This window comes from Leptidea sinapis, chromosome 43 (assembly GCF_905404315.1).
Source record: "Leptidea sinapis chromosome 43, ilLepSina1.1, whole genome shotgun sequence".
In the NCBI taxonomy this organism is placed as follows: Eukaryota; Metazoa; Arthropoda; class Insecta; order Lepidoptera; family Pieridae; genus Leptidea; species Leptidea sinapis.
The window spans coordinates 5,273,655-5,408,927 of NC_066307.1; the positions used below are offsets into that span (position 1 = coordinate 5,273,655).

General features: G+C 36.3%; 4 protein-coding genes across 6 annotated transcripts in view; 1 reads left to right on the forward strand and 3 right to left on the reverse strand.

Moving 5' to 3' along the window:
- LOC126977022 (tumor suppressor candidate 3) overlaps positions 1–2,975 on the reverse strand; it is an 11,101-nt gene extending 8,126 nt beyond the window's left edge. The window contains exons 1-2 of the mRNA XM_050825676.1: positions 2,633–2,975; positions 2,205–2,486 (exon numbers count right to left, since the gene is read on the reverse strand). Coding sequence (XP_050681633.1) covers positions 2,205–2,486; positions 2,633–2,710 — 360 coding nt within the window. The 5' untranslated portion in view covers positions 2,711–2,975. The remainder of the gene's footprint in view (positions 1–2,204; positions 2,487–2,632) is intronic.
- A 7,649-nt stretch (positions 2,976–10,624) lies between these two features.
- Positions 10,625–14,632, reverse strand: LOC126977028 (V-type proton ATPase 16 kDa proteolipid subunit c). Its single transcript, XM_050825684.1, has 3 exons — positions 14,398–14,632; positions 12,406–12,595; positions 10,625–11,553 (listed from the first exon to the last, which is right to left on the reverse strand). Exons 1-3 carry the CDS (start codon positions 14,468–14,470, stop codon positions 11,346–11,348), a joined length of 471 nt encoding a protein of 156 aa, XP_050681641.1. The 5' UTR covers positions 14,471–14,632; the 3' UTR covers positions 10,625–11,345.
- Positions 14,633–15,555: 923 nt separating this feature from the next.
- On the forward strand, positions 15,556–52,818 carry LOC126977000 (periodic tryptophan protein 2 homolog). 2 transcript variants are annotated; one of them, XM_050825633.1, is made up of 17 exons: positions 15,561–15,753; positions 15,838–15,950; positions 16,136–16,230; positions 18,845–18,973; positions 19,587–20,017; positions 22,036–22,213; positions 23,699–23,866; positions 25,748–26,000; positions 27,041–27,188; positions 28,732–28,923; positions 30,056–30,201; positions 31,765–31,912; positions 33,915–34,058; positions 36,486–36,595; positions 37,881–38,029; positions 40,417–40,618; positions 52,654–52,818. In XM_050825633.1, the coding sequence occupies exons 1-17, from the start codon at positions 15,736–15,738 to the stop codon at positions 52,781–52,783; spliced, it is 2,754 nt and encodes a 917-aa protein (XP_050681590.1). In that variant the 5' UTR covers positions 15,561–15,735; the 3' UTR covers positions 52,784–52,818. The 2 variants fall into 2 exon arrangements, with proteins under 2 accessions (XP_050681591.1, XP_050681590.1); XM_050825634.1 differs by lacking the exons at positions 31,765–31,912; positions 33,915–34,058; positions 36,486–36,595; ... (1 more) ...; positions 40,417–40,618; positions 52,654–52,818 and having other exon boundaries at positions 15,556–15,753; positions 30,056–30,205.
- Positions 52,819–54,615: 1,797 nt separating this feature from the next.
- Positions 54,616–108,826, reverse strand: LOC126977008 (sensory neuron membrane protein 2-like). Of its 2 annotated transcripts, XM_050825649.1 has the most exons (10): positions 108,552–108,826; positions 92,771–92,928; positions 83,341–83,485; positions 80,051–80,219; positions 73,602–73,693; positions 63,159–63,376; positions 61,554–61,679; positions 58,421–58,607; positions 55,882–56,007; positions 54,616–55,192 (listed from the first exon to the last, which is right to left on the reverse strand). In XM_050825649.1, exons 1-10 carry the CDS (start codon positions 108,663–108,665, stop codon positions 54,971–54,973), a joined length of 1,557 nt encoding a protein of 518 aa, XP_050681606.1. In that variant the 5' UTR covers positions 108,666–108,826; the 3' UTR covers positions 54,616–54,970. The 2 variants fall into 2 exon arrangements, with proteins under 2 accessions (XP_050681606.1, XP_050681607.1); XM_050825650.1 differs by lacking the exons at positions 73,602–73,693; positions 80,051–80,219; positions 83,341–83,485; positions 92,771–92,928; positions 108,552–108,826 and adding an exon at positions 64,350–64,454.
- Between the last annotated feature and the right edge of the window lie 26,447 nt (positions 108,827–135,273).

Below are 135,273 nucleotides of genomic sequence, written 5' to 3' on the forward strand. Positions count from 1 at the left end.
TAAATTATTTCAATTGATGATTTTGAGAAATACACAGATAAGAGTTTGTAGAGGCACATGGTAACACTAGCTCAAATTTAAAAATGGTCATACACTGATGAATTGCAATTTTTTTTAATCATAAAAAATCTTGAATTAAACTTTTTATTGTAATAAGTTTCTTGTGGGCCTTAATATGCCATAAAGCTCCGCAATCTAAGCATTTTTTCCTTTATGCCGGTTGATGTGTTCGGTGCGGAAGATATCTGCTGTCTTGGTAACTATGAGGATTTATGAAAACCGAATTTGTGTGTGTATCAAAGGTCCCGTGGTGGTAATGCAAGGTTGGATCGTCTCTTGGGCTGTGTTCGACCAGCAATTGACGACGTGCTTGCACAGATCGTCTCTGATGAAATCTAGTGTTGGATGAACAGCAGGCTTTAATGCCGTATGTCTTGTGTTGCGCGTCACAGATGCATGTGGTTCCCATACCATGTAACATGCGGTCCATATGTTATCATTTACTGACTAATCAAGAGTACCGTTACCTGTTCTCCGTCCACGCCCCTTGTAAGGAGTGTAGTACCTATGAGATGCCTGGTCCAGTCCAGTCAGCAAGTTGCAGTAGACAATGTCATACTACAGGGTCTACTCAGTATCGGATTGATACTACAGAGCTTGATATTTTCATATCAAACTCTGTACTACCCATCAGTAGGATTCCTACTTCAATGCCTGACACATAAAGCAACAGTCACTTCACACATGTATTAAATCTGGTTATGATGCTGGACACAAAGGATCCAATGAGAAAATACTAGGTGTTAAAGTATGAAATTGCTGTTTTATTGTAATAGGTACTTCAAATTGACAGATGACAATCTCAAACCATGACCTTCATGGTAAAAAAAGTGAAACATTTGATTATCAACTTTCATTTGTTTCTTTTTATTCAGCTTAGACAAGAAAGATAGATACTTCGAATATTCAAATGATTTTTGAATACGAGTTACGACGCGGAACTAACAGCTCGCAATATCAATGTTGCGTTTGGAGAGGGGATTTTGGTTTAACCGCTTTCGTTTAAAAGAAACTTTGATTTGAAGAATGAACCCCATGAAGGACTGGACACATGTGATTAACAATGAATTGAAGCCGATCCGAGCCTACTACCCAGGAATTAGCAGTATGTTTAACCTTACCTTACCAACAATATTGACTCTAATTGACAAGGACCTGTATGCTGCGCTCAGTGAGGAAGCTGGAGGTCCACTTGCATAAACTCTTGGGAAGATCAAATGATGGAAGTTTTGAGAGAAGCTCCATGTGCCATACACAATCTAAGGCATTGGCTATATCCAGGCTAAATGCCAGGCGTACTCCCTTGCATGCTCTCCTTTTTTATCACTCATCCATTCACTGGTCATTTTTATTTATTAAAGATCTTGAAGTGCTACTGTCATTACTTGATAATTACATACAGAAATTCATTGCTCAACCTGCGAAAATTTGTTGATCGCAATTTTGTTTATTCTTCTTTGATTTGTATCCAATATTTATTCTTCAAAGGGCCTCTAATGCTAATTTAAAACTCTGGCTCTGAGAGAGAAGAAGCGGCGCTAGAAACTCTACCAGAATTATTTTTTGCACACTTTTTAATAAAACATACAATATTGTACTGCCATTGTTATTACTATAAAATAATCATAATCTAGTCCCAGGCTGTCCGATCACTTAGATATTTAGCAGTGGAGTAGTAGGATTTATGACTGCTATTTTATAATTAAACATTTAAATTTCTTTATAGATATTGCCTGAACAGTGGCTGGGACTTTATTAAAAAAGCATGTATGTACCTTATGAAGCCTACTAGAATTAGTTACAAGCATGAATTGCAAACATGAAAAAAGTAATGAGAATCACTATTAAGAGCAGAAAGGTGATGATTTTAGTGAACTTATATTAAATTTCATAAATGTACTGATAATAAACAATCACAATATTTATTTCTTTAATTTTTACTCGAGTGACTCTATATCCAAGCTGATATATAGCACGAAAAGCTCACTTTTGGAGAGCAAACAATATATTATCAATGTCAGCAGCATTACCCCGCAGCAAATTACCAGTGATGTGCTGTTTTAAGCATTATCAAATTAAGATTATGGTGTATCATTGTTGTTCAAAGCAAAAACCAAAATAATACTTTACAAAGATATACAAACCATTTGAAATATGTCAGAGCCCTCATCAAAGTCCACCATACCAAAGAACAGTTTATCACTATTTGCCCCCGAGAACTTAAATGAATTTGCTAAAAGCAGGTATTCATCATATACATGTTGACAAATAGCACATCTCCTAGATGGTGCCATTGCGGTGAACATAATGACAAAAGAGTAATCCTTTGGTGGAGTTTTAACATATTCTTTGAACTTATGAAGATTCAAAGGAATTATAGACTGCTTTTTCGTTAAATCTGTCAACTGTTGCCGTTTTTCATCAAGCTAAAACAAAACAGAAATTTAAATAACCAATCCCCAGAGATAATCTTTTTTTAATTTTATATTTCATTCCCAAATTAGGTCCTTTCCAAAAAATTTAAATAAATTATAAGCCGGCTATTTACGAAATTTAAAGATTTAGTGTTCACCTTCGCACGATTTTGACCATATGTTTTCGAATTATATGCGAGCAATGTTAACAGAACCAAAGCAAGATGAAGCTTCATTTTATTATGTTCAACTGTAAATTTTTCTTTTTCTTCTTAATAATCTATACTGATTTGTGTAAAATATATAGGTAGGTTACATTAAGGACTATAATATTATGTGAGGGACGAAAAACTTTTATGACCCTAATCTAGCGTTTTTTTACAATAAAATAATACTTAGTTAAGAAATAGAAAAGAAGTCAAAAAACTTTTAACTCGACAAATAAACAATAATTATTTTGTACAATGTAGCCTTGTAGGAACTGTATGACATTGACACTATTTGACTATTTCAATGAGTGCAGTGTGACGTGCAAACTTTGCAAAGAATTTACTCTAACGAGGTGACGTGTCCGATTTGGCTTCGGAGTCAGAACTACTTCTATCCTATGATCTATTAAAATAATGGATATGGTTGATCAATTTATTGTCATGGAACAAAACAATGGAAGGTTACACTGTCACCACTAAATATTAAAAAAATGTACACATCACACAATAGAGGCTCAAGACGTGAGAACATTCTAAAATTTAAATGATCTATCATTCAGATTTCAATCCATACCAGCGCGGCGCTGAGTAGAATTGTTTTTTAGAAAAACAAATAAATATTGTGACACATTATTGATAAAATCTTTCCTATACTGGTATTTCCTTACATTTACTATCAATATTTTCCCTAATTTTATACTTTAATATCAAAATTTCTTAGGAAAATTAATGAACATTGAAAAAACCATACTTCAGATTGTAAATTGTAATACGATGCCGTTGGTCTGTAAGTGGATGTTGTGTGCCTTTAGTACAATATCTCTATTAACGGCCTTAATCCTTAAAGGCCGGGAACGCTACTGTGATTCCTCTGGTGTTGCAAGAGAATGTGGGCAGTGGTGACCTCTAAGCACCAGGTGACCCGGACGCTCGTTAGTCCTCCTTTTCCATAAAAAAAAAACGTAGGATGACATTACGACGTAGACGCGTCTCAGCTTTCTTTAGACCTGTATCAAAGAAAGAAACAGTACTACGAAACGTTACTAACTAGGTTTATATATTATTTTTTAGCTTAAGAACTTTTGACAAAACTATGTATTAGCTCTATAAACTAGCTAAGCTAGCTCTAATACCTATTATGAATAATTATCTAATTAGGTAGCTCAATGTATGAAAACAGTATTAACTATCTTTGAATAAAACTTAAAAATATTCGTATAGACGGGCCTTGCAGGTCTCTCTCGGAAAATCTTCTACCAGTGCCGAAAGAAACTTATGTGTTGAAATGGAAAGTTGGTGGGTGTTATGCGGATTGGATGCACTAAAGTAAATTGTGAAATTAAACTAGATGTCTACTAGCGCTACACGATAAAAATTTTAAACAATTAAAGTACTAAACACAAAAGCAATATTAAGTAAATAGAACTAAGAAATTACTTTATACTCAACAAAACTTATTTAGAATTATGTAACGTAAATAATAAATCAAGAGGTCAATGACGCAAGAGGGTCATCAATCAGTGGAGAATATTAACACAAGCTTAGCACCGTCTCCTTCTAACTTCTATAAATTCGAGGCGATGGTACCGAGACTTCGAATTTATAGTGCCCTGTCCACTAAAGTATACATCCAATAATAAAGGAGAGCAATTACTATCGTTCTCACTTACTCTTTAGTTAGAGAGCGGGTACAGTAACATAATCTCACAAAAAAATACGGGTTGCACTCCGGGAGTGCCGGCTGAAGTGTAAACTTGACCATTAACGTTGTGCATTTTTGAAAAATCTTGGAATGGTTAGGGAATAGTTTCGCTCGAATTGCTTTATTTATCAGTATAAAAGTACTAGCAATTGTGTGGTTAAATACAATACTTATTCATTTATTGCGCTATCGTAGGTACACAAAAATGACAATTTATATTACACTAGCTGACCCAGCAAACGTTGTATTACCATATAAACTAATAAATAAAATTTTTGAGGTATAAAAAATAGATGACGACCGATTCTCAGACATACCAAATATTATATCGTAAATAAAATTTATCATAATACAATAATCATTATATTTGATTGCCATCTTGCAACTCTATCGCGTTTCTGTGTATGGAATAGAATAATACTTATTAAAATCACGATACATAAATAAGTGTTAATCTTAGACGGTGATTATTTGGTGTTGTATGTATTTTTTAATGCTGAATCATAATAAAATAAAAATAAATAAATTTGACAGAAAAGTAAAAAAAAATTTAGAGATGGGTGATCCTTATCATTTAGTGGTATGAAAAACAGATGATGGCCGATTCTCAGACCATTTATTTTAAAACTTCAGAACTACTACAATTATTTTACATTAAAAAGTTTATCTCTCAGAAAAATACACTTTTATCTATACTAACCCAATGATATTTAAAAGTATAGATAGGTTACGTAGACAACATTCGGTGTTTGAAAATGATACACTAACGCACACATGAATAATTTAACATAGCAATAGCACACTACATTACAATTACACGTCAAAGTAGGATAGTAAATGCAATTATCGCAAGCGAAAAAGAGATAGTTAACTCTAATTTGCTAACTGCTTCGTATTTGTATAGAGAAAACACAGTTAATTCATCAGATATGATTTTTTACCGTACACCGTGATTTATGCCTAAATTACGATTCATTCATGATTTCATGTAGTAAAAGTAAAAGCTATAAAGTAGTAAAACTGCATTGAAATTAGGTAGATAATGTGATTGATCATTGATTTTATAAAAAAAACAATTTAATATTGATTATAATATATAGCCACATTGATGATATCAATTATTTATACATAAAGTAATGAAAATCATACAGACATAACAAAACAATACTGAAATTTAAGTACAGTAAGGGTCCCATTTTTTCAATTTTACTAACGACGGCTCCCAAAAAGTTTTAAGTTTACAATTATTATTTTTTGTATCTTATATTATTGATGAATGTCTTTTTGTTGAGGGTTTACAATAAGATAATAGGAGAAGAATAAAATGATCCATTGATTCTTCTGCAGTTAGCAAGGGATATACCGACAGAGACAGTGTTACTGAAAAAAACTCTTACGTAAGCAAATAGCACTCACTGTCTACGTCTGCTACCGACCCTAAAACTTGTTTTTGTAGTTTGATAGTTCAGCTACCTATAAACGCACTTGTTTATTAATATATTTCATATTACATTCACTGGAACAACGTTTTTTTTTTACATCATTTACTAAAATATACTACCTCGATCATCCCGTAACAGACAGCATCAATATTTCGCCATTTCTGTACGTTAATCTATGTCCGCACTCGAGACTCGAGTCACATTGCGGCATTCGGCTTGGCGGCGATCGGCGAAGTCATGGCGTCATATTTATTTTGTTAGAGAATTAATGAAATCAAATAAAATGTTATAATTCATGATTTCTTAACTATGATATGTAAATCTATGATTTCTTTTTACTTTCGTAATTACTGCATTTTCCCATAACACAAGACAGCATTTTAATGGTGTACCTATATCAAATTGTAAGCAATTCTGTCAACAACAAACGCGTGCGTACCGTTTTCGTATCGATAGAGCGACTACGACCAAATTGACTCCATTTAGGCGATTGATTTTCGGCACGCTAGTGACATATCTACCTCTTTTAATACTATAATATCATTGATTACCATATCTAATGTTTTTCCTATTGTAAAAATCATAATATGATAGTCATATAAATGCTAAGGTTCTGTTTTAAGGTTAAATTTTTAAAGTAAAAATAATAAAATAATAAACTAAATTAATATTAACATATTCATTAAACTCAGTTCAAAATTGGTGCCTTGTATGATATATACCACAACAACATAAACAAGTTGTTGGAGATACTTTATCTCTTCTCATTGATTTTTTTATGGAAGAGGACAAACCAGCATACGAGTCAACTAATAAATAAATATAACCGCCGCGCACAATCTCTTGCAATACCAGAGGAATAACAAGAGCGTTGCCGGCCCTTTCAAAAATTTGTAGGTACCTACGCGCTTTTTTTGAAGGTACCCATGTCGTATCGTCGTGGAAACACCGCACATTCCACAGCTTCGTCGTATGTGGAAGAAAATTCTTTGATAACCGCACTGTAGAGGAACGCCACACGTTCTAGCCCTTTACAGAGCACTGGATCCCTGATAATAATTCGTGTTGTTCTCCGTTTCTCTCACGCGGTCAAATGGTTACTGTTTACACCGCTTTGCTCGGATAGTTGAGTCTCTTGGAACTAGATAAAATACTTTATCTAGTGCACTTTTCGAAGTATTTTTGAACCAGAAAATACTTATAAGTTTTTGGTTTTAGTCGTTTTATAAATCACAAAATGTAATTAAATTTAATACGTAGGTAGATATACCAGAATTATTACAAATTTCTTTATACAAGACAATTGCTGACCCGGTATTACCCCACGCCCGCTCATTGTATGAATTATCATAATTTAATGAAGTGTTATTGATTGAATTAGATGTATTGTGAATTTATATGTGTTTCTAAGTCAAAAAAATATAGGTTCCGGATAAGAAATCAACAACATATCATACACTATAACATTCTCCGAAACACGCTGCATTTAATGGTATAGGCATTGTTCCGATTGGTTCAGTAGTTTTCACAGTATAACCGAAGGAAAATACCGGTCATACATTTATTAGTACAATACAGATTGTTGATATAGACTCCCCGAATCCCACGCTAAATGGCACGTTTCAATAGCCGAAATATGTTGCGTGAAATAAATATTAATTTTTTAATTCAATAAGAATGTTTTTATCAATGATTTGATGTGTTTGATAAATTTAAGGATGAAAATAATCAAATTTAAGTATGTATTTTTAAAAATCATGCACATACCCTATTCTTTAGAACATTTTTATAGTTCTATCTATACTGTTTTCGTAGCGTTCACCAGGAAAACTTTTTTATTTCATTTACAATAAAAAACAGTTTTAAGAGTTTAAGATATACGGTTATCGAGGGTGTCAGCTTCTTGCATACCAAATTTTATCAGAATTGGTCTAGCCGTTTGCGCGTGAAGAAGTAATAAACATACACATTCACACTTTTATAATCTCTTAGCCAGTGCACCAATAACAGCTCGAGCGATTTGACCGCATGCAACGAAGAGCTGCTCGAATTGTCGGAGACCATTGCTCTATGAAAAGCTAGATCACTTGGAGAGAAGGAGTATTCCGTTAAGCTGTCGCACTCATATCATACGAACTGGTGCGGCGTTTCCTCTACAGTGCTGTTTTCAAGGAACTTTCTGCCACTTTCAACCACACTGTGAAATAGCTCATTTCTCCTGCAGTTTTCCCAGGTCAACACGGCATGGGAATCTTCACAAAAAGGGCGTACACTTGCCTATAAGGCCGGCAACGCTCCTGTGATTCCTCTGGTGTCGAGAGAGTTGTAACGAGCGTTGGTTTAGTGTGATGTGACTGTTTTCTATACATATTGGTGGGTACCTTATATTTATGTAAGAAATTAATGACATAGTTACCTACATATGGAATTATTATAATTATTGGCGGATGACTATGTTTATTCTAAAACAAACTTAAAGATCGAATAATAGGATCACTGAATGGCATTGCTTGCGGTGGCGTCGTGTACCGTGTCCTCTCCTTCCCTCAAATATGTGCGAAGGGAACGATGGCTGGTTATGCGTCAACTGGTGAACGGGTGCCTGGTCGACCTGGTATAGTTGGATGAAATTACTAATTAACTATGACTCTAATCACGACCATCATGTTCACGAACCATCCTTACACAATGAATTCAAGCTTGATGCATCCAATATACGATAATTCATATTTATACTGTTTATTATTTATTTCTATTTATAAAATAATTTATATTATGTAAGGACGATTCATATATTAGACCTTTTAAACTAATTTGATATGTGTATTAGTCATTGTAAAATACTCTTATTTGATTTAAAGGAGTTGCCGTGGAGTTTCTTGTATGTACTTCTCACGGCCTCAACCGTTTCCGAACATAATATGGTCAATTCAGTAATTTAAAAGAAATATTTATAGTGACTAATCAAAAGTGCTTAGGTCAAGCCCAATTGACTTTGACTTAACAAATATTAAATGCGGCCGTTAGACGTTAAATCTACCGTGATTAACGCCACACAGGTTCCTCATTAACTTAATATGTTATTTAGCAATGATGGCAATGCGTTCAATGCAGCTGCCTCATAAAAGTACCGCGTGACTTATAGATATATAAATTAATTAGCGCGGCCACAAATTTTTTATTCTTATCCGGTTTGTACACTGTAGTTTACCACTAATGAAGACCCTTTTTCGTATCCCCTCCACTCGAAATCACTCCGCTACCACAAATTGTTTCAGCATTGTTATGGTTGGTAAGACAGCCTTGATACAGTTCAGCGTAACCCTGCTCCGCTGCGATCAATGCATTATTAAATTATAGCTCACTGCAAGATTATTTTCTTGCGGTTAACTAAGTGATTGAAGGTCTTCCTAAAAAGACCCCCACATTCAGAGAGGATGAGTAGGTAGGTAACAGGGTTTCATCTGCACTATAATTAACAGAATTTACACGCTCTACCTCTGAAGCCTAGAATTGAGAAACGCGTTTGTATCGACTGCAGTGTACCGTCTTAGAATTCCCTACTTAGACTGACTGCTTTTTGCCGCGAACAATAAACGGCTCGAATCATTGAGTAATCTCCGATCACTCGGCTCGATTCTTCAGCTTTGGTAGATGTCGGGCCTCTGGATGTTTTTTTAATGAGTTGTTCAGGTTAATACTAGCAGCCGAATTCCACCACCAGACATCACGTCAAAATGCGAAATTGAACCGCATCATGTTGACGTTTTGCATTCTAATATATACCGCACACTTGTTGAGAAAAACTTAGCCACTTTGTGGATTCAATTACAGACTAAGTTTTTCCTAACCGACGACTGATCACACCCGCCGGCAACGTATCTCTTATCCGCTGGTGTAGCAGATGTCCATTTCACTAGCTACGGCGCCCTTCAGACCGAAACAGCAACGCTTACATATTCCTGCTTCACGGCAGAAATAGGCGCCGTTGTGGTACCCATAATCTAGCCGGCATCGTGTGCAAAGGAGCGTTCCACTGGTAAACCTATACGACACGTAAGGTTGCATTTCCAGTTCAACTTCCCACTACTAGGATGGTTAGAAAAAATAAAACGTATAAAATATATTCGCTTATATATATTAATATATAAGCGAATTGTAGAATTCCGTATATGAAATCTATTGCAGATTCGGACGATTCGACGCGTAGAAGTGTGCGAGGTTTCATGAGATTTCATATACAGAACTATAATTCGTTTCGTTCGACTAGGATTAGTGTTCACCTTTAACTAATCCTCCACTAATTTAGAGGTCTCTAAAGAAAATAATTCCTACACTGGCAGAAGTAAGGTAGGGACGCCATTTATTGCCAATGAACTTGTAATTATATTTAAACCTACATAAACTTTACAGCTCCGTACCAAGTTTTTGATAATTTCAGTGGTATGAACTAAAACACTCGATTATAATTTACATTACTTTCAAAATATTTTATTAACACAATTCATTCAATAACACCAAGATATTCAATGCAATAACATTCTCTAACATGAAACCTAAAATAAAATACAATTTCACCTAGTTGTAATAATGTTTACTTACCAATTTTTTATTCATTCAAACATTCAACTATGAGGTATACAAATATATTGATTATAATATACATTGTAAGTCGTCAGAAAAGTAGACTAAAATAATAATTATTCAATAAAATTTGACAGTATTGTTATGGTATGAAGCAACTGTAGAAATTCTAAATATAATATGTTGTTTAAAAGGTAAATAAAACACAAACAATTAAGTAGAAACAAAATATTATGGAATGTACAAATCATGTTTATTAATGACACCTGGCAATACATTGTTTGCAACTTGCTTCTTTACTTCAGAATCAGCACTAGTACAGCAATGATACATAAATACACGCAACGATATAAATAGTATGGATAAGTACACCCACTATAACATGGAAAGCTGTAACAATACTTAAGCCAGGTCCAACATCAACTCTCGAGGAATACATATAGTTTCATAGTACCCACGCGGTATTATCGGGCTCATAAAATTATTAAATTATAACTTGTTTGGACTTAATTTACTACTCTAACTGTACATTAGTTTCGCCTTAACACTAAAATAATCTAAAATCTGATATCGTCGGAAACTGAATCGCTGGGTGGGCGCGCGCAAATACAACTGATATGTCAAATGTTCAGTCGTGAAAACAAATGGGGGCAAAAAAATAAATAATTCGTCGTTCGGTAGCTTAATCTATAAACTTCAAATTTAATAAATTACATATTGTGGATTATATATTGTACGTAATATCGCTTCTCAGGGCACGGTGCGGGGCAGCATCTAGTCCGCACTGTGCCGGAGATATGCAAATGTAGGAATATAGAAATATGCTATGTGTGCCTCAGTCTCTATGTTATGTGCTACCGACGACGATGTGCGAGATACTGAGCATAGATCACAAATGTAAACATAGAGTTCCGAGGCACAGTAGAGTGCAGAATTACTGTTTTGTATATAGATAGATGGCAACGATAAGACCGTATAGACCCAACACTTCAGCGAAAATGAGGATAAGAATCATTCCTACGAATAACCTAGGCTGTTGTGCTGTACCACGGACACCGGCATCACCAACAATGCCTATGGCGAACCCGGCGGCAAGACCCGAGAAACCCACTGCCAGACCAGCTCCTAAGTGGATGAATCCTCTGAAATATGACAAAACAATATTGTAAGTTATTGGGTACATCATTATTTGTCAAGTTTTAGGAGATGTTTTATCGCTGACACTTCAAACATTAGAATGGATATTTACTCATGATACTTTTACATAAGCTTGCCAGAAGAGCAAAAGTTCACTTGAAAGTAGGTAGATCTCTCTCTCGCACATAGTTTATCTATATTTAACAGGGTCTGATCCCTACTTACTCTTTACATTGAAATAATTAATATCTCATAACTGTTGACAATTCAACTAAATTTATTTTTCTAATTATACAATATTAGTTACACTTAGTGTACTTTGTAGTGGTATACTGCCCGCCCTCTACACTAGATAAAAAAACAAAACAATTTTCATTACAAGACTAATACCCAATATAGAAATCAAACCTGCAACCCACATTGCTGGCATCAAAATAAATTTAAATATAATGTTTTAATACAAAGGCAAAGAATGGTCATTAGTTAAGCAGGCAAGTTTATCCTTTTGAAAATTTCTTCTTTTATCATACTGCTAACATATTGGTGGGTTATTGTTTGACAAGTTTTAGAGAATTCCCATTTATCAATCAATGTGAAAATATTTGTAATTAATACAGTAAAATTTTCATAATATTAACATTTTATAGCCGTACGCTCGTTTGTCCTCCAATTCCAAAAAAAAAAAAGTTTTAATCATAACACACAACAGTATTCAGCATATTATTTGTTATAAGCAGTCAAAAGTTAAAAATAGAACGTAAAAATATGATTTATCGAGAATTTTCAAAGGTTAGGACAATTTAAATATCTACATTTGGGATTACCATTAATATAGATTTTCAGGAGTTGGTACTTACTTAAACAGAGTATAGGTGGCTGGAGACTCAAGTGAACCAGCAATCAGTACAGCCACAACCAGCCCGTAGATGGCAATGATACCCGCCATGACAACAGGGATGATGGACTTCATGATAAGTTCAGGCCGCATTACCGACATGGCGGCAATACCGGTACCTGACTTGGCTGTTCCATAGGCAGCTCCCAGCGCTGCAATTTTTAGTATTCAATGTTAAAATTGCATTTCTATTTCTCATCACATCATTGTATACTCCTTGGCATCAATTTAAAATTAGAATACATACATTCTTTTTTTTTTCACTTTTACATGCATTTAAAGTCAAACTTATTAGAGTAAGTATAATTACAACCACTTCAGATGTTCTAACTTAATACAGGCGAAGGGTGCAGTCACATTGTAATGTGGTTTCATCATTATGTTCGGAAAATGCTTCTTGACATTAAGTGAATTATTTGTTTATTCTATCACTTACATTAGGATATCATTATTAATCATGTGATCTTACTGTGCATGAATCATGAGCAATTAAATTTAATGGAGGCCTGCACATAGAGGCATTTTCTTTGTTTTAAGATGTATAACATATTTGACAAGTATTTTTTCAAGAAGTTTAACATAAGATTAGTTTCATAAACTAATCTACAAATAAAAACCAGTATGTACAGAACCTCAGCCATTTTATTATGATTAAGTTATTGAAAGTAAATCGAGATCATTCTGCCTTTCAGCTATAAAAGTGAAATAGTAGATAATTTTGGTAAAATTTAAAAAGCTTCTGTTGTCTGAGGACTTCTGCATTGATATGAGACTTCAATTTGAACATGTGACTCTCCAAGATAACTGTTTCATTACCCAAGGATTTAGGATTAGGAATTATTATTAGAATATAAATCTTCAATCTTGATTATTGAGGCAAGCATTATAGAGAAGTTTTATTAGAAATTTTAGCTGTTATCTGCAAGTTTGTTTGTTCTATGTTTTAATCTAGCTAATAATCTAGGTGTGAAATTAAATTGTGATCCAATTAACAGTTTTGGTGTGATAGAGTGATATATCAATTTATAATGATTGCATAGAGTTAGTTCTAAGACTTGAACTCGACTCAAAAATCACATGACATACATGTAACTAATTATGTCAAGTGACATAATAGACCTTGAATTAGGGATAAAGGGTATTGTACTGCAACCTACCACAATTTACTCCCTAACAAATGTAAAGAAGGAACTGTGCAACTATTAACAATGTTTTGAATGTTGTAATGAATAAGTATGGTTGAATAAATTAAGATTTCATTAAAGTTTATTTAGTTCATTCAGGATATACTATCATTATCAGAATTATATAGAATAAGGCTGCATGGTATGTCATACCACATAGTTGATCACATGACCACATCAAAATCATGTGACCACCATTCACTACATCACATTTTAAGTATTTCTTATCCTGTACCCCTTGTTAATGTGAAAGTCTACTATTTTAACTAAGCCAAATAACATGAGATGCGGTTGCAATGGTCTATTGGTCTAGTCAAACTCGAAATTGATGAATAATTTGTGACAGCATTCAATTTGCGAATGTACGAGCCATTCTTACAGGGACAAAATATCTTTCAAGTCAAGCATCAATTCAATACTACCAACATTGACAGTCACATGACGTATTGGAATTCTCCAATGGAATATTATCATTGAAATTGTAAGAAATTACAAGTTACAAGAAAGCTACCTAGAAATAAGAAACTGCAATTGACAGGGATGTGTTACTGATATGACATGAATTATGAAAATATGAGTACAAGGTGCGGCTATATCCTATATTTAGGACGCCCAAAAATAACCATCATCGTTCAAGTGGGACGATATTGGATCAATAATAGGAACCAGGAACACTATTATACTTATAGACATACGAAAGAATAAGAGATCTAAGTATTCAAGGATACGAGAAAATCATAATACATGTATTCATTATTCCATTTACATACCGCTAAAGATAATAGCAGACGCCGCCCCCATAACTCCAAAGAAAGGTCCATAGATCGGGTTTGTTTCAGCCATTTTGTATTTGTAGTGTGGGAATATTTACAGGTCCCAAAAATGTGATGACTATCTGCACACACTCACTCCACGGAACTATTTTAGCACAGACAAATATGGCCCAAGCTTTGCGGTCTCAATAGAATGGGTCATATGACGATTGATGTTCAAGGCAGAGTTCGATATGCCTCAAGATTTGATTGGCGTAGATACGTCATTTCCTAAATGCGCAACCAATCATGAGCTTAGAATTTTGCACTGCCGTGACGTATTTCATTGATGTGGATCGCTGGCCAGCTATTTCCCTCTGCGCATGCTCGTTGGATCGCTTCCATACTTTATATATGCCCAATGTAAAAAACGTAAAGTATAAAAGTATGGTTCAAGTATAGTTAAAATAAGAGGATTTTTTTTTATTTCAAGCAAACATAAATATAGATATAATATATGTTTAGAAAACCAATTGTTGAAAAGAGTCATATTGATTTTGCCTAACAATTCAAGCGGGAAATTTGAAAAAAAAATCACGCATTTTAAATAAATAAAAAATACGATACAAAACCAAAACTCAAAGTGGAAAATAATCTTCAATAAGCATAAACTACTAATAGGGTGATTAGGTAACAAAAAAAAAGTAATTTTATTGTAAAGATATGAAGTGCTTGATGTGACATTGCTATAAATGTTTTATTGACTTAATTACAGTGAACGCATATAAGACATATTTTATATGCATTCACTGCATTATTATCATTATATTGGTAAAAGTAGTCTTTTTTTCTATTTTATTTATTTAAAAATGCACCTAAAGCTTATTTAGAATAAAGTACTTAAATTTTTTTCTTTACATAATTTCCCTATTCATAGTATTAGCTTCTTGAAAATTGCAAATTAAATGTCGTACGCCTTACTGTTTCTTCAACAGATGTTGTAGGGCTTTAGCATAATATTGTTGAATTCAAGAACACTTGAAGTCGGCAGATGTATGATGTGGGCGAGCCAAAAATTCCTAGATAGGAATGGAAAGAAAAAAACTTTCATGCCAATTGTCTCAAGAAGACACTGACAAGTATCGAGTGTCAACTTTTGAAATCCTAAAAGTCTAAAACATGCGGACCATGCCTGTGGTCATTTTGTAAAGTGTAAACATTGGACGTTTACTACTAAAACCTAGTAAACATTATAAAAATCTTCTTTCTATACCTTGGACGATATGTTTATAAATATTAACTTAGAATTACACTTCTTTAAATAGAAATTAAACAGTAAATAAATACCATACTAAAATGAAGTACAATTTTAAGGTAAACCAAGAAATACTTATTAAATTGGTAATTGTTGGTATTTAAATAAGACACTAAATGTAAAACTTAATTTTATATTTTCAGTTTCATAATTTGCTTGGAACTGTGTATCGGCGTGGTGATATATTGTTTACAAATGATGGAAATAGTGTGATAAGTCCAGTCGGAAATAAATTAACAGTGTATAACCTAAAACAGTAAGTAACAATTTTATACAATAATTTTGTAAAAATTGTACTAACACACGGGGTCTTACACGTCTTAGTAGGTACCAAAACTATTTAAATGATGGTATCTTTTTTTGTCAAAATGGGGTAATAATGTTTTGCATTTTTTATACTTGCTCATATATTTTTAAAACAATATAATGTCTTTCTTTTAGAAATAAAAGTAATACACTACCAATTGAAAGTCATTTTAATTATACTGCAATAGATGTTTCTCCAAATGGATCTGTTTTGTTGGCTGTCAATGAAGGTAAGTTCTTGCTGCATGCATATCTTAAGAATTGTCAAATGTATTTAACATTATTTGTGTCAGTAGCTAGTAAACACATAACATTTTTAAGTTAAATATATTTATATTGTATACATTTTTTTTATGACAATAAGGGAAGAGACAACCAGGGCGATCAGCAGATTGTAATTGATACGCCCTGCCCATTAAAATTCAGTGCCGCTCAGGATTCTTGAAAAACTCAATAACTCTGAGCGTCACTACAATTCCGCTTGTCACCTTGAGACATAAGATGATAAGTCTCATTTGCCCAGTAATTTATCTAGCTACGGCACCCTTCAGACCGAAACACAGTAATGTTTACACATTACTGCTTCACGGCAGAAATAGGCGCCGTTGTGGTACCCATAATCTAGCCGGCTTACTGTGCAAAGGAGCCTCCCACTGGTGTATGGTGTATTGTATACATATTACAGTGTGTGCAATCAAAAGTAATAGATAAAGCCAGGAAGTTGGCCTGTATATTGTCAAGGCAATTGATCAAGTGTGGCACAGGCATGGAATAGTTATACAGGCTAGGTACAAATTAAAATGTATTTGCAATACATCAAGAACAATTATTTTGGTAATTCATAGTAGATAAATGACATGCTACTGCTTAAATAATATCATAATTAATTTCTGTCTTTTCTAATTTAATGAAGAACAATTTGGACTTTGATGCCTTTGAAATTAATGTTATATACAAATGCAACTGTTAAGTATCTATTTTTATACTTAGGTAAACATTAATGAACACATTAAGCAATTTGGTTTATACTATGCACTATGGGACAAGAAGTAGTTTTTAGTTCACATCAAAGTTATAAATATGGTTTTTTCAAAAGACATGTTATATGATTAAAGTTCTAAACATAGTGTATAATTAGTGTGTAATTGTTTTGTGTCCCAAATAAAATAAAATAAAACATACAAATGAGATGACACATCTTTGTAAGTTACATCCATATTGCTAAAATTTTTGTACTTAAAATTGCAGAATATGGTATTGTTTCATTCATGACATCATGCTAATAAAAATTAACAAGCTAATAAACAGCGACTGACTCTGAGCCAGTGTTGCAGATCACCACACCACTTAGCTATAACTGTAACACACACGCGATATATATAGACCTGAATACAGAATTGTATTTTAATATATTTAATTTTAAATTAAATTGTATTATATTATTTTACTTTAAACATATATTATTGTAATTTTAACTGGGTGCATACCTTTTAATAAAGATATATTATTATTATATGCCTGACACATCCACTTGTATGACTATTTCGTGATCTACTGCTGCTCGAATTGTCGAGGATCCAGTACTCTGTGAATGGGGTCAATGTGCGTCTTCTACAGCATCTCTCCTGAGTGTTCTGAAGAACTGTTTGACCTGATTCTTGCTGCGGAATTCCATCTTCGCACTACACCCCACAAATTAGAATATCATACCCACCGTCTGGATGTGTATAGTTTTCGTACCTCCAAAAAAAAGGGCATACACCTTCCTAAATTTAATTTAAGTTATGATTGTTTGTATATCTATGGGAAATGCCTGAAAATAAATGATTTATTATTATTGTTATTAAAGGCCGGCAACGCTCTTGATTGGTATCGTGTTGTAAAAGAATGTGGGTGGCGGTGATCACTTATAACATCAGGTGACCTGTACGCTCGTTTGTCCACCTCTTCCATAAAAAAATCTTCGGCTCAAATAATTCTTTATACTTCTCCAGCTTTAAGCTCAAATGGTCAAGAATACAGCACAGTATACACATCGCGTCATTATGTGCATGCTGCTAAGTAGCTGTTGTTGTTATTATAGTGTTGTCCAATTTATGGTGTTCGAGGAACTCTCATTTACATGCAACCAAACTGTAGAACAGCTGACATCCTCCCCCTTTTTTTAGGGTTCCGTACCACAAAAGGAAAAAACGGGACCTTAATAGGATCACTTTTGTTGTCCATCTGTCTGTCCTTCAAGACCCATTATCTCTAGAACGCTTGGAGGTACAGGCATATTCGAATTTTTACCAAGCTCTCAAACTCAAAACTCAGTTAACTGTTGATTTAAAAAATCGAACTTCTAAGTTAACATAAATAAAAGATACGGCCGATGATGATACAAAAAACATATTTCAACACTCTCAAAGGAATCAAATTTTATAGAGTATTTTTCTGTTGACCTGGTACTGTGTTTGGCAAGTAATACCTACTTATAATACAAGTGTAGGAAAAAGTCGTAAAGTAAATATTTGTAATTAAATAAAAAAAACATGGTCCTTATGCAGAACAGTGGTCACAAATTTTGAAATAAGTTTAACCATCTCATGTGGGGTATTATATGAAAGGCACCATTTTAAACAGATTTTTAATTATTTTTATGATGTTAGTTTACGACGAAGAAGAATGAAAAAATCTTTTCCCTTTTTTATAAGTGTAGGTAGGTGCCTATCTAATAACATGAACGGAACCCTAGTTGGGAGAGTTCGACTTGCACTTTTCTTTTTTTTTTAATTGTCAATTTACTTTGAAAATTCAAAACATGTGTAACCAACAAAAATTAATATTTAATTAATGTTACAGAAGGCGAAGCCCAGATGATTAGTTTGCTTACATGCTCAGTGATACACAGATACAAGTTTAAACAGCAAGTGAATGCTGTGAGGTTCAGTCCCGATGGAAAACATTTTGCTGCCTGTTGTGATTCTACTGGTAAGAGTAAAGTTAATTTTAGCAGGGTTATACAGAAATGGAGACTATCATAAGCTGACAAAATTTAGTCCAATCTAAACCCAAGAAAACACAAGTTTGTGTCTCCCTGCTGTCCCTTCGCCGTATCCCCTTGATTCGAGATCACTACTCTGACTGCCACAGCTAGTATCGGCATACTCGTCGATATATCGAGCAACGTTCAGTTTCGTGGTCACTTGGAAGAAAAAGCTAAATTGGCGTAAAAGTCTAAGAAATACCCAAGCTTGGTGGAAGTCAATGTTCTGGACATTATAATTTATTGCTGAGACTTCAATAAATAAATACATATTTTTTTTATTAAGACGCCGCGTCTTTATAAAAAAAATAATGCATTTTTATTTGTAACAGAACTTATCACCATACTAGATGTTGGGTAGACAGAACATTTTCTAACTTCTTATTATGTGAACCAATTAAATGTCTTAAATTACTTATTGTTTTGATGTTAATGTGTAAGTAAAAATCATTACATGCTACTCTATCACCATAAACAACAAGGAATTCTGAGAACTTTCAAAATTGCCACATAGTTTGAGATTTACTTGTTTGTTCAATACTTCATTTTTTTTTTCAGTATTTGTTATGACAGCGCCAAGTGTTTTTACTGGTGAATTTCGTTCCTTTGTATTGAAGAGAGTATTTAAAAAGGCACATGATGAAGTAACATGTTTAGATTGGTCATCATGTGGAAAACTATTAGCCGTTGGATCTAAAGATACAACAACAAAAATATATACAATTGAATATCTGGATAATGTGAATATGTTCTCAATGAGTGGTCATACTGATAAAATTGTTGGTGTGTTCTTTGAGAAGAATAGTCTTGATATAATAACAGTTAGTAGGAATGGTCAGGTGTGCTTGTGGGAAGCTAGTTTGGACCCGGATGATTTAGTTGTTTCTAAAGTACAAATATCACATCAGAAGAGACGTAAAAAACAAAAGGAAGAATTAGAAGAGGATGATATTAACAAAAGGGATGATATTGAAAAGGATAAAGAATATGTAAGTATCTTCTTTTTAATATTATAGTAGAGCAGCATGTGATATATATTGCTGTCCCATCCACTTCTAATTAGACTTTAGAACATCATATTATATCATAACACATCCAGAGTTTAATATACTTTCTTGACTGGAATTTGTATAGCATCATTCATTCATACACTCACACCGTGTTCTCGTCGGGGTAGGCAGAGACAATAGAATGCCACTTGCTTCTATCCTTACAAACCTCACTCGCTTCCTCTACATTCATTACTCTTTTCATACTTGCTCGCCGGTTGCGGGTGCTCCGGACCTTTCCTTTTATCAAAACGTCCCCAATTTGGTCGATGAATATTCTACGAGGTCTCCCGCGAATGACTTGCCTACACACACTTGCCTTATGTATTTGATGCGTCATTCTTTCTTCACTCATTCGCTCCACGTGTCCAAACCATTTCAGCATTCCTTTTTCAGTCCTTGTCACAATATCCTCTTTCAGACCACAGCGCGCTCGTATTACCGCATTCTGAATAAAACACATGCTACGCAGTGATTGCATCTCAACTGCGTTAATTTTGCTTTTATGCGTCTTCTGCCATACCCAACTCTCACTTCCATACATTAACAAGCACTCTATTATGTACAGCCATTCGCGCTTCTATTGGCACAGTCTGGCTGTTTACAAAGGCATGCAGTGCTCCATTCACACAGTTTCCCACCGTCACTCTCATTTCAATATCACCTTCATATCTTCCGCCTCTTGTAAACATGCTACCCAAATATACGAATTCTGTAACTTGTTCTACCCTTTCATCTTCAATCGTAATATTACACTCAGTCAACCGTTCATCCTTCTCAAACAGAATAGTACTTCTCAAATACTGTACCGCATGTATTTTAATTGTTTGACCTTGTTGACTTCATTACAGGACATACCATTTTTTTACCTACTTAACAATTAGGTATATTATGCTCTAGATTTTTTCCAATTCTAAACAAATATAGCGGCACTCAGAATTGTAACCTTTGGACCATCTGTGATTGCCTAGATAATAATTTCTTCAAGCATTGGTTGTCTGTGTACTATAATAAAATTAAATAAAATCACAGCGAGAACCGAAAATAACATAAGTGTGTGATTTTCTTTCATTTTATTATTTTAATTATACACTATTTTGTATCTTATGTAAAAAAATTACATATTTGTATTTTATTTGTAATTGTATTTTATAAATGGACCTGCCCTGAAATAAATGAATTTATTAATATGTACCTACATGTTATATTTTTATTTTGTAAAAATATCGTTTAATAAACTTTAACAGTTGCCGAAAATCTTTACATAGTGCTTTAAAATTACAAACTTAATCATCATCATGTTCATCAGCCGGAAGCCGTCCACTGTTGGACAAAGGCCTCCCCTAAAGATTTCTACGACCGCGTCGATCGGTCCTGCGCTGCCCTCATCCAACTTATTACGGCAATCTTGACCAAATCGTCGGTCTATCTCGTGGGTAGCCTACCAACACTGCGTCTTCCGGTACGTGGTCGCCATTCGACTTTACTGTATATCTAATATATCAATTAAAACTGTATATCTAATATATAAAATTCTCGTGTCATGGTGTTAAACATTGAACTCCTCCGAAACGGCTTGACCGATTCTCATGAAATGTTGAGTGCATATTGGGTAGGTCTGAGAATCGGATATCTATTTTTCATCCACCTAAATGTTAAGGTTACCACACGATTAATTTTTAAATTTTTTTGACATTTTTTTTAAATTTGTTTGATAATGAGTCAGCATTAAAAAATGCATACAACTTCAAATTTTCATCCATCTACGATCAACAGTTACTTTTGTATCGCGATTTTACAATCGGCAATACAACGTTTGCTGGGTCAGCTAGTATATATATATATATATATATATATATATATATATATATATATATATTTTATACTTGCTGCTTTATATATATATATATATCTTATATTTACTGCCCCAACAAACTTATATTTTTCTTCAATTACAGGATAGTGACAAAGATGAAGAGATGGAAACTGTAACTGATAAGGTCAAGGATGAGAATAAAATGTTACATTACAGTAAGCTGGGTCGTCATTACATCGGTGACGCGATACGACAGGCCAGCTACAAAGTGAAGTTGTCTGCAGCCAGTTATCACAGGCCTAGCAAGTTGTTAGTTACTGGTGTGTTATATGTTGCATATTTATTGCTATTAATATTGTATAAAAAGCAATCTGGCCTATGAATTTTGTTATTATTTTTACTATATTTTAAAAGAAATAAATGATTAGGAAATATCACGGACTAGTAAAAAAATAGGGACTCCGTGTCACTTTACATAACAGTGTAGCACCAAAACAAGCCGATTAACTTAAATACATAAAATAAATACATAGCCACACGCACACACTTACACTACTACAGGCCGATAGGCGGCCATTATGAGAATTGTCATCGTCTGTGACAGATCAGTTTGCGTCTCAATAAAATATTTAAAAGATGCCGTCGTGTGTCGTGGAAAAGCGTAAAAACGATACTATATAAGTATTTGTGGCCATATATGATTAGTAACCGCACACACACTAGCATAACAGTGCTTCACTTGCTAATATCACGGCGGGGAGTCCTTCTTTTTTTACCCGTCCGTGGGAAATAATTGATTTGTATTTAAGAAGACCTTACAAACAAAATCACTAAAAGTATTCTTGTTATAGCTTTAGCTCTTTGTTTGTTTGGTGCTTTGGTCTCAAAGAAAATGCCAAATATGGCAACTTATTTTGTAATACGGCTTTCCTCACGATTTATCGGTGTCGGTACCGACTAGTTTCGGACCATTCGGAGGTCCTTCATCAAGGTGAGTGTGGTGGGTTCGCGATAACGTCCCGTCTCTTACTGCGGACTTGTGCTCGTAGTGCGCGGCTTGACAGGGCGCGGGGGGCGCCGGTGGTGATGACGAGCACGGTATCACTGACACTGTGTCACTATTGGTGTCCACGGGTGCACAAAATGTACTCATAATGTCCGCTACGTGATCATCGGCACTATGGCTCTTATTGCGTGATGCGTTTAACAACACGGGTTTCCAAGTAGGTGACAGAACCCCTCAGAGCGTCAGTAAAGCCGTATTACTGAATAAAATAAGCCGAATATGGCGTTGTAAATGACGTCATAAGCTGATATTAAATAATAATACAAAAATTATAAATCCTTATATTTCTTACTAAATTAAATAATTTGTACATATTCCTTAAATATTAACATATTATATACAAAATTTAAAACTTATTTGTATAACTTTTAATTTAAAAATAAATTTTTATAGTAAGAACCCCTCGTTCCTAAAACTTAAGGCCTCCTCTAGAGATTTCCAACTATCCCTGTTCCTTGCAGTCTCTATCCACTGTTCACCGGCCACTTATATGATATCATCAGACCACCGGGTCGAGCTCTGCTTCTAGTGCCTTGTGGCCCTTTCCAACGTGATATCTTGTGACTCCATCTATTGTCTGCAAGTCTAGCTACGTGACCAGCCCATCGCCACTAAAGTTTTCTACAGATAAACTGATATTAAATCTATTTAAATATAAATGTTTTATGTGTGTTATATTTATTTTCGTGACTGCTAATATAGTGTTATATATAATAATTAATGATTAAACACCCCACAGGTTTTACAAATGGAGTGTTCTTTCTGCATGAGATGCCCGATGTTAATCTGATTCACACACTCAACATATCGGAACACAGGATCAGTAGTGTGGCTATATCCAATCAGGGTGACTGGATCGCGTTCGGTTGTCCCAATATAGGACAGCTTCTAGTTTGGGAGTGGCAGAGTAAGTAGTAATATATTCAAATTCATTGATTCTATAATAACAAGACCATTGTTAATTAGAACACTATAGCTTGAAATTTTATATATGATGATTATTTCGCTATTTCACACAAGAGATCAGATATCGTTTGGTGCATTAAAAGTTCCTGCTCCAAGCCTCCTTTTAAGATGCGATTTAATTAATGACGACCCATATACTCATAGGTCAGTGGTTAGTGACCCTGCCTACTGAGCTAGAGGTCCCGGGTTACAATCCTGGTAGGTGCAAACATTTGTATGATGAATATGGATGTTTGTTTCCGAGTCATGGATGTTTATATTCGACCGATTCGAGAATTCCACCTGCGCACGACACGCCACAAATTAGGATATCATCCCCACCATCTGGATGTGTGGCGGTCCTCCACAGTGCGGTTTTCAAGGAGCTTTCTTCCTCGTACTACTAAGCTGTGGAATGAGTTTCCCTGTGCGGTGTTTCCGGGACGATATGACATGGGTACCTTCAAAAACAGCGCGTACACCTTCCTTAAAGGCCGGCAACGCTCTTGTGATTCCTCTGGTGTTGCAAGAGAATGTGGGCGGCGGTGATCACTTATCACCAGGTGACCCGTACGCTCGTTTGTCCTCCTATACTATAAAAAAAATTGATGTTTATATGTATTCGTGTATGTTTAAGTAAGTATATTGTATTAAATATATCGTCTAGTGCCCATAGTACAGGCTATGCCTTGTTTGGGGAAGATCATTTATGTTCAAGCGTGTCAATATTATTGTTATTATTAATTATTATATTTTTCTCGATATTTTTTCGCGTAATAATGTTGTTTGTTTATAGTAGGTATGTGTAAATTGATGCATCTTCTACATATTTAATGATTAACTATAATTTTATATTTCAACTACGAGTAGTGGTCGCTAATCGGTCTTATGACAAAGCTCATGGTTGCTTAGAGGGCAATGGTGAGGGCTATGCTCGGAGTTTCCCTGCAAGATCGAATCAGAAGTGAGGAGTTCCGAAGGAGAACCAAAGCCCAAATGATTGCGAAACTGAAGTGGCAGTGGGCAGGGCACATAGTTCGACGGACAGATGGCCGTTAGTGCATTAAAGTTCTTGAATGACGATAACGTAGCGGAAGACGCAGTGTTGGAAGGCTATTTTACAAGATGGACCGACGATCTGGTCAAGATTGTCGTGGAAATCTTTGGGGAAGGCATTTGTCCAACAGTGGTCTTCCGGCTGATGATGATGAAGTTTGAGCAAGCAAACCCTGCATAGAGTGTTTGGATATTCTGTAAAATGATAAAGTTGTAAATATTGATATAATAGTGTTGAAATGATTTTCTTGCTATTCTCATTAAACTTCAATTTTCACATTCAAAACTGTAATTTTTTGCTCTTCGTGACTAAATGAATGTTGATTTGAATTAGAATTATGTCTTGCTATAAATAATATTGACACACTGACACACTTTTACACAAAATATCTTGCCCCAAATTACGCCTTTAGCCTGTGTTATGGGTTGCAAGACAATGACATATTTAATACAATATACTTACTTAAATATACATAAATACATATAATCATACAAACATTTAAACATCAATGACTCGGAAACAAACATCCATATTCATCATATAAATGCTTGCACCTACCGGGATTCGACCCCGGGACCTCTAGCTTAGTAGGTACAATCGCTCACCACTCGACTGTAAATGCTCTATGTTTATTGAAGTTTCGTAAAAACTAGATCTCCTGTTAATGATTAATGATATATCTAAATGTTAATGATACCATCAAGTGAGCCCCATGATCATTAATTGATGACTCATTTAATAAAATGTAAATTTGACCTGGATATAACTATAAATTCTCATAAACAGGTGAACAATATGTGATGAAACAACAAGGCCATTCACTAGATATGACGTGTCTCGCGTATTCTCCGGATGGACTGTACATAGTAACTGGTGGCTACGACGGCAAGATCAAAGTATGGAACACAATGTCTGGATTCTGTGTAGTGACGTTTAGTGAACACAAGTCCACCATAACTAGTGTTGTGTTTAGTGCTAATAAAAAGTTTTTTGTGTCGTCATCACTTGATGGAACTGTTAGGTGCTATGATTTGACAAGGTGAGATATATTTTTCTTTACACAGTTTACAGTAGGAGGCTCCTCTGCACAACGGCGCCTATTTCTGCCGTGAAGCAGTAATGTATAAACATTACTGTGTTTCGGTCTGATGGGCGCCGTAGCAGGTGAAATTACTGGGCAAATGAGACTTAACATCTTATGTCTCAAGGGTGGGGTTTTTCAAGAACCCTGAGCGGCACTGCATTATAATGGGCAGGGCGTATCAATTACCATCAGCTGAACGTCCTGCTTGTCTCGTCCCTTATTTTCATAAAAAAATACACACACAAACATACCTATTAATTTTTTTCCTCTTCAATCCTGATCTGAGCTAAAATTTTAAGTTCTCTCCACTCTCTTTCATCTCTTAGGTATTAATTATTTGCTGTGTGTCCATATTTTTAATATTGTAGGTATTTTAAGAAGCTTTACATTTATAAAATTGTTTCTATCTACTAAAATATATAAAACATATCGTAGAAAAGGAAAGGAGGCGAGGGTGGAGATATTTATAAAACGCGATATTTCACTGGTGTCGGCTGACTTCCGCATCAACTGTTGACGAGTTAGGGCGTTACTCTGTCCGATTACTATTTGAATATTAGTAATTATTCATAATTGATTCTTAGAAGCTTAGCAAATTGATTTATTTTAGTTTTGTAACATTTTTCTTTTTAATCGTACAGTTAATTATTTAGATGTTAGCTTGTTTGTGAATTTTTGTTAGGTGGTATTAAAATTTGTTATTAAACTACATTTTAGTTTTATTTCCTAGAATGTACAAAACCTGTATTATGTTGATGAAAATTTGATGGTCTTGAACGCTGATGAACCCTATTCTTGAATTAAAAAATTCCCCTAGAACCTTAAAAACAAAATTCATAGTTTTGGCGCGGCGGCCATCTTGGATTTAAAAAATTCTTGTACAACATTATTTCAAAGCTACATAGTATAATACATTGTATGATGGTACATGCCTCCGTGTGCGTTGCCGGAAGCGTTTAATCGATATTTTTTTTAATACTGTAAATGAATTTTAGGTATCGCAACTTCAAAACCCTGACGTCGCCAAGCCTAGTACAGTTCAGTTGTGTAGCGGTGGACGCGAGCTCCGAACTGTGCGCTGCCGGCGGACACGATGTCTTCGAGATATTTCTGTGGTCCATCAAGTTCGGCAAACTGTTAGAGGTAAACGATAGCTACAACAGCAATTAATAAATCAAATCAAATCAAATCAAATCAAATCAAATCAAAATCAGTTTATTCAAGTAGGTCGCGGAAATGACACCTATGAATGTCAATAAAAAACATTTTTTTTCTTTTTGAATCTACCGCTACTTCGTAAAGGGTTGAGCTAATGAGAAGAAGTAGCAAGAAACTCATTGCCACTCTTTTATATCAAGATTTACAGATCATTTCAATTACAATATAATATGTAAAATGTAAACTGATGCAACAAACACACATAAAATGATTTCTGTAAGTTCACAAATGTAATATGGGTATGTTCCGATATTTACTGCGACCACTGTACAGTGTGACATCAATTTAGTAAACTGTGAAGCCGTTCCTTTATAGTTGGTTTTACTGGTTACTATTTAAAACTGAACGCAATCCCGTCTACTGTCAGCCGCATTTTTGACGCAGCATTCAAATGAGTGTATTAAAGTTTTCTAGTTCATTAAAAAAAACTTTTGTTAAATTAAAAATATTTTAATTAATATTTTAGGCACTCGAGTGGTTTTGACTGATCACGTGATCAAAGTACTGTGAGTACCTTACCTCGAAAACGCCAGTGCTCACAGTACAATATGGCGGCGATTTGTGACGTCATATATTTCCCTTATTTTTTTTTATGGAATAGGAGGACAAACGAGCGTACGGGTCACCTGTTGTTAAGTGATCACCGCCGCCCACAATCTCTTGCAACACCAGAGGAATCACAGGAGCGTTGCCGGCCTTTAAGCCTTCCCTAGTAGTACTGCGGCAGTATACAGGCAGTCCATAACAGAACGAATTTTCTACAGTGAAAGCACTGTGGAGTGCTCGCAGTGCATATCGGAACATACCCATAATAATATATCTTAGCGCTATAAAATATTAAACAAACGTTTATTTTCCATAGTAATTTTTGAGTAAACACTGACGAGTATTTTATGCCTCTGTGACGTTACCAAGATATTTTCTGCTACATATATGTTATACGAAGTTAGTTCTTGACGACACACATAACATTTCTCAAACTAGTGCAGAATTTTCATCCATCCTGTTTATTGTAACACAATAATTTTCTCAGGTACAGTTCTCGCTAGATGCTGTTGTCTATATTTCTGTAATGACATCTGAAGGAATTGTTATCATACCTTTTGTGGACACTAAATATAGTATTTTTTTTAATTGAAAATAAGGAATGAGACCAGCAGGACGTGCAGCTGATGGTAATTGATACGTCCAGCCCATTACATTGCAGTGCCGCTGAGGATTCTTGAAAAACCCCAAAAATTCACCACTCGTCACCTTGAGACATAAGATGTCAAGTCTCATTTGTCTAGTAATTTCACTAGCTACGGCGCCCTTCAGACCGAAAGGATATATGCAGTAAGGATCATTATAATACTCATGCCATACCCATTGGTATTATAGTGTCCATGACTAGACAGACACTCCACAGGTAGTTTACTTCTCAGTGAACCCACTTTATTTGTCTACTGTATCATTTTACAAATTGCAGGTACTAGGCGGTCATGAAGCACCAGTAGTGAGTCTATCGTTCAGTCCCAACTTATCGAGTACGCGGCTGGCGTCCGCTTCGTGGGACAAGACAGTGCGACTGTGGGACTGTATCGAGAGCAACTCCCAATGCGAGACTGTGAGAGTCAATTCAGATGCGCTGCAAGTCGTCTTTAGGCCGGACGGTGAAGAGGTGACATTCATATATAATATATCTAAGTTATCATGGAACAGTAGCTATTCGGGTATACATATACGGCGAGTATCACATTAGAGTGTAATTAAATAATAATTGGCAAATTTGTGCGGTTGCCATACCCAATAAATAATTTATTAAGGGCTGATTTTTCATGCTCACATAAATAATAATTAAAAGAGCAGTATATACAATCAATAGCCCGATAGGCCACACTCCACTTATTCGACCGACCGTCACAAATGGTTCCAAATTCGTTTACTGCAACACTGAGAATCTGGAAAACTATATTCATATTTGGCAGTGATATTTTGCGTGGCCACCATCTAGGATGTCACAAATGGTCCCAACTTCGTTCACTGCAAAACCTTGGTAATGATTGTCTTTCTTTCTCTTCTTCAAGAGCTTACTTTTGCTAACCTACCTGACCTACACATCGGATTACGCTCCTTCGGAACCTCTTAATTTTTAAATTCCTTCTTAATTTTCGGCGTCGTAAAATATACCTAGAATTGTTTAGCATCTCCTTGCTACCTACGTACTACTTGCGTGATGTAATAACAGAGCCACTACCTGAGAGTTGAACAAAGCATACAAGATTTTATGACGATACGTCACTCGAACGGTTAGCTCAGTTTGAAGAGCACTCGCACGGAACCCGAGAGAACCTGCGTTCTAGTCCCGCATCGTTCATAAAATTTTATTTTCAAATTTTATTTGTGTATTAATCCTTGAAGTTCCTAATATCCAAATATTTGGGTTGAGCAGGTAACTGTAAAGTAGATCCTGTAGATGAAGCCACAATCTGAGAGTTGAACAAAGTATATAAGATTTTATGACGATACGTCACTCGAACGGCTAGCTCAGTTGGAAGAGCACTCGCACGGAACGCGAGAGGTCGTGGGTTCGAGTCCCGCATCGTTCTTAAAAATTTATTTGTGATGTAATAACTTCAAACCACCGGGCGAGTATGTTCAGTCCTCAGTTTGGTCTATGTGGTAGTAAGAGTAATATTCCTTGAACCGCACTGTGAAAGTAAAATTGGCATGGGCCCCATTGGCGTTCTACCAATATACACTTGTAGATCCTGACGTTAATCTTTTGATTTTAATAAAATAAACGTATGTAGATAGCAGTGTCGACTCTGGACGGCAACATATCGTTCTTCAACACGACCACGTGCGACCAGACTGCCACCATCGAGGGTCGCAGCGATCTGGGCTCGGGGCGAGCAGACACCGACCTCATCACCCCTGAGAAAATGCTGAAGACCAAGTGAGTTTAACAACAGCACTAGCTAGCTTATCATTATTGACTTACCATAAGATTGAGTTCAAAAAGGCTATTTACAAGATAAAAATATACCTACTACGTTCAAATTCAAATATTTTTTAGTCAACATAGGGAATGATAACACTTATTGAAAGTCAAAAACTACCACTCATTCGAAAAAATTTGCCTCAGACCTGAGAAGAACGTGCGTAAGAAACCCAGCGGAATTCTTTTTTTCATGTAACTTATGGTCATTATATCTCATATCATTACATATTATTCGAACCTAAAATATTTATATTTTTTGCAAATTACACGAAAATAATATAAAAATAAAATTTATTGAATTAGGCGTTACTTTGCGGAAATCCATAATTATACAAATGATTTCAGTTTTCTTTAGTGTTAATTCCTCCAATATTTGTTTTTTTTACAACAATTGGACACGTGTTTCGCCTCTACACGAGGCATCCTCAGGACGTGTTGTCTCGCCAAAATCTGGCACGAGACATATCATTTGTATAATATAAAAATATTTGAAATGATCTGTGTTGTGAACGAACAGTCAGTTTAATAAATACTTATAGAAATTCTATTTTATTTAGATCATAGAAATAATACGTATGTCAAAGGGTTCATACAGAGTTACCATTTACCACCACTTCGGAAATGGTTGAGCTTTAATGAGAAGAAGTGGCAAGGAACTCATTGCCACTCCTTTAAACAACATTTACAGCTTCTTCGTTCTACCAATTATTTATTTACAATATATGCTAATAATAATCTTATTAGGGGGCGGCTATAGTAGGTATAAACAAAGTGCACTTTAACCACCGTTAACATGTCTGAAGCAAAACTCTGAGAACGCGTTTATTAGCAGAGTTTTCGTTTAGATGTGTTTCGACCGCGCTTTGAATACAACGCCACGCATATAACAGTCCGTCTCGCGCGTGACGTGTTACTACTTCCAATGAGCTTACTTATTAGACTAAACATTACTTACTGCCACGAAATAAGGAGTTAATTTGCATAAATATTATATATAAAAGGCGTAAGTGAAACTATCATACGAATTGCTACATTACTATTCATCCAAAATAAATAGCTGTAGTTAAATTAGTTTTAAAGACTAATACTATAATCTTAACAAATAGTTATAAATATATTATGTGTAAATTTTAAGTAGTCTATTCATTAAGTTTAAGTATGTGGGAAGTTATCACTACAAACTAAGTGAAAAAACAACTAACTAAAACACTAAGTTTCCCAAATAATTATAAATAAATAAAATAAATAGCTCGGGGACACTGTTTTGTTTTGGTGCATTAATTTGAATTCACGTCAATAGTATGTCTTGCAACCAGGTAACGAATTAAAATAGAATGATGCCGCAAATATCCTCGCATGAGAACCTTGCGTCACCAATAATAACACGTTACGGTCATCGAGGCTGAGTGTTTCAATTATCCAGATTTCCTCGTTTATAAAATTAAGATAAGTGAATTTTCCACAAGGATATCCCGAAGAAAACTCCGATTTAATTACCAGGCAATCATAAATCCACAGAGCGTTCACAACAATCTGCTACTCGGCGGACGGCTCGTGCGTACTAGGCGGCGGTAACTCCAAGCACGTCTGTCTCTACAGCATCAAGGAGTCGGTGCTTATTAAGAAGTTTGTGATCACGCAGAATAGATCACTCGACGCTGTGAACGTGAGTTCTAATATTTTACTTTACTCTGTGTCACGAATACCATCTTATAATACAAAATATTATGTAGAATTTAAAGTGCAATTTCATACAAACTATAGAAGCTAACATCATTAAATTATTATATTGTCGCAAGATTTACCTTCAACTTGCATTATTTTATAATAATGTAACAAATTTACTCTACACCTATACAAAAATTCTGAATATTTGTTCGAGATCGCACTTAAAACATATGAAAACCTTCAGTCTTTTCCCGCCATTTCAAATATTATTTTTGGATTAATATTAAACTCATTGTCGTCTTTCGTGTTGAGGCTAGATACACTAATACTTCCTCTGTCGAAGTCTGATGACCATAAACGATCCATCCTAGTGAAGGCTTTGCCGTAAAAGTGAGGTATTATTTCAATGGGTAATAATATTTTATACAGAAACAGCAAAAGACAACAGGACACACACCATAAACTTAGTATACTACCGTAATAGACGAACCCTGTGTGAAAGTGAGATAATTATCTTTACATAAAAACCTAGGTGTGAGAAAGAGACGGAATACATTAAGACCATGTAACCGTTTTGAAACAATTTAGTGTCCATTCTCAGTCCCCCTGTCAAATTGGATCGCGTTTTAATTTTATTGTTTTTATCATTATTGTTCTGTGTTTTAACGGATATTAATTAAAAATATAATGGTGACATGTTCTTTCTGTATTAGATTGTGTTTGATGTTTATTTATTTATTATGTGATTACATATAGCAACAACATTACACAGGTAAATACTACTTTCGTGTTTATTACTTAATAATACAATAATACTTTGATGTTTATTTTCGTAGAACAATATGCACTAAATACTAATTATTACATTTTATATACACAGTAAATACTCATTTTCTTAAGATTATAACCAATTAAGACAATATGTGTTAGATAGTAAAATATTGTATACGTGAATATGACGCCGTTTATCTATATGTGCCATAGCGATTGACCAAAAGAAAAATACTACACACTACACTAACTCACTAACACATCTGTAAAACTAGCACATAATATGAACATTTTAAATTTAGTCTCGCTGTAGTGAGGAGAGTGTTTGTCTATTACGCTACAAGTATACTAAGGGTATGTTCCGATATGCACTGCGAGCATTGCACACACATCACTGTAGAAAAATTCGTTCCGTTATGGACTGGCTACGACGCTAGGGAAATATATGACGTCATAAATCGCCGCCATATTCTACTTTGAGCACTGACGTTTTCGAGGTAAGGTACTCACAGTACTTTGATCACTTGATCAGTCAAAACCACTCGAGTGCCTAACGCTTTATACACAATACCTACAGTTTAATCCCAAATATTTTTAATTTGATAGTACTCCAACAACAGTTTTTTTTAATGAACTAGAAAACTTTAATACACTCATTTGAATGCTGCGGCTGACAGTATACGGGATTGCGATCCACTTTAAACGGTAACCAGTATAACTGGCTATAAAGGAACGGCTTCACAGTATATTAAATTGACGTCACACTGTACAGTGGTCGCAATGCATATCGGAAGATACCCTAAGTTTATGGTAGTGACTGACAGTTTTTTTTAAAATTAACGTTTAAACCTATTTGACAAGAGTAAGACCACAGATAAGATGCGTTTACAAACAACTCCCTAGCCTTTATTTATATATTATATTATGATTATTACATCTTTTCGGCTGTCTGTATGTGTTTCGGTAAATCTCCGAAACTGATAGAAAAAATTTGACACGACTTACGTTGGCAGACAGCTCATGTTATTTTATTTTTAATTTTTTTTTACAAGCCCGTTTGAACTCATGAAATGTGAAAATAATTCAATTCAATAGCTTGATTGTTGCTCAAAGGGGTGTCGCTCGGCCAAAGGCCATCTATGTTTTGTCTTTTCTATTATATTTTCGTAAATTGACTAATATTTTTTTAAATATTACGCGTACAGGACTAATGTTGCGTATGTTTTCAGGACTTTATCAATCGTCGATTCTTGACGGAGTTTGGCAACATGGCGCTCGTGGAACAGAGAGGCGAGTACGAGGGCGGGAACGTGGACGTTCGACTACCAGGGGTCAAGGCGGGAGATATGGCCGACAGGAGGGTCAAACCAGAGGTAATCTATATGATACATTGATATTATTTATTAATACGGCTTTACTCACGTCTTTGTCGGTGTCAGTACCGATTAGTTTCGGACCATTCGGAGGTCCTCCAGGTCCATCAGGGTGAGTGTGGTGGGTTCGCGATAACGTCCCACCTCTTACTGCGGACTTGTGCTCGTAGTGCGCGGCTGGACATTGCGGGGGACCGCGGTGGTGATGACGAGCACGGTATTACTGACACTCTGTCACTATTGTTGTCCACGGGTGCACAGAATGTACTCACAATGTCCACTACGTGATCATTGGCACTAATGACTATATATGACTATATAATAACTTATGAAACTAGTCCGACAAAAATGTGAGTAAAGCCGTATTAATAAATAATTTAATAATGACTCACGAAAGTTTTAATAATTTAATATATTGATATGTTATGTCTGTGTCAGCAATGTGTTAACAAGCGCTGCCAACGTCATGGACTCCCATAAGATATCCAAATGAATAATTACATTTATTGCTATTACTATTTAATATAATTATCACCGATGTAAGTTGGCACGTTGACTATAATGGCATATAAGTTGGCACTACAGCAGTGCCAACTAATGTACAGTTGGTAGCATCATCACGGTAGACGGTCGTGCCCTATATAAGCCAGAGCGCTAAGTTCGAGTAGGCATTACTTATTGTGAATTCTACGGGGTAACGCTGCCCAAATAGTTATTATTGTAATTATTAGTAGAAACTGTAAAATTCTGATATTTAAATTTTATTAATATTAGTAGTATTATAAAAAAGGACGTAAAATCAAAATATATTAACCAGCTATGTCGTGTCTAATTTCGTACTGGCTTAACCCCATTGCTAAGTTATCGATCGCTTTTGCACACTCGGTATGAGCAAAGCTGCCAAAATTGATAAGGTTAAAAGTAAGCGCTATAATATAACATTTTCGATTTGTGTTTTAGTAAAAGTCTATGATCAACATATATTTAACTTAAAATATTGCGTCTTTTCTTAAAATGTTGATGTCTGTCCGTGTGATCTTTTATCAGTGGACTGTATCTCAACAAACGCTATAGCAAGACAGCGGATATTTTGGAGATGCGATCGTATATGGCACAAGGCGCTTCTCTCATAACTTCCATAATTTGGCGGCGACACGTACTATTACCACAGCCGCTTGCACTCAAGCGCATATGCACACGCCTGTAATACGAGCCATCTGTCTTCTAAACTCTGTACTTGAGGTATCGCCACATTGTGATCTATTTGCCAGTTCGATGGGATGTTTGGTCAAATAATGTAAGAAAAGATTTGAGAGTATGATGCCTGTAAGCTCTATAAAATAAGATAACTAGTTTATAATTTTGATTGTTTTCTTTCTTTAATATAATATCTTTGGAACGCTGTAGATTTAATCTGTAATGTTACATTGGCCTTCCCAAGAGTTTTTGCAAGTGGGCCTCCAGCTTCCTCACTGGATGTAGCATACAGATCGTAATCGACGGGTTATGCTCAAACCCGAAGCCCGTGAACGCTGGAGTTTCCTCGGGCTGAATGCTGTCTCCTACACTGATTGCTATGCGGATAACAATACTGAAGCTACCAGAGTATACACGGACTGTACAGTTCTATCGAATGTCTGCACGAATTATCGGGGATTCAGTGTTTTGTGAAGGGCTAGATCACTAGGCGTTGCGTAGAGACGTCGTTCTCTGCCGCATTTTTTACGGGGAGTATACTGAAGAGCTGTTTCACCTGTTTTCTGCCGCTGAAATTAAGTTTCGCACGACATGACATAAATTAGAATATCATCCCCACTATCTGGATGTGTGGTGTTTTTCTGCAGGGCGGTTTTCAAGGACTATAGGGACCTTTAAAAAAGCGCGTACACTTTTCAAAAAAAAAACTATCGACACTTCAACATTGTAAGAGACTGTGGGCGACGGTGATCACTTAATATCAGGTGACACATACTCACGTTTATTGGTTGGTTATTTTTGCAGCTATAACAGCGAATCAAAATACCATGATGGCTACCATAAAATCATTATTGCAGATTATTTAATAAATATCACCTTTGCACAGGAAGCCGGCTAGATTATGGGTACCACAACGGCGCCTATTTCTGCCGTGTTTCGGTCTGAAGGGCGCCGTAGCTAGTGAAATTATTGGGGAAATGAGACTAAACGTGTTTATGTCTCAAGGTGACGAGCGCAGTTGTAGTGACATTCAGAATTTTTGGGGTTTTTCAAGAAACCTGAGCGACACTGCATTGTAATGGGCAGGGCGTATCAATTACCATCAGAACTGAACCTGTTGCTCGTCTTGTCCCTTGTTTTCATTAAAAAAAAACTTAGTGCCATCTTCTACTATGGTTTAAAATTTTTGATAAACCTTCAACCACTTATAAATTATTATAATTTGTTTAGGTCAGGGTTCACTGCGTCAGATTCTCCCCGACTGGGGACAGTTTCGCCGTTGCTGCCACTGAAGGGCTACTAGTGTACGCGCAGAATGCCGGCATCGATGGTACTTTTAGGTGAGTTGATTTTAATGGAAGTCAATCATTTTAATATGTTCCCAGACGGGGATAAAATATCCTTTAGATTAGGCAAAGTGAAACCCAATCCTGATCGTGATAAATATGGAAAAGTTTTAAATTTCGCTCCAGAGGCGTTTTTTCATAAAGCGCTAGAATTTTTAAACGATTGTTCACAATGCAATGGTTTCCTTTTTTTGTGCAATTCCTTTAAATTCAGAAATAGATGTTTTTGCTGCGATCTTGGTGTAGATCAAACTCCGGCCAAGAATAATTTATTTTTATTTATTGAATTACTAAGGGGGAGCAATAGTGTTAAATTAAAACTAAATTATATATCGCTTGTATGTTGGTGGTAGCACCTTTCTCTGTAGTGAAGCAATATTGTATTGTGTGTGCAAGCTTTATCGTGTTTCGGTTTAAAGAGCACCGTTACTAGCGCAACTAATGTGTTAATCAGATATCATCTTGTGTCTGAAAGTGACCAGAACAATTGTGACGTCGCGGTCGCTCAGAATTGTCGGTTCAATGTAGAATTCTAGCAGCGGCAGTATATTGCGCAGGGCGTATCACTATCAGGTGAACGTCTTGCTTGTTTCGCCACATTTTGTCATAAAAAAAATCTTTGAAAATATAGTGAAGCAAAATTTGCAACACCAAATGAATTAAAAAACCATTTCGATCCTTTAAGCCCCTAAGGCATACACTTTCAAATTGAAATATTTTTATTCAAAATAGGATATAACATCACTTATTGTAAGTCAAAACCTACCATCCATTCGAATAATTATGCCTAAGACCTGAGAAGAATGGGCGCAAAATACTCAGTGGGCTTCTTTTTTTTTATAAAAATATGGTTGCAATGTAAAATCATACAATAAAATTCCAATTCCAATCTGTGGTATCATTAAGAAAGCCAGTTTTGTTTTAGTGACCTTTACCACACAAACGTTTTCTAACAATTCTTTTGAATTTCGTACATTTGTTTTGAAATTTTCTGGGATTTTGTTGTAAAAGCATATACATCTCCCCACAAAAGACTTACTAACTCGACTAAGACGAGTAGTAGGCATTATAAGTGTATGTTAAAGTTATTTCCTGGTTATTACAGTACATTATGGTTATTACAGTTTCTAGCAAATTCTCTTATGTGCCTATGTACACAAAACATTATCAAGGATATATTTAATATAATTTTGCTCTCAATGCTACATACTTTATCTAGGTTGTTGTGTCAGTCAGCCTTAATTTTTCATATTTTTTTTTAAATACTTGAGTATTACAGGCCGTTCCGGTTAGAGAGCGGCTCGACGCCCGCGACGGTTGTGAACCACCTGGAGAAAGGCTCGTGGGGCGAAGCCCTGGTTGGAGCACTCCAGCTGAACGAGCAGACACATATTCAGCGATGCATAGAAACCGTACCCACGGCACATAGTAAGTGTTCCGTTCATAATATAACTACACAAAGGCACATAGTTAGTGTTACATAATATTACACATAGATGCTTTATTTTAGATTTAATTTACTGTGAACCACAGCCACCGACATAGCCCAAATGGTTGCGAAACTGAAGTGGCAGTGGGCAGGGCACATAGCTTGATGGACAGACGCCCGTTGAGGCAATAAGGTCCTCGAATGGCGACCACGTACCGGAAGACGCAGTGTTGGTAGGCCATTTTACAAGATGGACCGAAGATCTGGTCAAGATCATTGTGGAAATCTTTGTGGATGTCTTCCGGCTGATCATGAATTTATTGTGAATTATTATGGTATTTTATCACCTAACGTTTGTAAGGTGAATATTGTGAATAAGTGAATATTGTTTATGCGGTATGTCAAATCTTTTTGATATAATATTTTATTTTAACGAATAAACTTCATTAGTTACTTTTAAATATGTAACCATAGTAACAACCTTCAAGTTTTTTTATGGAAGACTAGTTAAGTGATCACCGCTGGCCACATCTTGCAACACCGGAGGAATCACAGGATATCAAGTACATCAAATGAAACACACACATTAAACATAATTAATTGAACGTAATATTAATTATTATTTTCAATTATTATTATATTAAAATCGGTGTGTAGATGTTCTGTATGGATTCCAAAACGGCGGTACCGTTTGCAAAAAAAATATCAGGCAGTCTTGTGATAAGCTCAGATTGATTGTATAATAATTGGATTGAAAGAGATTGAATAAATAGCAACAAAAATTGAGTGCTCTTATGGAAGAGTAGAAAAACATGCGTTCGAGTAGAACTACCTGATGTGAAGTAATCATTCTTTTTTAATACCAGAGTTACAGGAGTGTTATTGGCCTTTCAGGAATCGTCCTAATATTTTGAAATGATCGTTATTCTAGCTAAAATAAAAAGTGAAAAAAAAAATGCTGTTCGTGACACAGCATGTAACTGCTTGAGGCGTAGCGTACTGAGATACAACCCAATCACATGGCTCCGCGCAGGCATCCTTGAGAGACCTACTCAAAAATTTCTTATGTTATAATTATGTTTTAGTTCTAAATGTGTTTTACTGTAGATGTTTGCGTTTGTAGTGTGCACTCGCCCTTATATTATGCTAGCATATAGGATAGGAACGATAGGAACCTTACACGTTAAAATTATGTTTTTATTATTATTTACACGCGTCCTAATCATTTCAAAATATTTTTAATGTGCAATACTTAGATCATTTATATGTCTAGATAGACTGTCACAGCTGTGAAAATGTGGAAATAAATTGAGGTTGATTGTTCACCTCTATTTTGAGCAATGCACGCACACTAACATAAAGTGACATACAAATCGCGAGTGTAAGACGTAGCTTGTCACGCACACTGACGTAATAAACTGGGCCTGTTTTCATTGGTTGTCTAGCAGCAAGAGACTACCTAGACGTATAAATTATCTAAGGTGTAATACTTGCGCAAAGAAAGTAATATATTATTTCTTTATTTTTCTTAAATTCTTGACATAATTTGGACGATATTCCAGAAAAACGTCAAGTCGAAATTGAGTTAAGAACACAAAACTGGTACGTGATTCATATTAACGGACTGACAAAAAATGGCAGCCCTACTGTCACTCTTTAAATTACATCATGACTTAGTAGCCCAACCCACATGCGTGGAATACACTAATATTTATTAAACTTTAAACACAATTTCCTTAAAATGTGATTTTTTGGCTTGGAACGTTTTTCAGTTACTACGTCCATTTATCATCATCAGTTAAATTTTATTTGTTTATTATTATTGACGACCCATATAGTCCAGTGGCTAGTGACCCTGTCTACCGAGCTAGAGGTCCCGGGTTCGAATCCCGGTAGGTACAAACATTTATATGTAGCATATCGATGTTTGTTTCCGAATCATGGATGTTTATATGTATTTATGTATATTTAAGTAAGTATATTCTATTAAATATATCGTTGTCTTGCACCCATAGTACACAGGCTATGCCTAAATTCAAATTCAAATATTTTTATTCAAAATAGAATGTGACATCACTTATTGAAAGTCATAAACTATCACCCATTCCAAATGGGTGATTCAATACGAATGCCTCAGACCTGAGAAGAATGGGCGCAACAAACTCAGCGGCCTTTTTTTCATCGAAAAATATGTTTATAAAATAATATTGTACAATTAAACTATTTATAACTATTAATACCGCCTGAGGGCGGTCGCTCCATTCCCAGTCTGTGATATCATTACTTGGTGTAGAAGAAGATAATTTGTGTAAAAGTGTGTCAATACATTATTATTATTTTAGCATCTGTCACTAAGTGAATAATAAAAGTGATTGTGTGTGGACAGTCGACCTAACAGTCCGCGGGCTGGATGAGGAGTACAGCGTCCGCCTGCTGGGCTGGGTAGCCCGCTTCCTGGAGGAGAGCCGGCACCTGGAGCACGTGCTGAGCTGGTGCCGCTGTCTGCTGGAGCAGCGCCGGGCGCCGCCTGCCGTGCTGCTGGCCCTGGAGAAGGTGGTCACCTTGAAGTACGCGCAGCTCAGTAAGATGTGAGTCCATATCGTATACATTAGCTTCATATTAATAGCAATAACTGCGCAAACAGTGTTCGTCCGGGACTGTAATTATAACGTAATATATAAAGATACAAATGATAGAGAAATCATAAGCATAAATTTCATATAACTAATGTTACAATTTAATGTTAGTTTTTAAGTCACTTTTCTAATAATCTTATCAAATGGTGTCATCTTAGAAAATGACAAACTTCCACCCCATATTTCAACACCTTTTAGAGTTTTAGTTGGTGTGGAAACATAAAGTGACCGCAGAACTGCCTCACAGAATGTCAAAAGCTAGAATCTATCCCAATTGCATACAAAGTCACTATTTTGAATTTTTATTATTTTTATGGGTTTTCCCTATTTTTTTTTTATTTTACACTTTAGAAAATCCTTAGTGAAGTAAAAGTTAATTTAAAGATGATAAGACAGAAAATATTGCAGTAATAAAGCGCTTATTACACTTCACTGAATTTAGTCGACTTAATTCAGTCCTTACTGAATATAATCTCATTACGCAAGCTAGCATCCTAACTTCAGAAATAAGTATGGTTACCGACTGACTGAATCACTTAGAAACCTAATTAGAAAGCATTTAGGAAGGTGTCATCGCATTAAGTTACCGATTTCAGTCGCTCGTGGCTCTTCATGTTTTGTGTTCCCGAATAATAGTAACAGCTAAACGAGTTTTAGGGATAATTTTTGTCAGCAGGGGTTGGGATCAATAAAGAAAATAAAATCTTGATATGAAGTGTCTCGCCTTGTCTTCTTTTTGGTGTCTGGAGCCATCCTCGTATAGGACACGTCCGATTTCGTCGCGTTTTAAGTGGTAACTGATTCAGTAACTAAATTTAGGACAGTTTGATCTTGTGATCAAAAATAGTTCTTTCAATTTGTAAGTTGCTTCTGAATTTAGAGGACTAAATTCAGTGATGTGTAATAACCGCTTAAGGCTTATTTTTTTATCGATGCTACCTGTCGCACGGGTTTCCGGATATTATTTATTCTTAGATCGCATCTTTTGCTCAGGAGATTACCCGGAAACGTTAAGAGCGATAGTCGCCTGACTTGTGTATAATTATAAATATATACTTTTAAGATCGGCATTATGATAATGTCCATTCACCATTTGTATTTCCTGTTATCTTAATAATGTGCCAACGGGGATTACGTCACTATGCCTTATATTACATATTATCTCTTTCGAAACATTATTAGATTTTAAACTAATTGTGACGCCGTTTCAGGCTCATATTATTCTCATATTTTGACTATTACTGTTTACTGTAGGCAATATAGTATGGTTTATTCAAATAGATTATACAGGGTGGTTTTTTGAGAAGGGCGGTGATGGCCAAGTCGGAAACTACGAGTCTTAGAGAAAAGTCGTGAAAGGAGTCATGCCCTCGATTTGTAAGAAACTAATAACTGCATATTTAGTTTTATAAAATTGACTTGTACTATTGACGGAAATCGACCCGAATGATTTTTCAGGAAAATTACACCCTGTATTATTGAACTCTGATGCTGATAAGGATCAATCTTTGCAAAGATATGTATCACTAATAATTAAATGAAATACATAAAAAATCACTTTTACCTAACTAATAAGTTCGTCAAAACGGTTTCCTTTGACTCCAATGCATAAGTTTATCGTCTCTCTAATGATCTTAGTTTGAATAGGAGGTGACTTTTCTTACGTGTAAAAGTAATAAACAAAAAAAAAAATGTATTTCCTTTCATTTTTAGTAATACATTTTTCATTGCAAAGATTTATCCTTAGATTATGAGCAATAGAGTCCTTTAGTCCAGATAATACAGTATGTAGTTTGGACTTGAGTTTACTCCTCAAGAACGATTGTCTTAAACAAAATGAACAGGTACTAAACAAAATCAAGTCCAATGGAGTCGGTTACAAACAGACATACAGGAGTTATGTTCGGCCAAATTTTGAAAATGTCTAAATATAAAAAAATCAAATAAATCCTTAACGCTCAAAATATGCCAGGAAATGCCCAAACGCAACTCCTGTTACAACCGGAACTCAAAATTCCAAAAGGTCCATCAAGTAATTATAAATACATATATTATGCTACATTCGTAAGCTATCACGTAGTATACTGTGTATGCTGGCTACACACAAGTATATACACACACACACACAAGTGAAAGGTGCGCGAGAAATGATGCGCACCAAAAACGTTACTATCCCATTTGATGAGTAGGTTTTACTCTCCATATTGTTCTCATACCGGGTGAAAATCGATTCTTAAGGAGTAAACTCCAATAAATACTTGTATTATGATTTGGCATAAAACTTATATATGCTAAAAAGTTACTTTAATTGACCCAGGTGTTATTTAAATATCGAGATTAACAAGATATTCAATAAAATACGCTATTGGGCCAAGTTGACTGAAACATGAATGACGTCACGCATTAATTAATATCAGTGCGTCCAATGAAGAAAAAAGGCATAAAAGGCATTTATTTTCTCAAAATTGATTCCTTTAGAATTCTTTTTGATCTCATTTCTAATATACTAGATACTACTAACGCTTCGGAAACAAATGGCGCTCTGAGAGAAAAGAAGCGGCGCAAGAAACTCTCCCAGCATTCTTTTTTTTTGCGCTATAAAAATATACAATATTGTACAGTCATTTCTATCGCTATAAAATAATCATAAGTCCCCGGCTGTCCGATCACTTAGATATTCAGCTGTGGAGTATTAGGATTTACGACAGAGCCATTTTTTTAATAAAACATTTAAATTTATTTATAGATAATGCCTGAACAGTGGCTGGGACTTTATTATAAAAGTGTATACTTACATTTATTATCATACAAGTCTTTAACGAAATGTCAATGTCATGAAGTTCACATGTAGGTACAGTAACTATTTTTAACTTACTTTGAAACCTGCAACGTTGTATGCGTGACTAAAATATACTTGTAACATTAACACTCAAAAAATATTGTTAGTACGATTATGTTAAATGGCCGGTCATACAATGCTACGTCATTCTATTGTATCGAGTAGACAAGATCCGCCGATTTCACTATGGAATTAAGGGTTCACACGGTTTGTTTTTTATTGATCAACTGGTAAATCGCATGCGATTTAGATTGTCCTTACCATAGACTACTAACGTATATACGACCTGGCAGCCCGATAATGAATGACCAATTATATTTATCAATGTGTGTGAGCCAGTGGTTTAATATTGAAAATGAGTAAGGAAAAGCTGATGCCAAGCGTGGCTGACTTTTTACGACTTCTCAATCTAAACCGGTTACACTAACAATAGATTCACTCACCTTTTCTATCTTGCTGTATCTGTGTAAGAGATGTTCTCTCTGGTATATATACATATATCTATTGCGCTCATCACCTTGAGACATAAGATGTTATATCCTATTTGCCCAGTAATTTTACTAGCTACGGCGCCCTTCAGACCGAAACACAGTAATGTTTACACATTACTGCTTCATGGCAGAAATAGGCGCCGTTGTGGTACCCATAATCTAGCCGGCATCCTGTGCACAGGAGCCTCCCACTGGTGAAGTGTATTGATTTGTCTCGACTTGTTGACTTTATTCTATTTCTACTAAACTATTCACAGTAAGAGCGCTAAGACGTAATACCCGTAAATCGCGAGTTCGAATCCCGTATAGTTCATTTTGTCAAATTTTGGTACAAATTGAATTTCTATACATAATCTTCTTCTGTTCTGTTATCATCTGACAAGGATATCACTGAAAAATAACAAACTGTTTCAATCTATATTATGTATGCTCCAACGTAGCGTGTTCAATTTTGGTTCAATGTTGCGCGATTAATACAAGGAAATATCGTGAAATAACATAATAGTTATATTTTTCTTAGAATAACATCTTTCCGCCATCTTGTTAACCACTGAATAGAAAACACGAATGGAAGTATCGCATATATAATATATTTTAGGCTATGGTTCACAGCACAGGCTCAGTCGCTGATTAGCTACTTTAGTATGACATAACATAACATAAAATTTTATATTGTGCAATTTACATGCACAAATAATGGCAGGACAAAAATTCCTTAAAAAAGATTTATCGTCTCTTCAGTTGTATAACATCACTACTGTTTTTGACTTTCATCTATACATATAAATAAAATTGGAGTGTTTGTTTGTAGTATTGAAATAACCGTTTCTTACTACATGTATATACGGTACAAACTACATGCACCAAAAAAACATTTTTTTACAATTTTTGTCTGTCTATCTGTTTGTTCCAGCTAATCTCTGAAATGGCTGGACCTATTCTGACGGGACTTTTATAATGAGTAACTTGAGCTACGTTTATTTTAGAAATATACTTATTTTAGAAAAATATAAAATAATGTTGCAATGTCCAAGAAAAGGTCTAACTCTAAAATTAATTTATATGGCAAAACAACGTTTGCCGGGTCAGCTAGTTGTAAATAATTCCATAATCGATTTCCAGTTCACAAATAAATAGCAAAATAGAACAGTTTCATGCGATTACGATATGTATTTTAAATACATTCGCAGGCTTCATTACAATGCTACATTAAATACCAGAGATAGAAATCGATAACAATTGCATGCGAATATGACAACTGTGTCAATGACGTTAAGTGTGGTAATTATGGAGTAAATTGATCACCGCACTCTTAAGCGTTGAATTGACAAATTCGTTATTTAGTAGCATCGCCCATGAATTTTGGTTCAAATTAAATTTGTATCATTTGACAAACAGTACATCGTCCACGAATTTTGGTACAAATTTAATTTGTATCATTTGACAAATTGTTTACTGCTCTAGAAAGTGATAACAGTAAAACAGTAGGTTATATAGTGCAACATCTATTTCTAATGATATATTGTGTTGGTGTCTCAAGCACTCAAAACAACTTAGTATTGAGTCAGCTCCTTATTGCAGTGAATCACGCGCCGCACAGTTTCTTTACTTCTTTAAATAAAACGCTTTTTAACGATTAAAACACGTGTAATTGTAACTGTGTTTTTACATAAGATTTTTGCGTTTTCAGGAGGACTGAAAACGAGACTTGAAACGTTGGGTAAACTAATTAAATAATAAAATGTAATTTTTAAGCAAGAATCTAATGTAAAAATACATTTATCATTACACGCGTTTTAATCCTTTAAAAGTGTATTATTTCAATGAGTAACACTCGCGTTTATCAAAGAAAATACTATGAGCAAAGGACGTTCTTTACTTGTTTCATATTATTCTTATTTTAAATATTGTATTACTTTTTTTTTTCTCTAATTTGATTGAGTATTCTTAGATGTTATTTACAGATAAAATTAGTGTGTGGCGTTATAATTTTTGATATAATAATAAAGATTTTCTATTCTATTCCATGCCGAAATAGGAATTTGGTTAAAACATTGTCTGCCGTTGAGAGGCCTAATTTTTTGCTATTATCGATTACGATACTTAAAATATAAGTTAACTTTATTTGTAAATGTTAATTTCCAAGTAGGTATATCATAGTTCTCTGTGCATTGTTAAAATTTTTTGGCAGCAACATTTTTACTAAACTACTTTGAGTTTTAAAGACAACACGTTTAAGGTGCTGTCTAGATCATCCAATACCGTAGCAATATGTCTTAACTGTGGTGTCTAGAGCTAAGTACTCTTACCATATTTTCTTATGGTACAAAACAGCGGCGCCCGTAAAATTAAAATCACATGCTCCATCTGTGAGTCTTATAAAGATGGACGCAAAGTGATTGGTCACATCGTGGTATACTACGCCATAGGTTGCATTAATTTATATATCACTACTAGCTGACCCAGCAAACGTTGTATTGTCATATAAAGTAATTAAAAAGTTTTTGGGGTATAAAAAGTAGATTCAATCGATTCTCCGACCTACCAAATTTATCGTACTACAATTATTGTATTCGATTGCCATTTTGCAACCCTTTAGCGGATTTGTAGATGGAACAGAATAATATAAAAATCGCGATACAAAAATAGTTATAGATCGTAGAAGGGCGAAATTTTGAAGTTGCATCTATTTTTTAATGCTGAATCATAATAAAATAAAATTAAAAAATGTCAAAATAATAAAAAATTAAATTTTGGGGTGGGCTGGGCTACCCTTAACATTTAGGTGGATGAAAAATAGATGTTGTTCGATTCTCAGACCTAGCCAATATGCACAAAAAATTTAATGAGAATCAGAATGAGAGTCAAGCCATTTCGGAGGAGTTTAACTACAAACACCGCGACACGAGAATTTTATATATTAGATTATGGGCTGATCCCCATCTGTGTATGAATTGTGATAATGATTAATATCGACCATCGTTTAGGTCAAACTTATGCACTTGAACACTGATTACGTATTGAGCCACTTCTGCCTAACGGAGCATAAATTAATGATTGGTGGCTCTTATAATAATTAGTCTATGAGCAACACGTGTCCATCTTGGGACGAGAGTTTAGTTTCTCGAGCACTAATTACATTTGTTGCTTGGTGACGTCTTCTTTACTAAATATACTGACAAGCATACGATGAAGTTAGTAGACGAACAATTCGTTCACGTACTGTAAAATGGTATAATAATTACGATGTGCCGCTTATGATCCTTGCGGAAAAACTAAAATTAGGACCATAAACTCTGCTGCATTACCTTCAGCCAAAATAATTTTATGTGAATTGAACTTCGAGCATCAGGAATCGGGATTCTTTTATGATTTCAGTCGTATGTATTTTTTGCTGTATATATAAATTGAAATTTATCAATAGCAATGAACTGAAATTCCTCAAATAAAGTAATTTTCATTACTTCGACTCTTATTTCGTAATTTGTTACCAGATTCTTGCAATCTTGATTAAAGATTGTTTCGTTTTACACAATAAGACTCTCAGCTTTCTAAGTAAATTCTGTACATTCCGTTTGATGTATTTTATATATACCTACTTTTTCAATATACTTCGCCCCTGCCATTAGGCAAATTGCACTTTTCACACTTTGGACGTTTGAAAAGAAATCATTTTCGTTATCCCTTGGGACAAATTTTAATCTCGTTTCTTTTCTCACGAATTAATCATGAATTTCAAACTGTACTATCGTGCATCGACACGATGATTAAAAGAGTTAAAGTATTTTCCTAACCACGATCTTCTGGTGCTTAGGGAATAGGCCGCAAAAACTACTAACTCGACAAAGAGGGTATCTCTGTTCCTGTTGCTTTCAATCGAGTTATTTCTTTTAATTTTATATTCGGTTATGTTAATTTTCATTATTATGCTACCCTCAATAACTGTATTGATTAAAATTTAATTTTTTCTGCTATCTGACGTCGTTTGCACAGCGCGATCTACGGTAGAACTCATATAAATTCAAGGCGATGGGACTGAGAACTCCGAGTATTTAAATTAAATTTGGGGAACTAGAATTTAAGTGTTCGAATTTACAGGAGTTTTACTGTATTGAGAAACACTTGGACGTCAACTAATAAGCAGCCTGTTTCACGCAACTTTGGTACTTTACATATGATTTATCCTAAAGAAATGGTCAGATTTTACTGATTTAAGGGAGAAATTTTATCTACATTAAGATTTCTTTATGATCAACTAATCCAATTTAGTAAAAAGTTGGAGCAATAATGGTGAAAATCGTTTCATGAGTCGGGGCTGTTTCACTGCTATTTTCATCATTGTTTTATCATTGCTTGAAGTTCAGCACAGTTGATATGTGCCGTGTTATTGCTTGACCAGATCGGAGAAAGCCATAGGGAATAACACAATGTTGAGACCACCAAACAGTTACCATGACGTTTTTATTGGTAAGCTTTGCCTTACGACACTGTTGCGACATTGACCTGTGGTCAGCCGTTCCATTTTTCGCTTACTGGTATCGAAAAGAATCCACTTTTCATCGCAAGTAACAATTCGATCCAATATTCCTTAATTTCTGTATCGATTCAACAAGTCAACACAAGTTTCAACACGCGTTTCTTTCTGCATATCAGTCAAATCATGAGGCACGCATTTTTCATATTTTTTCATTCTATTTGACGCAAATGAGTCAATATTGTTGCTAATTCTTGGGCTCGGATCGGCTTCCACCATCGTTCAATTCATTGTTATTTACCTGCGTAGGCGGTCTTCCACGTGGTTCGTTCTTCAAATCAAAGTTTCCATCACGAAAGCGTTTAAACTAAAATCACACGGTGCATTCATTAGCAGTCCCCTCTCCAAACGCAACATTGATATTGCAAGCTGTTTCTGCCGCGTTAGTTCCGCGTCGGAACTCGTATTAAAAAACACTCGAATTTTCGATGTATCCATCTTTCTTGTCTAAGCTGAATAAAAAAAACTGGAAGTCGATGGTAGAATGTTGCACATTTTTTAAAAGAAAAACTACATAGGTATCATGTGAAAAAACTTTTCACTCAAAAATCTCAAACCATGAAGGGTCTATGTCAAAATGAAGTACCTATTACAGTAAAACGACAATTTCATACTTTAACCCATATTATATTTTGATTTGTGAGGAATTGAATGAAAGGGCTTCATTGGCACAAGCTTAAACAGATTTTGAATTATTTTTATGATGCAGTTTTCGGTTTCTGGTGAAGAATGAACTTGAAGGTCCCTAATATCATGTACGGTAGCCTCGGTCGGCGAGTCGGACTCGGGTTTGTCCGGTTTTTTTTTAATTATAATTATGAGGTGGAGTGATTCTAGACTGTCGAAATCTATGCTGAGTGTCCTATGTCCCTGGTGCTCGGTCTCCTCTCTGAGAGATAGCCGTCGTTGTATGACGAGTCACGCTTATGAATTCAGGGCCACTTCCTCATAAGTTGACATTAACAGCTGTCCATTCTAAAAATATCCCCAAAACCACAAGATTTACTTATCCTCGCCAGCTGTGACAGTGTATCAATAAATCATGATTACCCGTACACTATCTCATACCGGCCTGATAACAAGATAAGCGTGACGTTATCACCTGATAAGTGGAAACATATGAGTGCTTGTGGCATTGGGTGACTGAGTTATTGGGCGACATATTTAGGGTTCCGCGGAAATGATAGTGACACGAGACACTAAATCTATAAATCTCAGGGTGACAGTCTATATGATCTAACAAGACACTCAAAACTTGAAATTTCTTATGTGAAAAAATATTTAAATTTAAGTAATGCCGAAGAGTTTATTGAGTACAGTGGATCCATGAAGTCACTCACACTGTTAATGGATAAACATATTTGATATATAATAATATACATATTTTAATATTCACGACCTGTATAGCCGAGTGGTTAGCGATCCTACCTACTAAGCTAGAGGTCCCGGGTTCGAATCCCGATAGGTGCAAGCATTTATATGATGAATATGGATGTTTGTTTCCGAGTCATGGATGTTTAAATGTTTTTATGTATGTTTATATGAATTTATGTATGTTTAAGTAAGTATATTGTATTAAATATATCATTGTCTTGTAACCCATAACACAGGCTATATATGCTTAACTTGGGGCAAGATAATTTGTGTAAACAGTGTGTCAATATTATATTTTATAGACATTTATAGTATTTAAACCAAAATATAGCTTTATTTCTAACAAAAATGCAGGGTTCTCGATAACAGGATCTGAATAAGTTATGTTGTTTTATTTCTTTACATCAATAACACAAAATAAAATTTAAAACTGACGGAAACCTAATTAGCTCTGCACAGGGTTTACTAGTGAGCCATTCAAACGAATTTAATACATATTTGAGTGCTGTATGTTTGTTCAAAAAAATTTTAGCGAATTCAGTAAACAGGAAAACACTTCTCTTTTGCCATCCAGGGACCCCACCAAACTACAAGTACCTTGCTGTAGAACTACATTATTTCAGAGAAACTGTTTGTGTATGTGCATAAAAATCTATAATCACATCCCAAAAATAATAAGAGAGGTATCGTCAAATAGGAATTTCTCATCTAAATTGATAATATACCTTAGTAAAAACTGCTTATATTCATTAGACGAATATTTTCAACTAAAAACTTGACTATATACTATATAATACTGCTACTAATCTTTTGTTTAATTTATATAATTGTAGCTAATGATTTAGAAATGTATTTTTTAAATTTGCACATCATAAATGTGGCAAACATGTACTTAATAATATTTATGTAACATCAATCTAACATGTTTATGCAAATAAAAACTTTGACTTTGAAAAAAAAAAAGGTGCCTATTTATTTGTCTTGGAAAAAAATTGTAATATATAATAATGAGTTATTAATCAATATTTATATTTCAAAATAAAATTTATTTAATACTGAAATAAGTTTAATATAAATTATAGAACCTTAAGTAATTGTTTTCTATGTTGTGGCCTCATTTAAATGTGACACTCAGATCTATATTACTTACTCATATTGAGTAATTTTTTATATATGAGGGGAGAAATGGGCAAAATACTCACGTGACACCACTTCTTTTAAATTTTGAATATTTCTTTTAAATTACTGAATCTATCATCTTATGTTCGGAAAAAGTAGAGCTCGAGAGAAGCACATACAAGAAACTCAACAGCCACTCTTTTCAATCAATAGAGTATTTTACAATGGCTGTAATATACATAACAAATTAGTTTGTAAGGTACTCCATCCAATATATGAATCGTGTTTAAAGTTAAAAGCGTTTTAAATATTGAATATTACATAAAAAGTAAAAGAGAATAAACTGTAAATATAAATTATCCTATTTTGGGTGCAACAACTGTATTGTACGTTTATCCGACGCTGATGATGAAAGCGGCGAAGAAACAGCCGCCCAGGCATTCTTGAGGGTCAAGGTGGCAAGATATAGGGCATAATACCTCGGAAGACAGAGGTCGTCTGGGCTACTGGGCTTACTAGGGCAGGAGTAATACCGTCAACCCATCACGCAAAATAGGCACATAAGACGTCGACTTGCGGAAGACAGCCCGCTAAAACCTAAGCGTCAAATATACGACGACCTGTATAGCCGAGTGGTTAGCGATCCTACCTACTAAGCTAGAGGTCCCGGGTTCGAATCCCGGTGGGTGCAAGCATTTATATGATGAATATTGATGTTTGTTTCCGAATCATGGATGTTTATATGTATTTATGTATGTTTAAGCAAGTATATTGTATTAAATATATCGTTGTCTTGTAACCCATAACACAGGCTATATGCTTAATTTGGGGCAAGATAATTTGTGTAAAATTGTGTCAAATATAAGTCAGCAATACTCTCTTGTTGTCTCTATTGTTGGTACAAGAGTAGTGGCCTCGGTGATCATGTACTATCAGATGACCCTTATGTATGTTCGTTTGTCGTCGTTTTCCATAAATAAAAATTGTATAACAGAAATGAGAGAAATGTTGCATTTATTTCTTGTGAAAACCCCACTATTAAGTTACATCGCAAATAAAAGCTGGAGGAATAGACAGACGCATTGTTCCTAAAACTATAAGGATTCTTTGATCACAACGTGCCCTAAATGAATCACTGCGGAAATTCGCGCTACGAAGCGAAACAATGAACAATAGTGACATTTAAACAATATGTTATGTCTTTAAAGTGATAACCCTCACTTCTGATATTAATTACATAAATAAAAGTTAAAAACGATATTGTTTAGATTAGCAAGAGCGACATCTCAAGTCAATTTCCTAATATGCAAATATCCGAGATCCTGTAGATGAAGCGACAACCTGTGAGTTGAACAAAGCAATCAAGATTTTATAAACGATACGTCACTCGAACGGTTAGCTCAGTTGGGAGAGCACTCGCACGAAACGCGAGAGGTCGTGAGTTCGAGTCCCGCATCGTTCATAAAATTTTGTTTCCAAATTTTATTTGTATAATTATTACTTCATATGAGTGTATAAATGCAGCTTATGAAAGTTTTACATTTTAGTCATTTATTTTTAATAATATTATAATAATATAGTTATAATAATGTACCTATATAACTTATTATAGAATATATTTCTATTTCAGTTGCGACTTCAACAAGTACACAATACGTTGTATTAAGGCCGTGAGCGAGATAGCACCCAAGATAGAGGAGGACGAAGATATGGAGAGCGATCACTCTAGCGGACGTGGCACGGGCTCCGATTCTGATTAAGAAAATATTGTTTTTATTAAACGGAATTTGATAAATATCTTTGTTTATACTTTAAACTCTTTAAAGCTATACGTCAGCGTTAAATCATAGTATGGTTATGGATTGTAAAGTGGCTTTGGTACAGTTTACTTTCAGTTTTCTACCAGTGGGAGGCTCCTTTGCACTAGATTATGGGTGCGCCTATTTCTGCCGTGAAGCAGTAATGTGTAAGAATTACTGTGTTTCGGTCTGAAGGGCGCCGTAGCTAGTGAAATTACTGGGCAAGTGAGACTTAACATCTTATGCCTCAAGGAGACGCAATTGTAGTGCCGCTCAGAATATTTAGGTTTTTTCAAGAATCCTGAGCGGCACTACATTGTCATTGGCACGGCGTATCAATTACTATCAGCTCAACGTCCTACTTGTCTCGTCTCTTATTTTCATAAAAACAAAAGTTTAGTGCAGCCCTGTTTCACTGCGACCAATGTGATCTATTGTGATAGCCACTGTTATCTATACTACTGCTAAGATTGATTCTATTCATGAATCTTACTATATCTTTCATCTCAAGTGGTTTAAGAATTGGACTTCCTAAAGAAATACTACGTTTACGCATTAAAGGACCACATTCAGAGAGAATGTGTAGCGGGGTTTCATCTGGTATTTCTTTAAACTGAAGAGCCCTTAGAATGCGTAAGTTTTCCCTTAGCCCTAGTGCCTCATACGCAGCAGTGTTGTTAAAGGCTTGGATGAGGATTTTGTTTATTACACTCTTGTGGACATGAAGTATCAAGGGTTGATTTTGCAAGACGCCTTGGGACACCACAGAAGGGTTCAGGGCCAAATTGAGTTCTTTTAGCACCAATTCTTGCAAGTTTGCCAGCGTTTTCATTGCCTTCGATCCTAGCATGTCCTGGAACCCATCTGGAAGTGTAACTCTGTTTATTTCTCCCGGAGTAGTAAATCATAGTAGGTAGGTATGGCGAATCATTGTGATACATGAGGGTATGTCAAAAATATTTTTTGTTCTCTTTATTTCAGCCACCGTTTTTGTTATATTCTTGATAACGTTATGTATGTAAGTGAGTTTGCTAGAAACTGTCATAACCATAATGTTAACACGAGGAACAAACATAAACTTATTATGAATTCTACTTGGCTTAGTCGAGTTAGTAAGTCTCTTATGGGTCAATTTAAGTATATACTTTTACAATAAGATCCCAAAAAAATTAAAAACAAATGTATTACGAAATTCAAAAGAATTGTTAAAAAACGTTTGTGTGGTAAATGTTACTATGACATAAATGACCATTAATTATACCACAGATTGGGAATGGAGTGACTGCACACAGGCTATTAAATAATAAATTTTATTGTACGATATTACATTTTTATGAAAAAAAGGAACCCCGCTGTGTTTCTTCCACGTTCTGTCTGTCCTGTGCTGCCATAATCCAACGTATTCTGGTGATCTTGAAAAAATCGTCGGTCCATCTTGTGGGGGGCGTACCAACACTGCGTCTTCCGTTACGTGGTCGCCATTCGAGGACTTTACTGCCCCAATAGCCATTTGTCCATCGAACTTTGTGCCCTGCCCACTGCCAGTTCAGTTTCGCAATCATTTGGACTATGTTGGTAACTTTGGTTCTCCTACGGATCTCTTCATTTCTGATTTGATCTTGCAGTGAAACTCCGAGCATAGCCCTCTCCGTTGCCCTCTGAGCGACCATGAGCTTTATCATTTGCAAAGTATAAATTTAATTAATTCATTAATAAACAACGTCACAAAACATATCTCTTAAACCGTCGAAAGTTTTCAAAAATATCTGGAAGTGGGAATAAAAAACATCGAGGATTTAATATAATTTATAATTATTAACACTTATCACAATGAAAAATAATCACAGAAATGAAAGTATAACCTAATCTATTCCACAGCTACGGATTGCTGCTACGAATAAGGTCTGAGATTAAACAAATATCTATTCATTTATAATGAAAATGATATCGTTTATTTTTCATAATTAAATAATGAAAATTCATTCATCAAAGTGATGGGAGTCGTACTATCGTTGAGGTAAATGTTGCAATGTTTTGATGTCCGAATTATTATACCTATATTTACCGTAGTAGCCCCGTAATACCGAATCATTCATGGATCATGGGACCAAAATACCTAACAACCAATATCATTAAAACCACCATATCCTAACGACTTTTATTAACAACAATAGTATTCCCCGGGCGTAAGTGAAAATCGCTTCTTCTCGGCCAGACGTGTGCGCCGGTTGAGCGCACGACGCAGACTGCGGCGAAAATACAGCTGAAGGTTGCAATTACAAGCAACATCCAACGCGCAGTTTCTACGTAGTCGAGCAATCTACGCGAGTCTTGTAGCTCTTCTAATAGGTCGTCTGGTATAGTTGCACCCTGGAATTTATATAATATATTACATCCAAAACACCATTGCTATTCACTACGGTACTGTATGTATGCCGGCTAGATTATGGGTACAACAACGGCGCCTTTTTCTGTCGTGAAGCAGTAATGTGTAAGCATTATTGTGTTTCGCTCTGAAGGGTGCCGTAGCTAGTGAAATTACTGGGCAAATGAGACTTAACACTAATGTCTCAAGGTAACGAGCGCAGTTGTGTCGCTCAGAATTTTTCGTTTTTTCAAGAATCCTTAGAGGCACTCCATTATAATGGGCAGGGCGTATAAATGACTATCAGCTGAAAGTCTCGTCCCTCATTGTCATAAATAAGTACCAGCTCATATTTGACCGGATAGGCTATGCAATTAGTTTCCATCCATCTCATGTTATAAATGGATGTATAAGGACTCTATAAATAATATTTATTTTAATTTATACTTATTTCCAAAACAAATATTAATACAAAACGGATGTTCTAGCAAAATGGCGTCGTGTCACTGAAAAGACGTTGATGTGCAAATCGAATCGAGAATTATCTTAATTAATTAAGTTAATTATAGATCGTAGCTATGATTTACTTGAATAAATATAATAGGACGTATAAGGACATCCCTTATTTTCATAAAAAAATACTAAAATCTAAATGTCTGTAGAAATATATTTGTATGAAGTATTGTATATTTACCTCTTCTACCCACATTAAAGGGAAAAGCCCACTCGTAACATTCTCCAGCTGTGGAATCATCGGAATTTGGCGCAACTCTATATTGAACTGCAGCCTCTGGAAACCCTTAAGTACCACGCCGGTTGTCTGAAAAAAAAAACGGTTTATATACTTAGTCAAAACGCTACGTGAACTAAATGAAAGTGACAGTAATTTAGTAATTTATAAGTCTAAATCCTAAATACCTGGGGGCTGGGGCACACTAAACGTTTTGCACTTCTAGCTAATCGGAACTATTTGAATTTCGAAGGTTATATTTTTTGAACGTTATAACCTTAGTAATATAAAAAATCCATAGGCGGGAAATCATTTGTCAATTGTTTTTTATCACACATCAAAGTTACGCAACTACGTACGCAACGAAAATGGAATTAAGTCGAAAAGATTTTAGAGCGATGATTTTTTTTTATTTTAAAAGTTCTCTCTCTCCGCAAGACGAGCGGGTATTTAAAATGCTTTTGGAGAGAAGCACCTTGCTTGAGCACCGTGAGGCGATGGTTTGAGAGAGGTCGGGTTTCTTTACACGACGAATTTCGTGAAGGGCGGTCTTCACCTGCCGACAGCGATAGTAATGTGGCTACTGCTATGAGATAATTCGAGGAATATTGGGGATTGGTTTGAGCCAAATTCAGAAAATATTGCACGAAGAATTGAAAGTTCGGAAACTTTGTTGTCGTTGGATCCCTCATGAACTGAACTGACAGCGGAGCAGAAGCGGGCTCGCGTGGAATGGTTCTCACAGATGCTAATGGAGTACGAACACGGGCATTGTAATGCTGCTTATGACATTTTCACAGGAGACAAAACGTGGATTTATTGTTTTGAATCCGAAAAAAAAAGGATTTTTGTGAATGGGTGTTTGAAAATGAGAACAGGCCAACAAAAGTGAGACAGGCGAGAAACGTTGGTAATAAAATGATCGCATTTTTTTATCAGCTACGGGACCCATCTGCACAATTCCACATGAAGATCAAAAGAGTGTTAATGACGAATGGTATTCTACCATTTGTTTACCCTGGGTGTTAAAAAAAGTTCGCAAAAAACGACCAAAAAGCCGCGTTCTCCTATATCATCACAACGCTCCGAAAAAGTACAACTCGTCACCCATCCTGCACATAGCCCCGACCTAGCACCCTGTGATTTCTGTATTTTCTCCAAAATCAAAGATTTCACTTTTACCAATTTCGAAGAGGCAGTGATAGCGTTCAATCAGCACGTAGAAAACATGCCTTCAGATCTATGGTCCTACTGTTTTAAAAATGGTTCGATCGCATGACAAAATGTTTAAAATGTAAAGGAGAGTATTTTGAAAAGCAATAAACATAATATTTTGGTTAACATGTTGTTTTTTTTTAAGTTACGCATAACTTTTTAGTGTGACCTACGTATTTTTCTGTCCCATCCACAGATCCGCAATAGGGTTGCAAGATGGCAATCGAATATAATATTGTAGTACGATGAAATTGGTTGGTCTGAGAATCGGTTGTCATCTATTTTTATACCCCAAAAATTTTAATTATTGATTTTTTTTATTACTTTATAATATGGCGATACAACGTTTGCTGGATCAGCTAGTATTTTAAAAAGACCATTTACGTCGAAGTGAAGTAGTTTTTATGAAGTGATTGTTTATAGTATCTATTTTTTCGAGACTTTAAGTTTATCATTAATAAAGACCTTATAAAAATAAAACTAAAATTGCATGTGAGGCCAAATTTGCGGTTTACTTATCTGCAGGCGAATATAAGTGAACTTCTGTGTCGCTTTACTGAGCACATCAATCTTTTTTGGGACTGTGCCTACTGTGCCTACGACGCTCAATATATCGACGACAAGTACGCTAATACATGCTTTGGCAGTTAGGGGTATTCTCAAATCAATGAGATGCCAAGGAAGACTTTAGCAGTAAATACACACCTATGTCTGAGGGTTAAACTGCACTTAGTTAGGCCGGTCCAATTTTGAGACTGAATATCCCGTCGACGTTATCCCGAGATTTTGGGTACGGCCTGTATTAGAAGCGTTCACCATCCTGTCGTCTGTATTGCAATGAATGCCACCGAGTTGCAGCATATCATTGATACATGCACAGTGTAGTGAATAGACCGTAGCCTTGCAGGAAACTGGCACTTATGGGTTTTAATTCACAGCATGCTTCTTCGTTAACAATTTAGACGCTCCGGATGCCTTAAAGCTAGTGATTATTTGCATAACATCTCGGGAAGCCCATAAGGAGACAGCTTCTTAATAAGCGCTTTGTACCACATCCGTATAAAGGCTTTCGCTACGTCGGAACTACCCGCTAACACATTTTCCTTTGACTCGACCGCTTCCGCTCTTTTATCGCTAATCAGCTGGGTCTTCAAAGTGCAAGAGCTAGCGGTTGATGATAGGTTCCATTAATATGAAGACAAAGGGGGGAAATAAAGCGATAATTGTTCATGCTGAGCGGAGGTGATCATTTACTATTAAAAAATGAATATAATGTGTAACGTCTCACCGGTTCGAGATAGACAAAACTGTTGTGTTTCTCTGGGTCAGGTTTGATTCCACCCGCGAAGTAATTTAAGAGTTCCTCGGAGGCTAGGTGGAAGTGAGGAAAGGACCCGATGACCGGAGCATTCTTGCATGGCTTTAGATTTATTATTCCCATCATTAGACAGCCGTCGTGGTTACTACTCCAGTTCCTGAAATTTTTTAAAATTTTAGACTATTCAATGGGCTTTTGTTGTACAGCGATGTGGTCGGGGCTGTAAGAAAGTTCTTAATTTAAAATCCTATTGTAAAAAAAAAGTATTTGTAATTGAATATCGTATTACGATAGAGTTTAGGTCTTTTAAATATGTTACGAATCTGTTCATTGTGCAACTGTTATGAGCGAATTATGTCACTTAATATAATTTGCACGTTTTGTCACATACTCAAATACATACATAAAAATATGGTGAAGAAAACATATATACCTACCTACTCATATAAACAAAATATGTCATGAAAATAAGAAATACCTAATACGATATTTATCAATAATGAGTTACTAATAATTGCTCTTGCGTCTTTTTATAACTCGCTTTTAAAAGACAGATAGAACTTTATTTCCAAAGTCAAAGTAAAAAGCGTTTATATATTTGAGAGCATCTTCCCAACGGCGATAGAACTCAGGATATTTCTTGTAAATTCAATTCAATGTGATATGATTTAAGTAAAATTGTGTTATGAACTATTTACATTAGGTTAATACCTACCGTATTGAATTCCATGAATACTACATGAAATTTCAAACAAATACGAGGGGCACACTGAAATGATCGGGAATAAGAAAAACCACATGCACGGTATAGCTAAATTGTATTTTATTGTTTTTCGAAGTATTCTCCGTTCAACTTAATGCACTTTTCCATTCGTGCAAAACAATCGTTAAAACAGTAATTCCAGTCTGAAGTTGATATTGACAAAATGGCTGATTTGTACGCTTCCACAGCTGCTTCGGGGTCTTCAAACCGTTGACCGCGTAATAAATCTTTCATTCTAGCGAATGTAAAGAAATCGTTTGAGGTCAGGTCAGGACTGTACGGAGGATGGCCCATCAGCTCAACGTTTTCCTGCTTCAAAAAATCATTTGTCTCCGAGCCGTATGGGAGCGCGCATTTTCGTGATGTAAGATGATGCGACGTTTCGGGTTTTTTTTTTCGGAGTTCGGCTATCATTTCTGGCAAACAAACCGTGATATACCATTCAGCGGTAACCGTTCTGCGATCATGTAAAGGAATTGTAGCAACATGCCCCTTTTTCGAGACAAACGTAGCGAACATTTTCTTTTACACGCTACGGGAGCGAACCACATTCGTTGGTTAGACCTCGTCTTCGAAGATCCAAACTTCTGACTGATGTTTTCTTTCAGGTTCGTATGAATAAATCTCTGATTAGTCACATGAGACGATATTATAAACGGCATTTTACTTCCTTCCGTTGAAGCGTTGCAGAGTATTCTGGAACCAATCTACACGAGCCGCTTTTTGCTCTTCGGACAAATTGTGGGGTACCCAATGCGAAACTAGCTTTCTTACACAAAGTTCATTATGTAATATCGACTGAATTGCACTCATTCCGATACTGATAACAGCCTGAATCTGCTCGTATGTCACATGACGGTCAACTAATACAATAGTTCGCACAGCTGCGATGTTTTCAGGCGAGACCGCTGTTCTTGGTCGACCTGCAGAAGAAACAGTGCTGAGCGACATACGACCGCGTCGGAACTCGGCATATCAGCGGTATATTTTCGTTTGACTCGGTGCTTCAACATCATAAATCGAAACAAGTTCGCTGAGACATTGATCTTGAGATAAGCCGCGACGAAAATTGTGATAAATTATGGCACGGAAATGTTCATGCGTGAGCTCCATTTCTGTCAACGACGTGTCAACTTTAAACCAACATAGTTTATGTTTTTGAACTTTTATTTTAATTGTATGAATGTCATTAAGGTTCTAAGAGGCCAGTATTCAAATTTTAAAAAAGGTTGTAACTCAATCGGAAATATTCTATTCCCGATCATTTCTGTGTGCCCCTCGTATTCTTAAATTTTCGCCCTTATTCAGTAGGTTATTTGCTACCAGTTTTACGACTTACGAGTTACGAATAATGAAAGAAGGGGAATGTAAATGAGGAATCAACACTTTTCTGTGATTTTATTATTCCGTGTTATTTGTCTAAGTTAATATTTGTTGACTAACTAATGTTTTATTCAAATTGCAAAAAAATACAAGAATTGCTCGTTTAAATATATAAGACTTATATAGGATTACCTCATAAGTCGACCTAGATCCTTAATGGGGCTATAGTTTAGATCATTTCTGACTGATTTGACTATGCAACACCCTATCCTAAATCAAATGGTTTTCAAGATAATCTAATTTTAAGGTATTTTCATAAAAAGTCCGTTTTTTGCCTTTTGTTGTATCTCTTTTTTGTAATCTGAGCCTCTGGTATGTTTGTTTATACGTTTTATTTTAGAAGATGAATTGTTCTTTCCATTTCAATTAAAAAAATATTATATTATATTTTGATATAAATAAAAATATTATATGACTTTTTATGAAAAAACCTTAAAATTAGATTATCTTGAAAACCATTGGATTTAGGATAGGGTGTTTCATAGTCAAATCAGTCAGAAATGATCTAAACTGTAGCCGCATAAAGGATCTAGGTCGACTTACAAGGTAACCCTGTATACTTGTATTTCATCTACCATACTTGATTATTGTTTCGGCGTGTAACACGTACGTGTTGCTTTAATTCGTAATTTTTTTATGAGAAGTAGTGTCTACAATAATAAGACTTTCACCTGTTAGTAAGTGATACGCCCTGAGAACGCAGTACCGCTCAGGATTCTTGATTGAATTGAAAACCAAACTATGAAATTGATGGTAATGTTAATGACTTATATTCTAACCAAAACACAAAAATGCTTGCACATAACTATTTCACGGCAGAACGTGCAATGAAGTTTCCCACTGGTAAAAAATATTCCGGGGAAGAATGGAATATTTATAATACTCTTGTTAACAAAATGGAACAGACCAAGCATTAACTTTATAAGAAACCATGAAACGCCAGCACGTTATACTTACTTGTCACAAAAGCATTTGTTGTCAGGGTTGGCACTCTTTGAAGCAAGCGCCATTTTATCTACTTCATAGTAGTACGTAGTCATGTTGAACATAACACGTTGATCCACCAGACTTGCAAATATTGACCTGTAAGTTATAGTTATAAGTATTATGGTTATTATATTAACACACACACACACACACACACTTACACACACAAAACTCTTTTAAGTGTATTTTATGTCTGTACCATATAATGTTATTAGACTTGAAATGATTTTTATTATTATTATTATCTCTTTATTACAATTTTATCTTATTTTTTACATTTATATATATAACATATTTATAAAAAACAATATTACAAATATAAATATAAAAAATAGAGTCCCGCCGGCGTTGGTTCACGACAATTCCGCCGGTGGTTAGGGCGACAGACTGAGGAACTTCCGCACGATGCGTGCCGATCCCAAAACAGCTGCTTTCTGTAACTGACCCTTTATCCAGTTATTAAGTGAGAGCCTCTTGAGATGATGGTCGAGGCTCTTTGCTATTATTATTATTATTATGATTATTAAAAAAAATATGATGGTCTAAGCTTTGAAACCGGCGAAGGTCGTCGTAGAAACAGGAACTCTTGTTTGAACTATAATAAGGCCAACGAGACTAGATAAAGAATGTAAACAAACGGACGCTTATTGAGTTAATTATTGCGATAGCGAGCGATTATATCCCTGTCCCTATCACACATACGCAGTAATGGCGTCAGTTAGTCGACGATAGCTGTTGTTCCGTGTTTCGTGCTATAGGAAAGCAGTCAGTACCCGCGTGGCGAGTGTAGGTATTTACCTGCTTTTAAATTTGGCTTGGCATCGACTTCAAACCTATGAATAGGTAGTATTTTATGAATATTAAAGGTATTAGGTTTGCATAAGACGTGTATTAAATTAAATCTTTATTAAGTTACTTTTTACCTTTCAGTTTTTGAAATCGGTTTTTTTAAACAGTTTTTTTATAATGATTTTAAATGCAATCTCAGCCTCCCCAAAAACTAAAACGATAACCATATTGTTGTACGGTGGCTATCTTTAAAATGATTCCAAATTAGTTTCCTTTTACAACGAGAACCATGGAATTGAAACCATATTATTGTGCGAGTATTGATAATACTGCAGAGTAGCGTGGACGTCATCGTGGACCTATGAGCATTTATAGAAGCACATTAGAGCACTAGGCATTTGGAAATGTCACCCTTAAGGGGATAAGATAAGGCATAGTAGGTTATATGGAAGTGGCATTTGCAATTTAAGATGTACGAAACTCATCGTAAATATCATAAAATCATAATTCGTGAGACATTATAACTTTATTTATTAACACGGCTTTATTCACGTTTCTTCAGTGTGGGTACCGATTGGTTTCGGACCATTCGGAGGTTCTTCATCAGGGTGAGTTGAGTGAGTTCCGTGAACCGTGACTAAAGCCGTTTAAATAAATTAATCGGTGTTTTTCAAAATTTTAAGTACTTATAGAAGTGTAAATTTGGTAATTAGTATAACGTTTGATAATTTAGGATAAGTTTGTCAGTCTCAGTTATCAAAACAAAGTTAACTAGATTGTGTGTACCTGCAAATTTCTGGTTCGTATATATACAATCTATTGGGGACATTTTTCTCATCAATCGGCGGGAATATTGTGGCATCTGAACCGTTTATCATCCCACAGTAGGGATCACCCCATTGATTCATGACTGTCATATCTTGGAAGGACGTAATATGACCCAGCTGTCGGACGTCCTCCACGCCACGATTCATTTCGAAAGGTCCAATGTCTGTATTGTTCATCTGAAACAATTATGTTATAATTATTTTTTCATTACACTTGGTCGTAAATTGAGCCTTATAAGAACGTTCTTAGGGTCATAAACCGAACTATAACACACATGTGAATAATAATATTACACACGTGTGAATAATAGAATTATCCCTACAAAATTAAGTTAGTAGGTAGATCTAACTGCAAATTATATGAGAGTTAACAGCATTTTCAATTTAACCGGGTAATACATTTTTTTGTATCAACAAAGAGGTTTTATGTCGCTGAAAATCCATTAAAATTTTTGGAATAATAAAACGTGTCTATAATTAAGACGAAGAAACATTTAATATTATCAAATTATTTATAATTCGCAATAATTTGTTATAGAATATATGCATTTTATCACTAAAATAAATTTTCAAGTAGGCTGTATGTAATGCAGCACCTAACTTTTGGCGCGTGCCAAAAAAAAAATTGCACGCCATTTCCCATTATTTTCAAAACGATTTATGCAATACGTGTTTGTCTTTTTCTCGCAAGTGTGTTGAAAAAATGGGTATGAAACTCGTGAGCAACTTGCTTATAAGTCACACTCGGCTGATTTACGCCACCTCGTGTGTAATGAGCACCTTAGCTCATTTGTATCACAATATACTATTTCTGTACTTCATTGCATATAATTTGTAACCAGAAACATTTCAAATAACCCTTTCTTAAATATTTCATTTTTCAAAGCTTGTAATGCTTTTTAGTTTCTCTATTCTCCCTTTCAGCACTTTCTAACATAAAACATTATTTGAAATGATAATAAAATAATATTGAGACACTTTTACACAAATTATCTTGCCCCAAACTATGCATAGCCTGTACTACTATGGGTACAAGACAACAATATATCTAATACACTATTATTCTTACTTAAACATACATAAATACTTATAAACATCCATGAGTCGGAAACAAACATCTATATTGTTGTGATAAATGATTGCCACCTACCGTGATTCGGACCCGGGACCTCTAGCGTAGTGGTCAACGTCACTAACCATTCGGCTAAATTTGTCGTCTATAACTAAACTAAACTAGTGCCCACATAATGTCAGATAATACATTGTTAACTTAGTCATACGTAACTTGCTTTTTTTGCTTTTTGAATATCAGTGAAATGTCATCCGCAAACAATACTATCTTATGTTTTTTTTCTACAAGAGTAAGTCCAAGACTAGACACCTGTCGTACATCGAGAAAGAGTCTTAATTTTTTAAATTTGAAAACTTTTGAGAATTTAACTTATAAAATGTTTCTCAGAGTATAAAGGTAGGCTTAGGCATGCGATTCATTTTATTTTATTGTAGGTAAATTATATTAAATATAATATAAAGTATATTGAATTCTCCAAAATAAGGCAGGCCTTTTATTTGCATCAGGATGCAACCTAGAATATGTATACGCGATAAAGTGTTGCATTTGGTTATATAAATGAAGTCACTTGCGAAAATATTTATGTATACAATTAACTCTCTGCAAATATAAAATAATTCTATTCTATTCTATATTTTGTGGCTTTTGTCACCACAACTGAGCCAATGTCAGATTGAGATAAGCTGCCAAGTAATGAGTAAAGGAACGGTGTTTTGACGTTGTTGCTACCTTGGATTAAAATAAAACCTTTTTGGTGCTAGATTACAAAGAATGAAATTATTTGACATGACAGCTACGAGACATATTATGACAGCTACATTCTCGATTTAAAAAATGTAAAAGATTGTATTGTTTCACATTCAATTGTTGTTTCATTCGAATATATATGTAAAAGATGCTTTAAAATATTCTCTTTTTTATATGAGCTGTGTTTTAGAAGATATTTTTTATGAACGTAACGTTTATTTATGGCATAGATAATTTATACGATAGACTGTGACAGCTGTGAACACGTCGAAAAAATTGAGGTTGACAGATCGCGAGTGTAAGGCGTAGCTTTTCACACACCTTAAAGTAATAAACAGGGGCTGTTTTCATCGGTTAGGTCTAGCAGCAAGAGGCGCTATCTACATGTATAAATTATTTAAGGTTTAATAGTTCCTGTAGGAGAAGCTTCGACTTGAAGAATATACCATCAGCAAGCATTAAGGTAAATACTAAGTGCTTGCTCTGGACTGCTTATACTACAACGGGAAATTACCAAGGAATTAGCGACATGGTTTGATGTTAGCGTAGGTAGAGTTTCCTATGGAGGAGTATCGGATGTGTTAATAACGCCGTTCCCGGACTCCTCCTACCAAGGCGCGGACTTCGCGCTGTGATATTAACAAGTGAAGCACCTTTATGCTAGTGTGTGTGCGGTTACGGGGGATACCAGTTACACAATTTTTTCTCCCTTAAATTCAAATTCAAATTCAAATTCAAATTCAAATATTTTTATTCAAAATAGGATTTATAATCACTTATTGAACGTCAAAATCTACCACCCATTCAAAAGAGACTGCCTCAGACCTGAGAAGAATGGGCGCAAGAAACTCAGCGGGCTTTTTTTTTTATATAAAATATGGATTACAATGTAATATCGTACAATAAACATTAATAATTAAAGAGCCTGAGGGTGTTCGCTTTAATCCCAGTCCGTGGTGTCATTAAGAAAATCGTTTATGCTATAATAACCTTTCCCACACAAACGTTTTTTAATAATTCTTTTAAATTTCGTAACACATTTGTTTTGTACATTTTCTGGGATCATATTGTAGAAGCATATATATCGCCCAACAAAAGACTTACTAACTCGACCCAACCGAGTAGTAGGCATAACAAGTTTATGTTTGTTCCTCGTGTTAACATTATGAATGTCACAGTTTCTAGAAAATTCCTCAATGTGCTTATGAAGATACAAAACATTATCAAAAATGTATTGAGAAGCAACAGTCAAAATGTTTATTTCTTTAAATTTTTCTCTTAATGATTCTTTAGGACCTAGGTAATAAATCGCGCGAATAGCCCTCTTCTGCAGCACAAAGATAGTATTAATATCGGCCGCACTGCCCCATAACAATATACCATAGGACATAATACTATGAAAATAACTCAAGTATACTAATCTCGCTGTATCTATGTCAGTTAACCTTCTGATTTTCTTAACCGCATATGCTGCAGAACTAAGCCTATTCGCCAATCCTTCAATATGGGGGCCCCACTGCAATTTGGAATCAAGAGTAATGCCAAGAAATAATCATATATGGCCACAAATACTTTTATAGTATTGTTTTTACACGTTTTCACAACGCACGACAGCATTTTCAAAATATTTTATTGCGACGCAAACTGATCTGTCACAGACGATGACAAATCTCATAATGGCGGCCGATCGGCTGTATTTATACGTTTACCGGCTTGTTTTGGTGCTTCACTGTTATGTAAGGTGACACGGATAACTTCTTTTTTTACTCGTCCGTGGGTACACCGCGTGGTTTTAGTCTGTTCGATTCCGACACACCACCCTACCGAAAACCCCGGTGGGGTGACGGCCCGTGGGGGTTTCCACACGTATAAAATAAAAAGGTAGAGTATCCTACAATATTGATCCATTTGCATCAAAATTCAAATCAGTAAAGTAGTTTCAAATATGGGTGACCCATAATTTCCCTGCATAGAGAAGCAAAGAACATCGCCTTACCATGTGGAACTGGCAGTGAAATGAATTAATTGTAAGGCAAGTTGAATCGTGTGATTTTATGATCGTATAAATATTATTGCGATTACCGAATCTCAAGGGAACATTGGAATAACTCCAGTCCGCAAAGGCATACTATTACACTTACCTTATAGTGAAATGGCACAAATGTAAATATAACGTGGATGTAAACTTTGATTAAATAAATATATTTTATCTTACAAAAATGTAAAATTTTTTAAGGACAAAACCGCAATTTCATACTTTAAACCCAATATACTCGTAATATAACTCGCTAATTAATAAATTGTCAAAATTCGGTATACACGGGGACTTACTTCGTTGGTTGATTTCTTATATTTCCAATCGTAGCCAAGCTGTTGCACTAATGGGTTATACACCTTGAAATCTCTTCGGGTATACCACAGGGCTCACATTTAGGGCCTTTTATGTTTATACTGTACGTCAATGATATAGAGAAGTGTTTTAGGAACTCTCATCATTTGCTCTATGCAGATAATACAAAGATATATAAAATAATTAAATCTCGAGAAGATTGCGTTCAGTTACAATCAGACTTACAAAGATTTGAATTATTTTGTGAAAATGACCAACTGTTTATAAATCCTGATAAATGTTATTCAATAACATTTGCCCGGAAACGTAATTTAATTGTCTTTGATTACTTTCTTTCTAGTAAGAAACTACAACGAGTCAACAGTATTAAGGACCTAGGTGTAACTCTTGATTCTCAATTAAACTTTAATCTTCATATCGACAATATTTCCTCTAAGGCTTATAAGCAATTAGGAATGGTATTACGCCTATCAAAACCATTTAGGCAACCAAATACACTCAAAATTCTTTACTATGCTTTCATCCGCAGTATCCTCGAGTTTGCTTGCGTTATTTGGAACCCTCAGTACGAGGTTCATATGGCTCGTATTGAAGGTATACAAAATAAGTTCTTAAGATCATTGGAATACCGGACTGGGCATATTCTTACCGATTATGTCACTGCGTTACAAAGGCACAGAATATCCCCACTAATTAACAGAAGAAACTATATCGATCAAATATTTCTATTTAAAATTATTAACAGTAAGCTTGACTCAGCATCTTTGTTAAATCTAATTAAATTTATAACACCGCGAATCTCCTCGCGTTCTAAGATTACATTTTATGTATCACCTTATAAAAGCAATTATAAAGGAAATACATTTGTGAGGCGCTCTTGTAGTTTGTACAATAAACATCTTACTGAAATTGATATATTTTCATTAAATATACAAAAATATAAGAAAATAGTAGGTGATATTATACTCAATTTAAAAAATTAATAACTCTAAATACTTCATAAAATAATTGTTGTTGTGTCCTGTTATACTCTTATAACTGTTTAAATTTTCGTTTTGTATATTGTAATTTTGTAGTTTTTACTTTTGGTTTAAAATATCTATGTTGTTTTTTGTTTTGCTTTATTGTCCATTGTAAACATAATAAGTACTTAATTTATGGAACTGTTTTGTCTTCTAGTTTATGTATATTTGTAACTCACTATTGTAAAAGACTGTTTTGTTCCTGAATAAATAAATAATAAAAAAAAAACAAAACCCAAGGAAATTAAGTGATTGTTATTTATTGTGCCAACGTTGCATCCCCACTAATGTACTTATTTACGAGGGCATTAAGTACGCTTTAGAGCAAAGGAGAACAATTATGCAAATGTTGTTATAACAGACCGTTTTAGAACGATTTTGTTTTAAGGTCAAACGGCAGACATTATGAAGAAACGTTTGTACGGAACGATTTAATTTTTAAAAGACAAAGATCGTCGGAGATTATTCTAGTTATTTAGAACGAGTAAATATGATATGAGTGAAATTTAGAACAGACGAAATTACTAGTGCTTTGACATTTTCTCCTTATACAAAAATCTGTTCGACATAGATACATTTAAAAAAAAGATTTGTCCAAAGTTGGGCAAAAAAATACTATGAACTTGCCGATTAAGATAATAAGCTTCAAAACAATTGAGATATTGGTATTGGCATTGCTAAAGGGCTCTTGTTTCCGCAATTAGACCGCTTATTTGGGTCCATTTTGCGTGCACTGTTGACCAGTCATTCCAACCAGCCCAGCTCCTTCCAAAAGTTCAGAACACTCCTGGGGTGTTCGCAGACTTCCTGGAGTGACCTTGTATTTACTAAGGTTTTTGCCCGTTGGTTGGCCACCTCAGCACATTCCAGAATTACATGAGTGACAGTTTCATCCTCGGTTAGACAGCCCCTGCACCCAGGACTCTTCGTAACGCCGATTGTAAATGGGTGCTTATTCAATTACATGTAGGGTACATAAATAAAATAGAGAAAAATAAATTTACAAAAGTTCAAAGTCTGTGCTCATGTGTCAAGTTCTTACATGTACCTACTTCATTATAATTATGACGTAATCGACGCCGCTATAAACAAGTTATACAGGAGATAAATGATAATAATAAGTAATTCTTCTTTATAACTTTGAACTGACCCTGACCGAGTACCTGGCATCTACAGTAGAACTATTATATGCAATCTTAACGACGTAAAATGTGTACATGTAGTACAATAAATCCACGGATTTGCTTGATTGTTGGTAAATAAGAGTCAAAGTTTTGCCGTTCATGATTATATTTAACACAACCACAACAGCTTTTAACTAAAAAGGTAACCACTTTTTTTTTTTTTTTTTATGGAATAGGAGGACAAACGAGCGTACCTGTTGTTAAGTGATCACCGCCGCCCACAATCTCTTGCAACACCAGAGGAATCACAGGAGCGTTGCCGGCCTTTAAGGAAGGTGTACGCGCTTTTTTTGAAGGTACCCATGTCGTATCGTCCCTGAAACACCGCACAAGGAAGCTCATTCCACAGCTTTGTAGTACGTGGAAGAAAGCTCCTTGAAAACCGCACTGTGGAGGACCGCCACACATCCAGATGGTGAGGATGATATCCTAACTTGTGGCGTGTCGTGTGGAGGTGGAATTCGGCGGCAGGAATCAGGTTAAACAGCTCTTCGGAACACTCCCCGTGATAAATGCGGTAGAAGACACACAATGAAGCGACGTCTCTACGCAACGCCAAGTGATCCAGCCGTTCACAGAGCACTGGGTCCCCGACAATTCGAGCTGCTCTGCGTTGCACGCGGTCAAATGGATCGAGCTGATACTGGGGTGCGCCAGATTAGAGATGACAGCAATACTCCATGTGTGGCCGGACCTGCGCTTTGTAGAGCGCTAGTATGTGGGCCGGCTTGAAGTATTGCCGTGCTCTATTAATGACGCCCAGTATCTTTGAAGCCAATTTGCCTTCCAGATGACCACGAAATTGGCAATCGCTCGATATTTCGAGACCCAGTATTCCGATACTAGGCGAGGCTTTGAGGGAAGTGTTGTCGAAGAGCGGTGATACGACAAATGGGGTTTTTTTAGTGGTAAACGCGCAAACTTGAGTCTTCTGGGGGTTAAATTGGATAAGGTTCAATTTTCTTCATTCCGCGACTTCTCAAGAGAGGACTCGATAGAAGACACAAGTTTTTCCCGGTACTGGTCGACGATTTCTCGAGAGAGACCTGCATGGCCCGTGTATATGGCATCACCAGTGCTGTCGTCTGCATAGCAATGAATGTTGGAGGTGTCCAACATATCATTGATATGCAGAAGAAACAGCGTGGAAGACAGCACACAGCCTTGGGGCACTCCAGAATTCACGGGCTTCGGGTTCGAGCAATATCCGTCGACAACGACCTGTATGCTACGCCCAGTGAGGAAGCTGGAGGTCCACTTGCACAAGCTCTCGGAAAGCCCAAATGATGGAAGTTTGGAGAGGAGCGCCTTGTGCCATACACGATCAAAGGCCTTCGCTAACTGCCAGGCCTTCCCCCTTGCTTTCAATAGCCGCAGCCCATCTATGTGTCAGGTATACCAGAAGATCACCTGCCGACCGACCATGGCGAAACCCGTATTGTCGGTGGTTGATCAACCGGTAACCCTCTAGGTATACCAAGAGCTGACGGCTAATTATGGTCTCCATGATTTTGGAGAGCAGGGAGGTAATAGCAATAGGCCTGTAGTTTGCCGGATCCGAACTGTCTCCTTTTTTTTGGATCGGATGGACAAGGGTGTCATTCCTCATGTGCAACGGCGGCATGGACGGCTGGCTGAAGTTACCAAGAGCAGCTTTCGAGAACGACCAGTGCTTGCGTGTTCCGGTCGGGTAACTGGAAAGCTGCTCGCCAATTTTGACGACGTGCTTCGATTTCGCACGGGCGATTTTGCCGCTTAAAAAATCTGGAGGCACGGTTATATTTCCTCTTCAGAACTTTGCAGTTCGGATCCTTTGTGCCCAGCACCGCAACCCAAGTTCGATACGCCTGTTTTTTGCAGTCAGATGCTGCTTTAACTGACGCATCGAACTAGGGCTGTGATCTGCCACCGATGGGTACTACAGAGTTTGGTATAAAAATATCCATACCCTGTAGTATCACATCGGCTACTGCAACGGCGCAGGCACTAGGATCATCCGAAGGGAAACAAACCCTGCCCCAAGGGTAGGATGCAAAAAAGGAACGCATCCCATCCCAATCTGCTGACTTGTAGTGCCAAACGCGGCGGGTCGCTGGTGGTCTGCGACGTTGGCGTCGGATAGGCACTAAACTCCTGACCAGGCAATGGTCGGACGTTCCGAGAGAGGCGTCGACAAAGACCTGGTAACCATCGGGATGAGTAGTCAGCAGAAGATCCAATAAGGACGGCAATAAGGCGCCGCGTTGGCGACTCAAACAATTGGGATAGACCATACGCCAATGCAAAATTATGCACAGATCGCCCTGCGTAGTCTGTGGTATGTGATCCAAGCCATTCGGCATTGTGCCCGTTGAAATCACCCAAGACTACGATTTCAGCGGAGGGGATCTGTAGTACGTCGTCAATTGCCGCTTGAACGCAGCCCATGAGATGATCGGTTTCTGCGTTACCACTATGGGACCTGTAGACACACGCATAGGTGCGGACGCGGTCCTCTAAATCTACGCAGAGCCAGAGAGTGGACAGGTCCCTACCCTCAAAATTGACGAGACGGCGACAGCATATATCCTCCCTAACGCACACACATACCCCGGCATGAGGCAAAAAATTGTGCTCAATTTTGTACCCGGGGTACGTTAAATATGACGTATCGCTATGTCGAGATATCTGCGTCTCAGTAAGGAAACACAAGGCCGGCTTCACCGTCTCAAGTTGGTGGTGGACGGCGTTTAAATTGGAGTGAATTCCCCTGATATTCCAAAAGTCCACGTTGAGTGTGAAGCGGGGAGCCGTGGTGATACTGCCTCGTTTGTCCTTGGTCTTGCGTGGTTCTGTGCCCTCCCCAGAATACGAAGGGCAGCCCGAGCTAGAGTGCCCGGGGAGGGACTCTCCAACTCTGGTAGAGCCGGTACCCTCCTGGGGTAAAATCTTTTTTAGTACCGCTGTCATATTCGGGTGGAGGGGGGGGGGGGGAATGGCCACCGGTCCTCGACACTAACCTATGCGAAACATAGCGGCACTAGGCCGCTACTTCACGCCGGTATTCTGTGCGAGTGTGGTAATTAACCCGGACCGGTCTGGCCCGATTGTGCTGACGTTAAAAGACGGCTGCGTGACTCTCACTTCTAAAAAGCCCTTAGTCGCCTCTTACGACACCCATGGGCCTGGGACTCCCCTATTCTTTTTACGCCCCGGGAAAAGTACAGGGCATTTCACCACTTCATTTAAGGGCGGCAGTAACAACGAATATGTAAGACACTTAGGAAAAAGAGTAGATCTGAGCGTTAGTAATGTCAGTAGGAATCATGGAAGATAATACTCGTAATATCCAGATTTAGATTTTATTAATGTTAATATTAATTGTAGAAAATTATCTTAACACACTGAAATTTTACTTCATATATTAAATTTTTATTGATGTTTACGTAAAATAAAAAAAGATATGCGGCTTTTCTAAAATTGTTTGCAGATTGAATGCTAGATTTAGCTAGACAAAATATTGCTTCATTTGCACACAAGAAATAATATAACAATTATGGAATAAAAACCAAAAATATTTCGTTCTCATCTCTGCAATCACTAATTGGCACTGTTCAAATACTACATTATTTTATCCATATTATTATTCTGTCACAGGTTTCAAGTTTTATTATTCAAATTCGTAATCTTTTTGTTAATACCAATGTAAGACTCTTACCCCCTTATTCATAATGGTCCGCTAACGTTTAACAGCCGCTTAGGAGTGTTTTTTCTCATTCTGACTTAGGTCAATAGAAGAAGACAGAGTGAGAATTAGCAATGCTTTAAGTTAGCAGAATATTATGAATAAGGGGGTATGATTTCAATTGATGAGTGCATCCTTTTTATATTAGAGGAATGGGCACTTGGCTCACGAGATGGAGAGTGAGAACCAGACGCCGATGGACATCCTCAATAACAGGAGGAGAGAGAAAATTGAAGTGTAATGATTTTTATGATCTGACTTCTATGCGCAACCGTTCATGTTACCTAAAAAACAGGAACTTACATGAGCAAACATGGAGAAATAAAATCCACTTCTATCTTCTGCCAGTCGCATCGTAGGAGGCTTATCTGCTTTCAACTTTCCACAAATCAGGGCTGTGAAAATTAAAACAGATTAATTTGATTATTTGGAGTAGAACACATGAACCTGGTTAGAGTGAGATTCTGTCAAAATTACAAATAAATTTCAATTTGATTGCATCAGGATTATCTTTCAGCATGTTTTTTTTGAAAATAAGGGACGAGACGAGCATGACGTTCATCTCATGATAATTGATACGCCTTGCTCATTACAATGCAGTGCCGCTCAGCATTCTTGAAAAAGCCAAAAATTTTGAGCGGCACTACAATTGCGCTCGTCACCTTGAGACATAAGAAGTCTCATTTGCCCAGTAATTTCACTAGCTACGGCGCCCTTCAGGCCGAAACACAGTAATTGTTACACATTACTGCTTCACGGCAGAAATAAACTGCCGTTGTGGTACCCATAATCTAGCCGGCATACTGTGCAATTGAGCCTCCCACTGGTTTATGTACTTTGGTACATTAGCTGCATAGACCCAAAGGTCTATGCAGCCAATATACAGGTTTATCTCTGAGATTTAATAATCAGTGCTTTATATGATTTTTAAACCCTAAGAGGCATAGTAAATATAGGCAAGTTCTTAAAAACATGATTCACCGTATCTACAATACAAAATAGAAATCGTTTAGACCGTTATGAGCGGGAACTTAAAACTATTATTATTTTAAACTTAAAACTACTACTATTATTGTTTATAAATGTTTAATTAAAAAAAAAAATATCTTAAAAAATAAATTAACATCTAAGGCCTATTATAATGGGTGAGATCATTTGAATGATAAAGATAGTTGGAATTAATGTTCTAAATATTGTTATACTCATTTGAATGCTATTGTAACTTTTGTACTTCATCCTGACTTGCACTAAATAACTTATAAAGTTTTACAGTGAATAAAGATTTTTTTGACTTTGACTTTGAATTCCTTATGGATAATATTTACATACCTGCTGTGAGCTATATCGATTTTTTTGTTACATTGATTGTACCTACTAATCGCTGCCATATAAAAAAAATTAATCCCAGAATTTCTATGTATAAAAATATCCAAATGTTTTGAGTTTAGTGTTCATTCCGCCAATATTTGTCTTATAATCAATTTGAGACGTGTTTCGCCTCTACACGAGGCATCCTCAGGACATGTTGACCAAAATCAGTCAGACTGAGCGAAACACATGTCGAATTGATTAAAAGACAAATATTAGCGGATTAACACTAAAGAAAACTCAAAACATTAATTGGATAATTATGGATTTCCGCTAAGTAACGCCTACTTCAATAAATTTTGTATGGAAATAGTAAATTGTGAAACAAGGATGAAGCGTCTTTAGTTTTTAATGTCCCGAGCTTGCAATAACGTACACAAACCTGTATCACACGACGTTTTTCAATACTGTTGTGGGAAATAGTAACAAAAAAATTAAAGAATTAACTATGTTTATTTCAACGTAGTTTCAGAAAATGGCTTGTTTTGCAATTAGATTTTTGTTCTCCACGAAACAACTGGATCGTACGCGTATACAGCCTATTAGATTTTTGACAAATAACTTGAAAATAATTAAATTAAAACTGGTCATTAAATATAATAAGCAACCATTATAAATAATTTTGAGAATTCAATGTTAACAGGTACGCACTCATTCATTCTTCTTCACAAAAGGTACTGTTAAACTTTTTAAATTGACTTATAAATTTAAAACTAAACTGTAAAAGTATTGATCCAGTTAATTTTTGAGTACTAGTTATAGCCTCTAAAAGTAAGTACGCCTTGTTTAACAACTGTATTGAAAAATATAATATTATACTACAGTAAGCTACGGGAGTCACCCCTAACATTGTATCAGGCGAAATTCATATTTTGGAAACGTAGTAAAAGTAACGTTGAACAATAGATGTTATAAACCCATATAGGTTTTTCGCAACTACTAGTGGGAGGCTCCTTTGCACAGGAAGCCGGCTAGATTATGGGTACCACAACGGCGCCTATTTCTGCCGTGAAGCAGTAATGTGTAAACATTACTGTGTTTCGGTCTGAAGGGCGCCGTAGCTAGTGAAATTACTGGCCAAATGACACTTAACATCTTATGTCTCAAAGTGACAACCGCAAGTGTAGTGCTGCTCAGAATTTTTGGGTTTTTCAAGAATCCTGTGTGGCACTGCATACCAATAATAGTAATTGATACGCCCTACCCATTACAAAATGGGTAGGGCGTATCAATTACCATCAGCTGAACGTCCTGTTCGTCTTGTCCCTTATTTTCACAAAAAAACTATGCATCACTTATTTAAACTGTTAAGTAAAGCTAGTTTTATCTTTCCACTTGCTTATGTATATCCTGGTTAAGGCTGGATCTAGTTACGTAAGGCCATTAAATGCCTTTTAACCTGATTGTGTTTCGATCCTGTCGCACTGAGCTTTCTATCGGTGCTATAAGCAATAAATCGGTTGGTAACAAGATATATGTGTATTTATTTTTATAGCCACAAATTATATATGAAATGAGCGGACCTGGAAAATCTTAATTGCTTTCAATTAACTTTTTACAGTATGTTAATCCGCGGTGAATATACACAGTTTCTGAGTCGTTTTAAATAGGTTTATTGAAAAAAAGAGAATTCATAGTATTAATAATAATCATCATTAAAAGGAAATCGATTAATGATTAAATTAGAAGTGGGAGAGTCACGCAGCCGTCTTTTGACGTCAGCACAATCGGGCCAGACTCGTCCGGGTTAATTACCACACTCGCACAGAATACCGGCGTGAAGTAGCGGCCTAGTGCCGCTATGTTTCGCATAGGTTAGTGTCGAGGACCGGAGGCCATTCCCCCCCCCATCCCCAACAAAGATTATGAAAGCGGTCCCTAAAGAGATAGTACCCCAGGAGGGTACCGGCTCTACCAGAGTCGGAGAATCCCTCCCCGAGCACTCTAGCTCGGGCTGCCCTTCGTATTCTGAGGAGGGCACAGTACCGCGCATGACCAAGGACAAACGAGGCAGTAACACCACGGCACCCCGCTCCACACTCAACGTGGACTTTTGCAATATCAGGGGAATTCACTCCAACTTAAACGCCGTCCACCACCACCTTGAGACGGCGAAGCCGGCCTTGTGTTTCCTTACGGAGACGCAGATATCTCGACCTAGCGATACGTCATATTTAACGTACCCCGGGTACAAAATTGAGCACAATTTTTTTGCCTCATGCCGGGGTATGTGTGTACGTTAGGGAGGATATCTGCTGTCGCCGTCTCGGCAATTTTGAGGGTAGGGACCTGTCCACTCTCTGGCTCCGCGTAGATTTAGAGGACCGCGTCCGCATCTATGCGTGTGTCTACAGATCCCATAGTGGTAACGCAGAAACCGATCATCTCATGGGCTGCGTTCAAGCGGCAATTGACGACGTGCTTGAACAGATCCCCTCCGCTGAAATCGTAGTCTTGGGTGATTTCAACGGGCACAATGCCGAATGGCTTGGATCACGTACCACAGACTACGCAGGGCGATCTGTGCATAATTTTGCATTGGCGTACGATCTGTCCCAATTGGTTGAGTCGCCAACGCGGCTCCCGGATGTGGATAGCCACATGCCGTCCTTATTAGATCTTCTGCTGACTACACATCCCGATGGTTACCAGGTCATTGTCGTCGACAACCCTTCTCGGAACGTCCGACCATTGCCTGGTTAGGAGTGTAGTGCCTATACGACGCCCACGTCGCAGACCACCAGCGACCCGCCGCGTTTGGCACTACAAGTCAGCAGATTGGGATAGGATGCGTTCCTTTTTTGCATCCTACCCTTGTGCTCCAAGGGTTTGTTTCCCCTCGGATAATCCTAGTGCCTGCGCCGTTGCAGTAGCCGATGTGATACTACAGGGCATGGATATACCAAGCTCTGTAGTACCGATCGGTGGCAGATCACAGCCCTGGTTCGATGCGTCAGTTAAAGCAGCAGACTGCAAAAAACAGGCGTATCGAACTTGGGTTGCGGCGCTGGGCACAAAGGATCCGAACTGCATAGTTCTAAAGAGGAAATACAACCGTGCTTCCAGATTTTTTAAGCGGCAAATCGCCCGTGCAAAGTCAAAACACGTCGTCAAAATCGGCGAGCAGCTTTCCAGTTACCCGACCGGAACACGCAAGTTCTGGTCGTTGTCGAAAGCTGCTCTTGGTAACTTCAGCCAGCCGTCCATGCCGCCGTTGCACATGAGGAATGACACCCTGGCCCATACGGCAAAAGAGAAAGCCGATCTCCTGTGCGCTCTTTTCGCCTCCAACTCGACTCTTGACGACAACGGAAAAACACCGCCGACCATCCCGCGGTGTCAGAGCTCTATGCCTGAAGTACAGTTCAGACAGAAAACTGTTAGGCGAGCTCTGTTTTCGTTGGACGTCAGGAAGTCGAGCGGGCCGGATGGCATTTCTCCAATCGTGCTTAGAACGTGTGCCCCTGAGTTGACGCCGGTGCTAACGCGTTTATTCCGGCACTCTTATTCCAAAGGCGTAGTCCCTGACTCATGGAAGTCAGCCCTTGTCCATCCGATCCAAAAAAAGGAGACAGTTCGGATCCGGCAAACTACAGGCCTATTGATATTACCTCCCTGCTCTCCAAAATCATGGAGAGCATAATTAGCCGTCAGCTCTTGGAATACCTAGGTATACCTAGGGTCACCAGTTGATCAACGACCGACAATACGGGTTTCGCCATGGTCGGTCGGCAGGTGATCTTCTGGTATACCTAACACATAGATGGGCTGCGGCTATTGAAAGCAAGGGGGAAGGCCTGGCAGTTAGCCTGGATATAGCGAAGGCCTTTGATCGTGTATGGCATAAGGCGCTCCTCTCTAAACTTCCATCATTTGGGCTTCCCGAGAGCTTGTGCAAGTGGACCTCCAGCTTCCTCACTGGGCGCAGCATACAGGTCGTTGTCGACGGACATTGCTCGAACCCGAAGCCCGCGAATGCTGGAGTGCCCCAAGGCTGTGTGCTATCTCCTACGCTGTTTCTTCTGCATATCAATGATATGTTGGAAACCTCCAACATTCATTGCTATGCAGATGACAGCACTGGTGATGCCGTATACACGGGCCATGCACGTCTCTCTCGGGAAATCGTCGACCAGTGCCGGGAGAAACTTGTGTCTTCTATCGAGTCCTCTCTTGAGAAGGTCGCGGAATGGGGAAAATTTAACCTTGTCCAATTTAACCCCCAGAAGACTCAATTTTGCGCGTTTACCACTAAAAAAACCCCATTTGTCGCATCACCGCTCTTCGACAACACTTCCCAAAAACCTCGCCTAGTATCGGAATACTGGGTCTCGAAATCTCGAGCGATTGCCAATTCCGTGGCCATCTGGAGGGCAAAGCCAAATTGGCTTCAAAGAAACTGGGCGTCATTAATAGAGCACGGCAATACTTCAAGACGGCCCACATTCTAGCGCTGTACAAAGCGCAGGTCCGGCCACACATGGAGTATTGCTGTCATCTCTGGTCTGGCGCACCCCAGTATCAGCTCGATCCATTTGACCGCGTGCAACGCAGAGCAGCGCGAATTGTCGGGGACCCAGTACTCTGTGAACGGCTGGATCACTTGGCGTTGCGTAGAGACGTCGCTTCATTGTGTGTCTTCTACCGCATTTTTCACGGGGAGTGTTCCGAAGAGCTGTTTTACCTAATTCCTGCCGCCGAATTCCACCTTCGCACGACACGCCACAAGTTAGGATATCATCCTCACCATCTGGATGTGTGGCGGTCCTCCACAGTGCGGTTTACAAGGAGCTTTCTTCCACGTACTACAAAGCTGTAGAATGAACTTCCTTGTGCGGTGTTTCCGGGACGATACGACATGGGTACCTTCAAAAAAAGCGCGTACACCTTCCTTAAAGGCCGGCAACGCTCCTGTGATTCCTCTGGTGTTGCAAGAGAGTATGGGCGGCGGTGATCACTTAACAACAGGTGACCCGTACGCTCGATTGTCCTCCTATTCCATAAAAAAAAAAATGATAATTAAGACAATATTATGTATATCAAAGGTCATGGTTATGTTTTTCTATACCGAATATCTATACTTAGTTAAGTACTTACTGTTTGTAACCACACCAGTAATAACTTGTATTAGCAACTTATATAATGGCAACTTGTGGACGTATTAAATCTATTTAGTTAAATCCTGAGCAATATTAGAATTTATCTTCAAAGAGAATATCATATTTCAGTTAGTCAGAATTTGTTGGGAAAATTCTGATTTAATTTGCTGAGAAAAACAATTCATGCATCGAATAATTTGCTGTTTCCCACGAACGATTCTACGGTCGGTCGGTATCACCACAGTTTAAAGTGAGCAGGTATAGAAAAATTCATCAAAAACTTACCCAAAGCTGAACTATTTCTACTGCAATTGAGATAAACTCCATCGAAAAGTAATTGGTTTACTCTCACTTTTAAAAATGGGTCTTGTTCACTCGAGAAGAATGGTCCCATCGCTGAATTAAGTAACCCAACGATAGATGGCATAATGCTATTAGCTGTTAAAATCGCCGCCTGTAAAAATAAAAAGGTTTTCAATGGGAAATGAAAGAAAAAAGAATTAATAGAATCTTTCGCAGTAAATGTCGTAAAGCCTCAATGAAAATGTTCGTCAGTATAAAGTGAAAAGGCTAATATTTCAAACGAACGAATGAAGCATGGACAATTACAATTTCTGATATTAACATAAAAAGCAATAAGCCAGGTAAGGCTAATTCTATTATTTAGACATGCCTTCTTTATGAAAATAAGGGACTAGACAAGCAGGACGTTCAGCTGATGATAATTGATACGCCCTGCCCATTGCCAATGTAATTCCGCTCAGGATTATTAAAAACCCAAAAATTCCGAGCGGCACTACAAATGCGCTCGTCACCTTGAGACATAAGAAGTCTCATTTGTCCAGTAATGCTTACACATTACTGTTTCACTGCAGAAATAGGCGCCGTTGTGGTACCCATAATCTAGCCGGCATCCTGTGCAAAAGAGCCTCCCACTGGTGCCTTTACATAGTATGTTTGCTTGTGTAAAATGATTTTGAATTTTAGTTGAAAAACCGCGTATACCTTTCTAAAAGGCCGTCAAAGCTCCTGTGATTCTTCTGGTGTTGCAAGAGAATGTGGGCGGCGGTGATTACTTAGCATCAGGTGACCCGTACGGTAGTTTGTCCTCTTCCATAACAAGAACTCTACTACTTAAAAGTATGTTAGTACTTAGACTGAAAATCTTATTGTACATTTTCCTTAGCGTTATGAATTCGGAAGGAAATATTAATAATTGGTAGTGAAGTATTAATGCGGTTAACTAAAAGTTTTGCAGTTCTCGGTTCCCATAACTAGTTGATATTTATTTGCAGAGACTCGCGATATAAAAGGAGCCGCGTGCTAAACTTGTTCACCCTCAATATACGCTTTAATATTATAATAGCCCCTTACCATTAAAACAGTGTTTACAAATGTCAAGACATTGTTTTGTCTGTTATGGTCGTGGGGAATTTATTATAGAATCGAGCAGAATTTCCCAAATGTTGAATTTCGTTGCAATGTTCGTTCTTGAATTTCGAATATAAACTATTCCTGACATCGTGCCGGGTAATCAGCTGTTTACTAATGAAACAGGGTTAGTGATTTTATAGATATTTTGGGATATATGAAAGTGGGAGGCTCCATTGCACACGATGCCGTCTAGATAATGGGTACCACAAGGACCCCTATTTCTCCCGTGAAGAAATAATGTGTAAGCATTATTGTATCGGTCTGAAGGGCGCCGTAGCTAGTGAAATCACTGGGCAAATGACTGTAGTTTCGTTAAGAATTTTCGGTTTCTTAAGAATCCTGAGCGGCACTACATTGTTGTGAGCAGGGCTTATCAATTACCATCAGCTGAACGTCCTTCTCGTCTCGTCCCTTACTGTCTTCAAAAAAGATATAAAATCCTATTATGTTAATCGGATAATCTTTCTTTCTTTTTTCGGGACCCTTCTGTTGGTTGGTTGGTTCAACTAAATCAAACAAGTCGATTCTCCTGGAAATATACATCAGAAAAAGTATTTTCTTTCATTAACACAAATACTTAAAGGATGAAATGTGTATGAATATAAATGATTTTGAACTCTGTGTAAATAACAAAATTTAATGGTGTGTGTAGGTATTTTAGGATTATTTGATACCAAGATTGGTACAGGAGGCTATTGAAATTAATTCAATAAATATAATAAATAAATGAATTAATCACAGGAATTTGAACCAAGAGAACGGTTTCCAAAAATCTCAAATCTGAAATCTTGTTGCGAGAATGCAAGAGGATGTATAAGAACTGAGAACTGACAATTCACTGCCATTTACCAGACCAGATACCAAAGGTGTAGTGAGCCGTGCTCGAGTTGGGGTCCATATTGCAACGGGTGGTATTGATCAATGTCGTTCTATAAATAGACAATGCACGTCATACAAAAACAAACCCGCTGAAATATGGAACATGTCGCTATTATAACACCATAATAAGCTTTGACTGCTATAATAATAATAATAATAATAATATTGACACACTTTTTACACAAATTATCTTGCCCCAAGTTAAGCATATATAGCCTGTGTTATGGGTTACAAGATAATGATATATTTAATACAATATACCTACTTAAACATACATAAATTCATATAAACATACATAAACACATTTAAACATCCATGACTCGGAAACAAACATCCATATTCATCATATAGGTAAATGCTTGCACCTCTACCCGGGACCTCTAGCTTAGTAGGTAGTACCTCGCTATATATTCATACATTGCCGCATTTACTCCAGTTGTTTCAAATATTCTTGGTCTAGAAGCAGCTATGTAAAACATTTATTCAGATTCGAACAGTGACAGTTGATACACGACAAAGGAGAAAAGTGTGGTTACATTTTCTTTCAGCACACTTTTGAAATTCCGCTATCAGATTGCAAATGATGTCCTTATATGTGTATAGAACATCATTGGTTATGATGATAAATAAAGAAGAAGTATTGTTAATAGAGAAAATAATCTAAAATGGCAGCTTGTACTTTTGAATGCAGCAATACAGTTCAATCTATGAAAAAAAGTAAAAAATACTACCTTTCACCCGCTTTTCGATAAGTCATTACGTTTGAAATTGATTGAAATATCACGAAAACTCAGTCATAATTGAGTTACCAGTGGGAGGCTCCTTTTCACCGGAAGCCGGCTAGATTATGGGTACCACAACGGCGCCTATTTCTGCCGTGAAGAAGTAATGTGTAAGCATTACTGCGTTTCGGTCAGAAGGGCGCCGTAGCTAGTGAAATTACTGGGCAAATGTGGCTTAACATCTTATGTCTCAAGGTGACGAGCGCAATTGTAGTGCCGCTTAGAATTTTTGGGTTTTTGGAGAATCCTGAGCGGCACTGCGTTGTAATGGGCATGGCGTATCAATTACCATCAGCTGAACGTCCTGCTCGTCTCGTCCCTTATTATCATAAAAAAAAAGTTACGATAAAATCATGTTTAACACTGTTAATTTATATGTAATATAAAATTATACTAAAGTATAGCGACATGCAGCATATTTCCAAATGCACATAGTTATTCTGAATGTAAGATACAATCTTTAAAACAACAACGACATACCATATAAGGATAGTTGATGACCGTGAGCTCTACATCATCAGTGAGGTTTCCAGAAGCTTCCTTGTCGAACACGAAAGTTTTCTTTAAGGTATATCTGACAGTGTCATTCTCTCCGTAACCCAGAATAGTTCTCTCTCGATATTCTCTGAAAGATTTTTTAGTTCATATTATAACTGCGAGTATATATAATTAAAATATATTTAATTACTAGCTGACCCGGCAAAAGTTGTTTTGCCATATAAATTGTATTGATCTTTTCCTTGCTAGTTGATAAGAGATGGCGCTAGTTGTATTCATTAGTAACAATCACACTTCTTTTATATTTTGTATAATTCACACTATAGTTTTATAAATTATAGCGTATTTGTTATTATGGTGTGTAAGCTATATTATTGTAAAGTTTCATCAAAATCTATTCAGTAGATTTTGCGTTAAAGAAGTTCAAACATACATCCAGACATACAAACTTTCACATTTATAATATTAGTAGGATATAATAAATATTAACGTATATTATAAAATATATTTCATAAAATAATTATTTTATTATATTACACTCGAAGTTACTATAAAAATATATGATCCGAGGAAAATATGTCAATCGTAACCTCAACGTTAACTCAGAATTAAATTATTCTCTCCCACATAATTAATAATACGGGTCAAAGAGGCTGGACTGTCTAGGTAAAAATTTAAATTTAGTTTAGTATGAAACGTGCAGTTATTTGACATAAGTTTGAAATAGTAGTAATTACAGTATGGCGTTTGGCGACGAAGTATAATCCCGCTAAGTTTGAAAGCCATCAGTGGCTTAAAACGTAGTGTATTTCGGCTATCTCCGTTTTTTACAAGGTTATATCCAAATGTTTTGAGTTCTCTTTACTGTTAATTTCGACAATATTTGTCTTTTAAACAATTCGACACGTGTTTCGCCTCTACATGAGGCATCCTCAGGACATGTTGACTCTCCAAAATCTGGTATGAGACTCAAATTATAGCCTTCATCAATCTATCAATGACTGCGCGTTTCATACAATCGAGTGAATCGCTTATTTCTTGGAGAGTTTCGCAATGCTGATACGGGTCACGGCTAATTTTCTAAGTGTAAATTTGTATAAAATCATGTGTTCTAGGTTTTAGTGCGTGCGTAATGGACTTTTATGCAATACCAAGATTTTTAAAGTGAAACTTTTATAACATCGTCTCAAACTTTTTCGTCTGTGTGTTGCATGTCGCGTGACGGTCGGGCGGCGCCTATATTTATCATATTGGATGCAATTGCGTTCGGCTGGAAGAGTAGGTTCGAAACCCACACACTTGATAAAGGTTTTTTTTATTTTATGAAAATGTATAGCATAATTTTTTAAAGCATTTGTTTTTTTATGCTGATACTATTTTGTGAAAAAAAGTTTCACTTGCATCGTGGTTTCATAAAACCACACAATTACTTTTTTTTATATCAGTGGGAAGGAAATAAGATTCTTCGAATCAGTGTTAATAAATAAGATTGCTTTACCGAGTGTCAACTTCCTCATAATAATATTGACTATGTAAGAATTATCACTACTACAAGTTTATTAAAAAAAAATCAAAGTTATTTTAACATATTATTACTAGTTTTAGAGGGTATTCATTTATATATCTCTACTTAATCAATGGTTTACTAATATTTCTAATAATTTCTAATACTTATTAGGTCTAAAACTTAACTTAACTACTTGAGAAACATGACTATCCTATTTCTGCTGTGAAGCAGTAATGTGTAAGCATTACTGTGTTTTGGTCTAAGGGGCACCGTAGCTGGTGAAATTACTGGGCAAATGAGACTTAACATCTTATGTCTCAAGGTGACGAGCGCAGTTGTAGTGCCATTCAGAAATTCCATTTTGGAGTTTTTCAAGAATCCTGAGCGGCACTAAGTTGTAATGGGCAGGGCGTATCAATTACCATCAGCTGAACGTCCTGCTCGTCTTTTTTTTATGGAATAGGAGGACAAACTAGCGTACGGGTCACCTGTTGTTAAGTGATCACCGCCGCCCACAATCTCTTCGCTCACCAGAGGAATCACAGGAGCGTTGCCGGCCTTTAAGGAAGGTGTACGCGCTTTATTTGAAGGTACTCATGTCGTATCGTTTCGGAAATACCCCACAAGGAAGTTCATTCCACAGCTTTGTAGTACGTGGAAGAAAGCTCGTTGAAAACCGCAGTGTGGAGGACCGCCACACATCCAGATGCTGTGGATAATATCCTAACTTGTGGCGTATCTTGCGAAGGTGGAATTCGGCGGCAGGAATCAGGTTTTGTCCCTTATTTTCATTAAAAAAAATGGCTTATCAAATGGAATCCTATGTCATACTCTAATCACGATTATGGTATTATGTACAGATATATGAATATACCCACTGTCAATCCGGCCCTAATGAAATGTAACCATGTTACTATATTTTACATTTAAAATGTTATCGAGTAACACAGTAGTTAATTATTCACTATGCAATATTTTCTGTCCCTAGTTGAATCTCAAGGAAAAACGACACTTACTTTTAAAGTCCACTGTTAAAATCGGATTCTTACCATATCTCTCCTATTCTAACCTAACTAAGGCTCAGCTAACCGACTATATTGGATCGATTGAATACACAATATACACAGTCTATTCTCTGTGGCCAAACACACAACAGTCATGTTTATGTATTTATAATAATACTAGCTGACCCGACAGATGTTTTTCTGTACATAATAAATAAAATAATGTTTTTTTTATGAATTTTAATTTGTGACAAATCTTAAGATTTATCAATCTACATAAAAATAATCTCATAGATAGTTAACAACTGCAGTAAATCTACCAACTATAGTTAGCTAAAATTAAGTTTATTTTTTTACCTGCTGAGAAAGTTAGAAAGATATAAAAATTCTAATTAGTTATTCATTTTGAACTATTCATTCAATTTGATTTCTGAACGACAGGGGACACATCAAAGGTAAAACAAATTTGTTCTGTTTTTTTTTTAATTCCGAGCATTTTCACATTTATTCACCTTTTAAATCTTCTCTGGACTTCGACAAATAATTCAAGACCGAAATTAGCTAAGTCAATCCAGCCGTTCCCGAGTTTTAGCGAGACTAACGAACAGCAATTCATTTTTATATATATAGATAAAGAAAGTAAAAAGTGATACGAGATAGATTTAGAAGTTACTTACCTTACTTATAAAATTTTAGCAAGATTAGCGCAAACATAGACAACAGAAATATTATAAAACTTAATAAAATAATAATAATTTACCATTTAACTTACGTATATGAAAGCAATTTATAAATAATTTATAGGCAGATTAAAACAAAGCGGTTTACGGTTAAAAAATTAACGGAGGGAAATTATCAATTTATTGAAATTGAATGAACTTTGATTTACTTTAATGTATATAAATTTAAAAATGAAACTATTTAAAATCTTTTTAGTTCACGAATGTTTTAATCATATTTACTATAATATATACATTTATAGATGTTAATCCGTACAATAAAAGCTATTGCTGAATATTATAATTTTTTAAAATCTTTTATACGTCTAGATAGACCATGACAGCTGTGAAAACTTCGAAAAAAATTGAGTTTAGAACTAACCTCTATTTTGAGCAATGCACGTACACTAACACAAACTGTCATACAAATCGCGAGTGTAAGACGTAACTTGTCACACACACTAAACTAATATGACTAGCCTGTTTTTAACGGTTGTCTAAAAGCAAGAGACTCAATCTAGACGAAAAATTATTATATTTTACCTTTAAGATTTTTTAAACACTTGTTTTTGTTATTAAATACTAGCTGACCAGGCAAATGTTGTTTTGCCATATAAATTGTAAACCTTCCTTGAGCTTCAACGAATCTATTACAAAAGATTTCATTGAGATCGGTCGAATAGTTTAGGAGTTATTAGGGAACATACAAACATACATTCTCTTTTATATGTATAGATTGGTAGAAGACTGAACAATAAACTTTTGTATGTGTTCTACACGTTTTCACTTAAGAGATTGTTTATGAATATGTGAAGTATCCGAGGAAATTGCTTTCCGCCGAATCACATCACAAATACACAATTTTCATACATAAAAAAGTGTTTTCGGTATGGATGTTATGATAGAGCTGAAATAAGTAAAAAAGCAATTTACAGATATTGTATGTTCTTCTGATTTAGCACGTATTACATATTTAAATAATATTCCTTGCAAAAGATGAAAATTCTAGTAATTTTAACTGAATTTAAAGTGACTTACAGCTTCAGCAACAGAATACTATAATCAATTGCAAAAAGCATTTTAATAAACGATTTATGGATTGTCTTGGTGAACTATTTTTTCAATCCTTCTTATAGATGAGTTATACTTGCTATCTTGGTCTTTGTATGATAGATAAGCGTCTATTTGGATTTGAAAATTAAGATAAAAATAAATATATAGAAATGCAGATTCAGGATCGATAGATGGATGATATACAATCTGAATTCTAATTAATCTGAAACCAGAGAACCTGAATCAGGCTATTGAAAGAGGCGAATCAATGATTAATTTAACCATGGATTTGGTGTACTAACGATATCAATAACATGTTTACTTTATTTTATTTATGTTTATTTTTTTAGTTGCTCAGTAATCGATTGTATTATTTGAATAGAATTCGACTAATATAAAGAAAAGAATTTAACTAGTCTAGTTAACGTTCAAATAGCAAAGGGTGAATTTTGTTACTATGAGGTGGTACCTACATTAAAACAATTGCAAGAGTTAGATCCACTTGCACACCAACTATATAAATTGAGTTATCATTAGATGAGGCCTCATTGTTGCCGTCTTCAATTATGGAGTCAAGATAAAAACTACAGATAGAGATACATTACTACCTTTTACTCTCAGTAATTAGCTGTCAATAATCTGAAGCTGTCCTAATATACCCAATAAGTCATTCTTATCGCCTTATATTGGGACGTGTGAATTGCTATTTCTATACAAACTTCTATCGCTGGTAAGCTATACGTCGTCCCACTGACTGGCAGCGTGTACGGATAAGGTGAATTACCGTCGATAAGTTTATCGGGACAGAAAACTCAACGATAGTTACGAATTTTATCTCAAGTAGATAGACTGGATAATGGGGACGACCGTAAGTGACTCCTGTACTTATTCTTTATTCAGTCCTCGCCACCGCATCGTATCTGTCTCATTTCCAAAAGGTCGTATCAAATTCTGTAGGTCTACTCGCAAAACCGACAACGATATATTCGGAACGATACGATAATAACACGAATATATCGCACCTACCCTATTCTAACAAATGTTCGTATTCGTATCGTTTCATATCGTTTATCGTAAACATAGACTAATATTTTGATTTTTTATGATGTTAGAGTGAATGAATTATGCGCAAACTATGTATAATCTGTGATATGTCGCTGCTAAGTGTCAAAAGTCAAAACATAGCTTAGGCGCTTAGAACCATACCAGACTCTGCAACACCAATTTGCATCATTTACACAAAATATGAATATTCAAAAATTATATAATGAATATAATATGAGCATTTAAAATTGAAAAAATATTAAAAAAATTGTGGATAATAAAATGAAAAAAAAAAAGTAACTCAATCCTTCTCGTCGACTTCCTATTTCTCAGGCGGCCATTTGCATTATTTTCTACGCATAAACGATCAACAAAATGACTTAAATTATTTGGTAGTAAATAAATCCTGTTGAATAGTAAATCACATATAATTATTTTAATTTTATTTATTAAGTTTGTAAATTGTATGGCAAATATATCTATACAACTCTAAACGATAATAGCAACGACAGCCTAGAAGGTGTCGTTGAGATTTTCGTAAAAGTGACGTTTGATTGTTGTCGAATTCGAATATTCGTCTCTGACATTTACAACTGAGAGTAGGGCTAGACCGATAATATCGAAAAATGTTTCGTTCGTTCAATCATCGTTTCGACATTGAATACGATGTTACTAAGAGTAGAATTCGACACGACTAATGCCACGATATATCGAATATCGATTTTATGAGTAGGCCCCCTGATCTCGCGCGGACTGTAGCATTCATTTGAATACAATAAGAATATAGTTTCCTCAGCTAAGCAACGTCGTTATTTTTTACAGTCCATTGTCTTTTGATAATTAATGATATAAATGCAATAATATCTTATAAAGTGTTAATAATTTATAAAATTCGTAATAATTCCTTGCAAAAGATGAAAATTCTAGTAATTTTAACTGAATTTAAAGTGACTTACAGCTTCAGCAACAGTACTATAATCAATTGCAAAAAGCATTTTAATAAACGATTTATGGATTGTCTTGGTGAACTATTTTTTCAATCCTTCTTATAGATGAGTTATACTTGCTATCCTGGCCTTTGTATGATAGATAAGCGTCTATTTGGATTTGAAAATTAAGATAAAAATAAATATATAGAAATGCAGATTCAGGATCGATAGATGGATGATATACAATCTGAATTCTAATTAATCTGAAACCAGAGAACCTGAATCAGGCTATTGAAAGAGGCGATTCAATGATTAATTTAACCATGGATTTGGTGTACTAACGATATCAATAACATGTTTACTTTATTTTATTTATGTTTATTTTTTTAGTTGCTCAGTAATCTATTATATTATTTGAATAGAATTCGACTAATATAAAGAATAGAATTTAACTAGTCTAGTTAACGTTCAAATAGCAAAGGGTGAATTTTGTTACTATGAGGTGGTACCTACATTAAAACAATTGCAAGAGTTAGATCCACTTGCACAACAACTATATAAATTGAGTTATCATTAGATGAGGCCTCATTGTTGCCGTCTTCAATTATGGAGTCAAGATAAAAACTACAGATAGAGATACATTACTACCTTTTACTCTCAGTAATTAGCTGTCAATAATCTGAAGCTGTCCTAATATACCCGATAAGTCATTCTTATCGCCTTATATTGGGACGTGTGAATTGCAATTTCTATACAAACTTCTATCGCTGGTAAGCTATACGTCGTCCCACTGACTGGCAGCGTGTACGGATAAGGTGAGTTACCGTCGATGAGTTTATCGGGACAGAAAACTCAACGATAGTTACGAATTTTATCTCAAGTAGATAGACTGGATAATGGGGACGACCGTAAGTGACTCCTGTACTTGTTCTTTATTCAGTCCTCGCCACCGGATCGTATCTGTCTCATTTCCAAAAGGTCGTATCAAATTCTGTAGGTCTACTCGCAAAACCGACAACGATATATTCGGAACGATACGATAATAACACGAATATATCGCACCTACCCTACTCTAACAAATGTTCGTATTCGGATCGTTTCATATCGTTTATCGTAACCATAGACTAATAATTTGATTTTTTTACGATGTTAGAGTGAATGAATTATGCGCAAACTATGTATAATCTGTGATATGTCGCTGCTAAGTGTCAAAAGTCAAAACATAGCTTAGGCGCTTAGAACCATACCAGACTCTGCAACACCAATTTGCATCATTTACACAAAATGTGAATATTCAAAAATTATATAATGAATATAATATGAGCATTTAAAATTGAAAAAATATTACAAAACTTGTGGATAATAAAATGAAAAAAAAAAGTAACTCAATCCTTCTCGTCGACTTCCTATTTCTCAGGCGGCCATTTGCATTATTTTCTACGCATAAACGATCAACAAAATGACTTAAATTATTTGGTAGTAAATAAATCCTGTTGAATAGTAAATCACATATAATTATTTTAATTTTATTTATTAAGTTTGTAAATTGTATGGCAAATATATCTATACAACTCTAAACGATAATAGCAACGACAGCCTAGAAGGTGTCGTTGAGATTTTCGTAAAAGTGACGTTTGATTGTTTGTCGAATTCGAATATTCGTCTCTGACATTTACAACTAAGAGTAGGGCTAGACCGATAATATCGAAAAATGTTTCGTTCGTTCAATCATCGTTTCGACATTGAATACGATGTAACTAAGAGTAGAATTCGACACGACTAATGCCACGATATATCGAATATCGATTTTATGAGTAGGCCCCCTGATCTCGCGCGGACTGTAGCATTCATTTGAATACAATAAGAATATAGTTTCCTCAGCTAAGCAACGTCGTTATTTTTTACAGTCCATTGTCTTTTGATAATTAATGATATAAATGCAATAATATCTTATAAAGTGTTAATAATTTATAAAATATTAAAAATTTTACTGCAGTTTATACATAAATATAAGTTTTAGAGTTCAAATATTTAATGTTTATTTAACTCTAGAAAGGAATTCGTTTCACCGATTTTTAATCAAGGTTTGGGCTGACGAAATAGGTAAACACACCGCTCCATGCATCTTCGTTCGAAGAAATTATAATCTTGTTATTTAGATAAATTTTGATTCAATTTACTAACAAAACAAATCTTTTATCGTGCGCAAAGTTCGATTTTGCGCATGCATCCCACACGTTGATAAGAGCGTGCGGGAATGTTTAAATATAATTATAGTGGCCGAGCTGCGAGTGCGCAATTTAATGGGAAAAATAGTAAACGATACTCGTGCGCTCGTAGGTCATCCTGCACTCCGAACGACCTACTTTGCGCACTCGTATCGTTATGTACTATTAAAATACTATGACTACATAAAATTAAAACTATCATTACGTGGAAGCGTACCAAGAATACTGGCAGCATTTCCGCTCTGGATAGCTAGGCTGATCCGTTGAGCGAAATAGCTTCCAGCGCTTGGGTTGCCAGCGCTTGTTATTTAGATATACTGCAGCTTGACATATGGTTCAAAATATACAAAATTAGTGCCACTACCGCCACCGGCACTAATGTACCTGTATTCGGAGTGATGTAATGTAACTATGTTTATCGGAGTGTTCCTGCCGCCCTATATATTTGTGTAAAGTGTATCATTTCAATTGGGCAAAAACATTATCTTTTATATACATAGTTGGGCTAAGGGTGGTTCAGTTTTAGGTGAACATATATAATATTACATACACATATACATTCTTAACTATTTGTTATGTTTTGATTTATTAAATCGTTATCAAAACCACCTAGCAGGTTTTGATAACGCTCACTTCTGGGATTAATTACACAGATAAAACTGAAAACAAAATTTTATGAACGATGCGGGTCTCGAACCCGCGACCTCTCACACTAATCACATACTAGCTGACTCGCTCTAGTCCTACTGCCATGGCAACATTTACAATACCTATTACGGTTACGGTTACCATAGCAATGGTTGCTTAGCATTAGCGGATGTTGGTGGCTTAATAATTACTGCGTTGACTCAGTTTTACAGTTTTTTTAAGTACATTCCTAATCTTATATCGTATCTAAAATTTCAAAATAGTTAATCATTTCTCTTACTTGTACACAAATGGACCGACTTCTTGTAAGAGTGGCTTCATCCCAGAGTTAATATCTTGAACATTCGTCACGTTAAACAAATAAACGTTGAATGTCAACGGCATCGGTAACTTCCGCCATTTCTCGAACATTAATGAGGAGTTCTCAATCTGGACACTCTGAAATATTCATAATATTAGTATTTGATGCAAAAACTTTACAAATCTTTTAAAGCAGATTGCGCACGAATGAGTTTTACACTTAGCATAGTGAAAGTATACATTTTTTTTATGAAAATAAGGGACGAGGCGAGCGGGACTTTCAGCTGATGGTAATTGATACGCCATGCCTATTACAATGCACTGCCGCTCAGGATTCTTGAAAAACACAAAAATTCTGAGCAGCACTACAATTGCGCTCGTCACCTTAAAGCATAAGATGTCTCATTTGCCCAGTAATTTCACTAGCTACGGCGCCCTTTAGACTGAAACACAGTAATATTTACATATTACTGCTTCACGGCAGAAATAGGCACCATTGTGGTACCCATAAGCTAGCCGGCATCCTGTGCAAAAAACCCTCCCACTGGTAAATATATAGAACAAATACATAACGATAAAACATTGTACTTAAGCTGCATTAAAATTTTCATAATAATTGTTATTTTTGTTAAACGAAGTCAAAAAGAGCTAGCATGTTAGATAAATGGCAGATGTCAAAATGTTGTACTACTTCCTGTTTTGTTCTGAGTTGGTATCCCGGTAGGTGCAAACATTTGTATCATGAAATATTGGTATGAATATGAAGGTTCGTTTCAAATTCATGGATGTTGTATCTATGTATGTTTATTAACATTTATTAAACATTTCGTTGTCTAGAGCGACAATTTTTTCTGCTGCTGATGAAAAACACACTTATGGTAATAGTTATTAACTTCCATCATAAATCTTTATAAATTACTAGCTGCCCCGACAGACGTTGCTCTGCAGATAATAAAAAAAACTGTTTTATAGGAATTTGCCAATAATATTTCAAAACATCAAGACTTATTTCGAAAAAAATGCTTCCTGTTGTTATAATGAAATTGTTTCACAGCAGAACTGTCAAACCGCGCGTCACTAAACTCTCTCATAGAAAATATGTTCATACAAAACAAATATTGAAAATAAAAATTATAATGGGTTCCAAATCGAAATAAAAACTATCCTATCTCTCAAGTTGGACCAAACTGCACTCCATGAAGTAATCCCCATTAAAATCCGTTCATTGGTCCGTCCATCGTGGACAAAGAACGTGTCACGTAATTTATATATATTAAGATGGTACAATGTGTGCTTTCTAATTATATCTACAGAAGACCATTCCCTGAAGTAAACTAAAGTAGGTAAGTCTACCGAGTATTCCATTCTTAAACAAAAAAGAAAAAGGTCTTAAATCACGTTTAAAAAAAGTTAGCTAATACTAAAGACGCTATACTTGCCATCTTGCTTAAGACTTGATCGAGTCAATGTTTTAAAAAAAATTAAATTAATCTTTCTTAATCTAATTGATAAAATTATTTATTTATGAACGGAAGCGGAACATCAAATAATCAACAACTGACAGTACAGTTTTCACTATTGTTGATCGTTTCTCGTGAACCGAACACATAGATTTACTTCAGGCATCAAAAGCAAACACTCTCCCTTGATTTTCTCTATTGAATCGAAGCAAGACTGAATATTGCCATTGATCGAGTATGAGACATGGCCGTTCTCTCGATACTTCTATCATATGGACTCCCCGAGAGTTTATGTATGTGGACCACCGGTTTGCTACTTGCGGACGCTATGTTGGTCGGCTACAAGATGCATTGTTGTCCGGGTGACAGTTCTTGAGATATACACACCGGCGATTGCTCGCTTAAATGTCACTGCTTGTGGCGGCGACATGGGACGGGTCGTCCCCTTCCCTAAAATATGGTTGAGGGAGGCGATGGCTGGCTAATGCGTCATGCTCGTGAACGGGCGCTGCTTGTGGTGGCAGGATGATCCTGTTGCCGGAGACTTGGTTTCAGATTCTTAAAAGTTATTGTGTGTATATATATGTATGGATATATACATATTTATTTATATGCTTATAAAATGCTCACAGAATACCTTTATTTATTCATGGTGTATGTGGATGATGCAGCTACTGTACTCAATAACTTTTGTATTCATTTACATTTACTTTTTTGACTTACTCGTGTAAGACATTGACTATTTGACGTTTGAGTGTGTTTGTTGCATCATTTTACATATTATATTGTAATTGAAATGATTTTTAAATCGATGTAAATGTAAATCTTGATATAAAAGAGTGGCAATTAGTTTCTTGCTACTTCTTCTCATTAGCTCAACCCTTTACGAAGTTCTGATAGAAACTTTTCATTTTTCCTCCCTTATGGAATTCGCGGAATAAAGTAAAAGAACCATTTGCTGTATCACTTGTACATAATAATTATCTTAATGTCTTACCCAGAACCAGAATTCAGGGTCAATTCATAGCACTAAAGGCACATAAACTGAAACATCATCTTCATTATCTGAATGTGTAGTATCTATATTATGATCTTACGCGATACGTCCTTCAATTCGACGCGTGTACTTTGTTTGGAGCTCAAGTAATGTAATTGAAGCATCCTACTTTCACCAGTTACCCTCTTATTCATAATGGTCCGCTTACTTTAAACAGCCGCTTAGGAGTGTTTTTTCTCATTCTGACTTAGATCAATAGAAGAAAACAGAGTGAGAATTAGCAATGCTTTAAGTTAGCAGACTATTATGAATAAGGGGGTTAGTCTTCAAATGAATTGTCTCACATTGTCACAATTTATTTACTAGTATTTGTTTCTCCGTCAAATCCTTCTTGAGCTAGCAAGAGATGAAGCATAGCATCTCGAAGTAGTATATATTTCAATAAATACTTAATAAAGTAACTTAACAATTATTAATTATTTTTTTAATTATTTAAAAACAGAATGTGCAAAGGCTTTAAAATTACAAACCTAATATAATAATGGAAATGTGATACTCTGTTTGAATTTCAGTTATTTTTTAATGCAACGGGGGCTGCACAACCTGTACAAATTCAAATTCAAATATTTTTATTCAAAATAGGATGTGACATCACTTATTGAAAGTCAAAAAACTACCCACCCAACCCTACCCATTCCAAAATGAATGCCTCAGGCCTGAGAAGAACGGGCGCAACAAACTCAGCGGGCTTTATTTTTTTTCATCAAAAATATGTTGTACAATTAAACTTATTATTTAATAGCCTGAGGGCGATCGCTCCATTTCCAATCTGTGGTATCATTAAGAAAGTCATTTATGTTATAACCTTTACCACACAAACTTTTTTTAACAATTCTTTTGAATAACGACCCGTGTACTCATATCCGACATATTGAGCTATTAACGTGGATGGATTACGAAAAATTAAATATCATAAAAGTATGTATCTACTAAAATATTAATGACATTTTGACGAAAGTGAAATCGCTAACACCGCTTCAGGATCAAATGGCTTTAAGTGAAAAGAAATGGCGCAAGACAATCTTTTATTATTGGTTTTGGCGCTTTACAAATAATAGCATTCATAGAATGCTGAATTTCAATCAAAGCCAAGGTCATCTATGTCCGATAATCACAGCAGAACGCTCTGTCTAGACCAGTAAATATTTTATATCATTCGTAACAACAACTAGTTGAAAATATGTGACAATCGCGATGATTAAAGTTAAAAAGATGGTTGGTCAATTTAAAAATTATAGTACATTTTGTTTACCGTAAAATGTGACTCACAACCTTGACGAGGCTGTTCATACAAAATGTGGTCCTTAAAGAGATTAATTTTATGCTAATGAGGGATGAGACGAGCAGGACGTTCAGCTAATGATAATTATACGACCTGCTCATTACAATATAGTGCCGCTAGGATTCTTGTAAAACCCAAAAATTCTGAGCGGCACTACAAGTGCGCTCGTCACCTCGAGACATAAGATGTTAAGTCTCATTTGCACAGTAATTTCACTAGCTACGGCGCCCTTCAGATAGAAACTCAATAACGCTAACACATAACTGCTTCACGTAGAAATAGGCGCCGTTGTGGTGCCCATTATCAAGCTGGCATCCTGTGAAAAGGAGCCTCCCACTGGTAATTAATAACGCACCACGAATTTATGATCCGGATTTATTTGGTTAGTAGATGAATATCGGGAGCGGTGATTGCTTACCGACAGCTGATCTTTCTCAGATAATAAAACGCGCACAATTGCACTGATATTATAATTAACTTTGCAATGAACTTGCAAAGATCAGAGAATAAGTGATGATAATTATTATTATTAATTATAATTCAGTACATATCTACTGTGTTGCAACTCATTATTTATGTAAGTTGTAATTTCCGTACTTGAGTTACCTCTCTATACTTGGCCATATTTCTTAAGTTCATCAAATTTTTATGTTATAACATGAGTCATCGTATGGGTCACGTAACGCTAAGTTTTACCAGTGGGAGGCTCCTTTGCACAGGATGCCGGTTACATTATGGGTAACACAACGGTGCCTATTTCTGCCTTGAAGCAGTGTGTAAATATTATTGTGTTTCGGTCTGAAATTACTGGGTAAATGAGACTTAATATCAACAGACGTTCTCGTATCAAGCTGACCGGGCGCAATCGTAGTGCCGCTCAGAATTTTTGGGTTTTTCAAGAGTCCTGAGCGGCACTACATTGTAATGGACAGGTCGTATCAATTACCATCAGGTGAACGTCCTGCTCATCTCGTCCCTTATTTTCATAAAAAAAATGATCACCGCCGCTTATACTCTCTAAAACCAGGGGACTCACAAATTTTCGGTTTTTAATTTAGGTACACGCTTTTTGGAAGGTAAGATCAACGTCGAATTGATCTGGAAACACCGCTGACAGAAGTTCATAACACATTTCGGTTGTAAGTTGACATACGCCATACATCCAGATGATGAAGATGAATTTTCAGTTTGTGAAATTAGGTGTAATGACGGACATCGGTGGTATGAATCAGTACAAACAGTTGACAATTTCACTGTTTCCCCTAATTCCTGCGGCCGAATTCCACCTCCGCACGACACGCCACAAGTTAGGATATCATCCTCACCATCTGGATGTGTGGCGGTCCTCCACAGTGCGGTTTCCAAGGAACTTTCTTCCACGTACTACAAAACTGTGGAATGAGCTTCCTTGTGCGGTGTTTACGGGACGATACGACATGGGTTCCTTCAAAAAACACCTTCCTTAAAGGCCGGCGACGCTCGTGTGATTCCTCTGGTATTGCTAGAGAATGTGGGTTGCGGTGATCACTTAACACTAGGTAATAAAATAAAAATATCGCGATTTGAAACCCAGTGTTCTGATACTAGGCTGTGTCGTTGCTGTTGTCGTGTCAGCAAGACAAATACAGTTACTTCTAAACAATTTGTTATATTTTTAAAGTGATAACCCTCACTTCTAGGGTTAATACACAAATAAAATTTGAAAACAAAATTTTATGTACGATGCGGGACTCGAACCCACGACCTCTGGCGTTCCGTGCCAGTGCTCTCCCAACTGAGCTCTATGAAGCCACAACATGAGAGTTGAACAAAGCATCCAAGATTTAATGACGATACGTCATTTAGCTCAGTTGGGAGAGCACTGGCACGGAACGCCAGTTGTCGTGGGTTCGAGTCCCGTATCGTTCATAAAATTTTTCGCCTCGTGAGATAATAGTATCACATGAGTGTTTTAATAACTAATTATCAACAGTTAACATAACATGAATCCTTTAAAAGATTCTGAAACAGTTAGTCCTAGTAGTAACCTAATATCATCCATTACTGATTATATACAAATAAACTAAGTATTGATGAAAAAATTATTTATTTTAGTAGTAATTTACAGTTTGTATAGTGCTATAATTAAAATTCACTTGAATATTATGTTCTTTTGCAGCGTTTAAATTGAATCGCTCATTTTTTGTAAACAAAACAATAAAAATATCGAAGAAAAATGACGGGGATTCGAATAACCTACTTTTTTTTACGGCGCGCGATGTTCTGGTAGTATGGAAGGCGCATAAGCGAAAATGTTCTTTTTTTGAAATTCATACAGATACCACGTATCGTGCAATAAGAATGCGGCTGTCTGTTCAAACTCTTTGAGCATGAAGGGATTGAAAAAAAAATAATAGGAGTGTTGTTATGAAATTCAGTACGACGTTACATCACCCGCTTGGATGATGTAATGGTTATTAGAACATTGGATGTTTTAATATTGGCAATAAGCGAACTGTTTCAGAATCTTTAATAGAGGATTAAAGCATCGGTGTAGATAAAACTCCTTATTCTATAAAATTAATAACAACTAACCTTGGAGATAGATACCAATACAGAGAATCGTGACGTGGAAAAAGAAGGTCAAATATGTCATTTGTTATAAATTTTATTTATTGTACTTATTGTCAAGTAAAACAACGTTTCAAACCAGTGTTGGTATATTATGTTGTCTAATGTAGGTATAATGTTTATAATTATATTCATAATTATTACCATGATCAATCGTTTGCAGTACTTTACGTATAAAAGTTAAGTTATTAGTATTTATATGATAGATATTACGCATTACTAGGAAATAATATACATATTAGGTGTACCGTATATAAATAAGGTTTTACCAGAGGGAGGCTCCTTTGCACAGGATGCCGGCTAGATTATGGGTACCACAACGGCGCCTTTTTCTGCCGTGAAGCAGCAATGTGTTAATATTATTATGTTTCGGTCTGAAGGGCGCCGTAGCTAGTGAAATTACTGGGCAAATGAGACTTAACATCTTATGTCTCAAGGTGACAAGAACAATTGTAGTGCCGCTCAATTTTATGAGTTTTTCAAGAATACTGAGCGGCATCAGCTGAACGTTCTGCTCGTCTCGTCCCATATTTTCATAAAAAAAATGTAAATATGTACCACACACAATGCGATACTTACACTTTAAGGTCAGACCAACACAGGTACTGAACTAAAATAGAGCTACTATGACCAAGGAAATTGAATGCACAATTAGTGTTGATAGTAATGTCTGAGTTTTTGTGCTACTAGGGTACAGAGTGTACTAGGGTATAGGTTTATAAATGCTATGCTGCGCCAGTCCTGATGATGTCCAGCCGAAGCTAAACCCTATCTGATAAAACGCAATAACGTCGATTTACTTTGCTAATCATTCCTTTCACTTTGTAGAGTTTGAAGTTAGTTCTTTCATATACTTAAACATACTGTTTTCAATTGTCGTTAAGAAGGATATAGGTACTTATATGTGTAAACAAATAGACATAAATTACATATTATATGTGCCTACAGATTTATATAGTTTAAAATATCAATTATATAATAATAATAATAATATTGACACACTTTTTACACAAATTATCTTGCCTCAAGTTAAGCATATATAGCCTGTGTTATTGGTTACAACTTACAAGACAATGATATATTTAATACAATATACTTACTTAAACATACATAACTTCGTATAATATGTTTATATGAATTTATGTATGTATAAACATGTTTTCAAATCATATATCTATATATATTTCCCCCCGTATACCCACCCATAATTAAAATTATGTGGTGGGCCCGTAGTTTTAATTTACTCTCATTAGTTAGCTGTAATTAAAATTTTGGTTTTATATTAATGTAAAAATATTTTATTTTCACAGACATACAAAGTCACAACTGCTATTTTCCTTCTGTAAAATTGAAATTTCCAAACACCCGTTTTAAGAAGATTCTTGCGTTGTCAAATAATTAATCTTTAGTTCATGTTTCAGCTTTGAAGACTCAGGAATTGTCAGGACATGTACTAGTATTCGCAGTATTATCAAACACCATAATAGATTTCCATTAAAGAAGCCAGAGATAAATCTAGTCCACAAAAACATATAGCAAAAATATGAATTTTGAAGATGTTTTTGTTACGTACTATATATATATATATGTTTTTTAATGGCCTCGGTCGAAGCGTTGTGGGTATGACATCACTCTGTCAGCTTATTAAAGATCGTTGTACAGATATACCCAATAAAATTGATGATCATGTTTCCCTTTATAATTGTAATAGCAAGAGTATGTTAACGATGTGACGCCGAGAACATATTATGTTGCTATAACTTGACATAACCATCATTTATTTAACTAGTTTCTGGTTGGCATAAATATATCAATCTCTTTAACTGTCAATATTTGGACATTACTTAACAGAAGTCCTGGTACGCTGAGATTATACAAATGGCTATTAATCAAAGGGTATCGGAATCCATAAGACTACTCCCTGGATATTTCGGCCAAAGGATCATACTTAAGGCGAAGAGTAAGCAGAAAACACGCAAACATGATGTTTTTAGACAAGTTTTGTGGTGTAAGTATAGCATTTCGAGCTATGAACACTATTTAATCCTTTTACACATATCCTTAAGTCTTATTTGTAGGTTGCTTATGCTTGCTGTTGGTTATAGTTAACACCGCCGAGCCTTTTGGAACTACCACTTTTCTTTGAAGTTAAACAAGTTTTTTGGCATGGCGTGACGCATTTTTTTTGGTACTTCTCTCAGAAAAGTTATTCTTATAGCTTGTACTTTTTTGTGTAGGTTCATTTATTCAGATTAGTAGTGAATAACGAGGATTGTAAGCATATAAACTGTTTTCCACGCAAGAATTTTGAAAATATTGGCTTTGTTACATAGGTGGCGAGCCGGCAGCCGTGAACTCATATCGCTCAAGGTCGCTAGCATTTAGTGTCGCCTTAAATAGTGTAACTTTATTGGCCGGTATTTTGGGCATTTTCTAGAATTTATCTATTCTCATTGTTAATTTTGTTATGGTGAGTGAGTATTTTAAGTTGTCAACTTAACAAAATGTAAATACTTTGCAGAATTCGCTTCTTTAACAATTGACGTTTGATCATGTTACCCGAATAATATAATATCATACGAATTCATACGATTCCCGTAAATTCAAATGCAAATTCAAATATTTTTGTTCAAAATAGGATGTGACATCACTTATTGAAAGTCAAAAATCTACCACCCATTCTAAAATGAATGCCTCAGGCTTGAGAAGAACGGGCGCAACAAACTCAGCGGGCTTTTTTTTTCATCAAAAATATGTTGACAAACTAACATTGTACAATTAAACTTATTATTTAATAGGCTGAGGGCGGTCGCTCCATTCCCAATTTGTGGTATCATTAAGAAAGTCGTTTATGTTATAGTAGTAACATTTACCACGCAAACGTTTTTTAACAATTCTTTTGAATAACTTAATACTTTTGTTTTGAACATTTTCTGGAATCCTGTTGTAAAAGCATATACATCGCCCCACAAAAGACTTGCTAACTCGACCTAGCCGAGTAGTAGGCATTAAAAGCTTATGTTTGTCCCTGGTGTTAACATTATGGTTATGGTAGTTTCTAGCAAATTCACATAAGTGCCTATGAACTTACATTACATTATCAAGAATATATTGAGAAGCAACAGTCAAGATGTTAATTTCTTTGAATTTTGCTCTCAATTATTCCTTAGGGCCTAAGTTTATAAATAGCGTGAATAGCCCTCTTCTGCAGCACAAATATTGTATTAATATCGGCAGCTCTGCCCCGTTAAAACCGGAACGTTACTTCATCACAATATCACACTGTGGAGTACTTTACGTTTATAAATATACAGAGTGGTGTGAATATCTATTGTATTTAAAGTAGGAAATGTAATAAATCTTTAATTACTGTATTTTTCTTCTCAAAGGTGTTTTTTTGTGGGAACATTACGTGCACAATTCGTGATCAAATTTAATTATTCACACACCTTTTAAAAGCTTATATAGGATTATATATTCCTTGTTTTGTAAAACTGTTTACGGCAGCTAAATTATTACTTTTTTTTTTATGGAATAGGAGGACAAACGAGCGTGCGGCTCACCTGGTGTTAAGTGATCACCGCCGCCCACATTCTCTTGCAACACCAGAGGAATCACAAGAGCGTTGCCGGCCTTTAAGGAAGGTGTACGCGCTTTTTTTGAAGGTACCCATGTCGTATCGTCCCGGAAACACCGCACAAGGAAGCTCATTCCACAGCTTTGTAGTACGTGGAAGAAAGCTCCTTGAAAACAGCACTGTGGAGGACCGCCACACATCCAGATGGTGGGGATGATATCCTAATTTGTGGCGTGTCGTGCGATGGTGGAATTCGGCGGCAGGAATCAGGTTGAACAGCTCTTGGGAACACTCCCCGTGATAAATGCGGTAGAAGACACACAATGAAGCGACGTCTCTACGCAACGCCAAGTGATCTAGCCGTTCACAGAGCACTGGGTCTCGGACAATTCGAGCTGCTCTGCGTTGCACGCGGTCAAATGGATCGAGCTGATACTAGGGTGCGCCAGACCAGAGATGACAGCAATACTCCATGTGTGGCCGGACCTGCGCTTTGTAGAGCGCTAGAATGTGGGCTGGTTCGAAGTATTGCCGTACTCTATTGATGACGCCCAGCTTCTTCGAAGCCAATTTGGCTTTGCCCTCCAGATCGCCACGGAATTGGCAATCGCTCGAGATTTCGAGATCCAGTATTCCGATACTAGGCGAGGCTTTTAGGGAAGTGTTGTCGAAGAGCGGTGATACGTCAAATGGGGATTTTTGTGTGGTAAACGCGCAAACTTGAGTCTTCTGGGGGTTGAATTGGGCAAGGTTCAATTTACCCCATTCCGCGACCTTCTTTCTCCCGGCACTGGTCGACGTTTTCCCTAGAGAGAGACTTGCATGGCCCGTGTATACGGCATCACCAGTGCTGTCGTCTGCATAGCAATGTATGTTGGAGGTGTCCAACATATCATTGATATGCAGAAGAAACAGCGTGGGAGATAGCATACAGCCTTGGGGCACTCCAGCGTTCACGGGCTTGGGATGGTTGGTTAGGTTGGTTGGTTGCTTCACTTTACAGGATTAGGAGCAGAGGGGTGAGTGCTTTAAGTAAGTATATAAAATATTGTGTAATCATAATTGTATATCATTACATCTAAAAATGCTGTTGAGCAGCAGTTTTTGTTCTCAAAGCATTGTCTAACACATAGGTTCTCAACGTGGGCGATAACGCTTCCTTGTGGGCGTTTGAGACTTTCGGGGGGGCAGTAGAAGACCCAGAGAAAATTAGGGGGCATTGAGATGGCGCAGATGGGGCTTGGGTAGATTTAAATATATAGTCTAAAAATGCAAAAAAATACACGAAAATACTCTAGAAAAAAACATATTCTCAAAGTGAGCAAAATAAGGTTGAGAAACTATGGTCTAACAGAATAATGGTACATGCGATGTAGTTGTTTGATGATTGAGTAGGCCTTACGGAAGCCAAACTGATGTTCCGTGACGATGATACCGATCTTGTTCATCAATATTGGAAAGGCTTACCTGGAGAGGCTTTATAGTTCATTTATAAAGCCTTTCCAGGTAAAATTTCCCATACATTTAAAAGGACTGGAGTAGTGCTTATTGGTCAGATTCGCGGCACAGTTTTAGGTCGTTATGGATCCTAATGAACTCTGACACCTTCTACAATTTTGGGGAATAATAGACTCTACAGTTTGAATATGTTCAACATATTATGAGGGTAAATGATGATCTTTATATTTTTACAAGAATGTATACTTTAATAAGGTACCGATGATTTAGAATTTCAAACAGATGACTGGAATGAAGCAAAAATATATCCAAAACAGTTGTAATTGTGATGATGATACTATTATTACCGCAATATTTATTGCCACTAATATTTAGCAATTTTAATCAAAGGTTTTTTAAAGAACTATGAGTGTACAATAGTTAAATAACATATCCAAACGAATTTATTATTAGAGAAAAGGAAATTTCTTACTGTAGTACTGATTATGTACAAAAAGAAGAAACAGACAATGTACAATTGTTCCCCATTGAATTAAACTCCTTTCGGTTTACCACCTCATAAAATAATTTTGAAAAAAAAATGTAACTGTCATTAGAAAAACTAACGTAAAACAGATATCGATAAATGTTACAATATGGTATGGTGATGGTACTACCAAAATTATTTCCTCCGGTAATACCGTTCTCTTACCCCCCGGGGCTAGTTTTGATCCTACCGTGCTTTTTCATAGTAAGATGAGATAATAATTCTATATAAAAGTTGCTTTTGATGTGATCATTAACAAAGGACAAGGCCAGACGCTTTAAACTGTATTTACCACAACCTGTTCTTTCGCATTTAAGGATATCTTTGTTTATCTTGGAGATGCATGCGAGAAAAAAATGAGCGATGCTCACGTCATAAACCCATTATTTATTAATAATTCTTGCAAAATCAATGAAAAACGTGCGTATTTAATATTGATTAAAATCCCTACTAATATTAAAATGTGAATGTAAGTTTTTTTGTTACGCTTTCCTGCCTAAACCACTGAACCGAATTTTGATGAAATTTTATACAGAGATAGACTCCAGCTTGGAAAAGCACCTTTGATTGCGACAAAATAAATGGAGGAGTTGAAATAGGGTATGGAAGTTTGTATGGGAATTCTTCATTTTCGGAGATTAAGCCATAACCTTTTTATTTAGGCACTTGATAAGTAGTACTTTATAGATGTTTGTTCGAGTATTTTTGAGACTTTGACCTACATGGGGATGACATAGGATATATATATTACTATACTATATATATACTAGCTAGCCCAGCAAACGTTGTAAGTATTGCCATATAAAGTAATAAAAAAAATTCAATAATTAATATTTATAGAGTATAAATATAGATGACGACCGATTCTCAGACATACCAAATATAACATACATAAAATTTATGGTACTACAATAATCAATATCTGGACGACCTTGCTCGGATTTTTAAGAATGTACAAAACTTGAAAAAAAAAAATACTATAGGACATCTGGATTCGAACCAGGGTCTTCTGCTTTCCAGATCACCCAATGTCCCATCTGAGCTATTATAGTCTTGTGTATATAATAATATATATATATAAAACACGGATAAATTACATTTTTTAATATTGAAACCTAGCTAGGTCAAATTCTCGCCCCCGAAACTACCTGTATACTAAATTTTATTAAAATCGTTGGAGCCGTTTCCGAGATTCAGAATATATATATACAAGAATTGCTCATTTAAAGATATTAGATTATATTCGATTGCCATATTGCAACTCTATTGCGTGTCTGTGGATAGATTAGAATAATATTAAAATCGCGATACAAAAGTAAGTGTTGATCGTAGATGGGTGAAAATTTGAAATTGTATGTATTTTTTAATGATGACTCATAATCAAACAAATTTAAAAAAAAATGTCAAAAATTCGTGTGGACCACCCTTAACATTTAGGGGGATGAAAAATAGATGTAGTCCGATTCTCAGACCTACCCAATATGCACTCAGAATTTCATGAGAATCGGTCAAGCCGTTTCGGAGGAGTTCGGTCCCGCACACCGTGACACGAGAATTTTATATATATATATATATAGTTCATAGCGAAATACTATTAAAGAGACTGTCCCCACTTGTCATTGGATATGCGCTGTATTCTAGAAGAGCGTTGCCAGCAGCGGAAAGAACAGTTTGTATGTGTATTATTTGGAACGTATCCTAAAAAATGATAATGCTGCCCAAAGTAACTATTCCACGTGGACGAAGTCGCTAGTAAAAGCAAGTATTAATATAAGTAAAATCTCGGTACATGCACGCCAAAATACATAAAATTTTAATTTTCGCCCTTCTACGATCTACAACTATTTTTGTTGATCGGTTTTTATTTTATTCTGTTCCATTTACAGATCCGTAATAGGGTTGCAAGATGGCAATCAAATACAATAATTTTAGTACAACAAATTTTATGTACCTACGATATATTTGGTAGGTGTGAGAATCAGTCGTCATCAATTTTACATAACCCAAAAATTTTAATTATTGAAATATTTTTAATTAAGTACTTTATATGGCTATATATTGATATACATATTTTTATGTTTACTTAATTATTTCTACTTTATTCTGATGAGCAGCGATCATTATCGGTGAAAAATATTAGCTAAGCCTGACCTCAGTCACGTAATAGTTATAAAATTTGAATGTTATAAATTAAATGACTGTACCTACTGCTGTGAACTAAAAAGCTAGGTGCTTGCTGCATTTATTGGCCAGAAATAATATTTATGTTGGTGACAAATAAGCTATTATTACTGTTTAACGATTTATTCGTGCTAATAACGTTTTTATGCTTGTGAGGATTATATCAAGCCTACACGTTTTTGAAATAAATATTGCAAAAGTTTAGTTTAACTTCTTTAATCTTGAAGCGCCAACCAGTCATCGTCCAAGGGTAATTATAATTATTAACCGGTATCTGCGAGTTTCTGTGTGTTTATAAAGTATATGATACACACTCTCTTACTTACCCGAGGACCTTCTACAGGACATAGTTATTGCTATAACATAAACATTGACATCTAATCTATACATACATATAAATAAAATTGGAGTATCTGTTTGTAATACTGAAATAACCGTTTTTTACTACATGTGTATGAATATATATACACCAAAATATTTTTTTTTACAATTTTTGTCTGTCTGTCTGTTTGTTCCGGCAAATCTCTGAAATGGCTGGACCGATTTTGACGGGACTTTTATTGGCAGGTAGCTGATGTAATAAGGAGTAACTCAGGCCATTTTGACGTTTATTTTAGAAAAATTATTTTATATTAGAAAAATAAAGTAATGTTGCAATGTCCGAGAAACGGTCTAACTCTAAAAATAATTTATATGGCAAGACAACGTTTGCCGGGTCAGATAGTTTGAAATATTTGTTTTACGTATTTCCTTATTTGGTTTCTCTTTAATCTGTCTGTATGGTAGCCGATTTCTTTATTGTAAGACTGGACTTTTCAAAAATTTTATGCGAGAAAGTCAACTCTTGAGTAATATTTTGGGATTAATATCATACATCTTAATAACTATTCTTGCGGACGGATTTCAATTAATTTTGTAAAAACCTTGTTTTTGTATGTGTATAAAATATTTCTTCAAATGTTTTCAAATGTCATGTTATTTGATATAATTTACTCAAATGACCATAAATTTGTATTTATTACCCTTATACATTCTTCCTTATTACTAAGAGAAATTTTATTATAAGAGACATTTCGAACCAGTTCCATGGGTTGGTTAGAAATATCGGAGTAAGTATATAAAAAATACCCTTATTATAGTGTGAATGCCCCTTAAAAGTTTTAAGTCTAAAAAGTATAGATGTCTTTAACAATTGTATGTTTTTACCAAAATTAACTTATTTTTTTTCTTCTTTCTTTCATCAATTCTGTCGAATATACAATAAAAAAACATCGACAATAGTAAAAATATTAATTTATAATCCACAATTAAATTACTGAAATTATATAACTGTTAAAGATTATTCTTATTATGATAATAATCTGTGGTAATAGTCATAGTGTCATAATGTGGCCTAGCCTCATTTAAGGCATATTAAGCATAGTCTGCACATATGAGTGCTAGAGAACGATATATGTAATACAATAAATATATATGTACACATACCAAAAAACCATGACTCGGAAACAAAAAGTAATATTCGTCATACAAACGTGTGCATCTTTTCGAACCCGGGATCCCTAGCTTGATCTATTATCTAAATTACATATCCACCTATGATTAAAACTTACTTTTTGGATCTGAAGGCCCACAATCTTTGGGAAGCCCCAAGCCGCCAAAATAATAGAAGCAATTAGAAGGCACACCGACCCCAAAAAAAATATCTTCGCATTCTTGCCCAACATATTCACAATGATTGTTTCACACTTTCGAAACAAATGAAACCTTAGATCGCGCTATTAATATTTTTAATAATTTACAGTAATCATAATCGCGTTCGGAGATAATTTGTAAACAATGTCCGCGTGTGTTCAGGTGTGGCGGCGACCACACAACTTTAGTATGGCCTTTGTGACTTGCGTGTGCTGTCTGCTTCAAGCCATGGTTAATTGTTACTGTTGTAATACTAATATAAATAAATGGCTCGTTGCGTTTAATATTTTAATTAAAATATATTTGTTTAACTGTTGAATTCTGGACCTGAATTAATATTTCATCTTTTCATCGTGTTGCGAAAAAGATTACATCATAATATATCTTTATAGGTACTTATATAAAAATTTCGTAAAAAAAAATGCATACTGTGTGCAGTTTGATACAATTTGACAGATAGGATAGTTTTTATTTCATATTAATGCATAGTTGTACTGTAAATAATCCTTAATTAATAATTATTGTATTAACTTTAACTTTGGACCTAAATATACATTAATTGTTTAAGTGAAGTATAAAATGTATACTATACAGAGCGGTTTTTTTGTTTGGTTATATAGCTAAAATTTAAATATTTTTATTCAAAAGAGGATTAAAAATCATTTATTGAACATCACAAACTACCACGGATTCGAAATAATAATATGCCTGAAGACCTAAGACGAACGGGCGCAAGACACTCAGCGGGCTTTATTTGTCATAAAAATATGGTTATGATGTAATATCGTACAATATTTTTTTTTTTTATGAGAGGGGGCAAACGGGCAAGAGGCTCACGGGATGGGGAGAGGTGAGGCAACCGCCCATGGACATCCGCAACAACAGGTGTGTCAAGAAATGCGTTGCCGGCCTTTAAGGTGGGAGTATGCTTTTTTCTTGAAGGTCCCTAAGTCGTATCTGTTCGGGAAGACCGCTGCCGGTAGTTGATTCCACAAAGTGGCTATGCGAGGCAAGAAATTTTGAACAAAACGCGCGGTTGTGGAATGCCAGACGTCTACGTGATGCGGATGGTACTTTGCACGTAATGTCCGATGGTGGAATTCGGCCGCTGGAATCAACCCGAACAGCTCCTCTGAGCACTCCCCGTGATAAATGCGGTAGAAGATGCAGAGAGAACCCACATCTCTACGCAATGCTAGAGAATCAAGCCGATCGGAGATGACTTGATCGTCGATGATTCGAGCTGCTCTTCGTTGTATGCGGTCAAATGGAAGAAGCTGGTACTGGGGAGCACCCGCCCAGAGGTGAGAACAGTACTCCATGTGAGGCCGAATTTGCACCTTATAAAGTTGCAGGCGGTGGCTTTTAGTGAAGTACTGTCTCGCCTTACTGAGTACACTAAGCTTTTTAGAGGCCAGTTTGGCCTTCTCTTCCAAGTGACCACGGAACTGAACGTCGCTCGATATATCGACGCCAAGTATGCCAATACAGGCTGTGGCAGTTAGAGAAGTGATCTCGAATCGAGGGGATACGACAAAGGGAGACTTTTTAGTGGTGAACGCACAAACTTGTGTCTTCTTGGGGTTGAATTGGACAAAATTATTAAATTATTAAATATTAGTCATTTATGGGTGAGGTACGCAAAAAGATCACCAGCTGAGCAACCCTGACGGAAACCGTACTGGCAGTCGCTGATCAGCTGGTGCCCCTCTAGGTATCCCAAGAGCTGGCGGTTGATGATCGACTCCATTACTTTGGAGAAAATGGAGGTAATGGCAATGGGGCGGTAGTTCGACGGATATGAGCGTACACCATTCTTAGGGATCGGGTGCACTAAAGCTGCCTTCCATAATTTCGGGACTACGCCTGATGAGTAGGAGAGCCGGAAAAGACGGGTAAGGACCGGCGCCAGTTCCGGAGCACATGTCCGCAGCACTATCGGGGGAATGCCATCGGGCCCGCTCGATTTGTGACATTCACAAATCGAGCGGGCCCGATGGTGAGAAGCGCCTTAAGCACGGCACCATGCCGGATTTTTACCTCCGGCATATATGAATCGCACCGCGGAATATGCGGTGGTGGTGCACCTTGGACGTTTTTTAGTATTATGTAATCATATTTATGGTCTTTGACTTTGACATGGACAAGTGTAGTTGATGACCTTGATGAATATTTTTTTTTATGGAATAGGAGGACAAACGAGCGTACGGGTCACCTGTTGTTAAGTGGTCACCGCTGCCCACAATCTCTTGCAACACCAGAGGAATCACAGGAGCGTTGCCGGCTTTTAAGGAAGGTGTACGCGCTTTTTTTGAAGGTACCCATGTCGTATCGACCCGGAAACATCGCACAAGGAAGTTCATTCCACAGCTTTGTAGTACGTGGAAGAAAGCTCCTTGAAAACCGCACTGTGGAGGACCACCACACATTAAGATGGTGGGTATGATATCCTAACTTGTGGCGTGTCGTGCGAAGGTGGAATTCAGCGGCAGGATTCAGGTTAAACAGCTCTTCGGAACACTCCCCGTGATAAATGCGGTAGAAGACACACAATGAAGCGACGTCTCTACGCAACGCCAAGTGATCCAGCCGTTCACAGAGCACTGGGTCCCCGACAGTTCAAGCTGCTCTGCGTTGCACGCGGTCAAATGGATCGAGCTGATACTAGGGTGCGCCAGACCAGAGATGACAGAAATACTCCATGTGTGGCCGGACCTGCGCTGTGTTCAGCGCTAGAATGTAGGCCGGCTTGAGGTATTGCCGTGCTCTATTAATGACGCCCAGTTTATTTGAAGCCAATTTGGCTTTGCCCTCCAGATGGCCACGAAATTGGCAATCGCTCAGAGAGACCGAGCATTCCGATACTAGGCGAGGCTTTAAGGAAAGTGTTGTCGAAGAGCGGTGATACGACAAATGGGGTTAATTTTGTGGTAAACGCGCAAACTTGAGTCTTCTGGGGATTAAATTGGACTAGGTTCAATTTACCCCATTCCGCGACCTTCTCAAGAGAGGACTCGATAGAAGACACAAGTTTCTCCCGGCACTGGTCGACGATTTCCCGAGAGAGACCTTCATGGCCCGTGTATACGGCATCACCAGTGCTGTCCTGTTGGAGGTGTCCATCATATCATTGATATGCAGAAGAAACAGCGTAGGAGATAGCACGCAGCCTTGGGGCACTCCAGCATTCACGGGCTTCGGGTTCGAGCAATGTCCGTCGACAACGACCTGGATACTGCGCCCAGTCAGGAAGCTGGAGGTCCACTTGTACAAGGTCTCGGGAAGCCCAAATGATGGAAGTTTGGAGAGGAGCGCCTTGTGCCAGACACGATCAAAGGCTTTCGCTATATCTAGGCTAACTGCCAGGCTTCCCCCTTACTTTCAATAGCCGCAGCCCATCTGTTAAGTATACCAGAAGATCACCTGCCGGCTGACCATGGCGAAAGCCGTATTGTCCAAGAGCTGACGGCTAATTTTGCTCTCCATGATTTTGGAGAGCAGGGAGGTAATAGCAATAGGCCTGTAGTTTGCCGGATCGAACTGTCTCCTTTTTTTTGAAACGGATGGACAAGGGCTGACTTCCATGAATCAGGGACTACGCCCTTGGAATAAGAGTGCCAGAATAAATGCGTTAGCACCGGCGTCAACTCATGGGCACACGTTCTAAGCACGATTGGAGAAATGCCATCCGGCCTGCTCGACTTCCTGACGTCCAACGAAAACAGAGCTCGCCTAACAGTTTTCTGTCTGAACTGTACTTCAGGCATAGAGCTCTGACACCGCGGGATGGTCGGCGGTGTTTTTCCGTTGTCGTCAAGAGTCGAGTTGGAGGCGAAAAGAGCGCAAAGGAGATCAGCTTTCTCTTTTGCCGTATGGGCCAGGGTGTCATTCCTCATGTGCAACGGCGGCATGGACGGCTGGCTCTTCGACCAGAACTTGTGTGTTCCGGTCGGGTAACTGGAAAGCTGCTCGCCGATTTTGACGACGTGTTTTGACTTTGCACGGGCGATTTGCCGCTTAAAAAAATCTGGAGGCACGGTTGTATTTCCTCTTAAGAACTATGCAGTTCGGATCCTTTGTGCCCAGCGCCGCAATCCAAGTTTTTTGCAGTCAGATGCTGCTTTAACTGACGCATAACCATCGGGATGTGTACTCAGCAGAAGACCTAATAAGGACGGCATGTGCCTATCCACATCCGGGAGCCGCGTTGGCGGCTCAACCAATTGGGACAGACCATACGCCAATGCAAAATCATGCACAGATCGCCCTGCGTAGTCTGTGGTACGTTATCCAAGCCATTCGGCATTGTGCCCGTTGAAATCACCCAAGACTACGATTTCAGCGGAGGGGATCTGTGCAAGCACGACGTCAACGCAGCCCATGAGATGATCGGTTTCTGCGTTACCACTGTGGGACCTGTAGACAAACGCATAGATGCGGACGCGTTCCTCTAAAAAGATGGCAGCGTGACTCTCCCACTTCTAAAAAGCCCTTAGTCGCCTCTTACGACACACATGGGCCTGGGACTCCCCTATTCTTTTTATGCCCCGGGGAAAGTACAGGGCAAAATAATGATCTTTGACATTGAGAAGAGTTGTTGATGACCTTGATGAATATAAATTATGACCTTTGACTTTGACATAGACAAGTGTAGTTGAAAGAAAGAAAGAAAGAAAGATTTTTTTTTATTTTGAAACGTATAAGTAAGTCGTATACAAAGACATGACATAAAAAATAAATATAAACTTAAGATTGATAAACAAGCAAAAAACAAAAAGACTGAAACATTTCTATTATTTATATACGATTCAAAACATGGTCCCAACTCAGCAAGTTGCTGGTTTGAAAACCAACGCTGGTCTTCCGTTGGGCCATTTTGTGACGTCACGAAATTTGATGACCTTGATGAATATAAATTATGATCTTTGGCATTGACAAGTGTAGTTGATTACCTTGGGGAATATAAATTATGATCTTTGACTTTGACAAGTGTAGTTAATGACCTTGGTGAATATAAATTATGATCTTTGACTTTAACAAGTGAAGATGGTGACCTTGATGAATATAAATTATGATCTTTGACATTAACAACTACACAGTTGATGACCATAATGAATAATATAAATTATGATCTTTGACTTTGACATAGACAAGTGTAGTTGATGACCTTGAGGAATATAAATTATGATCTTTGACATTAACAAGTGTAGTTGATGACCTTGATGAATATAAATTATGATCTTTGACATTAACAAGTGTAGTTGATGACCATAATCAATATATGTAATCTTTTGATATTGACATTCCCATGTTCAATAGTTCTGAAAACTTATGAGTGTGACCGAGGGAGCTGTGATGCATTATTTCTATTTAAAAAATTTGGGAGACGAGCAAAAGGTTCACCTGATGGTAGGCGATACATTCGAGCTAGTATATTGTTACTATGCATTTTCACTGCCGCTCAGAATACTTGAGAAACCCCAGAAATCTTAGAGGATTGCGCTCATCATCATCAGAGACTACATGTTAAGTCTTACTAGCTTGTCATGTCACTAGCTACGGCGCCCTTTAAACTGAAACACAAATGTGCTTGCACACTTCCCAAGGTGGCAAATAAGCTCTAGGCGGCATTCAACACTAAAATTATTGTATTACACTCCGTTTGAATTAAATTTTAACCACTTCCTTGGTAAAAACATAAGAATTATAAATGATAAGGATGTGAGAATTATAATTTGTTTTTTATGAATCACTATATAATTAGTTAAATCTCTGGTACTTAACTTGTTAATTATCTTATTTAAAATATTCCTATGGAAATATGTACGATCTATTCTCAGATAATATCTCATAATACAGGAAATCTTCTGATAGGAGCCTACAGTCTTATGATATATGTTATAATAAGATAAATGCTCGCAAAAGACGTATATTTATTTTTGTTGTGTGTGGATTGATGCGTCTACTGTACTCAAAAACTTTTGTTTTTACGTATTAATTTACATATTTACACATATACACACTTTTGACTTACTCGTGTTGATTAAATGACGTTTGAGTAATTTTGTTGAATCACTTTGCATATATTGTAACTGAAATGATTTGTGAAGAGATGAAATGTAAAAGTTGATTTAAAAGAGTGGCAATGAGGTTCTTGCCACTTCTTCTCATTAGCTTAACCCTTTACGAAGTAGCAGTAATCAAGTAGAAAAATAATTTTTAGACATTCATGAGTGTCATTTCCGTAACCTACATGAATAAAGTGATTTTGATTTGTACACACGTCGATCTGGTGCCCTTTTGGTTAATTCTTCCAAAATATGAGAAATACGACCATAATTAATAAATACTCTACCAATAAGTATTATTTATTGTTCTCTTATTTTAAGATGTGTAAACATAAACAAATTGTTATGTTTTTAAAGTGATAACTTCTGGGATTAATGCACAAATAAAATTTGAAAACAAAATTTATGAATTATGCTGCATGTAAAGTAGATCCTGTAGATGAAGCCACAACCTGAGAGTTGAACAAAGAATACAAGATTTTATGACGATACGTCACTCGAACGGTTAGCTCAGTTGGACGAGCACTCGCACGGAACGCGAGAGATCGTGGATATTACTTGCCAAATTGTTCTAGGTCAACATAAAAAACTCAATATTTTTTTATGTGTGAGTGTGGCAATATAAGTTTTTGCTTTCACATAACTGCTTTTTTAAATATTAGAAATCGAAGCAGTAGTTTTTAAGTTTATCACGAACAGACAGACAGACAGACGCACGGAGGACTTTGTTTTATAATAGTGATTATTTATATGGTTGTTCTAGATAGATGCCAAGTAATTAAACCACGCATCGTCGACACCACTTCTTCGTACTCTGAAATGAAATAGCCTTTGAGAAGGATTTATTTTATTGCACTTGGGGTGAATTTACAAAAGTAGCACTATTTATATAAACAATAAGTTACAAAATTAAGCAATTTATTATATGTATGTGTAAAACATTAAAATGTTAGTGTGATTGTTGATAAAATAAAAAAAATATGCACAAACTTAGACAGATTTGAGATTAATTAATGAATTCCGCGCAGAGCGCTTTGTAGAGCTGGAGTAATAACTCCATTGTGTGTTTAAATATGTCGTCATAGTCGAAAAAAATCGTGAATTAAAATTGCAAGATATTAAATTAAACTTAAATGTACCAACCAGGTAACGAAATAACAGAGTTTTTTGTACTGCTATACATTTAATATAACGTTTTCCTGTTTTAATTTAACGTAATACTAATTTTGAAGGACGTGTCGTGAGTAAAATTAAATTTATTTCGTATACGATATTTTTATTTCTGAACAACTATTCGTTCAATTGTCGTTATTTGATGATAATCATTAATCTAAACGTATCGAAATTTTAATCAATGATTATGATTGTAGTTGCTATATTGAATTTATCAACAAATTTTGGAATTTATTTATTTGAAAATCTCGCCTCCTTTTACGTATTTCAAAATGCCAATGCCAAGACCGTAATCAATGTGCGAAACATTTTGTTGTATGCATTTGTTACACAATAATATTACATTTTGTATCAATAGGAGAATGACGTAAGCGATTCCAAACGTGGGTGTCCACGAGGCGTGGCCGAGAGCCTCAAAACACTCGAGTAGTGGGGTCGCACATTCCCCAAATTATAGAAGCCAGTAAAAATTACACCCTTCAAAGCTTACTGCACCTCATTTTACACGAGCAGTCTGTGGGTAGATTATGTGCAGAAGCAGTACAATGGCCTGCGTGTTCAGTATAATAATGCGTTCAGAATGTTATTGGGGCTGCCACGATGCTGCAGCGCGTTGGGGATGTTTGCTGAGGCACGCGTAGATTGTTTTTACTCGACTATGCGTAAGCGGTGTACGTCCCTGTTGCGTAGGGTCCGGGCTAGCCCCAATGGTATTCTGAGGGCATTTTCTCACAGGTTCGATTGTCAGTAACTGAACCACTGCTGTTTGATACATGTGCTGACAAGTCGGTCCTGTCCTAAATTAGGAAGGTTTAGATTTTAAGATATCTTGTACTAACACTAGGTTTTAAGTTACTTTGTTACTAACACATTATGATCCTTTGTTGGTCGAAATAAAGAATGTATAATTATTATTATTATTTACTTTTAATATGTATTCTGCTTTAGTCCTGAGATTTGTAATTCCGTAAAAAGCTAGGTGTTTTAATATCATATGTATGATTAACAATCATTATAATATTTTAATGACCACAGAAATATGCTGTTAATTATGTACAAGCAACGTCAAACTATAGACTCATAAAAACACTTAATTTAGACAATATTGATAGAAATAAAAATAAAATAAGATAGAAAATATTGTTATCACAGCAACGTTGTTTTAACACTCAGAAATATACATATATATAGCATATAATATGCTTATTATTTCAATACTTTAAAATTAATGCGAACAATAAATTGAGAAGTAATGAAAGAAGTAGCGGCTAGATTATGGGTACCACAACGGCACCTATTTCCGCCGAGAAGCAGTAATATATAAGCATTACTGTGTTGTGTAGCTAGTGAAATTACTGGGCAAATGGGACTTGACAACTTATGTCTCAAGGTGACGATCGCAGTTGCAGTGCCGCTCAGAATTTTTAGTGTTTCCAATAATCCTTACCGGATATTTTGTATTGGGCAGGGCGAATCAATTACCATCAGCTGAACATCCTGCTCGTCTCGTCCCTTATTTCCATAAAAATTGTAGGGAGCTTTACATTGTTCATCCTTCTAAATGAATTATCTTTAGCATTAGATATAAATGAATAGCCTTAAATGCTAGTGCCTTTAATATTTGAAAGTATATTTGGATTATATTTGAAATCTGATGACTATACAGCAACTGGGTGTTAATACAGCGAGGCAGTATTTCACAAAGAATCACTGATTTGTGTTTTCAATAACCTATTTATCCTTAGTTTAACTTACTAGAGGTAGACAAATCTATCCTTTTACGCTTACTTACATTTCAATAACCTATTGACAGATAGCGTTGGACTGTAACTACGGAAAGATAAGATCTTGTCATTAAACGGTGACAGCAATGTATCTGTAAGTTAAACTAAGGATAGATAGGTTATTGAAAACGGCCGCTAGTCATTAAAGCATTAGGTTTTGAATTTATACTTCTTTTGGCGTGTTAAAATATCAGAGATCATTTTTACGATTCGCACGCACACCGACACGTCAATTCGACACCCTGACTTTAGCTGGTCAAGTAGCTCATATGTCTACTGAACCATAACCAATAGACGAGAGTTAAATAAATTTCAATAAATAATTTCAATTTAAAGTTTAAAAAAAATCTCTTAAATTAAAAATAATTTAATGATAATTAATTACACGTTATTTAACTAAATTATGCAGATTAATAATATTTTCATTGGTTATATTTAATACCTTCTTTAATACAATATTGTTTTTCTACAAACGTAAAATAGTACGATGAATATTTTTTATTAAGAAATTTTGTTTTATTACGCCACAGAAGAATAACTAATTGCGTGCGTATATATTTACAAACATACTTTTTTTCTGTAGTCTGGTGCTCTTCCGTACTAGAGTGAGCCATTCCATAGTTGTATAGGTTGTGGCCCACTTGAGATAAAAATTGTAACTATCATTGACTTTTCTGTCGCAATAAACTTATCGAAGGTAACTCACCATATCCGTACACGCTGTCTGTCAATGGAAGGACGTATAGCTTACCAGCGATAGAAGTTTTTATGGAAATTGCAATTCACGCGTCCCAATATAAGGCGATAAGAATGACTTATCGGGTATATTGGGACAGCTTCAGGTTATTGACAGCTAATTACTGGCAGAAGAAGGTAGTAATTTATCTCTATCTATAGAAAGTATATTGGAAACGGCCGTTAGAACTGAATAAAGTGTCAAGAATCCAGTACTGTGTGACATTGACATCTCTTGACATTGAGTAGTCCTGTTGTTACATTATGTAAGCTATTCTTCTTAATTCTACCGCCAAATTTTAAAATTATCGTCACTCTACTGTTCTCTTACGCGACGGAATAGACTTTTTAAGAACTTGATAATAACAGTAATTAATAACTTAGCAAAAATTAAAATATCTCTTGAGAAGGTTGCGGAATGGGGTTAATTGAATCTTGTCCAATTTAACCCCCAGAAGACTCAAGTTTGCGCGTTTACCACTAAAAAAACCACATTTTTCGTTTCATCGCGCTTCGACAACACTTCCCTTATAGCCTCGCCTAGTATCGGAATCCTGGGTCTCGAAATCTCGAGCTATTGGCAATTTCGCGGCCATCTAGAGGGCAAAGCCAAATTGGTTTCGAAGAAACTGGGCGTCATTCATAGAGCACGCCAATACTTCAAGCCGGCCCACATTCTAGTGCTCTACAAAGCGCAGGTCCGGCCACACATGGAGTATTGCTGTCATCTCTGGTCTGGCGCACCCCAGTATCAGCTTGATCCATTTGACCGCGTGCAACGTAGAGCAGCTTGAATTGTCGGGGACCCAGTGCTCTGTGAACGGCTGGATCACTTGGCGTTGCGTACAGATGTCGCTTCATTGTGTGTCTTCTACTACATTTATCACGGGGAGGATTCCGAAGAGCTGTTTAACCTGATTCCTGCCGCCGAATTCCACCTTCGCATGACACGCCACAAGTTATTATATCATCTCCACCATCTGGATATGTGGCGGTCCTCCACAATGCGGTTTTCAAGGAGCTTCCTCCACGTACTACAAAGCTGTGGAATGAATGTAATGAAATGATAAAATGTGGATGTAAGTGATTTAAAAAACAATTTCTAATTGTATTTGAATTTGATTAAGCTTCAGTTGTTTCAGAAAGGAAATAAATTTTCAGGCGTATCTAACAATAACCTATACTATATAATTTATTATAATCAGCCATTAAATAATTGCTTTGGTCACGCAAAAAATGGCATTCATGTGAATTAACAATAATTGAGAATGATTGCAGCTCTGCTAATGGTTCCGGTACATGAGATATTAATCATATATGTATCTCCATACAATAACATTTTGTGCTGTGTGGACAAAAATTATAAATGCAAATTACAATTGTTGTAATCTGTTGTTTATTAAGGTATTTTAAAATACATTTTGCGTATATCATTGTGCCTAACAATGAGATAAAATATTTATACATTTTCAATATAACATTGCTTGTTCTATTTTCGCTGTATTCTAATGATAAAACATTTAAACATACTGTTTCTAGCTTAATATCACTTATTCTATTGTTGCTGGATTCAGATGGAACCTTTTTTTTAATATATACTATATTTACATAATATATTCATAGCACCAATATGCTTATAATTATATTAGAAATACCTAAAATGATTACACGTAGTAAAAACTAACACTACTATAAAGTGTACTATTGAAACGTTTGATAGCTAGGCTTATCCGTTGCCCGATACAACTGCCACCGCTTGGGTTCCAGTACCCATCTCTATTGAGACGCGTTAATAGTAGTAAGTTTGTACATCTCTGCGCCACTAGGACCATGCGCCAATATCTCGACACCAAACGGCACAAAGATGTAAGACCTACTGTAACTGACATATTTGGGACGTTTGCTATCTTCGGCAATCGAAGTACCTAGGTAACATTGAAAATGTTTAGAAAATGAAAAACAGCTTAATGTATAAAGTTGCTAATAGTTTTATTGTTTTTCGAAGTGATCTCCGTTCCTCTCTATATATGGTCGCATTCGATGGAACCACTGAGAAAAGCAGTGGGCCCATTCTTCCGCAGGGGTCTCTTCTATGGCATTTTCGTACGCTTTCACCGCATCTTCAGGGCTCATAAAGCGAATACCTCGAATGTTATCTTTAGTTCTTGGGAATAAATAAAAGTCGCAGGGCGCCAGGTCAGGACTGTATGGCGGATGACTCATTATCTCGATACCTGCCATAGTCAAATATTCAATAGTCCGTTTTGCGGAGAACGCTGAAGCATTGTCGTGGTGAAGGAGGATACTGCTTCGAGGGCGCTGCTGTCGAATTTTTTCCAAGCCAACAGGCAAACAGCGATTGACATACCAGTCTGCAGTATCTGTCCTTACATCTTCTATTACAACTGTCGCGAAATGACCTGTCCGACCAAGGAATGAGGCAATCATCTTTTTTACTTGACTTCTTCCTTTCTTTACCTTAGTTGGCCGATCCTCGAAAGGATCTGATTCTATTTTGGTTTCCACCGAGCTGATTGTATTTTGGTTTCAGGTTTCATCACCTATGACGATGTCAAATACAGCATTTGACTCACCGCCGTTGAACTTATCTAACAATTGGCGATACCTGCCACTGATGTTATCTTCAGTAGTCGCTGTTAAAGAACGTCCCTCATGCGGATTATCATTGAGATTGCAACGTCCACGCTTAAACTTATTAACCCAATTGTAAATAGAAGCACGAGATGGGACTTCATTAATAAATGCTAATCGCAGTCTATCATAGCTTTCTTGCTGAGTAAGCCCACAACGAAAGTCATAATAAATCATTGAACGAAAATTTTCTGGCGTTAGGTTAAATAAAGAGTTTTAGATTTGCCGCCAATTCACAAAATCAAATGACAAATGAATGCAATATACTACATTAGGTTACCAAAGGGATCTAAAATTGAAATTCAAGAAAAGTTTTCATTAGCAATGTTTCTGACTGGCCAGTTATAAACATTTTCAGTGCTACCCACGTTACAGATCAATGGAAGTTGCTTGGACATGAAAGTTGCCAGAGTGCCGACGCAAGACGAATCCCACACCAGTGATCCTCCTTGTGCGCAAGGTACTAGACATGTCAACAGGACGCTTGCCATCGTAGTGGGCCCATACCATACTATTTGGCTACAATACTATTTGGCCCTTAAATAACTGATTAAGATAGGCAAATACCCTGCAGGTGATTTCATTGATGTGGATGTGAATATTGATATTGCAGTGGGGCCCCCATATTGAAGGATTGGCGAATAGGCTTAGTTCTGCAGCATATGCGGTTAAGAAAATTAGACGGTTAACTGACATAGATACGGCGAGATTAGTATAGGTACTTTAGTTATTTTCATAGTATTTATTATAGTAGTAGTATTCCTATGGTATATTATTAAGGGGCAGTGCGGCCGATATTAATACCATCTTTGTGCTGCAGAAGAGGGCTATTCGCGCGGTCCTAGAGAATCATTAAGAGAAAAATTTAAAGAAATAAACATTTTGACTGTCGCTTCTCAATACATTTTTGATAATGTTCTGTATGTTCATAAGCACATTGAGGAATTCTCTAGAAACTGTGACATTCATAATGTTAACACGAGGAACAAACATAAACTTGTTATGCCTACTACTCGGTTGGGTCGAGTTAGTAAGTCTTTTGTTGTCGGTTTAGGGTACTCTTGACCTGGCCTTTTTTCAAGACGTCCCTGCCTTGGTCTCGAAACGTCCGCCTAGGTCTATCCCTTCCAACACTTTCATTCCCACTGGCCTCATACACTGTTTTCGTAAATCGTTCTTCATTCATTCTCTCGACATGGCCAAACCATCTCAGCATACATATTCATATCTATTTAATTTAGTGATGAGAATATTATATTGTATATTGAGATTTTTTTATATTGTTTTTGTATAACTTTTGATCGGGTTTTTTTAAATATTTCCATCCACATAATGTCAATGAAATTGTCAGAAAACTATTGAGTTTTATAAATCTGTTTGTAACTATTCTCACAAAATATTAAATGTATTGTGTGAATTCCAATTTTGCGAATAGCGCACAGTAGAATTCAGTACACTACGAAAACCATATGGAAATAGACACAGTTCTGACCATAAATACACAGAGAAGCTCAAGAAGAAAATGGCAAAAAATATATACATATAAATAAATATGTACTTTCAAAATCTCCTATTTTGTGTTATATTAATGATAATTGGATTTTGATGAAAGGTAGGAGGTATTTTTAAAGAAATAAACATTTTGACTGTTGTATCTCAATATATTCTTGATAATGTTCTATACGTTCATAAGCACATTAAGTAATTTGCTAGAAACTGTGACAATTATAATGTTAACACGAGAAACAAAATATAAACTTGTTATGCCTTCTACTCGGTTAAGTCGAGTTAGTGAGTGTTTTATTAAACGATGTATATGCTTCTACAATATGATCCCAGAAAATGTACAAAACAAATGTGTTACGAAATTTAAAAGAATTGTTAAAAAACGTTTGTGTGGGAAAGGTTATTATAGCATTAACGATTTTCTTAATGACACCACGGACTGGGAATAAAGCGAACACCCTCAGGCTCTTTAATTATAAATGTTTATTGTACGATATCACATTGTAATCCATATTTTATTTAAAAAAACAAGAAAAAAAAAAGCCCGCTGAGTTTCTTGCGCCCATTCTTCTCAGGTCTGAGGCAGTCTCTTTTGAATGGGTTTTTGAAGTTCAATAAGTGATTTTAAATCCTATTTTGAATAAAAATATTTGAATTTGAATTTTGAATTTGATACGGCCTGCCAAGTTTAAAGTGGGGGTCCTCCACAGTGCGGTTTTTAAGGAGCTTTCTTCCACGTACTACAAAGCTGTGGAATGAGCTTCCTCGTGCGGTGTTTCCGAGACGATACGACATGGGTATCTTCAAAAAAAGCGCGTACACCTTCCTTAAAGGCCGGCAACGCTCTTGTGATTCCTCTGGTGTTGCAAGAGAATGAAGAGTTGATCACTTAATACCAGGTGACCCGTACGCTCGATTGTCCTCCTATTCCATAAAAAAAAAAGAATTATTTCATAGTTTCTGAAGCATCAACTCTGGGCAATGACGTATGTTTAGAAAGTCATTGTCTCTGTGCGTAAAAAGTAATATTTTCTCACCAGGATATTTCTAATCGCATTGGATGGCATTTTCCTTTATTGTACAAATGTGCAAATATTAACGTAGTTTAATTTACTATATAAATTTTTAACTTATTTTCGATTCTGCTCCTATCAAGTACTATGAGTTAGGAAGAATAAAATAGTTAATTAAGTTTAAAAATGGCCTTTATCTATCTTAATAAAACTGAAATTTATTTGGAAATTTGGAGTTCAAAAAATGAGGTTTTCTTTTAAGTTCATAATATTATGAACCATGCTCGATAATGTTTTTCAATGTTGAATATTGAAGTATACTTATATAAAAGGATTATGAGCAGACACACGAAAAAATTCCGTTTTAAAAAAAATTATATCAAAGAAAAATCCTAACTAATTACTGTAAAAACCCTTTTAATTTTAAGTAATGTACAAAATATAAATGTACGATTAATGTGAACTCAAGGGATTAATTACAATATCAGCTTGACCAAACACCAATGGTATTTGATTGTTCCAGTAATGACTATTGGACTGAATAATAGATAGCAATGACAAATGATGTAATTTTGTTTCTATACTTAAATAGCCATGTTCGTTAATAGTATTTTAATTTAATAGTAATATTGGTGATGCGTGTAATAAAATATAGTGGATTGTAAACCTAATTGCTTTGTAATTAAGTGCGGTACGAGAAAGAATATTAATTTGGTTGGCACGTAATGTCACGCTTATCAGAAACTGCTGCTGAGAGAAAAACAATAGTAACAGTATGCAATGAAAAGTAAACACATTAAGTACATTTCGTTTTTGTTGCTATCTTCAAGATACCAGTGGGAGGCTCCTTTTTTTATGAAAAAGGAGGACAAATGAGCGTACGGGTCACCTGGTGTTAAGTGATCACCGCCACCGACATTCTCTTGAAACATCAGAGGAATCCCAGGAGCGTTGCTGGCCCTTAAGGAAGGTGTCCGCGCTTTTTTTGAAGGTATCCATGTCGTATCATTCCGGAAACCCCACCTAAGGAAGTACATTCCAAAGCTTTGTAGAACGTGGAAGAAAACTCCTTGAAAACCGCACTGTGGAGGAACGCCACACATCCAGATGGTGAGGATGATATCCTAACTTGTGGCGTGTCGTGCGAAGGTGGAATTCGGCGGCAGGAATCAGGTGAAACAGCTCTTCGGAACACTCCCCATGATAAATGCGGTAGAGGACACACAAAAATTCTGAGCGCCACTACAATTGCGCTCGTCACCTTGAGACGTAACATGTTAAGTCTCCTTTGCCCACTAATTTTACTAGCTACGGCGTCCTTCAGACCAAAATACAGTATGTTTACACATTACTGCTTCTCGACAGAAATATGCGCCGTTGTGGTACCCATAATTATGTGAACTGGACCACCAATGTACGAGAATTAAAAAAAATCACCATGTATAAGTTGAAAGAAAAAAAATAAATTCTTTATAATTGTATAAAAATAATTTAATTATATTTAAATAAACGTAATTTCACTAACTTATGCAGTATTATGATATTTTATAGGTTATATTTAATACCTTCTTTTCCACAACATTTTTCTTTCTACAAACGTAAAAAAGCACGAGGAATAAAAAATAATTAAGCATTTGTGTTTTGTAACGACAAAGAAGTGTAACATCAAAAGTACACACACAATTTGACGACCTGTATAGCCGAGTGGTTAGCGATCCTACCTACTAAGCCAGAGGCCCCGGGTTCGATCCCGGTAGGTGCAAGCATTTATATGATGAATATGGATGTTTGTTTCCGAGTCATGGATGTTTAAATGTATTTATCTATGTTTATATGAATTTATGTATGTTTAAGTAAGTATATTGTATTAAATATATCATTGTCTTGTAACCCATAACACAGGCTAATAGATGCTTAACTTGGGGCAAGATAATTTGATAATTTGATTGGATTTGATTGGATGGATCACCTGATACAACCGATGACCACCTTCAATAGACGCAATATATATAGGTCTTAGAGATGAGTTAAGTGAGCTGAGTTTTGAATCGAGCATATGTAGATGGTTCTAGACTAAAAAATTTTTGCGAATTACGTATTTGTGAAACGTAATGCGGGTCAAATTTCCCATTTTAACTGGATGTCAAGCCGACAAGGCTTCATCGTTGATGATTCGAGTCGCTTTCAAATAAAAGCAGACAGCATTGATGACCCTACCCAGAGGTAAGAGCAGCATTCCGTGGGGCCGAATTTGTGCCTTATAAAGTGGCAGGCGGTAACTTGACGCTTCAAAAATGGTTCTAACTTGAAAAAGAAGCACCAACTTACCTTACATAGCATAACTCTTTTTTTTGTATGAAAATAAGGGACAAGACGAGCAGGACGTTCAGCTGATGGTAATTGATACGCCCTGCCCATTACAATGCAGTGCCGCTTAGGATATTCGAAAAGTCACAAAAATTCCGAATGGCACTACAACTTAGACATAAGATGTTAAGTCCATTTGCCAAGTAATTTCACTAGCTACGGCGGCCTTCAGACCGAAACACAGTAATGCTTACACATTACTGCTTCACGGCAGAAATAGGCGCCGTTGTGGTAACTATCATTTAGCCGGCATCCTGTGCAAAGTAGCCTCCCACTGGTAAACTTAGTAGGTAGGTAGTCTTAACTTCACGGTGTTTATTGAGATGAACGACGCGAAGTAAGCCGAAAAAGGTATGCTAGTAGGGCTCAAATCAAGGGAATATAACCAAGGAAAAGTTTTAGGCAGTAAATGAACTGGTTCGATTCAACATAAGGTTGAATTGGCCTTGTTGAAGTTAGATACCAAAATTTTCAGAGAGTGATGCAAATCTTATTAATGTATAAAAATACAAATATGTTGGTTTTTTTTACCATTAAATTTGTACGTCAGTATTGGAGTTATCTTAAAAATAAAGTCAAATAAGATCACATTTATTGTTTAAGAAATACAGTGTAACTTACATGCTACATATTATTACACATTAAAATGAAAACAAATGGTAGCGGCTCAGCTTCTACTACATATATTACTCCAAGCAGCGCTGGTTTCCAGCCACCCCCGTCCCTGTGGTGCTATCAGTTATCTTGAAGGTATATGTGAAAAATTTGTTGAATAATTTATGGGGGGTGGAGCAATTAATTGAAAACCTGAAGTACCAGCTAGTACTAATATTTCATTCAAGTGGAACTTTTATTATCGCCTTTTCTTTTTCGTCAATCTATCACATGCCGCATTACAACTGGCCGCGGAGTTGGTGTGACTTTTAATCATTTATTTCAGCTAATACTTACAAGTCAATTTGGCCGAGCGGTCCAACGCGCCAGATTTGCCGCTCTGTTTCCCGATATCATGATTTCGCACCCCACACCTGGCATTGTTTTTTTATTACATTAGATTTTATTGTATGCATAAGTTAAGCATAATATCTATAAATTTGTTCTTTTTTCTTTCGTTTATGATATTAATTTTGTGAAAAAACACGTCTTTCACTGTCACTTATATCGTGATTTCATAGAATCACACAATTGTTTTTTTATTACTTTTACTTGATTCTATCGCTAATTTTACGAGAAATCTCTGATTTGTAGCCAGTTTTGTAGTCGTAAAATATAACAGACAACAAAAGAGATACATTTTATTTTAATATTTAAAAGTAAGTTTATTTTACCAAAAGTTATACTGTTGTTAATTCACAATTGTTTTTCTAATCTCTGGTTTCATAAATGTTTAAATAATATACTTATAATTTTTCCTGGTGCTCTTCTAAGATAATATATGTACTTACTTAACAGGAGCACGTAATAAATATGTGTAAACGTTTATGAAGTTGTTTAATATAGTTTTGTTAAGTTATATGTATGGATATACAGGGTGTCCCAAAGTTATGGGACATGAAGGGAAAGTACCTTAAATATCGAAGATAGGCTATTTTACTGAAAAAAGACTTTATGTTATTTTTAAAAGTTAGTACTTCTTTATTCAAAGATTTTCTAAAAATTACTTGCCTCGTCTGGGAATCGAACCGACTGAAATGTAATATGTATACATATACCTGTATACATGTTTATTTATTTATAATCGCTTATAAAATGCTTACAGAATACCTTTATTGATTTATGGTGTATGTGGATGATGAAGCTACTGTACTCAATAACTTTTGTATTAATTTACATTTACTTTTTTGACTTACTCGTGTAAGACATTGACTATTTGACGTTTGAGTGTGTTTGTTGCATCATTTTACATTTAACATATTATATTGTAATTGAAATGATCTGTAAATCTTGATATAAAAGAGTGGCAATGAGTCTCTTGCTACTTCTTCTCATTAGCTCAACTCTTTACGAAGTAGCGGTGGATTCAATAAGATTTTTTTTTGACATTCATAAGAGTCATTTCCGTGACCTACGTGAATAAACTGATTTTGATTTGATTTGATTTATCAAGAATTAACTGTTTTTGACTAGCCTAACCGAGGGGAGTGTTATTTTTACACATAGTGCCGCCTTGGTGAGCACCACATGGAATCGTTTTTCTTCCGTGTTCTTCGGCAGTAATGTGCAAGTATTATTTCGGTTTGAGGGGCACAGCAGCTTGTGAATTTATTAGCCACTCAGAATATTGGGTTATTAAGAATCCTGAGTGGAACTGTATATCTCTCAATATCAGAGGAACGTTACACTCGTCTCGTCAATTTTTCTCATAAATATAAGCGCAAGTCTGTTAAATCTCAATCAACGTATCAAAATATATTACTGGTGGCTTACCAGTGGGAGGCTCCTTTGCACAGGAAGCCGGCTAGATTATGGGTACCACAACGGCGCCTATTTCTGCCGTGAAGCAGTTATGTGTAAACATTACTGTGTTTCGGTCTGAAGGGCGCCGTAGCTAGAGAAATTAATGGGAAAATGAGACTTAACACCTTATGTCTCAAGGTGACGAGCGCAATTGTAGTGCCGCTAAGAATTTATGGGTTTTTCAAGCATCCTGAGCGACACTGCATTGTCATTACAATGTGCATTGGTAGGGCGTATCAATTACCATCAGCTGAACGTCCTGCTCGTCTCGTCCCTTTCATAAAAAAAAAACTGGTATACGTAATCAACTATAAGTTATACGTGATTCAATATAATCACATAGTTTTGTTCCGACCTTGTTTGTAGATCTTCGCTAATGATTTATGTGGAATATTAATGGAATATATTCACGCCCCTATGTAATGTCATACATATACTATCACGCTGTGAAGCTAACGTTACAGAGATGTATATGTTATCTATATTCACGGCCACTGGCTTCGACGTCTATAAGCTTTGCTATTGTTTCCTAAACACCCATATATTTTAAGCGATATCTACTGGTTTTAACTCGTTACTTTGTCTAAGTTAATAAAAAATCCTTACGGTTCGTAACGTCAAATGTTTTTAGATAACAATAGTATTGCATATTAGCTGCTGCCTGGGATTTGAGATGAAATGAATTGAAAATGAATTTATTTTGGAATAAAAACTGACACATTCACATAAAAATGTTTATGAGAAAAAAATATATGCTTATTCTAATACTTAACTTTCTAAATACAAAAGAAACAAAAGTAAAACTTGATGTGGCAGTCTTGACAGTCTTCCAAAACTGGAGTCCACTCAGTTATAGTTGTGTCCATACATTATGAGCACAACACTAAATCAGTGTTGTGTTCAGTGAGTTTGGAGCTGAACTGACATATTTTAAAAGCAAAATATAATTTATTAATTGTGGCACTAAAATACTTATTACAAAAAACAGCGATTAACAAAAAAATTTAACTAAAAATAAATAATGACAATAACGTAAATAATAAAAAACGTATGTGTGTAAATATATAAGGAAGAAAAAAAAATATGAGTAGCTATTTTATCATTTCATTTCATCTCGTTAAATTCGTAATCATCCTAATACATACAGTGCCTGCTTGTGTGTGCCGACAACACACACGATATGGTCAGTGATCTCACAAGTTATATCTATTTTTATATTTAATTTTAAGAGATTAATGATTAAGTGAACGGAACTGAAGTGGGCAGGGCACATAGCTCGCTGGGGCATCATAGTCTTTTAAAGGCGAACGCATAACAGAAGACGTAGTGTCGATAAGCCCCCCTCAAGATAGACCGATAATCTGGTCAAGATCGCAAGAATAGGTTGGATACGGGCAGCGCAGGACCGATCATGGTGGAAATCTTTGGGATGACCTTTGTCCATGTTGGCAGGGCACATAACTCGTTGGGGCAGCATAGTCTTTTAAAAGCGACCGCGTAAAGGAAGACGTCGTGTCGATAAGCCCCCCTCAAGATAGACCGATAATCTGGTCAAGATCGCAAGAATAGGTTGGATACGGGCAGCGCAGGACCGATCATTTTGTAAATCTTGGGGATGACCTTTGTCCATGTTGGCAGGGCACATAGCTCGTTGGGGCAGCATAGTCCTTAAAAGGCAACCGCGTAAAGGAAGACGCAGTGTCTATAAGCCCCCCTCAACATAGACCGATAATCTGGTCAAGATCGCAAGAATAGGTTGGATACGGGCAGCGCAGGACCGATCATTTTGTAAATCTTGGGGATGACCTTTGTCCATGTTGGCAGGGCACATAGCTCGTTGGGGCAGCATAGTCCTTTAAAGGCAACCGCGTAAAGGAAGACGTAGTGTCTATAAGCCCCCCTCAACATAGACCGATAATCTGGTCAAGATCGCAAGAATAGGTTGGATACGGGCAGCGCAGGACCGATCATTTTGTAAGTCTTTGGGGATGACCTTTGTCCATGTTGGCAGGGCACATAGCTCGTTGGGGCAGCATAGTCTTTTAAAGGCGACCGCGTAACGGAAGACAAAGTGTCGAAAAGCCCCCCTCAAGATAGACCGATAATCTGGCCAAGATCGCAGAAATAGGTTGGCTACGGGCAGCGCAGGACCGATCATGGTGGAAAACTTTGGGGATGACCTTTCTCCAGCTGTTGCCGTATTCCGGCAGATATGATGAATGATCAAGTCTATTTTGTTATAGAGTTAATAGGTGAATCTACACATTAATCTTATTACAACCAAACTGTTAGTAATGCACCTGTAATAATTGAGGTTCACCGCGCCTAATTTGTACACGCACTAATCCACAGTGAAACTTCAAACTGACGCGGGAGTCAGTATAAAGTAATATCCTTGTCGCATAGATATGTAGCGGTCATGTTAATACAACTCTTAAAACTATGAAATCAAAATCCTAAGGGGTCTTTTGAGGTTGATTTGACATAATTATGCTATTTCATAAATAGCGCTTGTGTCCGGCAATATGGGCACTGATCAAATCAAATCAAGACTTCAAAAAAAAAACTATATTCATTTAGGTCAAGGTAATGGACACTTGAATGTTAAAAGTTTTATCTTTTTACCAGTTCCCACTTCGGAAAAGGTAAAGTTCAACCTTTGATAAGAAGGTATTATGCAAAGATTTTATTAGCGAATTTAAATATATAAAACTATTAATCATCATCATTATCATTATCATCAAAAATTAAATTTAATTAAAACTATTAGTATTACATTAAAAACCTTTACTTTTAAAAACATGAAGCAGGTTTCCGATGCTATATAATATATATATATATATATAGTCGTGGTCAACTAATTAGGGACACTCAGCAGTTAAACTAAATTGTGAATTTATTTTTTATTTTCCAACGAGTTTAGACAAGATTTCATATCCCTTACATTTAAGTATAATTAGTCAATTATGTGTCCGATTATACAAACAATAACAACGTCCTTAATATTAATAGTTATTTATGCAACTGTTGTGTAATAAGGGGTATTAAAAAACGAATGTGTGTTTATCACATGAGTGTTTTTAATACCTAATTATCAACAGTTGCATACAAGACTTTATCTACACCCAGAATATGAATCCTCTAAAAGATTACTGCTAACATTAAAACAGCCAGTCCTAGTAGTAACCTAATATCATCCATTACTGATTATATACAAATAAACTAAGTATTAATGAAATAATTATTTATTTTAGTAGTAATTTACATTTTGTATAGTGCAATAATTAAAATTCACTATATAATGTTAATGGATATTATGTTCTTTTGCAGCGTTTAATATGAATCGCTCATTTTTTGTAAACAAAACAAAAAAATATCGAATAAAAATGGCGGGGATTCGAATAACCTACTTTTTTTTTACGGCGCGCGACAATCTGGTAGTGTGGAACGCGCGTAAACGAAAATGTTCTTTTTTTGAAATTCATACAGATACCACGCATCGAGCAATAAGAATGTGGCTGTCTGTTAAAACTCTTTGAGCATGAAGGGATTGAAAAAAAAAATAGGAGTGTTGTTATGAAATTCAGTACAACATTACAACACTCGTTTGGATGATGTAATGGTTATTAGAATATTGGGTGTTTTAATGTTGGCAATAAGCTAACTGTTTCAGAATCTTTAACAGAGGATTTAAAGCATGGGTGTAGATAAAACTCTTTACAGTATAGCTGATCGATTATCACAGAGCTATTTGTTCAAAATATGCTGGCTGGTCATTTAATTAGGGACACTGAGATATTCCGTTCTATTTTCAAAATCTGAATCTCAATATTTTTTTATTTCTTCCCCTATTGTTTCGTGGTAGTTTTGGCGGCAATCAAGATTATTAATTTTAAGTTTTGAGAACTATTTTGAAGAAAAATGGGCAAAAATAAAAGTTGCGATACAACACTACGAAAAATCGTCATGAAGTTTGTCGAACGTGGTTGATCATACCGAGGGATAGCAGAATATTTAAAAAACTATGGTGTGCAATGCAGTGCAACATTTACGGTGCAACAACACTGCTTTAAATGTGCCCAGATAAAAAGGATCGAGAAAAACAAATCCGCAAGAAGATACAAAGATAACCAGGTTAGCTAAGAAAGATCCATTTTTAGGCTCGTTTTAATAAAACACGATGTCTTTAGGGCGGTCGAAAGAGCCGCTGTCACAGCGAGGACCGTTAGACGACGTCTGATAGAAGCAGGGTTGTTCGAATGATTTGCTCGCAAAGTACCGTTGTTGAAGAAAGAACATAGAAATGCACGTTTGACGTTTGCACGTAAATATTTACATTGGACCTACGCCCAACGGCAACATGTATTATTCTCTGACGACGCCAAGGTTAATTTGATATGTTCAAATGGAAGAAAATACGTACGGCCTCCTGTAAAAGCGGAAATGAATCCAAGATTTACAAAAAAGCAGGTGAAACATGGCGGTGGAAACATTAAAATGTGAAGTCCATTACAATTATATTATCCATTACATTTAATTACCTCCATTTTCTCCAAAGTAATGGAGTCGATCATCAACCGCCAGCTCTTGGGATAGAGGGGCACCAGCTGATCAACGACTGCCAGTACGGTTTCCGTCAGGGTCGCTCAGCTGGTGATCTTCTTGCATACCTCACCCATAAATGGGCGCAAGCGGTTGAGTCGAAGGGAGAGGCGTTGGCGGTGAGTTTGGACATAGCGAAAGCCTTCGATCGGGTGTGGCATAAAGCGCTTATAGCGAAACTGCCATCCTATGGGCTTCCCGAGAAGTTGTGCAAATGGGTCACTAGCTTTTTGGCTGATCGGAGCATCAAGGTTGTTATCAACGGTGCATGCTCCGACTTAAAACCCATAAACGCTGGTGTCCCACAAGGCTGCGTGCTATCCCCTACGCTGTTTCTTCTGCATATAAATGATATGCTGCAAATCAGCAATATTCATTGCTATGCAGGCGACAGCACGGGGTATGCTTCCTACACCGGCCGTGCCAACATGTCCCGGGATAGCGTCGACGAGAACCGGATCAAACTTGTGTCTGAAATTGAGACTATGCTTTGCAAAGTCTCGGAATCGGGCCGACAAAATTTAGTCCAATTCAACCCCAAGAAGACACAAGTTTGTGCGTTCACCACTAAAAAGTCTCCCTTTGTCGTATCCCCTCGATTCGAGATCACTCCTCTAACTACCACAGCCTGTATTGGCATACTTGGCGTCGATATATCGAGCGACGTTCAGTTCCGTGGTCACTTGGAAGAGAAGGCCAAACTGGCCTCTAAAAAGCTTGGTGTACTCAGTAAGGCGAGACAGTACTTCACTTAAAGCCACCGCTGCAACTTTATAAGGCGCAAATTCGGCCTGACATGGAGTACTGTTCTCACCTCTGGGCGGGTGCTCCCCAGTACCAGCTTCTTCCATTTGACCGCATACAACGAAGAGCGGCTCGAATCATCGACGATCAAGTCATACGATGGGCTTGATTTTCTAGCATTGCGTAGAGATGTGGGTTCTCTCTGCATCTTCTACCGCATTTATCACGGGGAGTGCTCAGAGGAGCTGTTCGGGTTGATTCCAGCGGCCGAATTCCACCATCGGACATTACGTGCAAAGTACCATCCGCATCACGTAGACGTCTGGCATTCCACAACCGCGCGTTTTGTTCGAAATTTCTTGCCTTGCACAGCCACTTTGTGAAATCAACTACCGGCAGCGGTCTTCCCGAACAGATACGACTTAGGGACCTTCAAGAAAAAAGCATACTCCCTTAAAGGCCGGCAACGCATTTCTTGACACACCTGTTGTTGCGGATGTCCATGGGCGGTTGCCTCACCTCTCCCCATCCCGTGAGCCTCTTGCCCGTTTGCCCCCTCTCATATATAAAAAAAAATGTGATGTTAATTTTCTGGACGTGAGTGGGACCTGTGAGGAAAGTTCAGGGTAATTTAGACCAATTTCAATACAAGGCAATATAAGAGGAAACTATGCTTCCCTACGCTGAGGAACACCTCCCTATTATATGGACGTTTCAGCATAATAACTACCGGAAACATACCACCCGTTCAGTCAAGTCGTTTCATAACAGTCAGTCGGTATCAGTGCTAGATTGGACAGGAAATAGCCCGGACCTCAACCCAATCGAGCACCTTTGGCACGAAATCAAGAAAAAAGTTGCTACTTATCGTACCATATTTATAGATGAACTTAATGAAGCTTTTTGTGAGGCATGGGCAAACATTCCTGTCGAAACATGTCAGAAAATGATAATGTCTATGCCACATCGGTGTCTAGCGATAATAACTAACAAAGGTTTTGCTACTGGGTACTGAATTTTACACGTAATAAAATGGAGTTGTTAAAGAAATTTAAATACTGGAGATTACTAGTTTTGTTTAACTCTATTTTTCATTTTACTTAACTTTCCTTAATTAAATGTCTAGCTACAGAAGTATACCTTAAATTGAATACATGTTTAACCTTGTATATTAAACATTTTTTTCTATTCATTTTATCTTTTATTTACAGCCATTTATTGCATAATAGTTGGACCAAACTATGCAAATAATAGTTACTGAGAAATCAATAGGGTTTTATATTTATTATAGTTTAATTCCCAGACGGGGCAAGTAATTTTTAGAAAATCTTTGAATGCAGAATTACTAACTTTTAAAAATAACATAAAGTCTTCTTTCAGTAAAATACCCTATCTTCGATATTTAAGGTACTTTCCCTTCATGTCCCATAACTTTGGGACATCCTGTATATAGATCATCCAGCCACAACAAGTAACGCACGTTCACGAGCATGACGTACTGACCAGCCATCGTCTCCATCGACCATATTTTAGGGAAGG

Coding starts and splice junctions, on each gene's coding strand:
- LOC126977000 (XM_050825633.1), top strand. Junction 26,001..27,040: donor AGGTGCTATGATTTGACAAG/GTGAGATATATT, acceptor AATGAATTTTAG/GTATCGCAACTTCAAAACCC. Junction 28,924..30,055: donor TTAGGCCGGACGGTGAAGAG/GTGACATTCATA, acceptor AAACGTATGTAG/ATAGCAGTGTCGACTCTGGA.
- LOC126977008 (XM_050825649.1), bottom strand. CDS start 108,665: ATGTTGGGCAAGAATGCGAAGATATTTTTTTTGGGGTCGGTGTGCCTT. Junction 92,929..108,551: donor TGGGCCTTCAGATCCAAAAA/GTAAGTTTTAAT, acceptor TGAATATTTCAG/AGTGTCCAGATTGAGAACTC. Junction 56,008..58,420: donor GTTTTGTCTATCTCGAACCG/GTGAGACGTTAC, acceptor TTTTTTTTTCAG/ACAACCGGCGTGGTACTTAA.
- LOC126977028 (XM_050825684.1), bottom strand. CDS start 14,470: ATGGCTGAAACAAACCCGATCTATGGACCTTTCTTTGGAGTTATGGGG. Junction 12,596..14,397: donor GTCTGCTATTATCTTTAGCG/GTATGTAAATGG, acceptor TAAAAATTGCAG/CGCTGGGAGCTGCCTATGGA. Junction 11,554..12,405: donor GCCACCTATACTCTGTTTAA/GTAAGTACCAAC, acceptor GTCATATTTCAG/AGGATTCATCCACTTAGGAG.